Source organism: Gobius niger, assembly GCF_951799975.1.
Source record: "Gobius niger genome assembly, chromosome: 3".
Lineage (NCBI taxonomy): Eukaryota > Metazoa > Chordata > Actinopteri > Gobiiformes > Gobiidae > Gobius > Gobius niger.
The window spans coordinates 42,535,127-42,679,305 of NC_136854.1; positions in this window are offsets into that span (position 1 = coordinate 42,535,127).

Consider the following 144,179-nt stretch of genomic DNA (forward strand, 5'->3'; position numbering starts at 1 on the left):
GCAGTTAATCAGTAAGTGTTTCATAAAACACATCAAATCTGTGATTTTGATCCAAACTAGCCTCTGTTTAGCTTAGGTTTCTCAGCAGAATTAAACTGTTTTCACCTACGGAGAGTTTAGAGTCTGACCTTTCAAACGAGCCACAGCCTGTGTCCACAGCTATAACAGAGAATGTGCTGTGGTGCCACAAATATCAGGAAAAATGGTCTGGATTGTTGGTACTTAACAGCTAAATCCCCAATATCTCAGTGAATATGGAAATGCTGCACCTCATACAGAGACATATTCTGCTTATTTCAGCTCTCGAATTACCTCCACTATTTTTGCCCTTGTTTAAACTGCTCCTTAGGGCGGGCCTTGTGTACTCAGAAGTCAGCGTTGAAAGAGCGGGTACACATCCTGTCTTCCACTTTGTTAGTTAGAAAATGTAACATTGATCTACAACAACTAAAACAAAACATCCAATAGTTTCACTTCCTGATTTTCAAGAGATCTCCTCTTGCTCTCCTTTGCTGTGCAGCTGTTTCAATAAATAGGCAAAAAGGAAGAGGATCTCCATCGCTGCAGACTTTGCAAACAACGACCGTTCACATTATGACTAGACTGTATTTAGTTAAGCCTTAATGAAGAGAACCAGCGGGAAGAGGCCGGGGTCGGGCTCTCCGTGACCCAAAGGAAGCGCCTGTCGTTGGGGGGAGTGTGGAGGGGCAGTCGGGGGGGGGGCGAAGGCGGCGCACGGGTCAGTGCGTCAGGAGATTGGCTTCACCTCTCACCTGTGTGCTCCGCCCTGAGCTCTGGGCAGACCCGAGCCTTTAAAGAGCTGCTCTAATGGATTATAGCGGCTTCAGAAAACAACCTCAAATTCTCCTACAGTGTTTGGAAGTGAAGCCATGTTAGTCGTAGTCATGGAAACAATAGCTGGAATATTATAGTGGAGTTAGAACTGTAGAGATCATTAAAATGCCTTTAGCTGAACCTGTTCTTTTATTAACCAACGGCTCCAGGACCTGTTTAAGTTTAATATTTTATCCCCTTTACAAAAGAACGGAGAAACCAGTCCCTCTGTTAAAGCTTGGAGAGGTACGACAGGATGGTTAGTGGCCCCACAAATAACAGACACTTGACTCCCTCCAGCACAGAACCTCTGGCCTTCAAGGTGATTTTGAGAAACATAACGACTCAAATCAGAAAGTACTTTAACATTTTTAAGGTTAAATGGGAGAAATACTGTCAATGCACCCAATTAGGTCATATCATATATATAAGAAATGACAGAAACCTACTTGAATTAAGAGATTCAGTCTAAAGTTTGAGCAGATTTGGTCTGGTCTTAGATCAGATAAAACATCTTCTCACCAATGGGACAAGTCATGATCTATTTTCACCATCTAGTTTGTAAGTTTTTTTCAAGAATGGTGTTGGAGTTTATAAGATTTTTTTCTTCATCCAACTCCTGTTCTTCTTTTCATGGAATGTATTGCTTGTTTTTTTGGTTGGATTGTTGCTTTATTTTATGTTGCATTACCTTGAAAAAAGAATAAATCGAATGAAATGAAATGAATTATTCTCTTAACTTACATATTGTATAATTTCAAGTGAAAAACAAATCTTTTTCAAAGTAAAAGTTCCTTTGTCTGATTTCAAAGTGGGTTTTATGCTTGTTTCGTTGACATTAGCATTTGTATCTTGATCTTAGATTAGTCCAAACAGACTCAAATCCAACATAAAGAACCTTTATTCAAGCAATTTTAAGTCATTTATCTCATTTAACTGGCGGCTTCGGCCCTCGGTCTTTTTACAATGAAAAAAATTGGCCCTATGTTAAGAAAACTTGCCGACCCCTGGTTTACACTAAGTAAAATCTAAAAAGGTCTGTACATTCATAAATGATTTCCAACTGGGCTTTGACCTCACCTTCATGTGGTCGATGAGTTCACAACAGCTGAAAACACCTGGATCTCGATGGCTAAATGCTAACGGCTATAGGAAAATGCATTGAGCAGGCTAACATATATGTGTATATTAGAGATGGGACTCAAGGTAATCATGGCCTTTGTTGTTAATTAATCGCATTTAAGCATCATTTATGTAGGGGTTGTATTTATTCTTTAGAGGTTTATTTTTGATGCTTCTTTGTATTATAACCTTCAAATATAGGTTGGGAGTTAGAAGTCGACCGATGTGGGTTTTCCTCAGGCCGATGCATCTCTGATAATTTTGGCCAGAAAAATTATATAATAATATCATGTGTTGAACAGTGACAGCAGGGGACGCTGTATGAGGGTTATAGGGCTGATTTATTCAGGACAGTCTTGTTAAAGCAGGACTAAATAACTTGTTTACCTTAATAAATCCTTTCCGTAGTCCCTCAGGGTGTAATACAAGTGTTAATGGGATGAAGAAGAATCACGAAGAAGAAGCTAACAGGCTAACGGGCGAAGCTAACTGCAGGCTAGCGTCACTTTAAACAGTATTTACAGCCAAGTTTGAGTGAAAAAAATATCTCCATTGTGTAATTGGATGAACAATATGCCTCTGCCCCTTTGTCTTTTCTGTCAGCGTAGTATTTAGTCTCACGGACGATTGATGAGTAAAAAAACACAACATGCTACAACACCTGCAGTGGCGCTTATGGCCTCTAGGGGCATGAGTTACTTAGTACTGCTTTAAGGAGGTATTTCAGAGGGAGTTTGTCAAAAATCAGCAGATTCCAAAACAAAAAACAGCAAGTCTCATCTCATATGGTTCTGAAATGATAAAAGTCTGCAACATAAATATAAATACTCGGGTTCACATGTACTCGTGTGTTTACTAAAGAAAGAGGCTCCAAATAAACATATTAAACTAAGAGAATGTCGGTGCTGGTCCTCACCGCACACGTTAGAGTCTCTGCACGGTTTTGTTTCTTCTTTTGTCGCGACTGATTCTCAAAGCGCGTTGAAGCTTCACGAAGAAGCAACACGGTAAAAGCCGCCGCGGTGGAGGTTCAGACGTGTTATTTTTAGCAGTCGCGGTCGTCTCCAGATTGAAATGAGCGCTTTGTTCCTCCGCGGTTGTAATCCCCGGGTTTTAAAGGTTGAGAGAGTCGCTCCTCAGGGCTCGACCTCAGAGGATTTGGCTGTGTTCTCCGGGGAACTCTGAGCTTCTGTGTTGATTCTTTGTGTAAAAACAGATGTGACTCGGCGCTGTGTGCGGAGATTAGCATTCGGTCACCTCCCTCTGTCGCCCCCGTGACTCTGCGGCTCGTTCTGCTGAGGATTAATCTGACAATCGAGAAGGACCTGCTCGCTCAGACACTGCCCTCCAAGTGGGTCATGTTCACGTGCATGAATCAGAAAGGAATACAAGGTTTAGGGATGAGTTATAAGTGACGTGAGTCAGCGTTCGTTTTCATAACAAAGTAGGGCTGCTCGATTATTGAAAAAATAATAATCACGATTATTTTTGTCATAATTGAAATCACGATTATTCAAACGATTATTTGTTGCCTTTAAAAAAAATCCAGCAAAAAATGACAAAAATCTAGAAAAAAATGAGAAAAATCTAGCAAAAAAAAGACAAAAATCCAGCAAAAAAAAGACAAAAATCCAGCAAAAAAATGACAAAAATCCAGCAAAAAATGACAAAAATCCAGCAAAAAAATGACAAAAATCCAGCAAAAAAATGACAAAAATCCAGCAAAAAAAGTGACAAAATCCAGCAAAAAAATGACAAAAATCCTGCAAAAAAATGACAAAAATCTAGAAAAAAATGAGAAAAATCTAGCAAAAAAAAGACAAAAATCTAGCAAAAAAAAGACAAAAATCCAGAAAAAAAAAGACAAAAATCCAGCAAAAAAATGACAAAAATCCAGCAAAAAATGACGAAAATCCAGCAAAAAAATGACAAAAATCCAGCAAAAAAATGACAAAAATCCTGCAAAAAAATGACAAAAATCCTGCAAAAAAATGACAAAAATCCTGCAAAAAAATGACAAAAATCTAGCAAAAAAATGACAAAAATCCATCAAAAAAATGACAAAAATCCATCAAAAAAGGACAAAAATCCATCAAAAAAATGACAAAAATCCAGTAAAAAAATGACAAAAATCTAGCAAAAAAATGACAAAAATCCAGCCAAAAAAATGACAAAAATCCAGCAAAAAAATGACAATAATCCAGCAAAAAATGTAAAAAATCCACAAAAATTAAAAAAAATAGAAAAAAAATATTATAATAGATTTTTCGCGATTATGCTAATTTTGTAATCGTTTACTGTTGTAATCGAAATCGTAATCGAATTTCGATTAATTGCACAGCCCTATAACAAAGGACTAATTTGATCAACTTTACACTTATTGAATTCAACCGCATTCTCTGTGTCTTGTTTCTTCTCTCGTATGGACAAAGTGCAGACCTGTTTCTTTTGCCATTGAATTTAAAGGCACACTGCGTAACATTTTGGACTATACTATTGCCGTCAATACAAAACCTGATGACCAGCTCAACACAGCATATGCTTTAAGGCGAGACACGGCAGGTGAAAGTATTGATTTTTCACGCAGATTTGTATCCATTTTCCTCCCTTTACATCTTAGTTTTCATGTCAGATATAAAAATGATGATGTTTAATTTATGATGTTTTGTCTGCGAGGTGGGGGCGACCCGGAAGTAGAAAGGCCGTCTTTCCCGCGGGTTTTCATTCATAAATATTGACAGATGTGACATCCACGTGTCCTGCTAAGGGGCCCCGTGATGACGCTTTCACCCAAATATGGTGTTTTTCCTCCTACGAGACGCCGGAGCGGAAAAGTGGAAGAACGGGCCGAGCATGAGCACTCGCTACAAAACTTCAGGGCTGGTTTTCTCTGAATGAGAGAAGCCGCACTCGGGCAGAGCCTGAGCCCTTATAGAAGCTCCCACAGACTCCACACTTTACAGGCTGAGACCTAACAAGATTTTGAAGGTTTTTTCAGAGGGATTTTTTAATATCTAATTCCTAGCCTGATTTATTCAGCTTTGAAACCAAAAAAACAGGCGGAATTTGAGTTTTTACAGATTTTTTTTACTGATGATTAGTTTATTGAAAAACTAAACAAAATATCCAAAATCCCTCTGAAAAAATCTTAGTTACTAATATGTCAATAAAATAAAACCATAACATTTAATCTGGCTCATTATTTTAATTTCGTTGCCCAAAATAAAGGCAATTTTGGCCATTTTAATGCTCAAAATGCCTTATTTTTTGTGGTATCAAAAGTGGCATCAAAAAAATGACAAAAATGTGACAAAAAATGACAAAAAAATGACAAAAATGTGACAAAAAAATGACAAAAATGTGACAAAAAAGTGAGAAAAAAATGACAAAAATGTGACAAAAAATGACAAAAAAAAGACAAAAAAATGACAAAAAATGACAAAAAAATGACAAAAATGTGACAAAAAAGTGACAAAAAATGACAAAAAAGTGACGAAAAAAAGACAAAAATGTGACAAAAAATGTGACATAAAATGTGACAAAAAATGACAAAAAATGACCAAAATGTGACAAAAAATGACAAAAAAATGACAAAAATGTGACAAAAAGTGACCAAAAAATGACAAAAATGTGACAAAAAATGTGACAAAAAAATGACAAAAAAATGACAAAAATGTGACAAAAAAATGACAAAAAAATGACAAAAACGTGACACAAAATGACAAAAAAATGACAAAAAAATGACAAAAATGTGACAAAGTGACAAAAAATGACAAAAAATGTGACAAAAAATGACAAAAAAATGACAAAAATGTGACAAAGTGACAAAAAATGACAAAAAATGTGACAAAAAATGACAAAAAAATGACAAAAATGTGACAAAAAATGAGACAAAAAATAACAAAAAAAAGACAAAAAAATTACAAAAAAAGTTACAAAAATGAGTTGAATACCCCCAAAAAATCTGATGACGTGAGAAAAAAGATCCATTTAGATGAGTTTTGTAGGTCTTAGCTTTCAAATGAGGCGTTACACTGGCCTACTGGATTTGGGTAAAGCAGAACTGGAGAAAATGCTCTCGGTTCAGGCGGGAGTTAAGAGGTTAAGCTTTTCATAATTATTTGAACTTCCACATGTTTTGGTTTCCCACATGTGAATGTTTTTAACATGTCTTGTCCACATATGTAAAGTTCTTTGGCGTGCTCCATGTCTTATAAATGATCATTGTGTTATATATATATTGTACCTTATATATATATTATACCTCACGTGAGCCCTCCCTCGGGTATTTTAGCACCTGCAAGTAATTCATTCACAAAAATCGCCCGGATGAAGACATAGCGTCGAATGTCTTCTGTTCTCACAAGCTTATATTTATTTATGAGGTATTTTTCAATGATAAAAGCATCTGTCATAAAATAAATGGTTGTATTTCAATGTTCTTTATTGGATGAAATTCTACGCGGTGTGGCTTTAAACACTTTCCCCACTGCTTATCATACTTAAACCTTGTCAGTCTGAGATTATGTGTCATTTTTTTTCCATAATTGAGATTTCTTCCACAATCCCGATCCAGTCTGCTTGAATTGGAGGGTCAGGTTTCAACCAACTCCGTGTTATTGCCTTCTTACTTGCAGCCAAAATGAGTCATAAACACATCTTCTTTCTTTACAAACTGTGCTTTATTTCCCAGGTACATTACGAAACAAGTGTTTGGAAGTTTATAACCCGAGATTTTAGCCAAAGTTACTCCAAATCGTTCCCAGTATCTGATCATTTTAAGACAACTCCAGCTGATATGTGTATGGTTAGCATCTGCAATAAGATTTCTGAGATTGCAGGATAAATGGAGCTAAACTAGACATGATTTCTGAACAGAATCGTGGAACATTTTTGCAACAAAACTATGTTCAGACTTCTGCGCAAAAGTCTCAAAGGAGAACGACTTATTCAGAGCATCATCTGCTCGACAATATCAAGGCTCATGTTTCACTATTACAAGGTATTATTTGCATTTTCTCAATTGGAAAGGAAAGGAACAGGCTGGTCTTTGTGCCTGTGGAAGAGCTTAGTGGCTTCCAACTTCACCCCCGTTTGGAGCTATAGGAATATACAGGGAGAGGCTAAATGATAACAACATCTTTGGTCATTTTGTGTGACTGAAGGCCCACAGTTCTTCCATACTGAGATATGTTCTTACCTGAGTTTAGACGAGTTGATACGTACCTGTCTAGTCTTTGTGCCTGTGGAAGCGCGTGGTAGCCTCCAACTTCACCCCCGTTTGGAGCCATAGGAATATACAGGGAGAGGCCAAATGCTAACAACATCTATGTTCGTTGTGCGTGACTGAGGGCACTCACAAAGACCAGACAGGTACACATCAACTCGTCTAAGCTCAGGTAAGAACATATCTCAGAGGCCTGTTCCTTTAATGTTGTGCTAAAAATGATAATGTGCCAGTCTTTAGTATAAATGCTTTTCAGTTGTTTCATCTGTGTGGTGTTTCTGATACTCGTCGTTAGCTCTGAGATAAACACAGATGTTTCCTGTGTCAGTATTTACATCTAACATAATGTTTTCAACACGCCGCCAGTGACTTCAGTATCTCACTCTCCGTGATGTTTTCTTGAACTATTCGTTGATTTGTGCTAGACATCGCTAATCTCGCGCTAAATCAACTTTTTACAGCTTTTTACCTCGTCTCAATGTTCTTCTCTCAACAAAGACCGACCTGAACTAGTGTTTTCATCACAGGCTGGAGAATTTGGCAACCCTGGTCCATTCTTAAAGGAATAGATACAGACGGCATCTCTGGAATCACCCATATATGGTCATTTTTAAAAACAGTTAAGGGGGAAAACAATTTTGAAAAAATGTATATTTTCTCTAATTATTCAAAAACTACTTTAACAAATGCTGAAATATGAACATAGTTTCTACTAAATAATGATACAAAGACACGGGGAGGAACAAAGTGGTTCAACAGCCCATAAATACATTAAAAATGGAGAATGCTAACCTGATGCTACATGTTAGCATCGGGCTAATGCTAACGGTTAGCTCGCGCTTGCTACAACTGCCGTTTTTTTCACTTCAGAACAATCTGCTGTGAGAAAATATCCATATGGGCCCGATTTACACTTGACTTTATTTATGTGATAAATAAGTTGATATTCCACCAGAAAATGGCTAAAAAGAGGGAAAATTGTGTTTCTCTAAAGATTCTATTTTCCACCTCGGCGAAGCCACGCCCCCTTCTATGACGAGATGCCGTCTGTATCTATAGGCCACCGTTTTTACATACTGAGATATGTTCTTACCTGAGCTTTGACGAGTTCTTTAGGACCTGTCTGATCTTCCCCCGTGCCTTCAGTCACGTAAACACAGCGCAGACGGCGTTAGCATTTAGCCTCTCCCTCTCTCCCCAACACTTCAGGCATGTTTTTCATGAGGGAACTACATAATAACATGATGGAAAGCTTGAAAAAGTCAATTTTGCATAATACCCCCCCTTTAATGCAGGCTAGCTGATACCATAGAAATGCACTAGCCATGCACTAGCCTAGCGCCACTCGACCCTTCAAATATAAGAACTGCATGAATTACAAAAATTAATATCTCCAGAAATCAGCAACACTCTGGATAGTTAGGAAATGAGGCCCTATGTTAAAAATCCTGAACTATCCCTTTAACCAGACTTTATCTGGTGCTCTGAAATGATCCTACATTCAGGGATTTTTTCAATTATTGATCGTACATCGTACCAGGGTCAAAATTATCGTACAAATATGATAGTTATCGTACGTCTGGCAACCCTGGAATGGACCAACCTCCTTCTTCCTGAAGTCATCAGGACACAGGGCAGTTCCTCAGTTGGACTCATCATGTGGAAATGAGGACTGACTTTGAGAAGCTACATAAAGCTCCCCGAGTTTCCGGTTGGAGATTCTTGTTGTAAAACATTGTAACAACAGAGAACAGGAATCTTCTAAGCAAATGGTTTTGATATAGAGGTTAGAGTAGTTAAAATAGAGCTTAGTGGGTTTTGTATGGCGTGTCCAACAAAAGCACCAACACTGAAAATCACCGCTCACAAACGCTGTGGGAAACATGAAAACATTTCTTCTGCTGATGGATTCTGTCTCCGTCTCTGACGCAGCGTCGGCGCGAACAGCCCGTCTCCGAAGTGTTGTCATCTCCCCCGGTTTCAGGCTTTTCTCGACTCTTTCCCGAATAAATCTCCCTCTCACCTGTCACGCGCCGTTCGCTCTGAACCCCCTGCTTTTGCCGAATCCTGTTTATTTCCGAATCTGCGATTAATAATTTAGTGTTTTTCACGACGGTTGCAGGTTTTTCTTTTTTAGCATTTCCTGTTTTCTGAACTTCATGACACAAAGGAAAAGTTAGTCATGACAATATTCAAAGTAAGAACACCTGCAGGTCTGTGAGGGTCTGAAAATAATGTTTGAGAAAGTTAATTACTGTTACATGACAAGGATCTTTGGCATCCTTCAGATTTAGAGTTCACGATCATGAATATATTACCAAGTTGCTGAAAGTTTCTTGTGTTAAGATGATTATTTTTAAGGTTATGGCTGTAATCATGGGAATTTATCGTTCAAAAATCTACTTTTGAGCTTTTAATCATGTTGTTTCGCCGTCATGTCATCAGAAGCCTAAAGCTGGAGGAGTGTTTCATTGTAAAATGCAAAACAGCAAAGGCAGAGGATCCCAAAATCATGTTTTTAAGCCTCAATTATGCAAGTTATGTTTCCTTTAAAGGGGGGGTGTTATGTAAAATAGACTTTTTCAAGCTTTACATCATGTTATTATGTCATTCCCTCGTTAAAAACATGCCTGAAGTGTTGCCTTGGCACATTCACGTATTTCTGAGTAATCTGTAAAAACTCTGATGGCGGCCATTTTAGGGATAGGTTTGCCTGAGTCCTCCTAGGAACGCCCCCACCTCCTGGAGACGCCTCCGAGCTTTCGTCACCAGCCGAGTAACCAACCACTGCTCCTCAGCAGAACCCCCTCCCCACTGATGCCACAGACAGCGTGTGGAGGGGGCGTGTCTAAAGGCTCAGAGGTTCTTAAAGAGACAGAGGCCTATTTCAAGACATTCACTACAGCCATTTTGAGAGAGACATTTTATACAAGGCAGTTATTCTAATTTACTGCATTTACAGACCAACAGAAGGTTTATCATCATTGTAGTGTGATATAGACTGGTGCTATGTGATTAAAAAAAGCATAACACCCCCTCTATAAAGCAATCCATGCTGGGGTTCGTGCCCTTCCCACAGTTCTTGTTGTCCACTTGTTTTATCCACACGAGTCCGTTTTCTTGGATCGCGTTCACTGGGAAACGCTCTCTCATTAGCCAAAAGTTTAGTTTAGAAACAGGGACAAAGGCCAATTCCTACCAAACGGCAGCTACAACACTAATGTTGTTTAAACTGGAACAATACAAAACTAAACAAAGAAAACCTGGGATTAAACCAGGTCCAAACTCGGACTAAACAAAGAAACCAGGTCCACATTTGGGCTGATGCTGAGTTGTTGTGCTCGTGTCATGATGTAGCTGAATGTGGCTAAAGCAAGAGGAGCTAATGCCAGAAAACAGTTTTTACTCTTCACAGAAGTCTCTTATCCCACAGGAGTACATTCTTTTGAAAGCTTGCATAAAATATTAAGTTCATGAGTGAAATAAAGTCCAACAGTTTCAGTTTTCCTCTTGTAGTTTCACTATAACAACAGCTGATGCTAATGCTAATGCTAATGCTGCTCTCACAGATACAGAGCAGGAGCATGAGGGGGAGGAGCCGTCAGTCAGAGCGGACGCAGCCAATCAGAATCCAGCTGGTGCCTGTTACAATCCATCCTTTGCTTTGAAGCCGAGCTTCACAACAAACAAGAGTTAGCCAGTCACAGCCGGCCTTCTAGAGGCAGAGCTTCAATGGGAATTCCCATAGAGCTTCAGCAGCTCTGAGGGACAGGGAAGCCCACACTGAAGCACCTGAACAACTGACTTTCTCACATAATTGAACACTAGTGGATTCATCATGACATTCAACTATTTATTTATTTATTTATTTATTTATTTATTTATTTTTTTTGGGGGGGGGGGGGGTTATGTTGTATGTGAAATCTGGGGGAAGTTCAGCTTCCCTTGTAGTCAATGAGGAGCCACCACAGCATCCAGGCCAGGAGCCACATGCAGATGATCAGACCTGCTCTTACGTCTCTTTGACGTTTTAGTGCTATTTAGAAATGGTTTGGACTTGTTTTAATCAAGAGTCTGTCCAAATGAGGACCGAATTGTGTTAAAGCAGTACTAAGTAACTCTTCCCCCTAGAGGCCGTAAGCGCAACTGCAGGTGTCGTAGCAAGTTACGATTTTTTGACTTATTAATTGTCTTGGAGAGTAAATACTACGCCGACAGGAAAGGCGAAGGGAGAGAGGGTTACTGTGCATCCAATTATACAATGGAAATGTTTTTTTTTCACTCAAACTTTGCTGTAAATACTGTTTAAAGTGACGTTAGCCCGCAGTTAGCTTTGCCCGTTAGCATGTTAGCTTCTTCTTCGTGATTCCATTAGTGTGTATTGCTTTCTCCGGACCGAAGAATTGGCTCAAAGGTTTGCAGACCCTGATCCAGGACAAAATATATTTCATCTGCTTGTTTGCAAGTCTCACTTTTACTAACATGCTCTTGTTAGATGCACATAATCTTTTTCTGCAAAACAGTGATATTTAGTCTATTTTCCCCTGCGGTTCTCTGGTGTTGTTGATGCACACCAGAGTCTCCACCAGCTGCTCAAACATTGCATATTTTCCCAGAAAAATCACCGAGATTCGCTCGAAATGCCCCAAATGTGGCCACGGCCTCAGAGCGTCCGCTGCAGACTCTTCCCCTTCAGAAAACCTCAATGGAAAGTGGTGGAAATGAGACGTCCTTACTGTGACCTACCACATGCAGACCAACAGTGGGAGCTTTCTGTGACTCACTTTGAATGTTTGAGCGTGACGCGTGCTGACGCCTCTCGCTGGTACAGAACGTGTTCCAAAAAACCCGTTACAATAATCACTAGCGTTTGCGAAGTCGTCAAATAGTCGGCGCTAATGAGAGCAGCGGCTGTTTCCCCAGATCACCGGGAAGAGTTTGCGATGGAGTCATTATCTAAATATGGATTCCTCTGATGAAGTTTCAGGGGAAGGAGCTGGAGGAGAGACAGGCGATAGGCGTGACCAGGGCTGAACCGTGACTAAAGAAGACTGAGCCGTGACCAAAGCACAAAGCGCGGACTTCCCGGAGGTATAGCTCGATGTGTCATTTCCACAGACTGAGGGGTCAAAGACACATACTTTCATAAGGTTTATTACGAAGTTGGTGAATAAATCTGCTGAGTTGAAAGATATTCAATTAATTAATATTGACCACATCAAAGGTAAAGTTAGTAAAAATATTGGTATCCTATATAAGGTTAAACACACGTTGGTTGAGGCTTCATTACAGCTTTTATACTCAGCCTTAATAGTTCCTTATATAACATACTGTATTGAAGTGTGGGGAAATGCAGGCACCAGTTATACAGAAAGGTTGTTCTTACTCCAGAAGAAAGCTATAAGAATTGTGATTCTCAAAGGTCCACGAGACACAAACAAACTGTTTATAAAATTACAGACCTTGAAATTTATTGAATTGGTCAAATTTAAAATACTACAAATTATGTGGAGAGTGAAAAATAAGTTGGTGCCAATACATATCCAAAACAAATTTGTGTTAATCACAGATAGTAACAACAGAAGAAAGGGCCATTTCTGGGTTCCATTTTCACACACTTCACAAAAACAAAAGGGGTTTCTTGTAAAAGGGATCAGTTTATGGAATTCTTTGGACATTGTTCAAAAATCATGTAACACAATCACTCAATTTAATGAAATGTATAAAAATAAAGTACTTGGAAAATACGAAGGCAACGAAACATAAGAACCAATGTTGAATTTGAAACAGTCATTGATTTTGATGTAAAGTATTATTGTACCTTGATATAGGATAAAACAAATCAAAAACTGGCGAGCCGTCTGTTCAGAGCCAGCTCAGATTTTGGAGGAAAAAAAAGGGTCATGAAATTTATAAGACAATGTCTTCCTCATGCTCCTATTCAGCATTGAATATTTTGCTGTTGCTGTTGTTGTTATTATTGTGTCTGTAATAACGCCATGGCTGAATAAAAAACTTGAACTGAACTGAACTGAACTGAACTGATAAAAGCGTTTGTAATGTGGTTAAAAAGCTGTGGTTTAAAGTCAACAAAGTGATGCATCTTCTCCAGAAGGATTGTGTTTGTGACGGCAGAGTGGATGTTCTCTCTCACAGAGTCAGTCTCAGGAGTTTTGTTCAGCTTTGAAAAAACCTCCCAGGGATTTAAAAAATATATATATAGTAAAAAACTCAAAATCTACTGTTTGCAACTCATCATTTCAATACATTTGTTGAGTTTGTAGCATTAGGAGGTCATATTTACTGAAATCAAAATCTATTTTAATAAGAAAAAAAATCAGGTCATGTTATATTTTACCATAGGACCTTCTTTGAGCAGCTTCACAATTCTTAAAACCATTAAACTTGTGAGTTTTTGGAGAGTTTCTGCTTGGATTTGTTTGCAGGATGTTAGAATAACCTCCCAGAGCTGCTGTTTGGATGAAAACTGCCTCCCACCCTCATAGAAGTTTTTCTTGTTGAGGCTCCAAAGGTTCTCAGTAGGGTTGAGGTCGGGGGAGGAGGGGGTCCACATCATGAGTTTCTCTCCTTTTATGCCCATAGTAGCCAGTGATGCAGAGGTTTTCTTTACAGCAGGACATGGTGCGTTGTCATGATGAAGAGGATTTTGTTCGGGAAAACACGGCTCTTCTTTTTGTAGCATAGAAGACAGTTGTCAGTCAGAAACTCCACATATTTTTCAGAGGTCATTTTCACACCTTCAGGGAGCCTAAAAGGGCCTAAAGGGACCGACCAGCTCTCTCACCATGATTCTGGCCCAAAACATGACTCCGCCCCCTCCTTACTGACGTCACAGCCTTGTTGGGACATTGTGGCCATTCACCTCCATTCACTACTCCATTGATCTGACCATCCAGGGTCACACGGCCTCATCAGGGAACAAGACTGTTTGAAAATGAGTCTCATGTATTTTTGAGCCACTGCAGCCGTTTCTGCTTCAGCTTCAATCAACAGTTTAGGGGAGGCCGGATAGAAGGTTTATGCACAACTGCAGCCTCTGGAGGGTCCGACACCTTCATGTTCGGGAGACTCCAGAGGCACCAGCAGCTTCAAATACCTGTATGCTGCTTTGTAGCATCTGATATGTAAACCGTCCATATTGTGCCTTTATCTGCACAAACCCGAGTGTGTCTGAATCCGCCACAAATCTCTTATTAGTTCGATGATTACGCTTAATCTTTCATGAAATATCGAAGGTTTTCATATAGGGCTGTGCAATTAATCGAAATTCGATTACGATTTCGATTACAACAGTAAACGATTACAAAATTAGCATAATCGCAAAAAATCGATTATAATGTTTTTTTTCATTTTTTTTTTTAATTTTTTATTTTTTAATTTTTTTTTTTTTCAAATTTTTAATTTTTGGATTTTTGTCACTTTTTCTGCTGGATTTTTGTCTCTTTTTTATGGATTTTTGTCTTTTTTTATGGATTTTTGTCACTTTTTTTATGGATTTTTGTCACTTTTTTGATGGATTTTTGTCACTTTTTTGATGGATTTTTTTAAAGGCAACAAATAATCGTTTGAATAATCGTGATTTCAATTATGACAAAAATAATCGTGATTATTATTTTTTCAATAATCGAGCAGCCCTATTTTCATACCTAGACCAAGGCATTCAACTATTTCATGCTTTTCATCAGCAGAGAGATCCTTTTTCTTTCCCATATTGCTTGAAAATGATGATCTGCATAATAAAGTGGAACATCCTTTTTTAGTAGTTTTTCCCTTAACTGGGCTTAACCTGAAAACTAATCACCCCAGGTCTCTGAGATTTATGTCAGTGATTCATAGAGCCCCAAGACACAACACCACCCATGAGTTTCATCATTATTGTTTTTGCATAATAATTTGGAACGCAGTACGTGGACAGCATCGGTGCCGGGGAACATAGGCATGTGTTGAAATGTCACTGATGTTCTGAACCGAGCTTTTGGATGTGAGCAGAGACACACACACGGGTCTGCTGTGCATTCAGAAAAAATGCTGAACGAACATAATAATAACATCTGTGTGTTTACCGGCATCTCTATCTGCGCGTGGGTCGACTTTAAAAGCACTCACGTTTCTGAAGGTTTGCAGCACGAAAGCGAAAAAGATAAACGTGTCATTTTCTTTTCTCATCCTGCCAACTTTAGATGTAGCCTATAGCTGCATCAGACTGAACCCTTTTGAGAAAGAAAAAAAGATGCAGGAACATAAAGAAGCAGGAAACGTGTTGATATTCTGAAGTGAGAGCACCTTTTGCAGCCTGAGGGAGGTCGAATCGACAAACAAACATCGTCGCTCTCTTTTTTGCATTGACTGGTTGATCGTGAGGTGGCGCCGTCGACGCTGGGAAGCCAAAAAAAACAAACCATCCGGACGTGGGGAGAACATGCAAATTCTCCTCCACTGTTCTGGGAATTGAATCCGAGACTTTTTCCTTGCAAGTGAATTGAGATCGCTGAGCATCTCGGAGCCCCGGCTGAACAAGTGCCCCCCCTCTCTCCCCCCCCCCGCGGGGGTTTTGTGTGGCCCTGGTTTATGCTGTTTACGCTCCACCGCCTCGCATCACCGCGGTGCCGGGGAGAGGCCTTTACCGATCGATCGTAACCACAGCCCTGACCTGAGAGAGACAGAGAGGCTGTTCTGCTCTGATGAAGCCCGTGAGCTAAAGACTGTGGAGGACGACGACTCTCCCGGGGGGTCCAGAGGCAAACAACAACAGCTGTAAACATCTGCGGGGCGCGAGAACGTAGGAAGAAGGGAGGGAAGGGGGTGGAACAGGTAAACAAGTGGAAATTTAAAACTTCAGAGTACAGTTTCATACCAGTGTGGTTCCAAAACAAAAGTGTAGGTACTGACTGGTATCGGAAATGTATCGAACACTAAAGGAAGTTTCTTGGTTGTTTCAGTTCAAATGAATGGTACAAAGGAAGCAACGTTAGAAAAAATATAACTATATACTATAATTATATGCACTCTATTGCATTTGCTATACATTTAAACTTACAGACTGTCATTTTAAAGGAACAGGCCACCGTTTTCCCGTACTGAGATATGTTCTTACCTGAGCTTAGAGGAGTTGATGCGTACCTGTCTGGTCTTTGTGCTTGCGCTCAGTCACGCAAAAAGACCAATGCTCTCCTCTATGCACTGCAAAAAATACCATACTAATAACAAGGAAAAAAATCTTAAAATAAGATATTTTGTCTTGTTTTAAGGAAAAAATTCCTGCTGCTCTTATTTCTAGAATATTTTTCTAATCATAAAATTTAAGCAAATAAATAGCTAGAATTAAGCAAAAATGTCCTCCATGATGTGGAGCCTGCTGGTAGATTCACCTACTGTACATGTTTTTAGTGGGACGTAACCTACGCAGACACGGGGAGAACATGCTCCACACAGAAAGGCCCTGGTGGGAATCGAACCCGGGACCTTCGAGCTGTGAAGCTGAGGCTCTAACCGCTGTGCCACCGAGCCGCCCACTTTAAAGAATGGAATGTTTTATCTCTCTGTGAATCAGTTCTTACATTAAGAGTTGTTGTGATCTTATTTTGTCTTAAAATAAGAAAAAATATTCTGTCTAAAGCTGAAGAAGATTCAAAAATATCATGTTTTTTAGCAAATATATCTGAACAAGAAATGGCTGGATTTTATTTCCTAAAATAAGAATTTGTTTCTCAAGAAAACTTTGCTCGGCAAAACATTATTACTTTTTAGGGAAAAAATAAGAACTTATTTCTTAAAGTAAGACATTTTTTACTTGCTTAGAATCCACTTTTTGCAGTGTGGGGCCAGACGGGGATGAAGCAAGAAGCGAGTGTTTTTTGTAATTAATCTCATTTTGGTTCAGGTAAATTGGTTCAGGGCATAAGTGAAGGATCTTTCAGGAGGCAGGTCCAGTTTCTGTCTGTGCCTATTTAGAAAGAAATGCAACCAAACCCAAGCAGGGACTGGAGCTGAAAATGAGCTTCAGCTACAAACTTGTTTTGTACTGTGTTCATTTTCAATATAAATAAATACATCATTTCCATATTCTCCGTTTTTTTTTAAAACTGTGGATCATGTGTTTGTGGTCGGTGGTTGACAACAGCTGAAAACATCTGGATCATTCATAGTTTGCGATGTTGCTAACGGCTATAGGTTAGCAGGCTAACGAACGCTGGAAAGTTTCCCAGATTAGCCGCTTTGCAAACTGTCCGCATGCGTTAGGATCAAACTCCGCTTCTTCTTTTCATTTCTACTCAAAGAAAAGCAGCATCATCGTCACGGAGACGAGACGGTGATGTCCCGCCCCCAGTGAAGTCCCGCCCCCAGTGAAGTCTCCAGTGACCTTACGTTGTTATTAAAGGGATTTTCAACCAATAACCAAACACATTGTCAATCAAATGCTTGAAATTGATTCCCTTTTTCAGGTGAAATGTTGCGCGTGTGGCTTTTGTATCCAGACAACTATATTACGAGTCCATGATTAATGCTCACCGCCCGGTTTACTCTCCTGACACTGAAGGGCGACCGTGGAGGTTCCTGAAGATCCTCCCAAAGTCCCACAAGTGCTCCATCACGTCAGCCCTGCCCCGGAGTCTGACAGGTTAATATGATTTCTCTCTCACCTCCCCCCCCTGTATTTACCCCTCCACAGCACTCATTCCTCCAGCTCGCAGTTCATAAGCCCGGGCTCGCGCTGACAGACCTTGGTCAACACGCAACAATAACTCAGCAATAACTCAGCAATAACTCAGCCTGCTCCGTTCTGCTCTTCCTCCTCAAAGAGCGGGAGAAGACGTTTCAGCTGCGATGTACGTGAGAAGGTTGTGGAGGTTCCAGCAGCAGGTTTTGGGAGGTTTTTCAGTGGTCGTTGTTTTGTCCTTTGCACTTCCAGACAGCACATCAGCAGGCACGGTCCTGTGAACCGGAGTCATAAAGGTTGTCCTCGATGACTTTGACAGGCCAGTTCTCTCTTGGCCAGATCCAATGATGAGCTGGTCTCAGTCCAGTGATGTTTCTAAAACCGATGTATTTGGCTAACCTTTGCCATCAAAACAAACAAAATAACAACGGAGCAGACACGTCCACGAAGCACGGCGCCTCTGCACCTTCCCACACCTGGTGCCAATTGTCCTTCCTTAGCGTGGCCTGTAGAACCCTGAGATCTGGAATGAGATTGATAGTTCTATAAAGGAGTCACATTCTTTTTTTCATATTTAAAAGGCTTTTTAGGCATAATGTATTGCTGCGTTATGCGTAAATTCAACCTGGATAGACTCAGACAGACAAAAGCGGCAAACAGGAAGATTTATTGACTTGTATTTTGTTTTGGCGATCAGACCCCGGCAGTAGACATCGATGCATGCATTGATGAGTTAGGGATGTCTTCCCCCGGGCCTGGACACTGGTGGTGGTATGGAAGACCCGTGAAGATGCAGCAGGTAGAAGCTGAAGGCGGAAGAGGTGGAGATGGGGCGGAGGTGGGTCGCGGCGCAGCTGGGAAGCGAATGATCCATGATTGCTGGAGGCTTAAAGGAATAGGCCAGCGTTTTTACATACTGAGATATGTTCTTACCTGAGCTTTGACGAGTTCTTTAGGACCTGTCTGATCTTCACCCGTGCCTTCAGTCACGTAAACACAGCGCAGACGGCGTTAGCATTTAGCCTCTCCCTCTCTCCTCTATAGCTCCAAAACAGGTCAAGATAGAAGCTACCAAGCTCTTCCACGTTTTCCCTGTTTAAATATGGTTACGTGAAGTGTTCCACTACAAAGTATAATTACACAAAATTAAACAATGTGGATTTTCTAAGCGGATAAAAGGGGGAACTATATTGTAAGGCGTAATAATACCAGGAGTAGTTCGAAATCCGCGCAGTAATCTTCACTTTTCTGTGCGGATGCCAAACTACGTGATTGAAGGCACGGGTGAAGATCAGACAGGTCCTAAAGAACTCATCAAAGCTCAGGTAAGAACATATCTCAATGTGTAAAAACGGTGGCCTATTCCTTTAAAAGCGGGACCGAGGGCGATGATTGGCTGCTACGGAGATGCGGCTCCAACGCTGATGGGCTGAGGTGGAGGTGTGGCCTCACGGAGGCGATCATTGGCTGAAGGTTTGTTGGTGCTGGAATTAGTCTCCCAGGTTGGGTTAATGCCTAGGCTTCATAAATGACTGTTGAGTCACATTAGTCGCATGTTGGTCTGGCCCCTGAATGCATGGAATATCTTATGATGTATAAACTGTGTAAATCTGATTTTGAATATTATGATGTGTAGAGACAGGATGGGAAACTTCGACAGGCTCCTTCTGTATTGTGATCCTGCTGGTGGGCGGTTGTGGGTGGGTAAATTTCTGCTTTTTTTCCTTGTAATTCTTCTTCTCTTTGCTTCTGCACTCTGGTTGTATATTTTAATTGCGGGTCCCCTGTCTATAAGCATTGCGCTTCGGGGGATTCCCTTTCATAAAGCGGACGTTGATATGATATAAATTGTCATGCTTAAATAAATAAATAATTTCCTGTCCTTTTATAACAGGTGTGTCTCCTTACAAGAAAAGGTACACCCTTATATACAGTCAAACTCCTGCAATAGGCTTTGGTCATGAATATTGGAGCATGCAATGGAGACGAGGAATATGATGTAGAACTTAATGAGCCCTTTTATAGCCAAAAAAACAATATTATTTTAGAATAATATGGAGAAATCACTGGAGCTATGGATATTTTGTCTTGAATATTCTACATGGGATTGGTATTGAAATCATGATCAGTGACGTTGTTTCCAGTATTTTGCCTCACTCTCAGAGATTTGAGTGACCCAGTTCGCTTTGGGTGGTTCCTCTTCTGCTCCGATCTATATTTCCTGGTCTTTATTGCGTCATAGAGAAAACAAAACTATTCTTCACATTTTGAAAGCCCATAGTCCTTCCCAGGCCCGTTCTGACCATCTCCAGGTCGATTCAAAACCCTGACCTCCCGCTCCTTCCTGTCTTCTCCTTAAAGGGATGTTTCAGGATTTTTGACATAGGGCCTCATTTCTGGAGATATTTTTATTGTAATTCATGCAGTTCTTATGTGTGAAGAGTTTTGTGGCGCTAGGCTAGTGCATTTCTATGGTATCAGCTAGCCTGCATTAAAAACAGTGTGACCCGCTCCACTGAGCCCCTGAGGCAAATCACTTATAACACCAGACTAACCATATAAATTTCTGTGTCCATAGAATAATTTTAACCATTTTGCATTTAAAGGATCTATATCCTGCTATTTTAGCCATTCCAAAGTTAAGTATAGGCATGTATATGATATATTGTACCTCTACCATTATGGAGCACTCATTTTTGTGATAAATATAAGTGTTTTCTGGAGGTATTTTTCAAACCCGGAAGACACAACGCTTCGATTCAGTTAACTCCGCCCCCTCTCTCCGCACATACAACTTTACCGTAATATAAATAAACAACAATAAGTGAAGTTACTTCACGATGCAGTTATACGGAGTTGACATCTGCAACACAGCTTCATAAATGGCTAACACACACATGCTAATATGCTAACACACAAGCTAACACACATGCTAATATGCTAACACACAAGCTAACACACAAGCTAATATGCTAACACACAAGCTAACCCGCGTTTGGACTGACTCACCCTCTGCTCCATCGCTGTTTACATTATGGGACTTGCGTTGGTTATAAAAGTTAATCCACTTTGATTCTGGTGAAGGTTCACCAAACATCCATCAGTGACAATCACAGAAAAACAATATTTTGCTGATAGTCACTGAATCCCGGAGAAAAAAACAGCTGAGTGGCCTCTTCTTGAAAAAGGTTGAATATAAACTCCTCGTCCTCGTAGCCAAACGCGCTTCTTTTTCTCCGTGACATGATCGTTAGTTAAGAATAAAGAACAGGTGTGTCCAGTTATAACGAGCTCCATCTTCAGCTGCAGCACAAACATGACTGATCTGTTCAGATGCTCAGGGGATGTGTTTGTTTTGGCCACAGCTGACCTGGAAGCACCTCGGGCACATCCTTATTTTATTTTATTTTTTTTCCTTTTTTTTCTCTTTGTTTCTCTCTTACGACAGAAATAATGAAAACGCTGTTTTACAAATTAAAATCCGTCCGTAAGCATAGAATTAAGACATTACATTACAGACGTCGAGCACTTCCGTTCCGCTGTTACGACACAACTGAGCAGGTCAGTCGTTCGCCAGGAGAGGGCGGAGCCTCAGAGAGCAGGATTCAGGAGGATTACTGAGAGCTGCGTGAATGAAGCCACAAACCACTCTGGGGGTGTTTTTGATAAGGAAATAGCATAACAACATGGCTAAAAGCTCCAAAAAGTCGATTTTGCAGGATATAGGACCTTTAAAATACCTTATATTTGAGCAGCATCAGCTTCGTGGTTGTATAAGCTACGCAGCGGCGGAGTGATCTGCTAGAAAATAGTCCCTCAAAATGCGATCATTCATGTGATGCAGGTCAGTTATATTCCAAAATTAGCAGTATTCTATGGACACAGACATTTATATGGTGAGTCTGGTGTTATCAGTGATTTGCCTCAGGTGCTCTGTGGAGCGGGTCACACTGTTTTTAATGCAGGCTAGCTGATACCATAGAAATGCGCTAGCCTTGTACTAGCCTAGCGCCACGAAACTCTTCAAACATAAGCACTGCATGAATTACAAAAAAAAATATCTCCAGAAATCAGCAACACTCTGGATAACGAGGAAATGAGGTCCTATGTCAAAAATCCTGAAATATCCCTTTAAATGTTCCAGCATGTAAAATATTAAAGAATGAGGTTCCCAAAGAATGTTTTCTCATTTATGCCGGGCATGTCAGTTTGAAACTCCGGTTATGTTTTTACACCGGAAGCGTTGAACTTGCATAATGGCGAAATGAGAAAGCGGCGCTGAGACATTAATATGGATTATTCACATTGTGTGGGAGGAAGAAAATACATCAACAACCGCGTCGTCCGCTGTGTAGGAGCTCATTCATCTGGATATGTTTTAATTACTGCAACAAATTACCTCAGAATGTGTCTGTAGCGCTCACGTCCTGGAGCTGAGACGAGAGGAGGAAGGTTTTTTTATGCTTTGCGGGGCCCACGGTTATCGACGCAACAGTTGGTGTCGGCTTGTAATAAGGAATCTGTGTGCAGCTACAAGCGGCCCATGATCAGGCTCTGCACTTAGAAGCATGAAGTGACTCTAGTGCCAGTCCGTGAAGAGCTGTTTAACCTCTTAACTCCCGCCTGAACCGAGAGGATCTTTTTCCTCACGTCATCAGATTTTTGTTCCAGCATTTTTTTGTTGGGTATTGAACTCATTTTTGTAACTTTTTTGTCGTTTTTTTGTTATTTTTTCGTCACATTTTTTTGTCTAATTTTTTCGTCAATTTTTAATCAATTTTTAATCAATTTTTTGTCATCTTTTCGTCACATTTTTTGTCACATTTATGTCATTTTTTCGTAATTTTTGTCACATTTTTCTTCCATTTTTAATCAATTTTTTGTCACTTTTTGTCACATTTTGCCACATTTTTCGTAATTTTTTCGTCAATTTTTAATACATTTTTGGTCATTTTTTTGTCACATTTTCGTCATTTTTTTGTCAAATTTTGTCAATTTTTTGTTATTTTTTCGTCCATTTTTTGTCAATTTTTAATCAATTTTTAGTCATTTTTTTTGTCAAATTTTGTCAAATTTTTGTTATTTTTTCGTCCATTTTTTGTCAATTTCTTGCCACTTTTTCATACATTTTTCGTCACTTTTTTGTCACATTTCCATCATTGTTTTCGTCTCAGTTTTGTTGCTATTTTCACAGCTTTTGGACTGGGGTAAAGCCAAACTGGAGAAAATGTGCTCGGTTCAGGTGGGAGTTAAGGGGTTAAAGTCCATTTTCTGAGGAGCCAGTGCAGAGACCGGAGCGCTGGACTAATATGGTCGTATTTCCTGGTTCTTGTCAGGAAGCAGCTCTAACAGTGAGCAGCCGTTACAGTGGTCTTACCTGCTGGAGACAAACGCACTCAGGGTTGCCAGGTTTCACCAGCCAAACCCGCCCAAAATATCTGAGAAACTGCCCAAAACCCGCGGACATACGGAGCTCTATTGCACTATGTCAGGGGTATAGGCAACGTCAGGCCCGGGGGCCAAATCCGGCCCTCCAGCACAGAACCTCTGGCCCTCAAGGTGATTTTGAGAAACATAACAACTCAAATCAGAAAGTACTTCAACATTTTTAAGGTTGAATGGGAGAAATACTGTCAATACACCCAATGATCTCCCCCACATATGTTTTATTGCATGATCGGCATGGGATTTTGTATATGACATCCTGGAGAAGGCGCCAGTCAGTAGGGGGCGTAAGCTCTCCCTTACTGACTGGAAAATCCATGTAAGCTGCCTACGACACGTCACCTCCACCACCAGGGGGCGCTTCTGAGGAACAACGACCTAACATTGTCCCCATGACGAGTGACCAGTTTCATTGATGTTCAAAATGTGCAGATGTTATTGATCTAATGTGACTGTCTGAGTCCACGATTACCTCTAAACTTCTAACGGGGTTTAGAGAGCGAGTCTCACGGTGACTGACGACACCTTCTCTTTGTTTTTGTGGCCCATAATCCCCTTTGTGTCTGTGTGAAGCTGCGGGACCGGGATATTTTACAAGAAAGAAAATACCCTGTTCTTTTTATAACTTTTTGGTTTATAAAGTTTCATGTTCTGTAGATTTTATGCAGCCGTTTAGCCCGATTGTGATAGTTGCACCTTTTGAAGAAGGTAAACAACAGAGAAACTACCAAAGAGACCTCCATTGAGAAGCAGGTCAGACGGAGGCTCGTGTCATGACTAATGGAATGGGTTCTGCTCCAAATGGGGCCACGGGGAGGAGCGAGACCCGAGCTTTCTCTGAGAAAATGTTCATGTCTGGCGTTTCGGTGTTTGGGGACCTTAAACATTTGCATAAAAAGTTGGGAAATTGCTTTAAAATGTGCACGAACAGCTGCTTCTTGACCTGTGTGTTCTGTGAGAGAATAACGACTCAATGTGGCCGCGGTGTTTGAGCGGAGATTATGCAAAACTATGGGAGACTTACATGACTTTTTATGTAGTGCAAACTGAGGTACTTCAGCACACCTTAGCAATACTTTTTGTCGTATAACATTATGTAAAATACCACAAGAGAGTGCAGTAATGCTTCCACTGTACAGCTGGAATGACATTTTGCTTAAAATATGTTAAATCCAGGGATTATCCGTCATTGTAATGATGTTTAAATATTGTCGACTGTACTGGGTTGATTGACATGTGGACGCTTCGCTTCGCCTTCTGAAGTTTCTTCTCGCTCTCACTCAAAATGTGAGTAGTAAACACACAATCCACAGGTCAACATGTTGGTCACACAGTGGTCAATGTTGCTCTGCCGTCGCCCACTGTTTCCTTATGTCGCCCCAGTGGCATCGAGGGATGGGTCAATTGCAGGTCAAAGGACACATTTCCCTATGGGGACAATAAATTCCCTTAACATTAAAGCAGAACTAAGTCACTTGTTTACCTTAAGGCGAGACACTGCAGGTGAATAGGGAAAAAATGTATATTTACAGATATCAATTTGAAACGTTTGCTGTCGATCACTGGCATAAACGTGAGAAAAAAATACATGGCAAGTTTTCTGTCATTTTATCTTTTCATATAAGAACAAGGTGTTTTATGCCTAAAAATGCCCCAAATTTCCCATCTTTTTGGCGACGATAGAAAAGATGAGCTACATTCAAATGTATGGTTTCATTTTATTGATAAATGAGTTGCCAAGACTTTCTCAAAGGGGATTTTGGATTTCTTGTTTAGTTTTAAAATAAGCTGTTTTTAGTAGAAAAATATGTAAAAATGTAATTTTCAAAACTCAATAAATGGGGCTTAAGGGATTAAATAATAAAAAATCCCTCTGAAAAAGTCTTTAGGTCCGACTGACGTGGACATAGTGTCGCCACAATGACAGAAAAATGTGTTTTGAGAAAAAGGCCTTTGAAATTGTGTTCTCCCATATAAGTCTATGGGGGAACATTGAATCAGCGCAATATTTAAACATGTTACTGTGAAGATTAGGCGTAGTTTCTGTTTCCGGGTGAAAGCTTGTATGTTCAGAGACCAATTTGGCCCAAAACCAGAAAACTGAAAAAATAGAGTTTTGCCTGTAGTGTCTCCCCTTAATAAATCCTTTCCGTAGTCCCTCTGGGGGTAATACAAGTGTTTATGGGATGATTGGGGGGGTCTTTAATCTCCCCCTGGTGTCTCTGGCCAGAAAACCACAATTGCAACTTTCCCTGCTCCAACCCGGGGCCACCAATACACACTAATAGAATCACGAAGAAGAAGCTAACAGGCTAACGGGCAAAGCTAACTGCGAGATCAGGCCACTTAAACAGCGACGGTGGCGCAGATGGTAGAGAGGGTCGTCACGTGATCGGAAGGTCCGGGGATCGAATCCCACCTCTTGAAAGTGCACACTGTCGTTGTGTCCTTGGGCAAGACACTTCACCCACATTTCCCCCAGTGTCTGCGTACATTGGTGTATGAATGAGAGTATGAATGGGTGAGTGGATCCTTGCTGTGAAGCGCTTTGAGTGCCTAATGTAGGTGGAAAAGCGCTGTATGAGTTGAGACCATTTACCATTTATTTACAGCCAAGTTTGAGTGAAAAAAAAAGATCTCTATTGCGTAATTGGATGAACAATATCCCTCTGTCCCTTTGTCTTTTCTGTCAGCGTAGTATTTACTCTCACAGACAATGAGTAAAAAATTGCAACATGCTACGACACCTGCAGTGGGCAAGAGTTACTTAGTTCTGCTTTCAAAGATTCAAAGATTCAGGGAGGGCTGGGAAGGGAGGAAGTTTAGCTACCTGACAGCCTGGTGTATGAAACTTTAAAGGTATACAGGAGGATTTTCCCGAATTTTAGGAAAGAACCGCCCTCTCCACTTTTAAAAAATAAATGCGCATGTGCAACGCTCTACCTGCCTCCGACGAGGAAGAATCTCCCAAAAACACTCTGGTCTTGTTTCTCTCTTCTGAAGCCTTTCTCTTCTTCTCTGCCATTTTCAAACGACTAGTGCGTTCTGCAGCAGCAATGAATGGCTAACAGCGTAACTCACACAGGCCTGAAAGTGCGTATGTGCAGAGATTAACAAGGGGCGAGCGCGCACGACGGCCTTACGTAGCATATCACCAGAATGATTGACAATTAGGACCAATCGTCTTGATGATCCACCCGGATATAGAACATCCAGAGTTAAAAATTAAACCAAACTTGTCCTTTCCGATGCTTATTTTAGCCACTACCGCACACACCGCTGAACATCCAGGTGGAGGACATTGAGGAGGTGGACAGTTTCAAGTACCTGGGTGTTCACCTCAACAATAAACTGGACTGGTCCCACAACACCAACTCCCTGTACAAGAAGGGCCAAAGTCGCCTTCACCTTCTAAGGAGACTGAGGTCGTTCGGAGTGAGCAGGCCTCTGCTCAGGACTCTTTATGACTCTGTGGTGGCCTCTGCTCTCCACTACGCTGCCGTGTGCTGGGCCCCGGGCCGCACAGAGCGGGACAAGAACAGCTCCGTCCTGGGCTGCCCCCTGGACTCTGTGGAGGAGGTGAGGGAAAGGAGGGTGTTAGCCAAGCTCACCTCCATCATGGACAACACCTCCCACCCACTGCACGGGACTGTAGAAGAGCTGAGCAGCTCTCTCAGTGGCAGACTGAGACACCCTCAGTGCAGGACGGAGCGCTACCGCAAAGCCTTCATCCCCACTGCTGTCAGACTGTGCAATAAGACTGTGAAGTAACGCCGACTGTAACAAGTGAATTTCTCCTTTGTGAGATCAATAAAGGTTTATCTTATCTTATCTTATTTGATGACGTTTTGTCGACGAGTGAGCGATATCACTACGACATTGCGGCGCTCCCTCGTCTTTCCCGTGTTTATTAAATGTTTTCTTTACACTCCTGCAACAACATCTCAGTTTTAGCAGCACCTACAGACTGATGTTTTTTACTTCAGTTCCTTATCCGACAGGGGAACAACATGTACCGTGTTTTCTGGACTATAAATCGCACCAGCCTTGGGAACTACCTGGGCACGGAGGCGCAACAGCACTGTTGACGAGCCTCTCCCGGCAGCACGTTGTTCAAGCTCTCATTTGCGAACTCGTTCCTCCAGCTGTGGCCATCGAGCTTTTAGCCTGCAATTAGCTTTTTGTTTTGTTTTCTTAATAGCTGTAAATGTCCAGTCTCTCACAAGTTTCTCACTCACTCCACTGTTTTTAAAATTGTCAGTGTTACAGTAAGTAAGTAGGTAAGTAAGTAATCGCTTTATTAGTCATTGTGCAACCATACAAGAGTAGCAGACACTGGTACACAAGCCTAGAGCGCCCTCTAGCGGCTGCCAGTGTGAAGATAACAAACATACAATTATATATTTTGATACATAAGTCGCACCCCCAGCCAGACGATGAAAAAAAGTGCGACTTATCATCCGGATAATACAAAGTGCACGTGGTTGAACTATTATAGATTGCTGCTCTCCTGCTCAATGTTATAATAATAATGCATCAGTTTCATATAGCGCTTTTCTGGACACTCAAAGACGCTCTACATTGCATTATTCGTTCATACTCGGTGGTGGTGAACTACTTTTGTAGCCACAGCTGCCCTGGAGTAGACAGATTCCTGGTGTCCCAAAAGGTATGGCAGTTGTATACCGTAAATGCTCTAATAGAGGCCGGGACCTTTATTTACTCAAGGGCATCGAGGACCAGGCCTTTATTGGAACCAGGCCACAATTAGAGACAGGCCTTTATTTCTATTTGAGCCAAACGGACGACCAGGAAAATGAAGAAAAACGGGATTTGTGTCCATTTGCACCTAAAATATTAGGTTCATTTATTTTACATTTCAAACCCTCTCCCAGCGGCTGGAACATTGACGCCTTTTATTTTGTCGGGACAACAGGAAGTGTTTCGTTGCTGTTAGCGGAGCTTTGACATCAGTGTCACTGCAGGTTTCTGTTTCGTTTTTACCGTGGACCGGATTATTTGTTGTTATCTTGTGTAAAAGGCGAGTTTAGACGGAGCGTTTGTGTTTGTGATCGATCATGAGACTGACCCGAGAGAAGACGAGACGCTCGCGCTGATGGGAGGAGTTATTTTGAGGCGTGGGACTGACCTGCACACGGAGCAGCTGGACGTGCTTTGAAGACGCGATGGAGACTTTATTAAACCCTGGAGGGTCACACAGCATTTGTTGTTTGCCCTGTTTCCAAATATCGTCACAGGAGGTTTGAAAAGTGGCTAAATCTGTGTCAAAGTTACGCTCGGATCAGCTCCTCCCCCTCGGCCCGGGTTCTAGTTTGTTACTTCCTGCACCTGAGTTTTCATTTACACCAGTATGAGACAAATTCCTAACATGGGGAATATTTCTACCGCTATAGTTTCTAATAAAAGCCCCGGCCTGTTTTAGAGACCGGCTTTAATTTGCCTCCGCCAGCCACAAACCCGACCACTGTTAGAGACCCGGCCTCTGTTAGACCCGGCCTCTGTTAGACCCGGCCTCTGTCGGAGACCCGGCTGCTAATGGAATACAGGCCAATATTAATTATTATTATTAATAGAATTTACAGTATACTGTATACAAAGGAGCACCTATGTTTGGTGCCGAGGAAGAGGAGACGACCGTTGAATAGTGCAGCGGCTCAAAACAATCATGGCAAAACAAACGCTACTGTTTGACTTTATTGTCATCAAATCGCCTCTTCACCAGCGTAAAACTCGGACTAATCCTCATCACAGACGTCGCCCCATCAATCTAAGAAATGGAGTCGGAATAGCATACGGTGCCAAAGAAGCCGGTTCAAGCCAAAGCAGGCCGTGTTCTTGCCGTGGGAAAGTGGCGTGTGCACCTGCTGCCGTGGTCGGTGTCACACGAAGATCCCCCTCAGATCCGCCCGCCTCATTATCGCCGCGTCTCCGTGTGTCGGGGGGGGGGGAACAGATCTTTGAAGTTCGGGAGTTTCCATCTGACGCAACGAGGCGGCATCTCAGGAAATGTGGCACCGAACGTCGCCAAAACACGGGGGCCAGACAACAGCAGAGAGGGGGAGAACACAGGGGCGAGAGGAGATTCAGTTTATAGTCCTGGGTAAGTCCTAGTCCAGAAGGGAAGTCTGAACATCACTGGGTGGCCTGATGTGAGGACGGTTTGCCCCAGTTGTTTTGTTTGTTGAGAGTTTTGGGGCGACGTTCCCCGGGGAAAACGTCTGAAGCAGGTTTGAAAATGAAAAGGTAAAAACACAGGCGGCTAATGAACACGGATAACACGCCTGCCTGTCAGTCACAAAGACAAAAACACACAACTGCAAGATCCACCAGGCTCCGAACAAATATAGAACTGAGCCTTTCTTGTTCGTCCTCTTTCGTCACGTTTTTAAAGAGGGGGTTTTATGCTTTTTTCAGTCCCACAGCACCAGTCTATATCACACTACAATGATGACAAACCTTCTGTTGGTCTGTAAATGCAGTAAATTAGAATAACTGCCTGGTATAAAATGTCTCTCTCAAAATGGCTGTAGTGAATGTCTTGAAATCGGCCTCTGTCTCTTTAAGAACCTCTGAGCCTTTAGACACGCCCCCTCCACACGCTGTCTGTGGCATCAGTGGGGAGGGGGTTCTTACTCGGCTGGTGACGAAAGCTCGGAGGCGTCTCCAGGAGGTGGGGGCGTTCCTAGGAGGACTCAGGCAAACCTATCCCTAAAATGGCCGCCATCAGAGTTTTTACAGATTACTCAAAAATACGTGAATGTGCCAAGGCAACACTTCAGGCATGTTTTTAATGAGGGAGTGACAGAATAACATGATGTAAAGCTTGAAAGTCCATTTTGCATAATACCCCCCCTTTAATGGAGGCTGCGGCTGTGAACCGGCTGTAACTCTGCACCAGAGCACTGTTAACTTCTGATAAAAGCTGATTTTAATGACAATTAACAATATCCATCCATCCATTTTCTTCCACTTGTTGTTCTTCCAGCTGTTGGAGCTGCCCAAATCTCATTCCACCAGCCCCTATGGCTCCTCCTGCAGGTGGTGGGTCCACAGAAGGACGGCCTCACGATTCTCGGGCCTGTTGGTCTCTCATAAGGAGCTTCTGAACCGCTCTGTGTCTGACCCATCACCTATAGGACCTGTTTGGCCTGGGAGTCCCGACCAGGGGCACGAAGCCCCCGACAACAGAGCTCCAGGATCATTCGGGCGCTCAAACCCCTCCACCACGTAAAGGTGGCGGTTCCAGGAGGGGACGATTAACAATAGAATATGAAAAAGAAAGGCTTCTCTGTAGTTTTCTAGTATGACCTGCCTTGGTTTAGACCAGTCTATAATCTATACCTTGTTCCAGACCAGTGTATGTGTTACCGAAGAGCTGGAGAGAACTTTTTTTACCCGGGGAGCTACTTTTATGCAACAAAAAAGTCAAGGAGCTACTTATGTTTGAAGACACTTGTGTGACTTTGCGACTTAGGTGGCGTTTGCCCTAGAGACATACCATCCATCCATCCATCCATCCATCCATCCATCATCCATCCATCCATCCATCCATCCATCATCCAATCATCCATCCATCCGTCCATCCAGCCATCCATCTATCCATTCATCCAATCATCCATCCATCCATCCATCCACCATCCATCCATCCATCCATCCATCCATCCAGCCATCCTTCCATCCATCCATCCATCCATCCATCCATCCATCCATCCATCCATCCATCCATTTTTTTCTGCTTTATCCGGGGCCGGGTCGCGGGGGCAGCAGTCTCAGCAGAGATGCCCAGACTTCCCGATCCACACACACCTCCTCCAGCTGTTCTGACCCCGAGGCGACACCAGGCCAGCTCGGAGGCATAGTCCCACCAGCGTGTCCTGGGTCTTCCACGAGGCCGGTACTGGTAACGGAATCGGTGCATCTCTAAATAAAATAAAATTCACGTTGTGAAGGTGGATGGAACCAAAACAACCACTTTCCAAAAGCCCCTGAATGGCTCTGACGGTCATGCTCGGCTCCCAGTGAAGAGCCATGAATCCCATCACTGTTATGGAGCCCACTGTAGTTTAATCTGAGCACGTTTTATCCATAACCCACTCCAAAATCAGAGTGGTTATGCTCTTTCCATCACTCAGTTTTACTGGCTCAAGTCAAGTGCGAGAGAAGAGGAGAGCGACGAGGAAAGATATTGGACAGGTCTGTTTTTCTAGTCTTATTTTAACAGAAAACAATGACAGAATGATCACTGTGCCACATTTCTGAAACATCACTTTACTTTTGCCAGATTTCCAAACTATAATATTTCACTGCCTAAATAATGGCATCTGTTGCGATTTCCTCACTGCCTCCATTGTGAGTGTTTAGCCCCGATATGAACCTTTTTATTTCCCCCTAAACCGCGGGTGCCGGGTTGGAGACTGACGTCGGGGGTCACTGTGAGGGAAAGATTGATCGCAGCGCCCTGCCGTTACCGTTAATTCCTGTCTGAGTGATTTCCACGGCCGCTCAGAGCCGGAATTGAAATGCCAACATCGGGTGAACGCTCGGCCAACTGAGCTCCTGCCGTTTTCTATACATGAACCATACCTCCAGTAAACCTCCCCCTCCCCCTCTGCTCCTGCGCCTCATCCAGGCTCGCCCACGCCTTCCTTTGCACACGGACGTCTCTTCCTCCTGATGTATGGTTATTGTGTCTGTCTGTTCTGTTCATGTGTGGAGTCACGTGGCCATATGTTTGTGTACGGGACGCCCTCCACCTGTCTGTCAGCTGCACTCACGTCCCGCTCACATGATCAAAGATGAATGGATGGAAACCCGGTTAGATCCTGGTTTAGATTCACTCTTGACCGTGTTAAGTCTCTCCTGCAGTGACCGTGGCTGTGGTTCATTATAGATCAGAGGTTACATTAACTGAAAATTCTCCATCATTTACGGAATATTTTTAACTTTGACGGAAAATTTCAAAGGCCGTCCGTCATTTTGAAGGATTTAAAATCAAGCCGCAGCTCTGCTGTTTTTCAGAGCATGCGGGGCTCTCTCTCTAAAGTTTCACGCCGCGTCTTACAAGTTGTATCAATGCCTTGCTAGCTAACTTTCCTGACTAAGGCTAATAATATCCTTCCCATCTGGAGCCGCTCTTCTCACGTAAGTCTCAGGACGAGCTCATCTATGCCCCCCCCCCCTCTCTCTTTCTCCCCCGTGTGCAGTGATGGAACTGATAAACATTGTCCCGTTCACCCACCGTTTCTTACATTCCGTTAAAATTGAAAAAATGCAAATAATAAGCTCCACTTTACATTTGTATTAGCGTAATCTGAGCCTCTGAAAGAGACTTTTACATACGAGTTTATGCACATTTCTGCTGCAAAATGTACCATGACTATTTAGATCAGGTTTAGTTTAGCTCCATTTATCCTGCAATCTCACATTTGTACTAACAGAAATAGTATGCAGCCTACATTTATTACAAATAAAACGCTTATGAGAGATTAATTCATGAAGGATAAAAATTGCTCACGACGGATTTTTTTCAACCCTGTCCTTCAAAATGAAGGAGAGAAATGATCCCGAGCGAAACCAGTGTTTTAGATCCAGTGCTGCGCAATATCAGAGGCGCAGACGAATGCGTAAGATCCAATCCTGGCCACATTCCGTCTCCAAAGCTTTGTCTCAGAAAAGTACACGCAGAAAGTTGTCCAACAACAGCTCAAACACAAGCTTCAAATCCAACGCGCTGCTCCGAGTGCTTCAGCCTCCGTGTGAGGAAAACGAAAATGAAACTACCACGTAACGAGCGCACGGCCTGCACTGCGTTGCTTTCTTTGTTATTTTACTTTGCTGCTGTACCATTTGTTTTCTATTTTGCTTTCACGTATTGTGAGCCCAGAGGAAGGTTATAAAGCAGCTTTGAAAGCATTGCCAATTTCATTCTAAGATTATAAATACTGTCTAATAACAATCATTAGGTTATTTCATTTCAAAACCAACGTATTATTTTTTAGATTGCACTTGCACCGTGAACCAAACCGTGAGAGCTGAACCCCTCATATTTATCCATAAATATTCCACTGTCTCTTGATTTCTCTTTCCTGAGTTTAGCGAACATATCATCGAAGTAGTCGCTCATTCTGCTGCTGCTCCGGACAACGGGCTCACTCCTCCACAATGCAGGAGTAGGAGTCACATGCACTGGAGGTTCAGAGCTTTGTCTGGTCAAAGGGTCATGAGTAAAAATCATCAAATATAAGAAAGGAGTACGGGTGCATAAAACGCTCCAATTGCAGTTTGTTTGAAATTAGTTTTAGCATTCATTCTTTTATACATTTGTAGCGGCCATAGTTTTTGGAATGTGTTGGGAACCGCTGGTCTTACTGCGGGTCTACAGCTGTACTGAGTGACGGGTTATAGGGACTATACTGGACATTTCTTTGTAATAACTCATAATCTCAGAACATCACATGTGGAGACTAGCGTAACCAGCTAGTATTAGAAGCTAGAACTTAAACAGCCACATCAAAGCAATAACATCAGCAGCTTTTTACCATCTGAAAAACATTGCTAAGATCAGGGGAACAGTGTCAAAACCAGACTTAGAGAGACTTATCTATGCATTTGTCTCCAGCAGGTTAGACTACTGTAACAGCTGCTCACTGGCCTCTCTAAACGAGCTATCAGACAGCTACAGTACATCCAGAACGCTGCTGCTCGAGTCCTGACAAGAACCAGGAAATACGACCATATTAGTCCAGTGCTCCGGTCTCTGCACTGGCTTCCTGTCGCTCAGAGAATAGACTTTAAAACAGCTCTGCTTGTTACAAGTCTTTTCATGGTTTAGCACCAAAGTCCATCTCTGGCATGTTAGAGCCGTATGAACCATCTCGGGCCCTGAGAACTTCAGGGAGGGGCCTCCTGGTGGTTCCCAGAGTCAGGACTAAAAAAACGGTGAGGCTGCGTTTCAGTTTCATGCAGCAAAAATCTGGAACAGTCTTCACGAGGATGTGAGACGGGCCTCAACTCTGACAATGTTCAAATCCAGGCTGAAAACAGTTCATTTTACTGATGCATATGACTGAAAGTATTTTATCTGCACTCTCGCCTTTTACTGTCATTGATTCATTTTATGTTGATGTTTTTATTGATTCTATTTGTTTTCAACTGTGAAGCACTTTGAATTGCCTTGTGTATGAATTGTGCTCTACAAATAAACTTGCCTTGCCTTGCCTAGTATATTGTATATTATATTAGAATCTGTCAGAAAACAGTTAGGGACACTATGACACGTGTCTGTCTGTGCCTTCAGAGCAACACGGTGGCACAGTGGTTAGTGCTCTATCCCCGGGCCGGACGGTGCTTTTCTGTGTGGAGTTTGTTTCTGTGAGATTTCCTCTGAGTGACAGTATGAATGAGAGAGTGTTTGCCGGACTGAGTGAGTAAATGGTGGTTTTCTGAGGGGACGCTGGCACAGATTGGAAACCTCTCTTCCATCGGTTATAGTTTACCAACACCAAGTACGGCGTGAGTCGTGACTGAGTAATGACTGCAGTACGGCTCGGAGGAACACAGGATTGTAAAGCGCATTACAAGAGGGAGTGCAGAACGACACGCTGGAACTGAACAGGATGAAGGATTTGTCAGAACTGCATGAATGAAGTGAAATAGTTTTCGGCAAAGGAACAACGTTAGAACAAAAGTCGATTTTGCGTAATGTTACACCGAGAGCAGTGTCTCGTAGGGCTGTCACGGTATGAACATTTCACCTCACGGTTATTGAGACCAAAATGATCACGGTTTTCGGTATTATCGCAGGATTTTTTTTAATGTGTGTTAATATGTTCAGAAAGCATTTAACAGTGCTTATTATATTTTTAAAAAAAATACAGACAAAGCCTTTTCACATCAAAGTAAAGGAACTATGTGTTGTTGATGTTTCGAGGGTATTACATGGACTATTTATAGCGCCAGAAACGAAGAAAAATAATATTTTTGAACAAGATAAACCGTCTGTATCAGGAAAATTGTCCTCACTTTGTTTCCTTCCAGTGAGCTTTCGCTTTGCAGATTTGGGAAAATGCCTCAGACAGTGATCAGTGTTAAATTCATAAAACTGCGGCGAGAGTGAATCTATTGCAATCTGCCACCGGGAGCCCCGTAACGCATTGTGCCATTGAGCGGAGGTATCCGGACACGGCTTATGCTGGCGGTGGCGCTGCAGCCGCACTATGGGGCGACTCGTTACATTCTCCCAAAGTCCCACATCAGCATTTCAGCTAAAACGCTAACACTAGCACACACAAAAAATAAATAAATAAATAAGAAAAAATAATTATGCTTGAGACTTAGACTTACTCATACTATATAATATAATATAGATAATTGATGTAGTTTAAGCTAAATTAATATGTAAAATAAAGAGATAAAGTAAGATAAATAAAAAATCATGAAATCAACTGGAGTTTCATATAAAACTAATCTAAATGAATAGGGTGCTAAACTTAAACCTTGACAAAATAATAATAATCTATGTGCAGATATAACGTGTTTTGTTGTATAGAACAAAAAGTAGTGGGAATGTGTGTATATATATGTGTAGAAAGTTATATGTGTATAATATCTGCTTATGCAGGAGGCTGCGAAATACTTTTATTATTTTATTTTATTTATTTATTTTGATTTTTTGCTATTGATTTAACTGTTTATTTATCTGTTTTGCCGCTGTTTTCTCCTTCTTTGTTTCTGTTTTTTTTCTGTTTATTGTTAAGAAGAAAAAAAAATTGAAAATAAATAGTAAAAAAAAAAAGCGCTAACGTTAGCTTACTGCTATAGAGCTGAGACGGTCACGCAGGAGAGTCAGAGGTTCGAAGTGTTGCCGCTTTAGAGACACTTTTTCCTGCACGTTCCGCAAACAGGAAAACTGTCTCTATCAACTGTCCTTCAGCTTTCTTAAAGGAACAGGCCACCGTTTTTACATACCAAGATATGTTCTTACCTAACCTTAGACGAGTTAATATGTCCCCGTCTGGTCTTTGTCTCCTCGTATCATTACGCCTCACAATATAGTTCCCCTTTTTATCTGCTTATAAAATCGACATGTTACATTTCTGTGTAAATATACTTCGCATGAAAACACTTCACGTAACTTTATTTAAATAGGGAACACGTGGAAGAGCTTGGTAGCTTCTATCGTGAGCTTTTTTGGAGCTGTGTGACATGTGGGAGAGGCTGCGTATGTGCTCCGTCTGCCTGACAGAGCGCACGGACAAAGACCAGACGGGGATATATTAACTCGGCTAAGGTTAGGTAAGAACATATCTCAGTATGTAAAAACGGTGGCCTATTCCTTTTAAAATACCCAAAATGTGCCCTGATAGATCCTGAGCGCTGTCGTCTCGGACATGATTCCAGCTTGGAGAAAGTTTAGTTTTGTTTGTAGCTACAGAGGGCGCCGTAATCCACCGAGATGATGTATTTTTTTCAGAAACAAGACAGTGATTATTACTGTTAACATTTCCACCGGGGTTTACCGCTACACCGGTTACCGCGACGTCCCCAGTGTCTTGGTTACGACTTGTTTAGTCCCGGCTCAGTCCTGACGCGAGCCTTGTTTAGACCCCGTCTGGCTCCGCTTCAGATCGTACGTTTGGAGTAACACATCTGTCGGCTCGAGTGAACGTCCTCCTCATAATTAAAGCTGAGGAGAAAAGACACCGACAGAGAGGCAGGAGTGGAGGTTTGACGGGGGGATAGACAGATTGCATTTGAGTTTTAATTGAGTTGAGAACAAAAGCCCAGTGTCAGATTTCACTATTGTCACAAACACTGATGAGGAGAGAGTCGGAGCCCGGGGGCGTCAGAGGAGACGTAACCAGGAAATCATTACTGTCAAGCGCTCGGTAATGAGGTTTGACTGGGAAAGCGACGCATGCGGACAACTATATGTTATAAAAGGCTCCTGCAGTGACATAATGTATTCAAATAGATGAACAACACGGTCGAGATGCAGCTGTAGAGCAACTAATATAAGAAAAATGTAAAAGTCGGGTTGAACAATTCTGGGAAATGCCTTAAATGTGCAACGTTTGTGTTTGTATTTTGTATTTACTTTGTTCTTGTTAATAAATAAGTCACAACAGAAGCAGGTGGACGAATTAAAAATGAAACGCCTCATCATCTCTTCACGCTTTTGGGTTTTGAGATGCAGATTCTTCAAACTTTAATGCCTGAGTCGCTCTTTTCTTTCGCGAGAAAACTTCACCTCAGCAATTAAGAAGTTGTGAGGATCTGTACTTTACTTTAGTTGCGTTTTGTTGAGTACTTTTTACTTTTACTCCACTAGATTTCTCATTTAAAATCCTCACGATGCACACTCCAGAACAGTAGGGGGCGCTGTGTATGTTTACCACTGACTCAAGACAAGGAAGAAGATTTGTCCCTGTCGTGTTGCCGTACGAAGGGGAAATTGGGCTTCATGTTTCTGAAGCTGCAGTTATTCATGTCACTTATTTACATTGATTTGTTCTTTCTACTTTGAATAGTACTTCAATATATTTGCAGGATACTGCACAGACATGGCAACTTTCACTTTATTCCATAGGGATTTATTAAAGGGATATTTTAGGATTTTTGACATAGGACCTCATTTTCTTGATTTCTGGAGATATTTTTTTTTTAATTCAGGCAGTCCTTATATTTGAAGAGTTTATTTGAAGAGTGCTAGGCTAGTGCTAGGCTAGTGCATGTCTATGGTAACTAGTAGCCTCCATTAAAAACAGTCTGATCCAAGCACAGAGCACCTGAGGCAAATCACTGAAAACACCAGACTAACCATATAAACATGTGTCGACTGAATAATGTTTGAAATATAACCATTTTGCATTTATAATAACTTAGAATTGAGCTGCATCAGCTTCCTGGTTGTAGCTACGCAGTGGCGGAGTGATCTGCTCGGTTACCGGATCTACAGTAGTTTGTTTACCTGCGGCCGCATTACTACACGTGGAATTCACAAAGGAGCTTTCTACAAATCAAATATGGCAACGTTTGGAGGACGAGCCCATGATTCTGAAGAGGTTTTTAATGCAGGCTACTGGTTACCATAGACATGCACTAGCCTAGCACTAGCCTAGCGCCACTAAACTCTTCGAATATAAGGACTGCATGAATTTAAAAATATATATCCAGAAATCAACAACACTCTGGATAACTAGGAAATGAGGCCCTATGTCAAAAATTCTGAAATATCCCTTTAAATTCACTTCATAGTACATCACTCACAAACTGAGATCGTTTACATTCAGAACAATGAAACACATGTCTGCATGGTTTAGCATTAAAAGCTACAGGTGAACATTAGCGAACATCAAAGCCAGATGTTTTCTCCTCGACACTCAGATTAGCGAGCCACAGGAGATAAATCCCGGCTTGACTTGTTTGGAAAACCCGACCGTGAACACAAGGCTCCTATCACATCGGAAACAAAGCACTAAACAGGAGTTTTCCCCCTGGAAGTAGCATATACTAATGTGCACATATAGTCGCTATATAGTCATTACATAGATGTATATAAAGGCTAGATGTCTCATACGCGCTGCTGGCCAATGGACACGGCGGCCATCTTGCCACAGGGAGCTCGCTCACTCGTCACATTGTGTTTTATGGCGCATGTACTTTTAACTTACTAAATTTTCTACCGATTTTCAAACGGTTTGGTTTGTTACAAACCTCAGAGATGTAGGTGTGACACTGCATACATATGAATAAAAAAAGAAAATCTTTATTTCAACATGTTCCAGCATTCAGAATTATAGCGAAACCAAACCATTTGTAAATCCGTGAAGATTTGAGGGAGGATTTGTGTTCGTGCTGATCACTCACTGACTTAAGCTCACCAGAAAGCTTCCCTGTGGCAAGATGGCCGCCCGTTATGCAGAAAGTGACTCTGCCTTAAAGGAACAGGCCACCGTTGTTACATACTGAGATATGTTCTTACCTGAGCTTTGACGAGTTCTTTAGGACCTGTCTGATCTTCCCCCGTGCCTTCAGTCACGTAAACACAGCGCAGACGGCGTTAGCATTTAGCATAGTTTGGCATCCGCGCAGTAATCTTCACATTACTGCGCGGATGCCAAATTACTCCTGGTATTATTACGCCTTACAATATGGTCCCCCCTTTTATCCGCTTAGAAAATCCACATTGTTTAATTTTGTGTAATTATACTTTGTAGTGGAACACTTCACGTAACCATATTTAAATAGGGAAAACGTGGAAGAGCTTGGTAGCTTCTATCTTGACCTGTTTTGGAGCTATAGAGGAGAGAGGGAGAGGCTAAATGCTAACGCCGTCTGCGCTGTGTTTACGTGACTGAAGGCACGGGGGAAGATCAGACAGGTCCTAAAGAACTCGTCAAAGCTACGGTAAGAACATATCTCATTATGTGAAAACGGTGGCCTGTTCCTTTAAGACATCTAGCCTTTATATCTATGGTCTATTAAGGTCATCGACTGATCTATCAAACTACATTCTAGGTACATCTGCACAGCGCCTCCTCCTGTTCCGGAGTGTGCATCATGAGGTTTTTAAATGAGACAAAATATGTGGACAACTTTATACTTTTCACTTTGGAGCCTTTATAGAAATAGATAGTAGAAAGTACTTTATTCATCTGGCAGTGAGTTCTGAACAGATTCTTAGATCAGTGACTAATGTATTACAGATTCATCATCCAGAAATTCTCATTCTGCATTCGGGCCAAGTGTGGATTTGACAATAACTGCAGAGCATTATTTCATTCCGCTCTTCCAGCCTCTGTTTCTGTTTGCACCAAAGTGAATCCGCCCGCGCTCTGCACCGAGGAACCCGAGATTTATCAACTATCTGTAAAAAATAACCCCAGCGCTTCACCTACGGAGACGGAACCGAGACTTCTGCCTTTGGTGTTTTGTAACTCATTAAGTTTTGCAAGTTGCTCATCAAAGGGGATGGAATGAAGAGATTAACAGCTGAACAATAATGCCAGGCACGGCAAGGGGGGGAAACATCGATTTTTCTACGCAGGAGTCGATGTTTCTGGCTCGTTTCCTGCCTTAACTTTATTTGGATTTAATGTCTGAGTGGAAAAATAGACCAGGCTCTATGACGTTTTGTCCACTAGCGAGCCGGAGTATTCAGAAATATTGGCCTTTTTGGGTATCCACAGTTTCCTTTCTGGGAGAAATAGAGACAGGGCGGGACTGGCAGAAAAAAAAAAACCTTTTGGGTCAAGAATCAATTAATTAATGCAATAGTCAAGGCCATTAGCAATACTATAAGACCAACAACAAACTGAATTTAAGCTAATGCCACATAGCATCATAGCACTCAACACTTTAATCTTATTGTTTACAACTGGCTGGAACATTTGTTAAATTACCAAGCAATCTTAAAGGGACTATACGGAGTTTAAAAATGTTAAAATTCTGTATTTTCCTCCTACATGTTCCTCCATGTCCTAATGTGTAGAATGAGCTCAGACCTGTTCACCACAACTGCCTCTAAAATCCTGCACTGTCGCTCAGAAAGGTGTTACTTCGGGTCCAAAGCGTTGTCCTTCACAAGCTTAATATAGAAGGTGCATCTACGCATAAGACCTGAGGTGGCAGTAGTGAGTATAAAATGGCTAACTTGCATCTAGCCCCTTTAAAATAACAATAATCCCATTTTTGCCTAATTTTCATCTTTTTTTTTTTTTTTGTTGCTCTGTTGCAGAGGCCTTCAGGGGCCCTAAGCAAAAATCCACACGGGGGGCCCTACAGTAGCGTCCCATGGCTACTCGACGAAGAGCGAATCCATTTACGGTCAAAAACAGCTCCACTGTGCAGTAGTGCAGGGCAGACGTGGAACATAATGACCTCAATTCAGGCCCCGCCCACGTGTGTGAACCACTAACCACTAAGCCACTGTGAGACTGGGGTTTAGGGTGACGCTAGTCTCTTTCCCAACTTTTTAAAATGGTAAATAGCAAGTGATCCCATTCTCTCACCTCTGGTCCCTGACCCACAGTTTGGGAACCGCTGATTTAAAACTAACTGAAACCTGCACCTGTAGGTCATTTCTGTCTGACCGCTGAGAATTAGCCCAATTCGTTTTGAACTGTGCACATTCAGAGAACCAGAGTTACTGTAAGTAACTGCACGCATGAGAACCGTGTGGATTCAACTCATCTTGGAGACAAATAGGCCGTAACAACACGTTGATTAATCCGGGAAACAACACCGTAGTTTGGCTGAGATGCGGGGGCCCTTGAGGCTGCGGGGGCCCCACACCCCTTGCATAGTCTGCGTATAGGAAAAACTGGTTCTGCTGCTGCTCTGTCGACACTTTTCTATGGCTGTTTTGTGGCTTCTTTGTTGCGTTTTTGTCAATTTTTTGTCGCTCTGTCACATTTTCATCCTCGTTTTCGACTTCTTTTTGTCGCTGTTTTGACACTATTTTCAAAAAGTGTTCAGATTTGGGTGAAACTGTATAAAATGTGCTGGGTTCATGTGGGGGTTGAAAGGTCCCCCTCTTCTGCACACCGGGCCTCGCTCCCTCCAGCCTGTTGCTCCTCTCTGTCGTCTCCATCGCCGCGGGATTTCCATCAAATCTGAGTGAAAGAAAACAGCGATTCCTCCACATACGAGTGACAGAAAAATACCATATACAGTATAAACGCAGCATTAGATCTTTCCCTCATATTTGACCTGAAAAACACACATAAGCATCACATTGAAAACGCCTCAGGCCACTCCCCCCCCTCTCTCTCTCTCCCTCTTTTTCCCGCTGAGCGCAATCTTTTCCAATTTCAGATTTCATTCCGAGCCACGAGGAGCGGAGCGCGAGCCCAGCACTCGGCGTAATGTAATCTGCATTTTTATTATGACGTTTATGAGTCATTACTGCCGGGTTTTTTCCGTGCTCAACAAGATGCAACAGGATCCGCGGTGTCGTCTCCTATAGCGCCGCCCCGGTGCCTGTTTGGAGAATTGTTTCCTGTGATTAGACACATCAAAGGCGACGCCGCTGCTCTCGAACAGATATTAGTGCAGTCACGTTGAGGAAATGTACGATACTGAAGTGTTTAAAGACACCTCGGACTAATAGAGTAAACCTTTTCCACAATAGGTTTAATCTCGGTTTAGTCCTGATTCAATATTCCTCCATTATTCTATATGAAGCATCACAGGCCACAGGGGATTTCATCTGCAGTTTATTTGCTTTTTTTTTTCCCTCATTCATTAAAACAATGTTGTATCTGCGGCGGTTGAACCTGAGGGCACATGTTTGTACTGCGTGAGGTATATATATCCAGATTTATCAGTGAAATGAGGACGTCGGGCGGCGCATATACAGTCACCGCACTGTTACTCCCACTGTACTACTGATGTCAGGACGTTATTACTATTTTACATTTTACAGGGTTATCACTGCTTTATACCATGGTCTGGGTGAATACTCGTTTGTGATTGGCCGGAGGGTGTCAGCAGAGGTGGGAGACTCAGTCAGACTCGAGTCGCAATTTTCGGGACTTGAGACTTACTTGACCAAAGCTCCGAAAAGACTTGACTTGGGACTTGCTGTTTATGACTCGAGACTTAACTTGGACTTGAGGCCAGTGACTCTCAATGACTCGCTGTGACTTTATAGTTATTATTTATTTGAGTGAAACTGTCGAAAGGTCAGGATTCATTTCGTAAAAGCGGCGCATCTTTGTTTTTGGTGATTATCCACATGCGTGTTCGGTTTCCCCGACAGAGCGTCTGATCAGCGCGAAAAGTCAGGAGGAAATATTTCTTTGGATGCATTAAAAGTTTTCTAAAGACAGTGAAGAGGAGGAGATTTACGGACAGGAAAACGTTTGAAACAATGGGCTGGACCTACAGCGCAGACGGAGCCTCCAGAACCACCATGTAAGAGCTGATTCATCAACAGGAATCTCGGAGCTTTTCCATGTTTTAATTCGTTCACAAAGTTTGCAGCATTTAGAGGCTATTTTACGCATCCGCCACAGCCCAGTGACAGCGGGACTGAAGGCTACGCGGAATCTACTTTGAGCAGGGGCGAATCCGAGTATACAGGGGCTGAGGGCAGTACAGGGGAACCACTGACAGAAAGACTGCCAGAAACTAACAAAAATAAAAAAATATTGTTTGATATTTATATTTCACACTACAAGGAAAAGCAGCTCATGTTTAAAAGACTCTGTTTCATTTTTTTTAAGTCGCCCCCCCCCCCCGGGCCCCCTTCCTTAAAATGCTGTCCCGGTAATTTTGTACATGGACTGGAGCATTTCAAATATATATAGTTTGAATTTTTTCGTGACTAAATATTAATTAAACTTTAAATCCAAATCCATGAGATTTTAAAAAGTTTGATTTTAGCCTAAATGTTCAAAATCGCTATATCTTGAGAAAGCACTTGTAATTTTCAAGATTAAACACATTTTGAAAAGTCGACACGCCGGCGTTTGTGACTTGAGGTGACTTGCTGGCTTAAGCAAGACTTGACTTGACTTGACAAAAGCTATGACTTGACTTGACCCCATGACCGATTGACTTGGACTTACTTGGGACTTGCATTAGTGACTTACTCCCACCTCTGGGTGTCAGTTAAAAAGTGATTTACGACGCCCAGTCCGGCAACAGCTAAATCACTTTCTATATCACTCCACTGCAGCTGTTTCCAATTGAGCTGGAACTAGCTTCAGGTAAAACGGTTTAAAAAGGTGAAATGACTCCTGCCCAGAACTTTTTAAAAAAATGGTTTGAGTTTGTGGGACCGCGGTGCACTCCGGGGTGTCCATTATCAGGAATAACTCTGTGTCGTCCGGTTATTACTGATAATGGACACCTCGTTGGGCATCATTCCTTACATTACTGCTTGTGTTTTAGTTTCCCAGGAAGATAATGCAACCGACTTCACAAAGTTCTCATAGTTCAGTGTCAGTGAGCTGCTGGATCAGTCAATCAGTCTTAATTTCATTCACAGCATGGTCCATAAAGGAATAGGCCACCGTTTTCACATACTGAGATATGTTCTTACCTAACCTTAGACGAGTTAATATATATATATAAGCAGATAAAAAGGGGGACTATATTGTGAGGCGTAATGATACGAGGAGCACAACGTCCGCGCAGTAACTCCTAAAGGTTATTGACGGAAGTGAGCGGGGGAAGTCTTTAGGAGTTACTGCGCGGACGCTGTGCTCCTCGTATCATTACGCCTCACAATATAGTCCCCCTTTTTATCTGCTTATAAAATCGACATGTTACATTTCTGTGTAAATATACTTCGCATGAAAACACTTCACGTAACTTTATTTAAATAGGGAACACGTGGAAGAGCTTGGTAGCTTCTATCGTGAGCTTTTTTGGAGCTATGTGACATGTGGGAGAGGCTGCGTATGTGCTCCGTTTGCCTGGCAGAGCGCACGGACAAAGACCAGACGGGGATATATTAACTCGACTAAGGTTAGGTAAGAACATATCTCAGTGTGTAAAAACGGTGGCCTATTCCTTTAAAGTAAGAGGCTTCGGGCCAATAAAAGGCTGATATCTCCGTCACTGAGCTGAGGAGCTGAGAAACGTCGCGCTGAAATCAGTTACAAGTTTGTACACCTTGGATCATGTTTTATATATATTTTATGTTGCTGATTTTGACTTTTAATTTCAGAACTAGAAAGAGACTTGCCGTTGTAATGGCTTATGAATGTATTTTGAAAGACTGCTTCCGGTACCGCGGCAATTTCCTGTTAGGGAAGGAAGTGTTTAAATATCATGGCGGGTGGGAAACTTGTATGGTCACGGCACGGTCTAGCGCCTAGCTGAAAGGGGAAAAAAGGTACAGTTTCATCTATCTTTTATCTATGTATTGTTATGAAAATTGTACTAATTCACGGTATGTATTTTTAGCTCTTACGGTGGCGATGTGCCAATGATAAATAAAAGGAAAACGGCACAACCCACTTGTACGCTTGTCTGTCAGCTGGGAGCTATACCGTTTTTTTGTTTTGGAATCTGCTGATTTTTTTGTCTTTCAAACAAGCTCCCTCTGAAGTATCTACTAAACATGAATGTCCTGGGTAAAAAAAATAAGCCCTGTACTTCTAATAAAGCGCCCCTGCAAAACAAATCCTTGACATCCTTGACATAGTCACGCACATTGTTTGATGTGCGCGTTAGACGTTATAACGCAGGAGTAACTGCACTGTGTCGGGCGTTAGAACCGTCTAATGCACGGCTCCGAGGTGTTTAATCCTTACATAATACCCCCTCTTTAAAGGGTTGATAGAGTTTGTGCAACTCCCTGCTGGATCCACTTTGCATATTCAGGAAGATAAGGAGAATAAACTTTACTGTCCCCTGGGGGAAACTTGCCTGTATCGTCTATAAAGTCAGAAGATCAATGCACTCAGTGATGATTTCTAACCAGGCTTTATCGTGGATGGGTCGGCAGCAGCTGAAACTGTGTAGATATTCCATACTTTGTGAAGCTTGAGGCTCATTCTCTCTGATATCGGGATAAAATACCGAGAACAGGCTCTGAATCCAGCTTCGACCTGGCTTGGACTTGGTTTTCACAAAGTCGTCCTGTTTTTTTCGTGTTAAATCATGATTTTAGTCCCGGTTCAAAACTCCCAAACACAAACTCTCGTCCCCCTTCGCTCTCCCACTCCTCTCCCCTGCTGCTAAACGGTTGCGAGTGACTGTTTTTTTTCCGTAAATCCGAGCGTTCTTTGCACACCTACATGTAAATCAATGACTGTGGTCTCCTCCCACACAGAGCAGCGCAGAGACGGGCCGAGGCGGAGGCTGATCCTCTCATATGAAACATTCATAACACCTTCACAGGACGGACAGAGTGGAGGATCATTGATGTGCGCCGTCGAAATCGGCCTCTCTGCGCCTCGTGACACGGGTGAAAACATCCACCTTCACACAGGGGTCAATGCTGAGATTTAAGGCTCTCTGAACATCTCACATTTAATGGCAGAGTTAAACAATAGACCAAACTCACCCTTTATGGACGCTGAGATCCTAATATGGTCATTTCCTCCCCCTCCCACTATACCAGCTCCGATAGAGGTTTAGTAGAGGTCCTTAACGTCTAATATAAACTTTATACAGAGTTTTTCATTCATAAATAGCTTATCCAATAATCCAATGTGCAAACGAAGAGTCCCAAAAGAACCGTGCGCAGCTGTGTTTGTTACGTCACGGTGAAAAACGAATTCAAAGTGACTGTTTTGTTATTCCAGTATTGTGAATTCATGAGACAACACATCAGGGAACATCTTGTTATAGAATTATCTTCTTTCTTTGGACTCATGATATTTATTACTCTATTGCCCATTTATTATTTTGAAATCATTTAATCACATAAGAGTAAAAGCATGAAGATGAAAGTTTACATAAGCTGAAGGTTGTTAACAGCTCAAATAAACAAATAAAATAAACTAAATAAATAGATAATGTCCTGTTTCTAATTTGTGATTTTTTTAATTTTATTTATTTCATAGGAACAAGTGTGAACAATCAACATGAACCGTAACATTTATCGCCTTGTCCGTCCCTAGAAGAGCATTTTTACTGCACAGAATATCCATTTACAGTCACGTTAATTGGCTTGTTGCACAATGTGGCTACGCTAGTTCCTCTGAGCTGAAGCTGTGGGCGCTAGTACTTCCTGTTCGTATTCATTTCCATTAAGATGAGCTCAGACCAGTGAGTTCCTGGTAGAAATATTTCCATATAGGAGACGTTTATGTTTGTGAGGATCAGGGAGTTTGTCTTGAAGCTAAAGGCTAATTTAACCTCTTAACTCCCGCCTGAACCGAGAGGATCTTTTCTCCTCACGTCATCAGATTTTTTTTCCCATCATTTTTGTCACTTTTTTGTTATTTTTTGGTCAAATTTTTATCACATTTTTTGTCATTTTTCGTCAATTTTTGGTCAATTTCTTGTGACATTTTTATCACATTTTTGCCACTTTTTCATCAATTTTTCGTCCCTTTTTTGTCAATTTTTTATCACATTTTTGTAATTTTTTGGTCATTTTTTTGTCACATTTTTGTCATTTTTTTGTCACATTTTTGTCAATTTCTTGTGACATTCTTGTGACATTTTTGCCACATTTCCATCATTGTTTTCGTCGAGAAAATGTGCTCAGTTCAGGTGGGAGTTAAGGGGTTAATGCATTACACAACTTGAAATAGTGCCTTTATATATATATATTTTCTCATAGCATGTTAGCCTTTAGCTTCAAGACAAACTATCAATCCTTTTTATGATCACAGGCGTCTCCGATCTGAACTCGTTACATCATGATTTGAACACACAATAAATGATCGTCTACCGGGAACTCACCGCCCACAACAGAATCTGTAGAAAATATGATTATTATTCCAGGAAAAGAAAACAGACAGGAAGTCCAGGCGCTCACACCTTCAGGTCAGAGGAACTAGCATAGCCACACCGCGCAACAAGCCAGTTCTGACGACACATAAAAGCAGTGCCATATATAAAAATGAAAGCACACTTGGTCTATTCATTGGTTTATTTGGTCGAGACAGTGCATGTTAGTGAACATACATGGGTCTCATGCATGTAAACAAGCCACACCGGATTGTAGCCTTGGACTAATTTCCATCCGTCGTCCCCCATGCGCACTCACATTCATCCCGGCCTATTGTACATGTTTTTAGTGGTAGGGGAAACCGGAGTACCCGGGGAGAACGTGCAAACTCCACACAGAAAGGCCCCGTCCTGGTGGGAATCGAACCCTGGACAGTAAAGACCGACAGCCTAACAGGTCTTTGTTCTGCATTCACACAGAACTGTAAAGCAGTGGTTCTCAACCTGGGGGTCAGGTTGGGGGGGGATCTTGTAAATAAAGTACATATTTTTTTCATTAGCATTTAAAATATGTTATATGTGCGTTATTATGCCAGAGTGCCATTATTTGTTCTTAATTTGATGTGTTTGTTTCTTAAGATTTATGGAGGCTAATTTTATTTTTTCATTTTTTTCCAAAAGAAATACAAACCATATACCGTAACTAATATACAAAAACATACACGCAAATGTAACAGGAACAAACAGACAAACATACAAAAATGAGACAAAAAAAGACAACAGTAATAAAATATATGACGAGGAGGAGAGAGTTTAGTTTGTCTTGTATACCCTTGTGTACAGTTGCCGTTTTTGCAGGATGTACATGATATATACAACATAAACGGCCTTAACATCCGCTGCATAATCAACGCCAATCCACCGTCTTTATGTACTTTCCATTTCTTTCTTTCCCGGCTAATGTTCCCGGGCGTCGCGGCTCCGAAAGGTCGAGAACCGCTGCTGTAAAGGATGAGATAATCGATAATCATGAATAATCGTAGCATTTTTCTTCACAATAATCGTGACTCAAAAACGTAGAATCGTGACATCCATTTAAATAATCCTTTTGAAGTTGGTTGTTTCTTCTTCCACTGCTGAAGCGCTCACATCGCTCTGTCCTTGTCCCATCCATAGTTCTCATCTTTGACATATACATGACACTTGTTCTACATTTTTGCTCAACATCTATATTTAAGAAGGGATTTCAAGTGTATTGTCTTGATGATGGGAGAATGTGACCACTGTGCTGTACATCCCAGACATTTACTTGCATCACTTCTGTCGCCGAAACCAGTGTTGTCGCTGAACCAGGACTTCATACGGTTTATTAATCCGCCGTAAAGCCTCTCGCGTGCTCTCTGAAGGCTGTTATAAACAAATCGCTGCTCGTTAAACATCTGGAAAGTGTCCGCATCCCGGGAGAACGGCCTCTTCTGCGGGGACGCCGTAACGACAGAGAGGATATTACGGACATCACTCCCCACGTGAAGGCGTCTCCGGTGCTCCATCAGAACCTCAGAGCGCAGGCCCACGTGGGAGGAGAGACGTTTTCATGTGCTCGGCTTTGCTTTATGGGGAGCCAGCTGGTTTAATGGGTGTTTGAGAGCCATTGTTATGGAATCGGCGTTGCGTCTTCATGAATATCTCGGCGCTGTATTTGCTTTGAAAATTGGAAAATCTTTTTATCTTTACAGCAGCTTCGTCTTTGGCTGATTTTCATTAAACTTTTCAGGTCCTAAACCCCGAAATATTGACTCAAACAACACATTTAACACCCACATTTAATCGGTCCAAATTATAATTAGTTCAAAATTGCTGAACTGTAACGACACGTGAACAGACTGCTCGCCTGTCATATTTAGCCACTGTTAGCACAACTTTGGCTGGTGTTAGCATAACATCTGCACGTAGCTTACCTTCATAGTTTAAGTACATGCTTCAATTCTTGTTGTATTTCACGGATAGAAGGTTTATGCACAAGTGCAGCCTCGGGAGGGACAAACACCGTGATGTTTGGGAGACTCCAGAGGCACCAGCAGCTTCAAATACCTGTTTGTTGCTTTGTAGCAGCTGTTCTATTAAAGGGATATTTCAGGATTTTTTTGACATAGGGCCTCATGTCCTAGTTATCCAGAGTGTTGCTGATTTCTGGATATTTTTTTTTTTTTTTTGTAATTCATGCAGTTCTTATATTTTAAGACTTTCGTGGCGCTAGGCTAGTGCATGTCTATGGTATCAGCTAGCCTGCATTAAAAACAGTGTGACCCGCTCCACAGAGCACCTGAGACAAATCACTTATAACACCAGACTAACCATATACATGTCTGTGTCCATAGAGTCATTTTTGTAATATAACTGACCTGCATCACATGAATGATCGCATTTTGAGGGACTATTTTCTAGCAGATCACTCCGCCCCCGCGTAGCTTATACAACCACGAAGCCGATGCTCAAATAAAATGGTTAAAATGACTCTATGGACACAGACATTTATATGGTTAGTCTGGTGTTGTAAGTGATTTGCCTCAGGTGCTCTGTGGAGCGGGTCACACTGTTTTTAATGCAGGCTAGCTGATACCATAGAAATGCTAGCCTAGCATTAGCCTAGCGCCACGAAACTCTTCAAACATAAGAACAGCATGAATTACAAAAAAAAAATCAGCAACACTCTGGATAACTTGGAAATGAGGCCCTATGTCAAACATCCTGAAACATCCCTTTAATCTGATGTGTTTGTCTGGCAGAAACCGTCCTCATTGTGCTTTTATCTGCACAAACCCATCTGTGCTCTGAATCAGCCTCAAATCTCTTAACAGTACGATGATTACACTTACGCTTTCATGAAATATCGAAGGTTTTCATACTTGGTCTAAGGCATTCAACTACTTCACGCTTTTCATCAGCAGAGAGATCCCTTTTCTTTCCAATATTGCTGGTGGTCCGCTTAATAATGAGGAACGTCCTCTTTCATGGGTTTTCCCCATAACTGGGCTTAACCTGACAAATAATGCCTGAGATTGATGTCAGTGACACTGAAATACAATTTGCATAATAATTGTTAATGGGTTAAAGAGCTTATGGAGCGGCATAAGCTCTGTAACCCGGCTCACAGCTCGCCATTTTCCGAGAGAGAGAACGCTCCTGTCTAATCTCAGACGGTCAGCTGGTTGGGCCGGTTGTAATTACTTCTTATCTCCGGCGTGCTCGTCAGTGGACAAAATTAGAGGTCAATCGGTGTAAGGCCGGTGGCGATTTTGGGGGATTTTTGCCAATATGCACGGCCGATATTTTGGGCCGATTTTTTTCCAAATGTCTTGTCTATAATCTCGTGTATGATGTGGCTTTACTGTAAAAAGTGTTGAACTGTGACAGCAGGAACATAGGGCTGATGGATTTAAGTCAAGTAGGCACTCAGTGTTTCCCAACCAGGGGTACGGGGACCCCTGGGGGTACTCGAGGACTTGGCAGGGGGTACTTGGAACTATTTCAGATTGAAAAAAGGGGAAAATGTGGCATAGTTTTTAATAGGAAGAGCTATATTTTTCAGTAAAGTGTTGCTCTGGGAGAATTGTAGGTTTATTTTGACTGCAACATTGTCCTTTTTCTTACAAATACCACTTTTAAGTAATTACTTTTTAAATAAACTGTAACACCCTTGAGGTAGGGGGGACACGGTTGACCACTGAAAGGCCAAAGGATTTAATTGATCAGAAACTGTCATATCGGCTGTGGAGGAGTTACAGAGTTATGAAGCAGCTGCAAGAAAACTGTAGCATATTAGAACATTTGAGCTACAGCTGCAGGATTCTTGGAGCGGCTGAATTGAAAAAAAAAAAAGTTGCTCTGCCCCCTGTGAAATGCGCTTCTTTCTTTTGGACTGAGCTGTGGCTCCACAAGGAGCATCATCAGGAGGTAAACACTGACACACGATGGAAATGTCTCCTTAAAACTCAGATCAGACCTGGTGTTGTGGCACTTTAGGCGTGTGTGGTTTATTTATGGGAAACTGTTGTTGTTTTGGTGTTAGGGGTGTGCACGTTGATCTACTGTATCAAAGTATCAAACAGACTTTTCAAGGCAATTTCGCTTTTTGTTTTCAATTTGACGTCGATTCTAAGGAAGAAAACAAGGCAGCACGATGTAAAGAGGAACATAATGTGAAGGTGCAACAGAAGAGCGGCTCCAAGTGCTGCTTGTAATGAACCAGCCTCAGTCGGCCTCTTTTTCTTAAATAACGCCCCTCTCTAGCGGCGCAGCCTTTAGCGCCACATCGCGTGTGTGCCACGTTGCGTTTAGAGTTGCACACGGACTGCGCCAGTCACAAGATCTGGCCCTATAGTTTCTTTTGGTTCTGAAATTAAAAGCAAAAGTCTGCAACATAAAAATATACAATCTGAGGTGGACAAACATTTGACCGAGCTTCCCTGAGGCCCAGGAAGTTGTGGGAGAGCTCATATTAAAACTATTATAGTAAAGCTCTGACTCTGTGCTCTGTCCAATGCGAACAATGAAAAGTTTCTTTCACTTTAGGTTCCGGGGATATATTGGCCGATATTATAAAATGCCCGCTGATATATCGGTTGACCTCTAGACAAAACATCATTAAATGAGCTTTGTTTAAGGCAGGGGTGCCCAAAGTGGGGCCCGCGGGCTAAATTTGGCCCACCGAAACAATTATGTTGTCCCGCCAGAGAGTGACCTGCGTGTGGTCAATACTAACTCTCTTCCATTCATTCTCAATGGTAAATATGGATGCAGGACACTTTTTGACCACCAGCGTCAAATTGGGGGTGCTGTTTCACTCCTTTTGGAAACTCTGTTGTGGTGTCTTGGTATTTATTAATCACAGAGCGTTGTAGCATCGACTTTCACAGTTTTCCGACTTTTATTGCAAAGGTTGTTGACGTCAGGAGCAGCATATGTTAAAAACTGACTTATAAAAGAATTGATGCTGAACTGACACTTTCAAAATAATCTAATGTGGCATTTTCTTTGAGTTAACGAATAACGTTACTGTAGGTGCTGTAGATGCAGGTGTTTGTTTGTTTTTTGCACTAAATTGCTGCAATTGTTTTTGTTTTACTAAAATGAGGCTTTTTCCATAGCATTTTATTTGCATAGATAGAATCAAGTGCAAATGTAGGCAACTCACAGGCACTTTTTCATTTTGGCCTCGGAGACAACAAGTTTGGGCGTCCCTGGTTTAAGGTATTCTGTCTTTTTTTTCATCCTCAAACACGAAGACTAAGATGTTAAGGGAGAAAAGTAGCTAAACATCTCCCAGGTCCCTCGGCAATGCTGAAGTCAAATGTTGCGCTTGTCTCTCCCTCGTTCCGTCTGATAACCTTTTAGTCGACACATGTTGCTGCACCTCCAGTCTGCCGAGCAGCCGCCGCTGGGCCCGGCCTCTCCGCCTCTCCGCCTCCTGTGAGCAAACCAATGATGCAATCGCGCCGAATTTTCTGCTCCATCAAAGTGAAGGAGCGCCGCGGAGCCAATTCCAGCATCGCTCAGAGCCGCCGGAGCCTCCCTGCGCCCAATGGAGACGGATAAACAAGCGTGCGACGCATTTACGGAGAGAAATCACAGGCACTTCCGCGAGATGAAAAATGTATGTTGACATGCGCTTAAGTCGGATTGGTTTTTCGGATTTTTGATGCGACGGTGAATGCATCGAGGTGACAGAGAGAAGGAGGAGAGATTTACATTAGGCATGAGAAGAGGAGCAGGCAGAACGGTCCACACTGAAAGGATTGTTTGTTTTGAGAAGCTAATGAAGGCGGTAAAGCGCTAAATAAAGTCAGACTATTTTATTTTATTCTCAGCTTTCTTTATTAAAACAATGAATGACAACAATCCAGACCGGGTGCATTTAAACAGCCTGGTTCTCAGATTGAAGACTTTAACAGGACGTTTCTCAGTCGTCCTTGGTCTGATTTTGGCCATTTAAAAACTCAGAGAAACGTTAAAATCTGAACTGTTTTGATCTTTCTATGTGAAGCCTCTGCTTTGTCAAACACACTCCAGAGAGCGAGAGAGAAGTGTCGGCACCACTTTAGAGAAGAAGCGCAATAATATATATAAAATGTCCAGATGTTTTTGATTTAGCTGGGAGATCGTCATTTATTTCACTTCTATTCATCACAGAGCTACCAAAATCACACAAGTTGTATTAGAGTGTCTAGTTTCGTAATTAAAAAATAAATTTAAAAAAGAGTGTTTCCGTTTTTGGCACTTAAAGGGACTATACAGAGTTTAAAAATGTTAAAATTATGTATTTTCCTCCCCCTACATGTTCCTCCATGTCCTAATGTGTAGAATGAGCCCAGACCTGTTCACCACAACTGCCTCTAAAATCCTGCACTGTCACTCAGAAAGGTGTTGATTCGAGTCTGAAGTGCCGTCATGCACAAGCTTAATATAGAAGCTGCAGTTACACGTATGACCTGAGATGGCAGCATCCATCCATCCATCCATTTTCTTCCGCTTTATCCGGGGCCGGGTCGCGGGGGCAGCAGAGATGCCCAGACTTCCCGATCCACACACATCTCCTCCAGAAGTTCTGACCCCGAGGCGACACCAGGCCAGCTCGGAGACGTCTTACACGAGGCCTTGTCTCACTAGGACATGCCTGGAGCACCTCCCGCGGGAGGCGACCAGGAGGCATCCGGAACAGATGCCCGAGCCACCATTAGCATGTCTAGTTTCGTAATAATATATATATATTTTATAAAGTGAGAGAGTTTTTCCGTTTTTGGCACTATATGTGTTAAATACTTACAATTACAATTCCACCAATACATTTAACGTCGAGTGAATGAAAAAGTGTCCCTTGTGAAGCGTTTTGAGTGACTTTTGTCAAGTGAAAAGTGCAAAACTCTCGTCCTCTTTCACTGATGTGTTTTTGCTATAGTGTCATGCGATACATCCATCCATTTTCTTCCACTTTTCCGTTGCCGGGTCGTGGGGGCATCTGTTGGAGCTGCCCAAATCACATTGCACCAGCCCCTATGGCTCCTCCTGCAGGTGGTGGGTCCACAGAAGGATCATGCAATACAATGAGATAATAACCTATGGAAAATACCATTCAATACAGAACATTTCAAACAACCATTACAAAGCATTCCAACTCAACCACCGCTCGGTTCTTTGGTCTGAGTTCAGGAGAAATGGGGAGGAATGAATTCCTTTACCTGTTGAGGTTTCTCTTTTAGTTTTTAATCGCGTTGTCCGGATGGGAGCAGCTCACACTGGGAGTGCAGGACATCTGAGAATCTGAGATCATTTTCCTTCCGTGTTTGATGACAATCTCCTCTAATATGTGCTGTAATGATGGATATTCTTTTACTCCCATCACTTTATGTTTTGTGCGCTCCGACCTCGTCTACTCGGATTTTATTTTTGACAGACAAATTACCGAACCACGCAGACATAACGTAACTGATTACACTTTCAGTAGCAGCATGATAAAAATAAGCTTGATTTTCTGTTCAACACCAAATACTCTTAGCCTACGCAGGAAGTACAGTCTCTGTTATGTCCGGCTACAGACCGAGTTCACATGGACATCCAGTGTTGGGGAGTTCTTTGAATAACTGTGTTCTGGTAAAGTTACAGTTTCATTTGTACATGATGCTGTATCTGCTGCTCCATTTGTCAAGAGAGTTTTTGAGTTCCTAATAATAATAATAATAAACAGTAAACAATAAACAATAAAACAATTTAAAACAGGTGTTCAAAGATCATAGTCTTCCTTTTTGTAACTCAAAAATAATATATATATAAATAATAATAATACAATAAAAATGCACATAGATTAAAATTGTGTTGAGCCTGGTAATGACAACTGGAGCAACAAGAACACGGACTGTAACACGTGTATTAATGTGCCCTTATGTCATGAAAACTAGTGAACGTGGCTGATATTTGGCATTGGAAACTGAAAGAAATATATGAACGGTCGCTTTGTTACTTGCTTTGTAGCGATCTTGCAGGAAATAGTAATAGTGTAATAGTGTTTGGTTCTGTTATTATGTGAATAGCTCAAACAGCGGTTGTGAGTCAAAAAGCTGTTCTGAAAGGAAACGAGTTCTTCATTTTTGGTTTTGTTTTCTTTGCTATTGTTCCTTGTTGTTGTTTTGTTTACACTGATTATACTATGAGAAATGAAAAATTCATCATTTTGAGTTGGGGGTAGGCGCTCATAAGCTTTTGCTTCAGCCTACTCCTTTTGAGCAAAATGTATGCTCAAATAAATAAATAACTCTCCGCTATATTTGTACATAAATATAATGTATGCTCCATTTTTCTTCCTCTTTATCCGGGGCTGGGTCGCGGGGGCAGCAGTCTCAGCAGAGATGCCCAGACTTCCCGGTCCACACACACCTCCTCCAGCTGTTCTGGGGGGGCCCTGAGGCCACAACAGGCCAGCTTGGAGACATAGTCCCACCAGCGTGTCCTGGGCATAATGTATTCTGTATAATGTATTCTAAAAGGGTTAGTGTAAAATTAAAAAAAAGTAATATGTTACAAAATACATTTTAAGGAAAGTATTTAGTATTCAAGTATTCTCCCCAACACTGTGGACAATGGACATCCCACACCCGGGTATTTGTAAGAATGAACCCGGGTGACCACAGTGTAGTGAATAGAGAGGGGGTGTGGCCAAAAAACAACTCTTTTTTCATTACACCACCGCTCAACACTGACACTGATGTATCTATGTTTGTGTCCGTGAGCTGAGATGGCAGTGTCATCAGAAAATGTGATGATGAAAGTGCTGGCTGTGCTGTAAAGGGTGAACAGCGTCGGCGAGCTGACGCAGCCCTGCGGTACTCCACTGTCCATGGTTCTCAGGTCTGACAGGGTCTGGTTCACTGGGCCCTGTTGGTCGGGAATGAGTGATTCCATCTGATGATGTGTGGATGAACAGAACCCTGAAGAACATGTGGCAGCAGAGGGTTTTCATGCAGAGCTGGAGTCAGTAAACAGTAGTGTAGCATAGAGGTTTAATCAGATCCAAAACAAGACCAAATCTACTCAAACTTTCATTCTTCTTTTTCTAGTGAATGTGAGCATCTCCAGGGTTATTTTCAAGAGAATATAAATGGATTATGCATCAACTTTATGTGAAAAAGCTTTCTCTTTGAAGGGTTCTTTGAAATAAACGCATCCTAAATGAATAAATCGACTCCTGTAGAAGAGCTGTAAATCCCATCCATATAAAGATTTTTTCCACTTAAAGGAATAGGCCACCATTTTTTCATACTGAGATATGTTCTTACCTTAGCTTTGACGAGTTCTTTAGGACCTGTCTGATCTTCCCCCGTGCCTTCACTCACGTAAACACAGCGCAGACGGCGTTAGCATTTAGCCTCTCCCCCTCTCCTCTATAGCTCCAAAACAGGTCAAGATAGAAGCAATGGCCGCTGGCTGCCCTGCTTTTTGACCACAAACGTGGGGGCCGCCATTGCTCCGCCGTTGCTGCAGTACCTCCATATCGCCGCTAGGCCCCCATTGAAAAGCATTGGACTTTAGACACGTTAAAAACTACTTTAAAGCCTGGTTTCAATTGTTTCAACACTAGACTAGGCTAGATCTTCCTCCTGAGATAACGCTGGGTTAATAACAATATATGAAACCAGGCTGGTTTTCGTAATATGAATTTTTGAAATCTCGTACTTAACGAGGCTCGGACTGTTAGCATTGGAGCAGCACAAGCTACACGTCACGCAAGGGCCGAGTCTACGGTGAAAATCCCGCCCGTATGTCCTTTTTAGGAACATGCTTCGTCAGAGCTGGGGAGGGGGAGCCTGTAAATCCTCCATGAATTGCCCCACGGCCGTGGTCAATCTGGTAAACGGGGAGGAGTGAGCATAACAGTCTATGGATAGAAGCTACCAAGCTCTTCCACGTTTTCCCTATTTAAATATGGTTACGTGAAGTGTTCCACTACAAAGTATAATTACACAAAATTAAACAATGTGGATTTTCTAAGCGGATAAAAGGGGGAACTATATTGTAAGGCGTAATAATACCAGGAGTAGTTCGAACTCTACGCAGTAATCTTCATTTTACTGTGCAGATGCCAAATTACTCCTCAAAGCTAAGGTAAGAACATATCTCAGTATGTAAAAACAGTGGCCTATTCCTTTAAAGCTCATCCAGTCCTCGTTACAGACTCGAGCACATTGTTGACACCCTGATGCTTTTATTATTTATAATCCGCAGACCTGCCCTATGTTTTCTATAATAAGCTATAATAATCAAATTGCATGACTGACATTTACAGAGTGTGGTCTTTAATCACAAGTGTAAAATTAGTGGTTATGAGCTGCGGCGGCGCCTTCTGAGGCTCGTGTTTTCTCCGAACGCTGTAATTACTTCACAGCAGGACGCCCTTTAAGTGTGGACTCATGTTCTCCGCTGGCTTTGGCATTTCCACCGTCAAACAGGAGACAAACCGCTGTAAACGTCTTCCTGCATCGTCGGGCCTTTGGCAAACCTGTGTCGATGTTTCACGTTTGGATTCTTCAAATTAACAAATAAAGACAAAGCACAACTCCAGTTTTGTCTTTCATAAGAGAACGATGTGGTTTATTGAGCATGTTGGCTCTTTTACCTCAACTGCCGTGATTTTCTGCTGATGGTTTCAGAAATCAGAAGTTACAGGAACATTTTTGGACTGGTGGGATGTTAAACACCACTGTACAATATAAATCATTGATGAGGGGAGCGCTATGTTCACTCTTTAGCTTCATACCTGGCACAGTAAGTGGCTGGACAGACTCCCACGCTGATGTTATGTACAGCAGTAGTCGCTCCTCAAGCTTTACCTCCCGCAGACTGGACCGAACTGGAACATTTTGCGCTGTTGTGGGTGGCGGTGGTTGTGGGGGGATGGATTATGCTGGTGTTTTGATCACGTGTCTGCAGGATGGGGCTCTCAAGCGGGACCATCGAGCTCTCGCAGGACATAGACAGTGGGAGTTTGCTTTGCTGTGTGCGATGTTCATATAAAGAAGAGAGTGAAGAGGAGGAGGCACACACCGCCTCAGTCTACCCCCTTTTTTTACTAAGCGACTCCCCCCGGCTACCGGCAAAAGCACTGGCGCGCTGTTGCACACTCTGCAGGATTTTCAAGATCTTCACCTTGAGCAACACTGCTGCTACACCAGGCAGAAGATCAGTTGTAATATAGAGGAAGGAACAGGCCACCGTTTTTACATACTGAGATATGTTCTTACCTGAGCTTTGACGAGTTCTTTAGGACCTGTCTGATCTTCCCCCGTGCCTTCAGTCACGTAAACACAGCGCAGACGGCGTTAGCATTTAGCCTCTCCCTCTCTCCTCTATAGCTCCAAAACAGGTCAAGATAGAAGCTACCAAGCTCTTCCACGTTTTCCCTATTTAAATATGGTTACGTGAAGTGTTACACTAATAATAATAGTAGTAGTAGTTCGTAGTAGTTCGAAATCCGTGCAGTAATCTTCCCTTTCCTGCGCAGTAATCTTCACTTTACTGCGCGGATGCCAAACTACTCCTGGTATTATTACGCCTTACAATATAGTTCCCCCTTTTATCCACTTAGAAAATCCACATTGTTTAATTTTGTGTAATTATACATTGTAGTGGAACACTTCACATAACCATATTTAAATAGGGAAAACGTGGAAGAGCTTGGTAGCTTCTATCTTGACCAGTTTTGGAGCTATAGAGGAGAGAGGGAGAGGCTAAATGCTAACGCCGTCTGTGCTGAAGGCACGGGGGAAGATCTGACAGGTCCTAAAGAACTCGTCAAAGCTAAGGTAAGAACATATCTCAGTATGGAAAAACGGTGGCCTGTTCCTTTAAGTACCCGTTAAAACGTTTATGTAGGACTTTTAACAGCAGCAGTGTACCTGAGGTTGTCAGGGCCGACTTTGGTGCTGGATAATGAATAGACTCATGTCATGGGCGACGGGAAGCCAGTGCAGAGACCTGAGCACTGGACTAATGTGGTTCTATTTCCTGCACTGGAAAAAATGCCATCTTATCTTAGAAAAATAGCTTGATTTGTACTTGAAATAAGACTTTTAATGCTGATTTTGACTAGGTTTCGACTCGTCTTGAAGTCAGATTGCCAATGGAACAAGCATTAATTTGCTCAAAATAAGACAAATTAACTTGAACGCTTAAAATAAGACAAAAAAAATCCTGAAATTAGACAAAATGGTCAAAGACAAGAAAAATCTGTCTAGTTCCATTGGCAATCTTGTTTCAAGACGAGTCAAAACCGTATCAAAAGCAGCATTAAAAGTCTTATTTGAAGCACTTTTAAGTCATTTTTGTCTCAGATAAGATTTCATTTTTTCCAGTGTGGTTCTGGTCAGGGCTTGAGCAGCATCATTCTGCAGCCACATGTGGCCCGCCGAAACAATTCCACCAGAGAGTGACCTACTTTTGCTCTGTGCGTGGTTAAAACTCTCTTCCATTCATTCTCAATGGTAAATATGGATGCAGTACACTTTTTGACCACCAGCGTCAAATTGGGGGCGCTGTTTCACTCCTTTTGGAAACACTGTTGTGTTGTAGCATCAACTTTCAGTTTTCCAACTTGTATTGCAAAGGTTTTTTACATTGACAACAGTATATGTGAAAAACTGACTTATAAAAGAATTGATGCTGAACTGACACTTTCAAAATAATCTAATGTGGCATTTTGTTTGAGTTTACGAACGAGGTAAAGTTACTGTAGGTGCTGTAGATGCAGGTGTTTTACATTTTGCACTAAATTGCTACAATTGTTGATTTTGTTCTACTAAAACTAGGCTTTTGCCATAGTCACCATCTGTTTTAATATAGCATGTTATTTTATTTGCATAGATAGAATCAAATGCAAGTGTAATTTGCCGTTATATGTGTTTCGTGCTTGACATCGCCGTGTTTGGCCCGAGACTCACAGGCACTTTTTCATGTTGGCCCTTGGAGAGAAAAGGTTTGGGCCCCCCTGGTCGTTAGAGCCTCTTTTCCACTGGCAGACACAGCGCAATGCCTGGTCAACCCGCTCTGCGACCTTTTCGACTGCCGAGGCCTGGGCCAAACTAGTTTGACCCAATGAGCGCTGGCTGCTCTGCTTTATGACCACGACACTGGGGGCCGCCATTGCTGTAGTACCTCCATATCGCCACTAGGCCCCCATTGAAAAGCATTGGAGTTTAGACACCTTAAAAACAACTTTAACGCCTGGTTTCAATTGTTTCAACACTAGACTAGGCTGGATCTTCCTCCTGAGATAACGCTGGGTTAATCACAATATATGAAACCAGGCTGGTTTTCGTAAAAAGAATTTTTGAAATCTCGTACTTAAAGAGTAACTAAACGGGCGTGGCAGAGCCTTTCCCCGCCCACAAACTAAAGTCAAACATTGCTGAGAAAGGGGTGGTCTCGGAGGCTTTGGGGGAGACGAGGGGGGTGAGTGTGTGGGCGGAGTCTGCTCTGTTGACAGTCTCAGACCAAGCCCCGAGATCTGACAGGACGGACACGGCTGTTACCGCTGTCACCACTGTGCGCAAGGTTTATCTTTTCGTAGGATAGTTGGTACACTCTCATGACTTGATGTAGCAACTATCCTACGAAAGAAAAATAAAGATGGCCACCGGTACGACTCGCTCGCTGTCAGTGACTGCGAACAGAGAGAGCATCGCACAGTCGCTTTTCTAAGGGATTTATTCCTCTACACCACCTGAAGTGTGAGCATCGCGGGGGCGCCATCTACTGGTTTGACTCATGAGCTCAATATGAAACCTCCAGAATCTCAAACTATAAGTTAGCATCGTAGCTAAGGCTAAATAATACGACTCTCCCAAGTGAGCTGAGTAAAATACCAGTAGAAATATTTATTACGTCGTTTGTTGTCAATGTACGTGTGTGTGGGCGGGGCCACAGAGGCGTGTGTGTGGGCGGGGCCACAGAGGCATGTGTGGGCGGAGCCACAGAGGCAGAACCACGGACAGAACTGATGACGTTTTGTGGACGCCGTGGACACACTCTCCTCCAACCGCAGAATATCAAATGTAGTTGCTGCGTGAAACCAGTAGAGGCGCTAACCATGCGGTTTTAGACACAAAAGTGAGATTTTGAACAAGTTTGCACCAAATGGAACATGTAGCTAACTCTATTCAACAACCATTTAGACCGTTTATCAGCAAAAACAAGTGGATTTGATGTTTAGTTACTCTTTAATGAGGGTCGGACTGTTAGCATTGGAGCAGCGTGAGCTACACGTCACGCAAGGGCCGAGTCTACGGTGAAGATCCCGCCCTTATGCCCTTTTTAGGAACATGCTTCGTCAGAGCTGGGGAGGAGGAGTCTGTAAATCCTCCATGAATTCCCCCTCGACCGTGCTCATTATGGTAAACGGGGAGGAGTGAGGAGGAGACGTCCATTTTTTTTTACAGTCTATGGTTTGACCAGGTGTAAGTTTAGGACCGACCTCTGGCTGTGGCTAAAGCGCTAAACCGTGGCTAGCATGACGCGAACAGACGGCTGGCCTCTGATTGGAAAACGAGAGAGTGGACAGCCCTCACGCAAGTCAAATAGATTTAATATTTCACAACATCATACCGCTGTTCTAAAAGGGGATTGTGCCGATATTAGTATTTAGCCGCTGTTAGCGCAACTTTAGCATGTTGCTTGCCTTATAGTTCGTATTTTAGCTGTTTTTTTTCTGTAGCATTAGCCTTGGTACCTTTGAATGATTCCCCACCAGAAGCCAGCGGTTCTGATTTATCGGACTTATCTGCCCGGGTGTTTGACGATTGCAGTAGTTCTGTGGATAGCAATGGTTGACTTTACAACAGAGCTTTACCTCCCCCTACACAATGACCTGTCCATGTGGAGCTATTTGAACCCACCTGGTCACACCGTGTCCCGACCAGGCCTCCTCCGTACATCACCCCGAAGCCGAGAGGAAATAGCCGGAGGAAGCGTCTCTCTAAAGAGCAGCCAGAAAGTCCGGGTTTTATTTAAACCGGACGGAGCGGGGTCTGGAGACGGAGAGAGGGATTCAGGCTGGAGGAGTCATCGTTAGGAGAGGACACGAGGAGGGAGTAAATGAGGAGCGAGTGACGAGGAGCGAGTGACAGAGGGAGACAGGAGCCAGAGTGAGGTCCATTAGTGAGACAGGAAATGGAATCACAGATCGACTGGCAGATACAAGCCTGAGGTGTAACGTGGAGGGCTGCATGAAGACCAACAAGTGCAATAAGCAAATCTCTGAAGGTTGTAGTATTTATATTGCACAAGTGTGGCCTAAAAACCTGCATTTGGGCCCCTCAGATAATGTGTGGATCTCTGTTTGGAGACCATTTAAAAGATGGCGCGCTATCCCACCCGCCTTGGCATATTTAGGTGTTTCCCAATGATACACAAAGCTCACCACCCAAACAGCCGTTACTACATATACTAATATTAAAGGGATATTTCAGGATTTTTTTTTTCATGCAGGCCTTATATTTTAAGAGTTTAGTTGTGCTATTCTCGTGCTAGGCTAGTGCTAGGCTAGTGCATGTCTATGGTAACTAGTAGCCTGCATTAAAAGCCTCTTCAAAATCATGGGGTCGTCCTCCAAACCAGTGGTTCTCAACCTTTCGGAGCCGCGACCCCCATTTTAACAGTTAATTAGGATCGTGACCCCCACCCGGGTCAGACCATGGGAAAAACAGGAACCCCTTAACTCCCACCTGAACCGAGCACATTTTCTCCAGTTTGGCTTTACCCCAGTCCAAAAGCTTCTGGAAAAAAAGGAGAGAAAATAGCAACAAAACTGAGACAAAAACAATGATGGAAATGTGACAAAAAAGTGAGAAAACATTGACAAAAAAGTGACGAAAAATTGATGAAAAATTGGTAAAAATGTCACAAGAAATTGACCAAAAATTGACCAAAAAATGACAAAAAAAAAGACCAAAAAAATGACAAAAAAAATAAACAGAATTAAAAAATGTGGCAAAAAAATGACAAAAAATGTGACAAAAACGTGACAAAAAATGACAAAAAAATGATGCAAAAGTTACAAAAATGAGTTGAATAACCCACAAAAAAATGATGGAGAAAAAAATCTGATGACGTGAGGAAAAAGATCCTCTCGGTTCAGGCGGGAGTTAAGAGGTTAACCTTTATAACTCTTAAAAAACAAAGAAAAAACAATGGCTAAAACAAAAATGAATTAAATTTAGAACAATTAATGGCACCCTGGTAAAATATCACATATGCCACGACACCATAATAATAATATTAAAATATATATTTTATCTATATGCTCTGGCGACCCCCCAAATTTGTCTTGCGACCCCCCAGTGGGTCCCGACCCCCAGGTTGAGAAGCCCTGCTCCAAACGTTGCCATATCTGATTTGCAGAAAGCTCCTTTGTGAATTCCACGTGTAGTAATGCGGCCGCAGGTAAACAAACTACTGTAGATCCGGTAACCGAGCAGATCACTCCGCCGCTGCGTAGCTTACAACCAGGAAGCTGATGCTGCTCAAATATAAATGCAAAATGGTGATATTTCAAAAACACCATGGGTCGTCTGGTGTTATAAGTGATTTGCCTCAGGTGCTCTGTGCTTGGGTCAGACTGTTTTTAATGCAGGCTAATAGTTACCATAGACATGCACTAGCCTAGCACTAGCCGAGCACCAGCCGCATGATTCTTGTATGGATCCAAAAAGCGCCCGCATCGATATTTAAACACATATTTTTGGGGAGATATTCATTGCAGCGTCTCACTTTGGTCCTGCACTTTTACTCCCGCCCGCTAGATGGCAGCGCACCGGGCGTCCCATGCAAGAGACACACAGGAAGAGTTTTACCATGGAGGAGAAAGAGCTGTAAGACGCTCCGGGGCTCTATTAAAACTCTACATTTGGTCTCACTTTGGCTTTTACAGCAAAGACAGAGACCTGGATTATTACGAGAGCCTCCAGCTTTGAGCAGATGTTGCCGAGTTTGTCACCGCTGCGTTCGGAGAGGATTTAGCTTCGTAGCATTTTATTAGGGCATTAAACAAAGCCAAGGGAAAACGAAAGTTTAACTTGAGCTGCTGTATTTAGTTTCCCCTCGGCTTCGTTTGTGTAGCACTGCTAACACTAGAAGATTTAGAAGAGATGAGGCTATAGTCACAGTGATGCCCGTGTTGTCATTATGTCCCTGATCTACGAGTGACACACGTTATGGAGTAGATCAGGTTTTAAATGCCACGTCTGAGTAATGCATGAAACAGAACTGAGTCTGTTTCATCCATAACGGTTACTGAACTGGACTTTTACTGAAGGACTCCCAGCTATAGAAATACTAGAAAACGTGCTTCCCCAGTTTAGTTGGTTTCATTACAAGGTAGGTAGGTGGAAGAAGGAGCTTTGGTCAGATGAGAGAAAAATGTAACTTTTTGTCCCAAATGCAAAACGTTTTGTATGGAGCAAACCTGACACTGCTCATCGTCCTGAGAGCACCATCCCCAGTGTCAAATATACGGGGGGGAGCATCATGCTGTGGGGCTGCTTTTCCTCAGCGGGGACTGGGGAGACTGTAAGAATAGTTGGGAAGATGGATGGAGCCAAATACAGGGACATTTTGGAGGAAAACCTGCCGGAGTCAGCAAGAGAACTGAGGCTGGGGCGGAGATTCACCTTCCAGCAGGACAATGACCCTAAACACAAAGATAAATCTACAATGGAATGGTTCAATAAAAACATATTAATGTGTTAGAATGGCCCAGTCAAAGTCCTGACCAAAATCCTATTGAAAATCTGTGGAAAGACCTGAAAACTGCTGTTCACAAACGCTCTCCTTCTAATGTGACAGAGCTGGAGTTGTTTTGTAAAGAGGAATGGGCTAAAATGTCAGTCTCTACATGTGCAAACCTTGTAGAGTCAAACCCCAAAAGACTTGCTGCTGTCATTGCAGCAAACGGGGGTTCCACAAAGTATTCATTCATGCTGCATGAATACTTATGCAAGCCCCACTTTTCGGTTTGGTTTTCATGTATCATTTTGCTTTCACTTCACAGTTGTCGGCTACTTGTGTGTGAACGTTCAGTAAAAAAAATCAAAATAAAATCTTCATGTTCAGGGTGGTAAACATGACAGAATGTGCAAAAGTTCAAGGTGAATGAATACTTTCGATTCAATGTACATTTACGAAACATAATCAATTATTAGGTCTGGATCACTTTGACTTTTGATGCAAGTCCTTCCTGAGCTAAACAGATCCAGATGTTTAACGATACAATCATCAGTTTTAAGCTTCACGCAAAATTTTCCATGAAGAGCATTTACACATAACACAGCAGCTTTTTACATTTGTACGTTTTGTAGAATGGACCCAAATAAACAGAACACTTGGTAGGACTATTGCTCTATCTATCTATCTATCTATCTATCTATCTATCTATCTATCTATCTATCTATCTATCTATCTATCTATCTATCTATCTATCTACTTCAATACGGGATATATCGTATCGTATCGCGACCCGTGTATCGGGATATGTATCGTATCGCCTGAGACACACCCCCACTATTTAGATTGCACATCCTTTATTCACAAACTGTGCATTTCTGAGGCAGACTAACCCCTCTGCCACCCACCACCCACTCTACATTCAGTCCTCTCCATGAAGTGCAAGGACACAGTGAGAATTCAAAGCAACGATCTGGCGGGTTTGTGTTTAAACAACGTGATGCTTTGTCATAAACAGCTTTTCTTTAACGACTGCTTGTTGATCTTGTCGGGCTCTTTTCCGAAGGGAACAGACCCGCCCTCCTCCCCCCCCCCCTCAGTGTAACAGTGCAGCCGGCGTTTTCATAAGAACACAGGCCTTTATCGATATCACACAGTCACAGATCGATCCGCCCCTCCGTGTGGTTTCACCGACGCCCCGCGGACTGAACCGACAGCTCTGCACTGAGTCAGACCCACCGACTCACTGCCTTCCAAAACCAAATCACCGCCTTCTGCTCGCACCGAGTGCCAGGGAGGAGCGTCACGGGCGGGAAAGGGTGCGAGGGAAAGGTTTGTGCAGACCTGATGGAGAAGGAAAGTTCCTGTCCTGTGCGTTTGTGAAAGAAAGGCCATAGATACGGACTGGAATCGTCCATATATGGTCATGGGGGAAAACAATTTGGAGAGAAATCTAAACTTTCTCTAATTGTTCAAAAACTACTTTAACAAATGCAGAATTATTTTCTACTGAATAAAGATGCAAAGACATGGAGAGGAGCAAAGTGGTTCAACAGCCCATACGTTTGTTCAGTGCGACGTCATGACTTCCGCTTCTGGGTGCTAGCAAACAAAAACATTAAAAACTCTTAAAAACAAACATCAATATTTGTGAAACTCAACAGAGAGTGACTGAACCTGCTTATCTCTCAGACTCATTAGCCAAAAATGCCGCACCTACTGCTATAAAAGTATTTGTTTACTAAAGTCGCTACTTCCGGGGTTAGCATAGCCGCTGCGCCGTTAGCATTTTTCTCCGCTAACCCAAAAGTACCGATTTTGTTTTTTATAGCAAAAGGTGCAGCATTTTTGGCTAATGGGCCTGATAAATAAGTATGTTCAGTAACTCTCTGTTGAGTTTCACAAATATTGATGGATGTTTTTAAGAGTTTTTGTAGTTTCTCACACATCTGCGGACCCGGAAGTAGAGCTGTGACGTCACCACTAAACAAACGTATAAATACACAAATAATGGAGAATGCTAGCTTGATGCAACTAATGCTAACACTAGTGAGCGCTAGCTACGACTGCCATTTTTCTTGCTTCTACAGAACAATCTGCTGAAACATCCATATGGACCCGATTTAGACTTGACTTTATTTGTATGTGATGAATCATTTTATATTTTGCCAGAAAACCTCCAAAAAGTGTGAAAAAATGTGTTTCCCAGAAGATTCTATTTTCCCCTCGGCGAAGCCACGCCCCCTGGCCTAGCCGAGGGGGAAAAAACCTCTCATGTGGATCACAATTTTTCACTCTTTTTAGCCGTTTTCTGGTGGACAATGAACATATTCATTATTCATATCACACACCAGTAAAGTCGAGCCAAAATCAGGCTCATATGGATGTTTTTCAGAGCAAATTGTCTAATACAAGTAAAAAAAACGGCACTCATAGCTAACCTTAGCATATGTAGCACGAAACTAACATTAGCTTCCTGGTTAGCGTTGTCCGTTTTTTACGTTTTTATGAGCTGTTGAACCACTTAGCTCCTCGTCTATATCTTACCATTTATTAGCATTTCACCAAGTGCATTTTCTCTGACCTTCGTAGCACCTTAACCCAAATCTAAAAGGGTCACCCCTCATTTGAAAGCTAAGACCTACAAACTCATGTAAACGGATCTTTTTCCTCACGTTGTTGTCGCGTTGTCACTTTTGTTGCTTTTTCGCCACATTTCTGTTGCCTTTTTTGTGACTTTTTTTGTTGCATTTTCATCCTCGCTTTCACCTTATTTTTGTCGCTGTTTCGACGTCTTTTTTCAATAAGCTTTTAGATTTGGGTAAAGCCAAAGGTGGGGATAAAGAGGTTAAAGTATTGGTAGTTCCTTATTTTCCCATCAAAACAGCGTTCAGACTTTACAAAACTTAAGGAGTCCACAGCAAATCTAAATATTTATTTTCGTAAGTATTTTTCACTTTCATTTGAGTTATGTTTCACACTGTGCTAATTAGATTCTCAAAAGGTTGATCTAAATATTGAGTTTGTGGCTAAGTATTCATACATGGATCAATGTTACACGCTAATTGCTGCAGAAGTCAGAAGGTCTTTGCACTCAGTATGGATTTTTAACCATGGCTTTAATCGCTCTAATACAGTCCACAGTTGATCCTCTGAAACCTTCTGCTGCGTCTGAGGCTGATGCCCACAGTTCATGGAATAATATACAGTGAAAAAGTAAATATTCCACACTGGATAATGTGCAATTAAAGTCAAACTGAACCTCAATTGAAATCATCTATCCGGAAAGCGCAAGGCGGTTCAAAACATTCATCTATGTGCAGAGATTGAGAATGAAGGATTAGCTAAATCATCCAAAAATGACTTTCTTTCAGTTGAGATGTTGATTGTGTTTTGTCTGTTTATGGTCAGGCTTAAAGAAAGTTGAACTAATGAACTGCTGAACAAACTGACGAATGAGGCGGTGCTTTTATTTTGCCGTTTGCTCGCGAAACCCGAAAGTTGTTTCGTGGTCGGCGAGGTTGCCGTCAGCTTCTGCCTGAACCGAGCGTTTTCTCCGGTTCAGCTTTACCCAAATCCTGTAGGCCAGTGTAACACCTCATTTGAAAGACCTACGAGACTAAATTGATCTTTTTCCTCACATCATCAGATTTTTTTTCATCACTTTTTTTGCTGGGCAATCGATTTTTTTTGTCACTTTTTCGTCACTTTTTCGTCAAATTATTCGCATTTTTTTTTGTCTAATTCTTATCACTTTTTGTCACTTTTTCGTCCATTTTTTCAAAATTTTTCGTCAAATTTTTCTCACTTTTTTGTACATTTTTTGTACATTTTTTGTACAATTTTCGTGACTTTTTTGTAACTTTTTCGTCAAATTTTTCTTTTTTTTTGTCACTTTTTTGTCACTTTTTCGTCAATTTTTTCTAAATTTTTCGTCAATTTTTTCTAAATTTTTCGTCAATTTTTTCTCACTTTTTTGTCCATTTTTTTGTACATTTTTTTGTCACTTTTTGGTCAATTTTTTGTCACTTTTTGGTCAATTTTTTGTCACTTTTTTTCGTCTCAGTTTTGTCGCTATTTTCACACCTTTTTTCCAGAAGCTTTTGGACTTGGGGTCAAGCTGGAGAAAATGTGCTCGGTTCAGGTGGGAGTTAAGGGGTTAAAGCAGTACTAAGTAACTCCTGCCCCTAGAGGCCATAAGCGCAACTGCAGGTGTCGTAGCAAGTTGTGTTTTTTTACTTATTAATCGTCCGTGAGAGTAAATACTACAGGCAAAGGGACAGAGGGATATTGTTCATCCAATTACACAATGGAAATAATTTTTTTTCACTCAAACTTAGCCGTAAATACTATTTAAAGTGACGCTAGCCCGCAGTTAGCTTTGCCCGTTAGCATGTTAGCTTCTTCTTCGTGATTCTATTAGTGTGTGTATTGGTGACTCCGGTCCGGTGGCAGTCAAGTTGCAAACATGGTTTTCTGTCCCGAGACACCAGGGGGCGATGAAAGACCCCCCAATCATCCCATAAACACTTGTATCACCCCCACAGGGACTACGGGAAGGATTTATTAAGGTAAACGCGTTACTTAGTACTGCTTTAATGCACAGAGTCAATTGTGGAAATGGTTTTTGTTCGGATTATTCTGCGCCCACAGAGTATTGTGTAGCTAATGGCTGGGTTAAAAGTTGGTCTGTTACGACTAGTTTTCCCTTTTTCTTTAGCATTAGCCATTAGCTTTGCAGTAAAAGCTAAAGCCATTGTCTCCAACGCCACCGTTTTTACAAAACCCTTTCTGTTCAACGTTATAAAGTGACTCCAGCGTAATAACTTCATCGTGCTCGTCTGTATCCGCCCTCCGCTCGGTTCCGTGCATTAATAATTCAGTGCGTGAGAATTTGGGGAAGCCGTGATCTGCGTGGACAGAATAAATAGGGCCCATGTGTTCCTTAATGAGTGCTGTAATTAGCAGACAGCTGATACGACGTGATAAACGGCCGGGATAATCCAGGCCGTGCGAGCCGACGGACGGAAATTCATTTACACTGTGTCAACAACAGAGGGCCTTAAATGATTATTTGTACATGAGGTATTATGTACTTCAGTGTGATCGATCTGTGCCTGATGTGAAGGAGCAGAGTTGATTCTGGATCAAATGAAAGGCTTTATTGACAACAGTCGTCAGCAATGCTACTATAATTTGACAGTGGATTCTCCCGGTGATGATCCTACACAAGGTTCGGACATGACAGTAAAAGTACAAGCCTCAGAAGGAACGTTTTACCACATTAAGTCACAGCGTTGGTGATTCAGACTCGGTGCCGCGCCACACTGTTGTCACACAATGATCGAATGATGTGTCAGAATCAGGAATCCTTTCTTAGTATCCTCAGGAGTTGCTGTCTCAAGCTCATACTAGAGCCTTGTCGTTGAAGAGGACTGAATTGCTCACTCCTAAACCTAGACGGGAGCAAACCCAGAAGCCCTTTTTTGTCACTGGTTACAGTAAAGAAGCAACCCAGGTTAAACGGGTGATAGAAAGAAACTGGGACATCATTGTGAGCGATCCTATCTTAAGAGAGGTTTTCCCTGAGCCTCCAGGAGTCAGCTTCAGAAGAGCCCCCACCATTAAAGACAAGCTTGTGAGGAGCTATCTTCCATCCACTAAGCCCACCACATGGCTTTCACGTCCAAAGGGGAACTTTTCCTGTGGCCATTGTAGATATTGTGAGAACATGGTGAAGACTGACACTTTTATGGACCTGGCTACTAATAGGATGTATTCTATAAATGGTTTTATCAAATGCAACACCACCCCTGTAGTGTATCGCCTTGAATGCCCCTGTGGGTGCTTCTATGTGGGCCTCACTAAAAGGAGGCTAAGGGACAGAGTGGCCGAACACAGATATGCCATTCGCTCTCAAAACCTAAATTATCCTATGGCCAGACATTATATGGATGTCCACAACAGCCATGACTACACCCTAAAGGTGTCAGGAATTGAGGTTATCACCTTAAATGCCAGGGGTGGCGATAAAATCTTACGGCTACACACCTGTAGTCAGACACTACAAATTGGTTGACTCTCTGTCTCCACATACACCCTGATGAAGGCGCAAGCCGACACGCGTTGGTGTGCTTTTTAATGTCTCTGGTGTCATGATTCGTCTTTTGTTCACCTGTTTTTGTATGTTTTGTGTTTGGTCTTGTCCTGTGTTTTATTTTGACATGTGTTCTGTCCTTGTGATTTTGCTTTACTTCCCTCGTTACCTGCCTGCCCCGCCCTGATGTGTTTCACCTGTGCCCCGTTTCCTCTTGTATTTATACCCCTGTGTTTCCCTTGTCCTTCGTCACGTCATTGTCTATGTCAGCCCCGGTCTGTTTTAGTTTTGTCTCTGGATTTTGTTACTTTGGTTTTCGTTCATTAAATCTAGTTCCGTTGCAGTCTGCATTTTGGGTTTTCTTTTCTTCACTCCACCACAACCATGACATCTGGCCCATTAATAAAGCCTTTTATACTTTTGCAAAATATGAGTGCCTGGACCTGATCTTTGTCTCCACATCCCATTGCCTCCTTCCATGAGCACCATTTTTTGCTGGATACCAGAAGCTGTTCTAATTGTTCTAATTTCTACTACCTTTCTTAGTGGAGTTGGGTTTTTCGGTTGCCGAGACCGATGGACACGGTCGCCCGGGGCAACTGTCCATTAGCTGCTTCCCTGTCGCCGGCAGGAGGTTAGTTTTCAAAAGCATTTATGCGGCAAACGGGAGTATTCTGCCTGACCAAAAGAAGTGGAAGTGTCCGACTGAGCTGTACAGTGCATTAGACACAAAATATCTTCAGTTATATTTAGTCTGGGGACCATCATTTTCTCATAGGAAGGTGTGGTCTACGATCGTCCATAGCCATTTATTGGGCGCTACAAATGTCTGTCATGGTGTGAGGTGGAACGAAGAAAATACAAACCCAAAATGCATGTTTAATGAACAATGTTTAATGAACGAAAACCAAAATAACAAAATCCAGAGACAAAACTAAAACAGACCGGGGCTGACATAGACAATGACGCGACAAAGGACAAGGGAAACACAGGGGTATAAATACAAGAGGAAACGGGGCACAGGTGAAACACATCAGGGGAGGGCAGGCAATAACGAGAGGAGTAAAGAACAGAACACATGTCAAAATAAAACACAGGACGAGACCAAACACAAGAAAACATATGAACAAAAGACGAATCATTACAATGTCTATCACAGCGGTCACTTAACAGCGGACTTCGGTCTGGATCTGGACTCATGTGGCCAGCCCATCCTGACCCGAACTTTGGACCCGACTCTGAATCCCCTCCCCTCTCCCTCTGACTGCACCAGAGCGGTAAACTACAGCCCAGGTGAACAGAAAGCAGACAGAGAAAGTCCTACATCTCAACTCCATGATACTTTTTACATTTTTAGAAGCGGCTTCGTAATGACTGAAATATGGCTCGCTAAAAAAAAAAAAAAACAGAGGACGCCCCAATTAAATATGCACACGCGATCGTAACACTCAAATAGCGCGGCTGTGTCTCGATCGGCAGCAGGTCTGAACCCGGACTACACCAGGACTACACCAGGACTACACCAAGACTACACGAGGACTACACCAGGACTAAACCAAGACTACACCAGGACTACACCAGGACTACACCAAGACTACACGAGGACTACACCAGGACTAAACCAAGACTAAACCAGGACTACACCAGGACTACACGAGGACTACACCAGGACTAAACCAAGACTAAACCAGGACTACACCAGGACTAAACCTGGATTAAACCTGGACTAAACAGGGCTCAGTGTGTTGAACTGAGCAGAGAAACACATCACTGTCATATATTATGTGCACATTGTGTATAATCTGCTGTTCTGCTATTTAGGAGCCAAAACAAAAAGGATTCAATTGATTGCATTATTTTCAAATCATAGTAATAGATTTAATAAAGGCCTTTACCTTTTTTTCATTTCGGACCTTGGTGAAATGTAGTTCGTGACCTCTGGTCTATCACGTGTCTGAAGTAGCCACAGCCAATCATCGTATGACGTACCCGCTGTAAACTTTAGAGCTAAACTATTTAGAACACGGTCGAAATGTTGATCGGAAGATGGAGTCGTATCTGCTGCTGTCATGTTGGATCTGTAAATACACTTTTTTATTTTATTTTATCCATAAACAAACTACAAGCTCTTTTATTACATTCATTATGTCTTCTTGAGTAATAATCTTTAGTTTTTTGGTTTCTTTTTGAAAGACACTAGGTAGAAACAAACAAAGCTGTTCAAATACCTTACGCTAAATGATATGACTCATTTAGATGGATAACATCAGTTGCAAGTTCATTTTATTTCAGTGAAGCAGCAATTTTCATGAAGAAATGTTGGGCAGAAAAGTTATTTTTGTAGGAAGTGACATAGAAGGAGGTAAAGTTCCATTGTATTTGACTCATGTCCCACGGTTGCACTAGCCTGAGAATCCCCATGCTGGTGTGTGCGCACGTATCGTTTCAAACTTCACCAAAGTCTGGGGACCATGGTGGAAATCTTTGCATGGAAGACGGCGAGACGATGACGCGCTATTCGACATATGGAAGCTTGTAGTTTTGTAGTTTTAGTCATGATGCGTCTCTTATTGGGATGTTGTTCTTCCCAGGCGTGGCCACACTGGCATAAGCAATAAACCTGTCACGCCTGGGAAGAACAACATCCCAATAAGAGACGCATCATGACGTCGGGAGACGCCTCTGACCAAGACGGAAGTAGTTCCTTGTCCGTCGAAACGCGTAAGGTATTTGAACAGCTTTGTTTGTTTCTACCTAGTGTCTTTCAAAAAGAAACCTAAAAACTACAAGCTTCCGTATGTCGAATATCGCGTCATCGTCTCGCCGTCTTCCATGCGAAGATTTCCACCATGGTCCCCAGACTTTGGTGAAGTTTGAAACGATACGTGCGCACAAACCAGCATGGGGATTCTCAGGCTAGTGCAACCGTGGGACATGAGTCAAATACAATGGAACTTTACCTCCTTCTATGTCACTTCCTACAAAAATAACTTTTCTGCCCAACATTTCTTCATGAAAATTGCTGCTTCACTGAAATAAAATGAACTTCATCTAACTCCATCTAAATGAGTCATATTCTCAAAAGCATTAAAACCTGTCACATGCACTTTGAGGAGCGTGACGAGGCCACACGGTGCTGGAGCTTGGACTAAAGCTCTGCTGTGCGTCCCTGGTTTTGGCTCATGTGCATGAGGTTTTCTTCAGCAACATGTTGCCTTTGATATGAAGCTCCACAGTCTCCATAAAGGCACCGCTCCATTCTGTGCCCACTCCAACATGGCTCCAAACACAGCTCCGTAAATGACGAATGCCTCCCGACTCCTCCATTCTGGGCTGTGGACGCTGAACTCGCTCCGACAAATGGGGCTTACATAATGCATTGCCCCCAGTCCGCGCTACGCTAACGTTGACAGATCACCCCCACTAACTAGGTTGCTTATCCGCGGCTAACTCTACATGTTTTAACGCGGGGGAAGTAGGATTTATGGAGGTGTTTCCGTCCCCAAGCGTTTGCCGGAGCCCACCGAGCGCTACGCTACACCTGCTGCTCAGGCTATTTTTACCCGCGCCCATAGATCCTGCCTGGTCTGGTACTGTCAGCTCCTCAGGGTGGAGGAACGCTTTCTCACCAAACTAATCATGCTGCACACACCTGATGAGCAAAGGAAACCTGTTTTCAACCTGTGGAATGTAAAGCTGTTCCCTGTGGAGGAGCAAAAATGACTCAGTAGTAAGTTCATACTAAAGAAACTGAATCACGCAATATCCTACACATGCGTTTCCAATGACATCACGCATACTTCTGGTGGCCATTTTGAATACCGAAGTAGCTTTATGCAGTACTACATGTAACAATATCTCTACTCAGGGTGAAAATGAAAGACAACTGATTGACGATGGTATTGTGATGTACTCGTAATCATTGCTCAAGAAGAAAACAGTGAAAACACGACCGCAGAGACGCACGTTTATGTGATAAAACCAGCAAATGTGGCTCAGATGTAGCAGCTCTGTCTGTCGCAGGATTTACAAAAGATCTGCTTCACGTATCAGACTAAATGAACACAGCAAAATGAAAACAGAAAACCTTTCTCTGTGATTTTTGCAGTTGGTCATGTCGACAGAGTTTCAGTCTGAGTCAGTGCTTGAGCTGCTCAAGACGTTAGCATGCTACCGGTTAGCAATTGTCATCAATCAACTGTCACTGACATCAACATGATAAACACATGTGTGGCTCACATCTGTGAACACTGAGGAAACACGACAGTAACAGCTCTGACCTCTGACCTCACATGTTGTATCCGAGGCTAGATGTTTGGAGTTCAGAGCTTTCTCTTGGAGAGGCCGTCGCGGAGCTGTTGAAGCTAAATGCTAATTGCTAGCATGCTAGCAACTTGAGCAGCTTAAACACTGACTCAATGGTTTCTTCACATAAACGTGCGTCTCTGAGGGCGTGATTTAACTGTTTTCTTCTTGAGCATTAAAGTACATAAAAATGCCACTGTCAATGTTCTGTTTTAGTTTTGTCCACATGAGGGCACTGTTGACTGTATTATTTTGGAATTAAGTATTTTCAGTTGTGGCCCCTTTAAGAAAATGTTAGGCAGAGGAGGTCACCTGACTCACAATCAGGAAGTAGATTGAAGCATGGCCCTGAGCTGTTTTCGTGTAATCATCCAGTGTAATCTGCAACATCAGATGTCCTTGGAAGCATCGTGGGTGTGTATAGATTGTTTGATTTCATAACTTTGTATGTACATTATTATTATTTGATTAAGATTGATTTTGATGATTATAAATAGATAAAAAACTTGTGACAGAGACATTGTGTGTGGTGAGCAAGCAGCTCATTGTATTTTATGTTTTTTGTTACAGTTTTACCTTTTCTTGCCACATCAATAAACCTGTGGACATCACATATTGGTCTTCAGAGTCCTGATGTCAAGAAGGAGTTTAGCTGACTGTCTAGTTGTATACAGCACATATAGCGAGGGCAGTACAGTAAAACCACGGCTTCCTGGCGGACAAGATAACGCAGTTCAAGCTGGGAAACGGAAACAACGCCATTCCACGCAGCAAGTGGACAGCCATCTGAGTAATGAGACTAATCATCAAATTCTACCATGGAAGAGAAATCAGCATCGCACGCAACACGGACCCACACTTCCACGCGGTCAGGTATGTCAAGAGGATCTGCTGCGGCAAAGGCCAGAGCAAAAGCAGAAGCGGCAAAAGCACGCCTTGCATACACTGAGAAAGGAATGGATCTAAAGTTAGAAAAAGCTAAGTTAGAAGCTTCCATGGAAATACTCCACTGTCAAATGGAGACAGCTGCAGCTATTGCCGAAGCACAAGTTCTTGAAGCAGCTTGTGGAGAAGAAGATGAAAGACGTAGCTTCAGTGCAAAGTTAAAATCAGTACCTTCTTTAGAAGCAGTAGAGCGTACAAAACAATATGTGGATGATCAAGCTAAAGTTATGGAGGATGGACTGAAACAATTGGATGTCACACCAGAGCAAGCTGAGGAAGAGCACAACATTAACATTGCAAATACAGCTTTAAACCATGACGCCAAACCATTCGCTCCACTTTCAACCAAAACTGACCCACCAGCTCGTCCTCTTGCCTCACAGCAACCTCGCACATATATCGATACATTTCTGCTCAAGCCAAATGAGGTCAGGTTTGGAAATGAAAATGCCGCACCTGTACATCACCAAATGCCACACCTAAGTCCATACTATTCTAAATCAGTGGACCGCAGTGGTGATAGCCAAAACGTGAATGACTTTGTGAGATACCTTGCTCGTCGTGAGATTGTAGCTACGGGATTGCTTCAATTCAATGACAAACCTGAGAACTACAGAGCCTGGAAGCGTTCATTCCTCACTGCCACTGAAGGTTTGAACCTCTCACCCTGCGAAGAGATGGATCTTTTGCTTAAGTGGTTAGGCAAAGACTCCGCAGAACATGTCGAGCGATTAAGAGCAATACACATAAATAACCCGGGCACGGGCTTGGAAATGATATGGAGTAGACTTGAGCAGACCTATGGTTCAGCAGAGGTCATAGAGGATGCTTTGTTTAGAAGGCTTGACACTTTTCCAAGGATGACAAACAAAGATTACCCCAAACTCACAAAATTAAGTGATCTGTTGATGGAGCTACAGTCGGCTAAGGATGAAGGCGACTTACCTGGTCTTTCCTACCTTGACACGGCAAGAGGAGTTAATCCAATAGTTCAAAAACTCCCCTTTCGTTTACAGGAAAAGTGGGCATCGGTGGGTGCAGCCTATAAGCGTCAAAAGAAAGTGTCGTATCCTCCATTTTCCTGTTTTGTGGATTTTATCAGACAGGAGGCTAGCATTGGTAGTGATCCAAGCTTCAACTTCATATCCCACTCTGACACAACTACTAAAGCACCGAAAACCTTTTGGGTAAACAAACAGAAGGAAGTTGCCGTGCACAAAACTAATGTGTCTCTAAAGGGAGCCACTGACACTGGCCGGCCTCCAACAAAAAATGATGACTGTGATAAGCTATGCCCTATCCACAAGAAACCGCATCCACTGCACAAGTGTCGTGTATTCCGAGACAAGTCCATTGAGGATCGCAAACTGTTCCTAAAGGAGAACCATGTTTGCTTCAAATGCTGTTCTTCGTCATCACACATGGCAAAGGACTGTAAGACAAAAGTTCAATGTACTGAATGTAAAAGTGAGAGACACCACACGTCCATGCATCCTGGACCGCCACCATGGACTGTAAAAACGGATGTGCCTCAATCGGACGCCCTTCCAGAGGACGGCGGGGAGCAAAATACAAACGAGCCTCAGCCACAAGTAACCAACGAATGCACAGACGTATGTGGAGAAAACCAGTCAGACAGATCTTGCTCTAAAATATGTCTTGTTAAAGTGCACCCTACTGGACAAAGACACAAGGCAGTGAAGATGTATGCCATTCTAGATGAACAGAGCAACCGGTCGCTTGTCCGTTCACGTTTCTTTGATCTGTTCGGTGACCAAAGTTCAAATGCTCCTTACACATTAAAAACATGTGCGGGAGTGAAGGAGTTGTCAGGCAGGAGAGCCAATGGATACAATGTGGAATCTCTGGATGGATCTGTCAGTATCCCATTGCCTAGTCTCATAGAATGTAATGACATACCTAACAACAGGGAGGAGATCCCAACTCGAGACGCAGCTCTTCATCATCCACACCTCAAGTCATTGGCACACCAAATCCCTGATATTGACCCTGATGCTGAAATCATGCTCCTCTTAGGTCGGGACATTATCAGAGTGCATAAAGTCCGTAAACATGTCAATGGTCCAAACCACCTGCCGTATGCACAGAAGTTAGATCTCGGGTGGGTCATTGTAGGCAATGTGTGCCTTGGGAATGTCCATAAACCACTCACCGTCAGTTCCTTTTACACAAATACTATGGTACAAGCTCGACCAACTCTCTTTCAACCATGCCCTAACGTTTTTCAGGTAAAGGAAAAATACAGTGACATTCATGTCATCGGTGGCACACAGAAAGAAAGCTCTTGTGATCCTGATCATCTCGGGTGCACTGTGTTCATGCGGACCAAAGATGACAACCAGGTGGCCCCTTCGATTCAGGATGCACAATTCATGAAAATAATGGAACAAGAGATGAAAAAGGATTCAAACAACAGTTGGGTGGCACCTCTGCCGTTCAAGTGCCCACGTCAACGTCTCCCTAATAACCGCCCTCAGGCATTGAAGCGTCTTATGTCTCTTAAGCGCAGTTTTGCAAGAAATCCTGAGATGAAGGACCATTTTCTGAAGTTCATGGATCAGATGTTTAAGAATGGTCATGCAGAGTCAGCCCCTCCTCTCAGTGAGCAAGAAGAACGGTGGTATTTGCCGACTTTTGGTGTTTACCATCCTAGGAAACCAAAGAAGATCAGAGTGGTTTTCGATTCAAGCGCTCAATATGAGGGAGTGTCGCTTAATGAAGTCCTATTGTCCGGGCCAGACCTCAACAACACCTTGCTTGGTGTGCTCATGCGTTTCCGCAAAGAAGCAGTTGCATTTAGTGCTGATATAGAGCAGATGTTCTATTGTTTCTTTGTCAGAGAAGAGGACAGAAACTTTCTACGCTTTTTGTGGTTTCAGGATAACAATCCCTCAGAAGGTGTTGTGGAGTGTCGAATGTGCGTCCACGTCTTTGGTAACAGCCCGTCACCTGCTGTGGCTATTTATGGCTTACACCAGTCCGTGCAGAGCAATGAGATCCAAGCAGACCCTGATGTCAAAGACTTTGTGGCACGCGACTTCTATGTCGATGACGGACTTAAGTCCCTGGCAACTGTCGAAGCAGCAGTTGACTTGCTTAAGAGGACCCAACACACTCTATCCAAGTCGAACCTGAGGCTGCACAAGATTGCGGCAAACAACAAAAAAGTGATGGAGGCCTTTCCATCCGAAGACCATGCAAGTGATCTGAAAGATCTGGACCTTGATGCTGATGTGGTACCATTACAGCGTAGTCTTGGTCTCAACTGGAACCTCCAAACGGACTCCTTTCTGTTCAGTGTTTCGGAAGAGGTAAAACCCTTCACTCGACGAGGAGTCTTGTCTACCATCAACAGCCTTTATGACCCTCTCGGGTTTGTTGCTCCAGTCACCATCCAAGGCAAGGCTATATTGAGAGAATTAACCGTCGAAAACAGTGACTGGGATGCACCACTACCTGAGGAGATGGAAGAAGTCTGGGCATCCTGGAGAACCTCATTAACTGAACTGTCCAATCTATCCATTCCCAGACAATATACTCCTATGTCTCCTACTACGGCGTCCAGAAAACAGCTGTGCGTCTTCTGTGACGCGTCAACAAAAGCCATTGCTGCCGTTTCATACTTGAAACTCACGGATGCAACTGGTAACAACTACTTGGGGTTTGTAATGGGAAAAGCTAAATTGGCCCCTCGTCCTGAGCATACCGTGCCAAGGTTGGAACTCTGTGCAGCGGTGCTTGCTGTTGAGTTGGCAGACTTGGTTTCAACCGAACTGGACTTTACACTGGATGCCATAACATTTTACTCTGACAGTAAAGTGGTTCTAGGTTACATTTCAAATGAAAGCAGGCGCTTTTACGTTTACGTCAGTAACCGAGTACATCGCATCCGCAAATCTTCACATCCAAGCCAGTGGTTCTACGTGCCAACAGATCTGAATCCTGCGGACCATGCAACCCGGTCTGTTCCTGCAGGCCAATTGAAACAAAGCAACTGGCTGACTGGCCCCAAGTTTCTATTGTCTTCAGAGCGACAAATCGCAAAAGACATTTATGAACTTGTTGATCCCAGCTCAGATCCTGATGTTAGGCCTTTAGTGTCTACTTTCAGCACTACAACATCTATCAAAGAGTTTGGTTCCCACAGATTTCAAAGATTTTCCTCCTGGAGGTATTTAACTCGTGCCATTGCTCGTCTCATTCATATATGTCGCTGTTTCAGATCAACCCTCCCTAGTAACAGCTCCTGTAAGGGATGGCATTTCTGCGAAACTGGGACCACTGTTGACGAAAAAAGTCAAGCTTCAGTCATCATCATCCAAGCAGTGCAAAAGGAAGTATATGGACAGGAAATCAAATGCATCCAAGATGACGAGAGGGTCCCAGAACATAGTCCTCTCAAACGTTTGGATCCCTTTATTGACACACACGGCCTGTTGAGAGTCGGAGGCCGTCTTCATCATTCAAGCCTTGAGCAAAGCGAAAAGAATCCATTGATTATCCCTGGAAAACATCATGTTGCCGTACTACTAATTAGAGAGTACCATGAACAAGTCCACCATCAAGGTCGTCTCTTTACCGAAGGAGCGATACGCACAGCTGGATTTTGGATAGTTGGTGGGAAGAGGAAGGTGAGCAGCGTTATTCACCAATGCACTACTTGTAGGCGTCTCAGAGCTCCAGCCAGTGTCCAAAAAATGGCTACTCTTCCTGCAGATCGTCTCTCTATGGAACCTCCCTTTACAAATGTTGGACTTGACGTGTTTGGTCCGTGGATTGTGTCCTCCCGTAGGACTAGAGGAGGTCTTGCTCAAAGTAAAAGATGGGCCGTAATCTTCACGTGCATGAGCATAAGAGCGGTTCATATCGAAATCATCGAGTCTCTTGACACGTCCTCCTTTATCAACGCACTAAGGCGGTTCATGGCTGTGCGTGGTCCTGTCAAACACATCCGTTCGGACCGCGGTACTAACTTTGTCGGAGCGTGTAAGGAGTTAAAAGTGCCCTCTAACATTGATGATGCGACGGTAAAGACCTATCTGACAAACCAAGGATGCAGCTGGACATTCAATCCACCACACGCCTCTCATTTTGGAGGAACATGGGAGCGCATGATTGGTCTAGCAAGACGGATTCTGGATTCAATGTTCGCTCAGCTAAAAGACAAACTTACTCATGAAGTACTGACCACCTTTATGGCGGAGGTCGCAGCAATAATCAATGCCAGGCCTCTTGTTCCCGTCACGCCCGATCCTGACAATTCGTTCATACTCACGCCAGCAGCTCTTCTCACGCAAAAAGTGAACTATCTACCTGCTCCTACAGGTGAGTTTGTTGATGCAGACTTATTCAAGCGCCAGTGGCGTCAAGTTCAGCACCTTTCCAACACCTTTTGGGATCGATGGAGAAAGCAATATCTTCCGACACTACAAACACGTAGGAAATGGCAGACCACTCATCCAAATATTGAGATCGGCACAGTTGTTCTTCTGAAGGATTGTAATGTACAGAGAAATGAGTGGCCTCTTGGTGTAGTCACTCAGACCTTCCCGAGTAACGACGGCAATGTACGCCAGGTTCAAGTGAAGATTGCCAAACCTGGAGGGACTGCTCTTTTCCTCAGACCTATTACGGAGATAGTAGTTATTCTTCCCCCAGACAGTTAGGTAAATGTGTGTAGTGGCGTTAAATCACGCCAGGCGGGGAGTGTTCTGTTTTAGTTTTGTCCACATGAGGGCACTGTTGACTGTATTATTTTGGAATTAAGTATTTTCAGTTGTGGCCCCTTTAAGAAAATGTTAGGCAGAGGAGGTCACCTGACTCACAATCAGGAAGTAGATTGAAGCATGGCCCTGAGCTGTTTTCGTGTAATCATCCAGTGTAATCTGCAACATCAGATGTCCTTGGAAGCATCGTGGGTGTGTATAGATTGTTTGATTTCATAACTTTGTATGTACATTATTATTATTTGATTAAGATTGATTTTGATGATTATAAATAGATAAAAAACTTGTGACAGAGACATTGTGTGTGGTGAGCAAGCAGCTCATTGTATTTTATGTTTTTTGTTACAGTTTTACCTTTTCTTGCCACATCAATAAACCTGTGGACATCACATATTGGTCTTCAGAGTCCTGATGTCAAGAAGGAGTTTAGCTGACTGTCTAGTTGTATACAGCACATATAGCGAGGGCAGTACAGTCAATCAACTGTCTTTCATTTTCACCCTGAGTAGAGATGTTGTCACATGTTGTAGTACTGCACAGTTCTACTTCGGTATTCAAAATGGCCGCCAAAACAACAAAAGTCACATGACTGAAAAGCCTTTATAAAGTCATTTTTGCTTCTCCAGTCCCTCTCTCAGATACATTTAGAGTATGTATATATATTTAGAATAGTATTGCAGTACTCAAACATTAAATCTCAGTTTCAGTTTAGGCCATATGTTATTAATTATGCCACATTTATTCATGAATATAATGCAAATTAGCATGAAAGTACTGTGGAAGTATTCAGAATACAATACTCTTATTGGGCAGAGTTACGGAATATGTTACTAAATACACATTAAGGCAAGTATTCAGTATTCTGTAACTAAATACAATTTCAAAGTATTCTTCTCAACACTAAAATACTGTATGACACTGTTTCTTGTCATGACTTTTGTTTTAGTTCGGCAGAGCACATGGCTACTTAATATGTGTAAACAAATCCTACTTTAGCGCTGGTTGCAGCTGACATGGGAGCAGAGCAAAGGTAATTATATGTTTTTGCAGGAGCAGAGCCTCCTCAGCGAGAGTATTTATAAACGCCTGTGGACGCTAGCACTAGCCGCGTTAGCATTAGCGAGTGCATTGCGATTAGCCTCTTTATTAATCATGAAACCAAGGTTATGACTTTACTACAGAGATGGTATAGATACAGACGGCATCTCGTCATAGAAGGGGGTGTGGCTTCGCCGAGGGGGAAAATAGAATCTTTAGAGAAACACAGTTGTCCACTCTTTTTAGCCATTTTCTGGTGGAACATCAACTTATTTATCACACAGAAAAAAAGTCAAGTGTAAATCGGGCCCATATGGATATTTTGTCGCAACAGATTGTTCAGTAGAAGTGAAAAAAACGGCAGTTGTAGCAAGCGCTAGCTAACCGTTAGCATTAGCCCGATGCTAACATGTAGCACTCAGGTTAGCATTCTCCGTTATTCATGTATTTGTGGGCCGTTGAACCACTTTGCTCCTCCCCATGTCTTTGTATCTTTATTTAGTAGAAACTATATTCATATTTCAGCGTTTGTTACAGTAGTTTTTGAATAATTAGAGAAAAAAAAAATTACTTTGATTCCCAGTTCTCTCTCTCTCTCTCTCTCTCTCTCTCTCTCTCTCTCTCTCTCTCTCTCTCTCTCTCTCTCTCTCTCTCTCTCTCTCTCTCTCTCTCTCTCTCTCTCTCTCTCTCTCTCTCTCTCTCGGGATTGGAGATTTGCTTTAAAGGTTAACCTGCGTCGATGGGTTGGGTCCTTGATGATGGAGCACTTTCTGAAACTGGCACTTTTCCCGAGTTTAAGTATCACATTTCATCTCTGATTAGCCACTTACTTCTCTCTTCGGAACAGATTCTCTCAATCGCCGGCTCCTCTCCTCTCAAACCACCCGGGAAACGTGACGTCTTCAGGTTGAGCTGCGCCGATAGAATATTGAGTAGCATTTTAGAACAGAAACGGCGTCTTTGTAATGAATTACCCATTTACAGCAAACAGGTTTGTCTCACAGCCGCTGCTTTACAGATACCCAAATGTGCGGGTGTGAAATGTGAGTTTCACGGCTGGTTTAAATTGCTTCGACTGAAATAGCGCCTCTGACCTCACCGGCACCTCATTCCTTTGCTATTTTCTCCATCACTTCAATCTCGTCATAATGCGGCTCGGTCGTACGTCGTGGAATAATGGAATAGAAAAAAGACGGAACAGCTCGAACGCGGGTAAATTATAGCCCTAAGTGGAGGTCATGTTTGAAGCAGAAGTGGTGAGATATGTACCTGAGCTTAGACGAGTTGATGTGTAACTGTCTGGTCTTTACGCGTGCGCTCAGTCACGTAAAAAGACCAAAGATGTTGTTAGCATTTAGCCTCTCCTCCTCTCCTCTATGGGGCCGAAGTGAAGATATTACTGTGCGGATGTCAAAGTGCTCCTAAGGTGTTATTACGCCTCACAATATAGTTCCCCTTTTTATCCACACAGGAGAACCTCCTCTGGACAGACTGTGCTCTCTGTGAGGCTCCACACAGGAGAACCTCCTCTGGACAGACTGTGAGGCTCCACACAGGAGAACCTCCTCTGGACAGACTGTGAGGCTCCACACAGGAGAACCTCCTCTGGACAGACTGTGAGGCTCCACACAGGAGAACCTCCTCTGGACAGACTGTGCTCTCTGTGAGGTTCCACACAGGAGAACCTCCTCTGGACAGACTGTGCTCTCTGTGAGGCTCCACACAGGAGAACCTCCTCTGGACAGACTGTGCTCTCTGTGAGGCTCCACACAGGAGAACCTCCTCTGGACAGACTGTGCTCTCTGTGAGGCTCCACACAGGAGAACCTCCTCTGGACAGACTGTGCTCTCTGTAAAAGGCACCAAGTACTGGAATAGTCTCCCTTCATCAGTCAGAGAGACTCCAACTCTGGCCACTTTTAAAGCACGTTTTAAACTGTGGCTAAAGGAAAACCAGGCCTGTGACACTTTTAGTTGTTACTGCATTTATTGTTGTCACATTATGTTAATTGTAAATTGTGTATGTGCTGCCTGCCTCAGGACTACAGATGGAAACTAGCATCCCTGCTATAATCTGGCATATTTACAGTGCTCATGTGCAACTGTTCATCAATATGCATTGTCCCAATCGAATAAATAAATACACACAGACAAAGCCCCGACTGCAGCTCCCAAATCTCCCTAAAAACGCTTTTAAATATGCCAATACTGCAGCTTAAACATGGAGAGGCTTCTTCATGACTTCAACTGAACGATTAAAAAAAAAACTTTTGCGTTTTTCTCTAAACTTGGGCTGCCGACTTGTGTCCCGGTTCTAGTGACTGGACACATATCTCAGTATGGAAAAAAAACGTGGCCTGTTCCTTTAAGGTGAGGCAGGAAACAACATCAGCTTTTCACGCAGTCAGTGTAGAGATTTTTAGCTGGTTTTCTCCCTCATCCTGGAGATGCTTATTTTATAACTACAACATCTCGTCACAAAGGCCACTTTCTCACACGCATTCATTCACAAACCCTCATGTTTAGCATCCACATGTAGCACTACAGGCGACTGAGAAGACGCTGTAATCCAAATATGGTCGTTTCCTTTCCAGGAGACGGCAGCGGCTAAAGAGAAATACTTCCTTAAACTTGGGCTTAATATATTAATGCTTTCTTTTTTACAGAGTAATTTTAAAATATCTAATCCCTGCCAGATTTATTGAGAATATTGCTACTTCAGAAGAATATTAGGAGGTTTGTTGTGAAGGGGAGCACGGGGAGGGAGCAGTGTGGACCCTATCTTCTCTTTTCACGGTTTAAAAGTGGTGCTTTTAGTGCTGCAAAGAGAGGTGGGTGAAGTGTCTCGCCCAAGGACACGAGGACAGGATTCAACCAGATAACTTTGTGGGGTTTGTGTGGCGAACGCGCTGCCAATTAGCTAAAGCTTTTACAAGACATTTCATCATTTTGGTGCCGATTCAAATAACATAAGTTTTGAATAATTAATTTGTGTATTTGTAGTTGTGCAGCGTTCAAGAGCTCACTTCCTCATCTTTCCGATAAGTGTTGCACGGGAAGCGCTTCAGGAGCCGCATTTGCACACAGTGGGTTTTTTTCTTCTTTTGTTTTCAGACTGGGTAAATTCCCACAGATGGTGCAATCACGTCCACTCCATCTCAGGAGCCATTGTCGCGTCTGGAACATCTGCTGCGTGCGGCTCATTCATGAAGTCAGGACGGATGCCATCAGCGCGTCTGCGTGGCGCAGCGTTCGCTCGTTTAACACCCGTATTTAGAATAAACACACGGCGTAAAGAAGCTGTTCACAGGCGCCAACTGGAGAAGCCCATCAAGGAAACTGTACCTTCTGCTTGAGGCTCTGTACGTCACAGGGTTGAGTAATCTTCTTCACTTTGGTCCTTTCTTCTCACGGTGCTTCCTGGATTGTGTTGCTTCATAAAGGGAACTGTCCTCCTCAGTTTCAAAGCCCATAATCCAACACCAGATCTGTACCCAGGGGCGGACCGGCCATATGTCCATTCTGGAAGAGCACAGAAGGGCCACTGGCTCCTGGGGCCACCGGTCCCGCCTCAACCGAGCTTTACCCAAATCTAAAAGCTGAAAAGAAAAGCGTAAAAATAGCAGAGAAAAAGAGGATGAAAACGAAACAAAAATGTGCTGGAAAAGCAACAAAAAGTGACAAAAAATGTGATGGAAAGGCAACGAAAACGTGAGGAAAACACGGACAAAAAAAACTACAAAAACGTGAGGAAAACACGGACAAATTATAGAAAAAATAATGAAAAAACCCAACAAAAATATGACAAAAATGACGTGACAAAAAGTTACCATCACTTTTGTGATGCTCCTCCACGTCTCCCCTATTTAAATACAGTTACGTGAGTCGTTAGAGTGAAGATATTACTGCGCGGACGTCGAAGTGCTCCTGAGGTGTTATTACGCCTCACAATATAGTTCCCCTTTTATCCGCTTAGAAAATCAACATGTTTAACTTTGTGCGACTTAACTTGGATCATGTAGCTTTTCACTTCCTGCACTGTCGCGCAAAAAGTTGTTACTTCGGGTCCGAAGTGCCGTCATGCACGAGCTTAATATAGAAGCTGCAGTAATGCGTATGACCTGAGGTGGCAGTAGTGAGTATAAAATGGCCAACTTGTATCTACCCCCTTTAAAGAAGAATACAAAAAGACGCAAATAACTGAAATCATACAGCAAAATTAATGGGGAAAATTCCCATTCCCAAAACCACCGAACACAGATATAAACCTGGAGAAGTGCAATTAGCAACAGAAAAAAGATGCAAATTAGTTTGAAGTCCCGTTAAAATGAATGGGCAAAATTCACACAAATGAGGTTGAAGTCCCATTACAATGAATGGGCAGAGTTCCCGGAATTCCCTTTCCCACACCCAGAAAAGGGAAATCTTACTTTAACACATTTATGAAGAGTAAATGTGTTAAAGTACTATTGGCAGAAGCTGGACACGTATTAGTGGCCGACATTGCTAAAAAAAAAAAAAAAATTGTATGTTATTGGTTTCCCATTGAAATGAATGGGCAAAAAAAGAATAAGCAAAGCCATCAATAAGGCCCAAGGAGACACATTGGGGGGTTTCGTAGCTGAGGACCTGATTTGCACCTTTTCTGATTTACTGAACATTTATCTTGTATTCTGGATCTGCAGTTTTCATTTCCACGCCCACACAGACTGTCCCACAGAGGAGCAGACGGTCACAGGCCAAAACTGCACTCTTCTCTCCGTAAATTATTCAACACCCTCAGGTCTGCTGTGGTCAGACGCCGAGGTCTCCATGGCCCTCCAGTCTGGAGTACTGTTCTTCCACCTCCTTCAACTGTTTTTAAAAAAAAAAGCATATGACATCAGCAGGCAGAGTGTTTTGAACTCTTGAGGAGACAAATTTGCATTCATTTAAATCCTAAAGCATTAAATATATTGTTAAGGTGTCCCAAAGTGTTGAGAAAAAGTCTGTTATGTAACTTAAATCGCTCCATGACCCAACACTTGCGAATCGTTGGCTCAAACTCCCACTCTGCGTCTCCCACTCTCTGAAACTCCATCCCCTTTAGGCCCGACAAAGTTATTCCTTTCGCTCCCCGTTTGCTCCTCTGAATCCACTCCCCCCTTTGTTTCAGTCGTTAACATAAATGTAAATGCGCTCGGACCCGGGGGCAGGCATGATCTAAACTCTGCCGCGGTGGATCCAGGAAACACTCGGCAGTTGGAGGAGAACGAAACAGCCCACGGCGTTCACCTGCGCCTCGGAGTTAGTCACGCTCTGGAGCTGTTAAATGCTAATTCAGATTATTCATAACTGTACAAGGGAGGATTTGATCAACTGTGTCCTTTAAAGTAGTGACGCACAAAAGGAACACAGTTTGAGTTTTGATGCTTGGCAGACTTTACCTTGTTTAAAGACTAAGGCCCTGTCCCTAAACGCCAAAGTATTCTCAAGCGTATCATCCAAAACCCCAAAAACCTGTGAACAAACATTTTCCAAACTGGGTCCCAGAGTGGAAAGATCTTAAAAACAATGAAATCACAGCGCCAGCATTGTTTGTTTTCCATAATCTGCTGACCTTAAAAGGACTTGTACTGAACAATCCTCCGCTCCACCGCGAGCCACAGGTGTAAGTAAGTAAGTAATCTTTATTTATATACCTTTCACAGGCAAAGTGCTTCACAACACAGTAAAAGCAGACATTACATACAATATAAAAAAGGGGTCAAAACATCACAGAAATCATAGCAGCCCAAAAGTAGCTAATTAAAAGCTTGAACAAATAAATGTGTCTTAAGTTCGCTTTTGAAAGAATCAACAGAGTCAATAGAGCGCAAAGAGGGTGGAAGATCATTCTAGAGCCTGGGAGCAACAGCCTGGAAGGATCGGTTCCTCTAGTGCGAAAACCCGTACGTGGAACCGTCAGCAGATTCTGATCCACAGACCTCAGAGCCGCGCAGGGGTCTAAGGCTGGACCAGAGCACTGATATAAGAAGGAGCCTGACCATGCACAGCTCTGAAGGCTAGAACCAGAACTTTAAACTTGATCCTAAAGGACACTGGCAGCCAATGAAGCTGTTTTAAAATAGGGGATATGTGGGTCCTCCTGTTTGTGCGGGTCAGAATTCTTGCTGCAGAGTTTTGCACTAATTGCAGTCGAGAAGCTCCTTCTTGTTAAGACATGAAAATAAACTGTTACAGTCGTCTAAACGTGAAGACACAAATGCATGGATGATCAGCTCCAAATCATTTCGTGAAACCTTATTCCTAAGTTTAGAAATGTTCCTTAGTTGAAAGAAGCAGTTCCTGGTTAGCTGCTCACAGAGCTGCACTAATGACACGTCTTTGTCAAAAATAACTCCCAAGTTACGAAGGCTTGGTTTCGCAGACTGGCCTAAGTCACCCAGGAACTGTTTAATCCCTGGAATTGAATCATCAGGTGCGATTACCAGGGTTTCCGTTTTGTCTGCATTGAGCTGCAAAGAGTTATCGCTGAGCCATTGTTTTATTTGCACTAGACAATGGAGAGTTTGACGAGGAGAAAAACACCGTGGACTTTGTATCCATTCAGTCTGTGTTTCTGGACTGACTGAGTGAAAGTCCGGTCACTGACAGTGTTTCTGCTTTTTAAAAATGGCCTTATTATTGAAAGAAAAGCACTGATTTTAATAACGAGGATTACACTGAGTTAAAGGAACAGGTCACCGTTTTTACATACTGAGATATGTTCTTACCTGAGCTTTGACGAGTTCTTTAGGACCTGTCTGGTCTTCCCCCGTGCCTTCAGTCACGTAAACACAGCGCAGACGGCGTTAGCATTTAGCCTCTCCCTCTCTCCTCTATAGCTCCAAAACAGGTCAAGATAGAAGCTACCAAGCTCTTCCACGTTTTCCCTATTTAAATATGGTTACGTGAAGTGTTACACTACAAAGTATAATTACACAAAATTAAACAATGTGGATTTTCTAAGCGAATAAAAGTGGGAACTATAATGTAAGGCGTAATAATACCAGGAGTAGTTTGGCATCCGCACAGTAAAGTGAAGATTACTGCGCGGCTTTCTTTTCATGGTTTTGCACCAAAGTCCATCTCTGACATGTTAGAGCCGTATGAACCATCTCGGGCCCTGAGAACTTCAGGGAGGGGTCTCCTGGTGGTTCCCAGAGTCAATAATAAGCACGGTGAGGCTGCGTTTCAGTTTAATGCAGCTAAAATCTGGAACAGTCATGAGGATGTGAGACAGGCCTCAACTCTGACAATGTTCAAATCCAGGCTGAAAACAGGTCTTTTTACCGATGCATATGACAGAAAGTATTTTATCTACACTCTTGCTTTTTACTGTAATTGATCAATTTTATGTTGATGTTTTTGTTGATTCTATTTGTTTTCTTATATTTATGCAACTGTGAAGCACTTTGACTTGCCTTGTGTATGAATTGTGCTCTACAAATAAACTTGCCTTGCCTAGGTGTACAGAGGCGCATTGCTAGCAACCATCGCTCCAGTGTGTTAGCGTGTTAGAGGAGGGGTCTCCAACCTTTTTTACTTTACTTACTAGCGACTTTTATGAAACAAAAGTGTCAGAGCTACTGATGCTTCGAAGACACTTGCGTAACTGTGAGAGAACGAAATCTCTGTTTTTACCTGAATGTCTCCAGCTTGTGTTCAAAACATTCAGAAGAGAAAGAAAATGCATCTAAAATGACACGCATCAATTGTTTGCAGGAATATAGAAAGCATCAGGTGAGCAACTTGGAAAGGCCTAGAGCAGGAGTCCCCAACGTGGTGCCCTTTGGGGCATGCCCAGCAGCGCTTGAGACTTTTTCTAAGATGTAAAACACAGAAACTGATTCTGCTCTTGTGACTCAGTACGAGTTTACAATAAAGCTATTTCGATATAATATGTGGTCAATATCCTATAAGGAAAACTTTACGTTTAAGTCTTTTAGGATGTGTTTTTAACTGGTAGCTCTGCAACAACTTAATGCTCTTGAAGTCGCCCTCGGCTGAAAAAAGGTTGGTGACCCCTGGCCTAGAGAGCTGCTGGTTGGAGATCCCTGTGTTAGAGGGTCACATGATTAGAGATGTGCAATGATGCTAACTATTATGAAAAGCTATAGAAGCTATAGAACTGACCTGGGTGACTCCAGACTTTGGAACAGTCGTGTATAGGTTTGCTGACAGGTGTCAGGCCTTTTCTTCTTCTTGTGCCAGTCCTTTGCAGACAGACATACAAAGCTGTGCCAAACCAATCTCGATAGGATAGATTTTTGTGCACCATCCTTTGGCCCTGCATTCTGCAGCTTTGTCTGAGCACCGTTCCCTCCGTCTCAGACTCTCCATGGTACGGTCAACTCGACCAGAAAGACATGCTTTTTGCTTTGAGACCAGAGAACAATGTCGCAGACTGGAGATGGTGATGTCCACTAGCACTGCCCAGTCTGAACCAGGAGACAGAATCGTTTGTTTAAGGTGGCTGTGCTGATCTTTGATTTGCTGTCCTGCTGATACAAAGTGATTTGTTTTTTAATTGGCTGGTGCGATGTTTTGTTTGACTGCACTCTCATAGACTCATAGAGTTTCTTCATTACTTGTTGGTGTCGCTCTCTGAACCGCCCTTGGGATAGTGCTGTTTTGCAACTGCTTAGGATATGATGGAGCGTTCCCTGAGCAGCACCGCACAACCCACACAAATCTGTGCCACCACTTTGCCAAGTTAGACGGGGTTGGAGAGAGTTGTAGGTTGCTCTTATTAAAATACTCAACCTTGCCTGGGGCATTCTCCATAGGCCATTCCACACAATGCTGCTTGGCATTATGCCCTCCCATCCTGTCCATTGGCCCTATTATCCACATATTTTTGCCGATCTTACCCCGACAGTAGACATCGATATATGGACTACAGTTAGTATGGATGGGTAGGTTAGTGTTAGGGATGTCTTCCTCCAGGGCCTGGACACTGCTGGTGGCATGAGAGATCAGAGAAGGATGTAGCAGGGTGAAGCCATGATAGAAGGGTGGGAGGCAGATGAGCCACGATCGCTGGAGGCTTAAACGCGGGACCGATGGCGATGGTTGGCTGCGACAAAAGTGTGACTCTGATAGGCCGAGGTGGAGGCGTGACCCTCACAGATGCGCTCATTGGCTGGAGGTAGGAGACGCTGAAATCAGTCTTCCAGGTTCACATTTGTTTGAACAAACGGGGTGCATACATGTGTAATTACTTTCTTGTTACCAGCACCTACACATGGAACTTGCAGACTGTAATCTAAAGTGTTACCAGAATCGCACACTAGATGAATATTTATTAGTATTTAGTATTTGTCAAAGAAAAGCAGAGCGAGGTCGGTCATTTTGAATTCTATTGCCTCAGGAAGCTCTTAAATCAATATCACTGAACACAACACATGACTGTGACACTGACACAGTTCCAGAGGTCAAACTGTGAAATGGATACATTTTCGTGACCGCCATGTTGTTGCTGTGTGACATTTAGTTTGAGAGACTGTGTTGGTGTGAAAAGTGCTGGGTTTTTTTCCTTGGTAACTAATGGATAATGAATAAAATATGAGCTCTGGTTAGTAAACAACTTTGTAAATGTTATAAAAATCAGGTGTTGACTTTTAACTTTCTTCGTAGCTACAATCCAAACACAGTGATGCAATGCGGATCTGAAACCGAGCAATGGAGGAGCGTGTGTGCTATATTCTGCAAAGTGTTGGGGCGACTAAAGAAGATTTGTTGTTAATGGAAAAGTGCCAGCTGGCTCCTCCATTCACTCCGACACACACAGAAATACTACACGAAACAGCACAAAGATCAGGAGTTAGTCACCTCCCATTCAGCCGCCACAGCCAAGATAAAGGATTACTCACCTCTCAGTCAACCGCGTGCAACACCAGGCATAAAACTGGGGATTCGTCACCAAACGTTTCAATTCTTTAAGACTGAGAAATGTGAATTGTGGAATGTGCGTGATGTATAATCCACCAGTGCTGAGGCGTTAGAGCCTTTTCATTCGTTCAGCGCGATGGGTTCATTCATCAGAGTGAAGATAATTGAGCGGAATTAGTCTGAATCACAGGCCTCCATCACATTACAGACACAAGCGGAGGACAAACAGGGAAATGAGGATCTCAACATGTCATTGACTGGTTTTGTTTTTTTGTCAAAAATCACTTGGTGGGAGTGGAATAAGCAGCAGGCTAGAGCTGGGCAAGTGTTGGGGAAATTCAAGAGTCCAGCAGCAGACCGTATGTGCCATGTAGGGCTGTGCAAGTAATCGAACTTCGATTACAATTTCGATTATTATACTTAACGATTACAAAAATAGCATAATCGAAAAGAAACACTTGCATTATTTTTCATGGAGCTGGGATTATTTCTCGTGCCACGGCTCATGCTTTTGCCTGACATAAAAACAAACATGCGCTGTGTGATGATGTCATCAGGCTGAGCTGCTCAGTTTACTTGCGCAGGTGTGAGGGCTGGCCAGCAGGGGGCAGGTGTGAAGCAGAGACCTCTCCTTAATGGAGGCAAACTTGAAATCATTTGTACTTTGATTGTTCAGAAAACAGAAAATATTCAGCATAGTTTTTTGATAGATAAATAAATAAATAAAATAAAATAAAGATGGACGTTAATAATTGTTTGAATAATCGTGATTTCAATTATTATTTTTTCAATACTTGAGCAGCCCTACATGTACCCAAGCACTCTCAATACAATAGGGACATCAGTAAAAAATAAGTTACAAAGCTACTATCAAAAGGCATAAAAATAAAAAAGTGCACACTAGCAAGGTTTATTGTACAGTGCTGTGGCGGCCGGACAAACCTCCTCATACAACAACCCTCTATGAGGAGGCTGTTGTCAAACAAGCCTTTATAATCCTGGCTGATGCAGCTCATGTTTTATTTTCAGAGTACGACCTGTTGTCCTCAGGGAGGCGATGCAGAGCCAGTACATGCATTAGAAGCCACTTTAAATTTACTTTCATTCCCACCTCCATTTCCCTCCTAAACAAACAAAAAAGCACAGTCCGGTCCTCCCTAAGGTGGCCCTCAACTGTGGATCCACTGCCCCAGACCTTCCCCCTCCCCCACGTGGGGTGGGTTCTAGGTGCTGAAGATCCTCCCCTTGGTTTTTCTCAGTTCACTGGGCAGGCGGAGGGATACAGCTGTGGATCCTCTGTCCTCCCCTCTCCTTCTGCAAACAAACAATTATTCTCTTAATATTATTCATGCGCTGCTCTGGAATAGCAACATCCCCTCGTGTGTATTACCTGCCCACGGTCGGTTGGATGATCGATTTTTTGTTGTTGTTCTTTAAATGTTTTCTGTGTGTCTGTGTACATTGGTGTATGAATGAGAGTGTGAATGGGCGACTAGTTCCTGAGGTTCCTTACTGTAAAGTGCTTTGGGCCTGATAAAGGTAGAAAAGTGCTATATAAGTGGAGTCCATTTGCCATTTACTTTAAATGTTTTCATTGATCGCATTGTACAAGCCCCTCCTGGAGCCGCCACCTTAACGTGGTGGAGGGGTTTGAGCACCCGAATGATCCTGGAGCTCTGTTGTCGGGGGCTTCGTGCCCCTGGTAGGGTCTCCCAGGGCAAATAGGTCCTATAGGTGACGAGTCAGACACAGAGCGGTTCAGAAGCTCCTTATGAGAGACCAACAGGCCTGAGAATCGGGAGGCCGGATGGGTCGGTGGATGGATGGATGGATGGATGGATGGATGGATGGATGGATGGATGGATGGCATTGTACAAGTCTTTTTTTCCCCATAATGTTATGGCCCCATGAGAGACAATAAAGTTGAATTCATTCATTCACATGGAAAGGAGCTTCTCTAAGCGGCCACTGTGTTTGTTTATTGTTTATTGTTTATTTATTTTGGAATCCCCATTAGCTTCCACAATGGTGGTTGCTAATCTTCCTGGGGTTCCGATTAAAAAAAGAAAATTGCCAGTGAGACATTACAATGAATAAATATACAGTGTTTTACAGCAATTTTAGCAGAATATAAAAATGTACAATCACTAAGACAGTAGTTCATCGATAAAATATAAAGCTATAAAGTGATTGTGTCAATTATGCCATTAAAAGCAACAAATACAATTAGAAATGCAGTAAACATTCAAGAGCATATTGAAAATGCATTATTTCATTAAGCATTTTACTTTTTTCTTAAAAGATTGTGCTGTTGGGAGCTCCCTGATCTCTTTTGGCAGCTCATTCCATAGTGCATTGGCTCTGTATGAAACAGATTTCTTTAAAAAATTAGTCCTAGGACGAGGTAGGACCAAGTGTGTTGTTGCATTGGATTCCGTTATTGAGGATGACCTGCATCATGTTCCTCTTGCTTTTCTCCACCAGTTCACCAACCCCTCCCCCTCACTGACACACAGTTACTGACCTGCTCCAACCCCTCCAGGTTTTTTTAAATGATAGTAAAGGTTTTCAAGATCGTCAACTCGACTTGTTCCAGTTGACAACTTGGACAGCTTTGAAACCCTTTAGAAAAGCTCCTGGATGACTGAAAGGTTGTCTGAGCACAGTCCAATTTCAAAAGTGAACCTTATTTTCTCCTGTCTTTGAGAACTTTGAGGGACTTTGCTCCAACTTCAAATGAAAAGACACCATCTAATGCACCGCAACTTTACATTAAACCCTTGAGTATCATCAAACCGTTGACAAACCGAGGGCTCGTCCAATGACACGCGCCCGTTCACCCGTAGAGCCCGCCCACTGACCGGGAACCGCTGCCTCGCCTGCGTTTTCAGATTAGCTTCGATAATGGGCCCTCTCTGTACATTTGATGCGTTTGATGAATTTTCTCGCCGCGCTGTAGGAACGTCTTTGTGTCCCGAGAGTCCTATTAATTTGTAAAGCAGCGAGGCGCGAGCGAGCGGACGTACTTTACAGCGGCGGGCGGGGGTGTAGGGGGTGTAGGGGGTGTAGGGGGTGAGGGGGAACCGGTATTATCAGGGAAAGCCGTGTTTAAGAAGAGAATGGTCCAGTTGTGTCTGCAGGTGATATATAAGGCCTATAGTATAGTTACAGATAACCCTCCATTATCAGAGGCACCCGTGATTTAATACTGTTCACTTTGGTCATTTCTTCTTCTACTGCTGAAGCGCTTCATTTTGTATTTTTTGGATTTTGTTGTGTAAAAGAAATAACCAATAAGTGCCCTCCCATTAACCATGACCGGACCCAGTTTCCGCAGTTCTGAACTCAAGTGCAGTGTGCCAAATGCAAAAAAAAATGTGGGTGGAAATAGAGAGATGCACCGATCCAGCTTTTTTGCCGCCGATTCTGGGTTTTGAGTATCTGTCGATACCCGATATATTTTACTGTCATGATATTACACATCAATTGTCAATTAATCAATAAACTCCTGTATACGCGTAACATGCATGATGCAGATCAAGATGAGCGTGCGGGGAAAGAGAGGCAGCAGCCTTGCATTGGACACCGTTCGAATGCACAAAGTTACGAAATTTACAGGAGTTAATTGATCAGAAACTGTCATATCGGCTGCGGAGCAGTTGCAGAGTTATGCAGCAGTTGCAAGAAAACTGTAGCTTATTGGAACATTTGCGCTCCAGCTGCAGGATTCTTGGAGCGGCTGAATTTAAAAAAGTTCCTATGCGCCCTGTAAAATGCGCTTCTTTCTTTTGGACTGAGCTGTGGCTACACAAGGAGCATCATCAGGAGGTAAAGACTGACACACGATGGAAATGTCTCCTCAAAACTCAGATCAGACCTGGTGTTGTGGCACTTTAGGCATGTGTGTTTTTTTTATGGAAAACTGTTGTTGTTTTGTTGTTAGGGGTGAGCGCGTTGATCTACTGTATCAAAGTATCAAACAGACTTTTCAAGGCAATTTCACTTTTGTTTTCAATTTGACGTCGATTCTAAGGAAGAAGACAAGGCAGCGCGATGTAAAGAGGAACATAATGTGAAGGTTGCCACAGAAGAGCAGCGCGAGTGCTGCTTGTAATGAACCAGCCTCAGTCGCCTCTTTTTCTTAAATAACGCCCTCTCCCTTGTGGCGCAGCCTTTAGCGCAAAACCTGCGCCACATGCAAGATCGCGCATGTACTATGTTGCGTTTAGAGACACGGACACTTAGCTTCAGCAGTGGTCGATTCGATTCTATGTTTCTGTCCCAGCCTTCATTAGTTTTCGCTAGCTTTAGCACATCGATGCTAAACGGGGCATTTTACACACCGATCAAAAATGCGTTTGCGGAGATTGAAACAAATTCTCCTGGTTCTTCGCATTCCAGATTTAGGTGATAAAAGTTATGTTTCCAAGGCGCTGAGAGCCTTCCTTTCCTCACGTCATCAGATTTTTTTCCATCTTTTTGGGGGGGGGGGGGGTTTCAACTCATTTTTTGTCATTTTTGGGGGGTTTTTGTCATTTTTTTGTCATTTTTTTGTTATTTTTTGTTATTTTTTTTGTCATCTTTATTCATTTTTTTGTCATTTTTGTCATTTTTGTCATTTTTTGTTCATTTTTTGTCATTTTTTTGTTATTTTTTTGTCATTTTTTTGTCACATTTTTTGTCATTTTTGGGGGGTTTTTGTCATTTTTTGTCATTTTGTTTTTGTCATTTTTTTGTTCTTTTTTTTGTCACATTTTTTGTCATTTTTTGTTCTTTTTTGTCATTTTTTGGTCATTTTTGGTCATTTTTTGTCTTTTTTTGTCTTTTTTGTCATTTTTTTGTTCTTTTTTTGTTCTTTTTTTGTCATTTTTTGTCATTTTTTGTTCATTTTTTGTTCATATTTTTGGTCATTTTTTGTAATTTTTGTAATTTTTTGTCATTTTTGTAACTTTTTGTTCATTTTTTGTTCATTTTTTGTTCATTTTTTGTAATTTTTGTCATTTTTTGTTCTTTTTTTTTCTTTTTTTGTCATTTTTTGTTCATTTTTTTTCTTTTTTTGTCATTTTTTTTACACACCGATCAAAAATGCGTTTGCGGAGATTGAAACAAATTCTCCTGGTTCTTCGCATTCCAGATTTAGGTGATAAAAGTTATGTTTCCAGGGCGCCGAGAGCCAAAACTGGTATCGGTTCAGTACACCCGATATCGTATTTTTTTCAGTATCGGCTACGACATCATCGGATCAGTGTGTCCCTAGTTGGAATGTGAATGATACAGACATCATTTTGGTCATAAAGTGTCAAATATCTATCAAATAAATCTAAAGGGCTCCATATCTGTCAGGCTACATCCTGTCCAGTAATGTGAGATCTCAGAGCTTTCTCGTGTCTGTACCAACAGTCTGAACTGAGCAGGAAAATATCATTCTCCCCTCTGCTTTTTCGCGGCTCCCTTTTCCTGGAATGAACTCTGATCTGACCTGAGGCTGAACGAGTCGGTCTCACTTCACGTGTTCAAGAGACTTTTAAACGTTTGGCAAGAAAGATCCTCATGCTGAAAATGCTTAGTCGAAACTGAACTCACACTGTAACGTTTCTGTGTTTTCCTTCATTTGTTATATTTATTTCCTTTATTTGATCCGGCAAAACAGGAATAACTGTATAATTGTGCACTTAAAGGGACGGGGAAGGGGATGCAAAACAAACAGCTACAGTCTGTCCAGGGAATTCAATTAATTAGTGAGTGAAACATTGAGAGAAGTCATTACAAACAAAATGAGGCTGTGTTTCAAGGCAGGAGAGTGAGATCAGTCATTCAGCTTCAGTTTAGCATGAGCAGGATCGTCGGCAACAGCGAAAAGACACGAGCGCTGGTGTTAAACTCTGACGGGACTTCACAGTGAAATACAGGAAACAAAGGTGAAATCAAATCAAAGACCTTCCAGCGCTGCTTTTTTCACTTCTACTTGACAAGCAGCTTATTTTTCTACAGCAAGAAGCAGTTTTAGACTTTTAAATTTATAATCCCTTAATAAACACCTGAAAAGCAAATCTGTCCAGTGCTGGATTTGTTGTGATAAAAGGAGGGTTTGCAGAATAATGCTGGTACAGGAGGACGGTGGGAAAGGGGGGGTAACATACACAGCTCAGGATGTTTCGAATGATTTGGAAGATTACTATGGGCTCTAAAAATGTGCAAAATACAGTCAATTCTTTCCAAATTTCAAAACAGAACGGCCAATAAGGTGATCTGTAGGGCTGAATATACTTTTTCCAGTACCGATACGCAGACAGTTGTCGTCTAGAACCAGAAAACAGAACAATATGTGTGGAAGATCTGCACATTTACATTATCAGGTTCATCTCCAATGTCAATAAATGTGGGGGAAAATGGGGAATAAATTGGGGTTGTGGGGTAAAGGCACGCACTTCCACAGTTCGAAGCAAGTGTGCAGGATGGAGGAATGAGAACAATAAAAGATCCGCACAACTTTGTCGCTCCCAAGCTCATTTAATGCTCACCGAGTATTGTGACGTTTCGGAGAGCAATACATTGGGGGAAAATGGGGGGAAATAGGGAAAATATTGGTCATGAAATAAATATATAGATTAAAAAAAAAATGGGAAAACAAATCATGTTTATTTGAGCTGAAACAACCAAGTCAGTTCCTTTAATGCTGCCCCTAGACCAACAGCATCAAAGCTGTATTTTATTTTTCCATACCTGCTTTAGAGACCCATCCATCCATCCATCCATCCATCCATCTGCCCCTTGATATCTCTACGTCCACTTAAATTTTTGCTCAACACTGTGTAAGCCTTCTCTCTGGAGCCACTTTAGGTCCGTGGGTTAAACAAAGCCATTACGACGCCTCGCCTTATCCCCCTCCGCGTCTCATCATAAATTCAGGTTTTTGTTTCACTAATAGAAATCCCGCCCTGTGAACCGCGGGGCCTCCCCTCCGGGTCAAATGTCTCTTTTCATCATTAACCCTTTCCCCCGCTCCGTCTAATGTTTTTATCTTTACTCAGATAAGACTAAAATAAAGACATCACTTTCACACCAGTTCAAAGGCCCTTGTGCTTTTTTTCTTTTTCGCCCGATATATAATTGATTTTGCGAGATCAATTTGGGGATATTCTGTCTCACTCGAGGCGTTTATCCTTCTGAGCACCAGAGCCCTTACCCTTACCTTACCTTACCCCCAAAAGACTTTTTCTGTGCATAAATTCTATTTATTAACCTCTTAACTCCCGCCTGAACCGAGAGCGTTTTCTCCAGTTCAGCTTTACCCAAATCCTGTAGGCCAGTGTAACGCCTCATTTGAAAGCTAAGATCTACAAAACTCATCTAAATGGATCTTTTTCCTCACGTCATCAGATTTTTTTCCATCTTTTTTTTGGGGGGGGTTCAACTCATTTTTTGTCATTTTTTTGTCATTTTTTTGTCATTTTTTTGTCATTTTTTGTCATTTTTTGTTCTTTTTTTGTCACATTTTTTGTCATTTTTTGTTCTTTTTTTGTCACATTTTTTGTCATTTTTTGTCATTTTTTTGTCACATTTTTTGTCTTTTTTTTGTCTTTTTTTGTGATTTTTTGTTCTTTTTAGTCATTTTTTTGTCTTTTTTTGTCAATTTTTTGTTCTTTTTTTGTCATTTTTTGTCATTTTTTTTTGTCAAATTTTTTGTCTTTTTTTGTCCAATTTTTTGTCATTTTTTGTCTTTTTTTGTAATTTTTTGTTCTTTTTTTGTATTTTTTTTGTCTTTTTTTGTCAATTTTTTTGTTCTTTTTTTGTCTTTTTTTGTAATTTTTTGTTCTTTTTTTTGTCATTTTTTGTCTTTTTTTTGGTCAATTTTTTTGTCTTTTTTTGTCAAATTTTTTGTCTTTTTTTGTCATTTTTTGTCATTTTTTTCCGTCACTTTTTTGTCAATGTTTCCTCACTTTTTTGTCACATTTCCGTCATTGTTTTCGTCTCAGTTTTGTTGCTTTTTTCACACGCTTTTTCTCCAGAAGCTTTTGAACTGGGGGTAAAGCTGGAGAAAATGTGCTCGGTTCAGGTGTGAGTTAAGGGGTTAACATTGCCTACATTTCACAAACTATCCACCAGGGGGTGCTGCAGCGCCCTCAGCACCCTGGGTTCCCACTGCCTTGCACTGTTTACTTGTTTGTATCTGCCTTTCATATCTTCGGAGCACTTGTATTTTTTAGTGTTCCTTCTGGCGAGGTTTTCACTTCCCGTCACACTGTTTTCGGAGTCTTATCGATAAAACTCACTTGTCTAACGTGTATTTCCATCCCACTACCTCGCTATTACCGCGCTGTAAAGCAAAGCGCCGCAGCTATTTACAAATCCACCGGAGTCATGGCCCTCTCCCCTCCCCACAAACCTGTCCTTTGGATGAAAATAGCCCCCAGTGTGGACCTCGGCGCGACAGAATGAAAACGGGCCGGAGCTTTTACCGGCTCGAAGGACCATTGGAAATCACTGCTGGCGCCACTTTCTCCTTTCTGCTCCCGCTCCGGCCTGATCGACCTCTCAGCGCCGCACCGTCACGAAAACACTCTGCTCCGAGCGGCAGCCGGCGCCGCCGCGTTCAGGGACACGCTCGGGAGTGTTTGGGGTTGTTTTAGTGGTTTTATTCTAGCCGTGGGGAGATTAGAAGCTGTGGTGGCTCAGGAGTGACGCGTCCGCCCACAAACTCAAAGATTGGGGGTTTGCTCCCTGCTGTTGGGGTCGCCTAACCTAGATTACTGAGTGCTTTTCTACTGGTGGGTCCTCGGATCATTTACTGTGGGCCGTTGTTCAGAATGGTGGTGCAGTGGTTTGGGCTGTAGCCTCACAGCGTGGAGGACCTGGGTTCGATTTCAGTGCCAGGTGGGGTCCGTCTGTATAGATGCAGATGGATTGCGTCATAGAAGGGGGCGTGGCTTCGTCACAGTTAAAGGGCCGGGTCACACCGTGAGAAGAGGGGGTATTCTGCTTTTTTCAATCACATAGCACCAGTGTTAATTTTGACAACATATTTTAATTTAGTTTTAGTCTTAGTCTTTTGACTAAAATGTAATGTAATTGTAGTCGAAAAAATCTTTTCAATTTTAGTCTAGTTTTAGTCGACTAAAATTGCATGTCAATTTAGTCGACTAAATTTAAGACGAATTTAGTCGACTTTGCTTTGATAATATTCATTATAATCATATTTAATGTTGTTCCTCTGCTTCATGGAGCTGCTCCACATGAACAAAGCTCAGAGCTGATCCTTTAACAGAGAATTTACATGATCTGAGGCTCTTTCAGACGCTCAATACAAGTTTGGATGATTTTAGTCTCTCCTTTTCATTTTTATTTAGTCTGATTTTAGTCGACTAAAATATCTGGACATTTTAGTCACAGTTTTAGTCTCATGAGAAACTTTGAATTTAGTTTTAGTCCAATTTTAGTCACAAAAATATCACTTTGACTAAAATTAAGACTAAATATTTTAGTTGACGAAATTAACTTTGCCACCCTGTTCGTCCCCACCCCCATGCCCCCATGCCACACGTCTCGAACCCCAGACAAAACACAGAAAACTGAAATTAAAATAGATACATCACAGCTATGGCAACAATATAGACAGATTAAAAAATAAAAAGAATTTAAAAAACATCAACAATGACAATAACATCTGAAAGGCCTAGTTTTCAAACATGTGTATGTAGATAAATAAATTTACTGGGGTAAATTTGGGAAACATTGGAAAAATGTAGGAAATAATGTGAAAATTTGGGGCAGATTGGGGTAAAAATTGGGGAATGAAGAAACAAGAGTTGAAAATTGTTCATATTCCACCATTTTCTGGTGGAGTATGAACATATTAATTACACATAAATAAAGTCAAGTCTAAATCGGACCCATGTGGGTGTGTTCCCACGGCAGATTGTTCTGTAGAAGTGAAAAAACGGTAGGTGTAGCTCGCGCTAGCTAACCGTCAGCATTAGCCCGATGCTAACATGTAGCATCATGTTAGCATTCTCCGTTATTTATGTATTTATGGCCTGTTGAACCTCTTTGCTCCTCTTCATGTCTTTGTATCTTTATTATTAGAAAACTATATTCAAAATCCAGTGTTTGTTAAAGTACTTTTTGAATAATTAGAGAAAGTTTTGATTTTTCTCCAATTTTTTTCCCCCTTAACTGTTTCAAACATGACCATATATGGGCGATTCAAGAGACGGCGTCTGTGTCTATTGTCTCCTGTCGACATATCCGTTTCCTACGGGTGCTCCAGTTTCCCCTCCCACTAAAAACATGTACAATGTGGTTCCCTTTGGTTTCAGGGCTTTCCAGAAAAAGATAGGAGGAGTTAGAGTTAAGGCATACTTTTTTTTATTGCCAAAGTACACATTTGGACAACTCAAGGGAAAGTGTAAAAGTATCCAAATCAATAGTTTAAATGTTTGCGTATTTGACCTTGTAGTTACCCAGTGCTTGTATGAGTGGTCAGAATGGCGCCTTTACTTTCAAACAGTTTATTCATAGACCATAGTTAGACTTTTTGCTGATTGGCTCTCAGCTGTTCAGAGCTATGACTACGATCTTTGTTTACATTGTTGTTTTACTGTATCATGTGTGGACAATTATAAAGTTGAACCTTGAAACAATTGATCCTGGAGCGTTGTAGAGACCACTGTGATGGAAATTAAAGGCGCCATGTTGACCACTCATACAACCACTGGTCACTACAAGGTCAAATACACACAAATATCCACTTTTTCCCCCCCACATAAAATATTGCTCTATGCACCTTTAAAGTCCATCCATCCACCCATTTTCTTCCACTTGTCAATTGTTGAGATGAGCTCTCATTTAGGTATTTGTATTATGCCCTAAATAGTTTATTGTCATGGCAACCACTGTGTGACCTACATTTGTGATCATGTGACACCCGATTATTCAGTGACTTGCATGTGTGAGGTAAATAAGTTGTGATCACACACAAGAGTAAAGACGTGTGCTGAGCTTTGTCAGGATTTCACACACATTTTGAAAACTAGTGAGCGAGTTAAAGGTGCAGTATGTAGAGAGTTAAAAGTGCAGTATGTAGAGAGTTAAAGGTGCAGTATGTAGAGAGTTAAAGGTGCAGTATGTAGAGAGTTAAAGGGGCAGTATGTAGAGAGTTAAAAGTGCAGTATGTAGTGAGTTAAAAGTGCAGTATGTAGTGAGTTAAAGGTGCAGTATGTAGAGAGTTAAAGGTGCAGTATGTAGAGAGTTAAAGGTGCAGTATGTAGAGAGTTAAAGGTGCAGTATGTAGAGAGTTAAAGGTGCAGTATGTAGTGAGTTAAAGGTGCAGTATGTAGAGAGTTAAAGGAATAGGCCACCGTTTTTACATACTGAGATATGTTCTTACCTTAGCTTTGGCGAGTTCTTTAGGACCTGTCTGATCTTCCCCCGTGCCTTCAGTCACGTAAACACAGCGCAGACGGCGTTAGCATTTAGCCTCTCCCTCTCTCCTCTATAGCTCCAAAACAGGTCAAGATAGAAGCTACCAAGCTCTTCCATGTTTTCCCTATTTAAATATATATCGAAATCCGTGCAGTAATCTTCACTTTACTGTGCGGATGTCAAACTACTCCTGGTATTATTACGCCTTACAATATAGTTCCCCCTTTTATCCGCTTAGAAAATCCACATTGTTTAATTGTGTGTAATTATACTTTGTAGTGGAACACTTCACGTAACCATATTTAAATAGGGAAAACGTGGAAGAGCTTGGTAGCTTCTATCTTGACCTGTTTTGGAGCTATAGAGGAGAGAGGGAGAGGCTAAATGCTAACGCCGTCTGCGCTGTGTTTACGTGACTGAAGGCACGGGGGAAGATCAGACAGGTCCTAAAGAACTCGCCAAAGCTAAGGTAAGAACATATCTCAGTATGTTAAAACGGTGGCCTATTCCATTAAAGGTGCAGTGTGTAGCCAAACTTTCTCTGCGGTTGATATGAGTGAGTGTTTGACCTGGTGGGTGGTTCGCTTTGGGCTTTTACTCTCCATGTTGACGGCCTCTAGGATCAATTGTTTCAAGTGTCTGGCAGGGCTTCTCTGTTGAACATATGCGTAACCGTGGCAACGGTTTTATCAGCAGGGATAAAAACTACAAGAAACCCAAAAATCAATTGCTCCTGGAGCGTCATAGTGGAAACAAACAAGCAAATGTGTGAATTGTGCTGTTGTTTCAGACCAGGTCAAACAGGAGTGACTGAATGAGCAACTGGTGTTTTCTGACTGTATTACTTTCATGTTTTTACAAATTATCACGTTCTAAAAGACACTTTCTTTAAAATGTAGTGAAGTAAAAGTACATGCTATTTATTTCAGTCGTGAAACTAAAGAACTGTACTTACTGTGTTCCAAATTATTCTGCAAATTACGTTTTTCTAACATTTTTCTAAGATTTTCTAACGTATCAACTCAAATGACAGCATCATTTTCAAGTCTTTATACCATGGTCTGGGTGATACTGGATTCTGATTGGCTGGTGCATTATTTTGGTATAACCGCACACGTAGTCCGGTAGTTAAATCACTGGGATATCACTCCGCTGTGGCGTCGCCATAGCAACGCATGACACAGCTGAATCAGATAAAGGCGTAATTAGTGACTGACAGGAACGTATGAGATGGATTTTGTGTTAATTTCAACGTTTTTGGCCAAAACAAAACGTTTGCTAAATGTTTGTAGAGGAGAGTGAGCAGCTAGGTTAGCTACTGTTAATAACATATGAGCTTTACATTTCTATTGGAAACGGTTAAGGCTATTCATCATTTTCAGGCGTACATAAAATGATCCTGCATTGAAGCATATTTGTCTGGATTAGTAAAGTCAAACATAAAAGTTTGAGTTGGGGGGGCCAAGGTGTGAGCGACTCCACCGCAGCTGTTTCCATAAACAGTTGAGCTGGTTGAGCTAGCTAGCTTTAGCTTCAGGTTAAACCTTGTAAAAGGTAAATAACTCCTGCCCACGAGTGCCGCATATCGGTGTTTACTTCCAGGGAAAAGTGTTTCCGGGTTAGTCCTGTTGTGTTGTGATTCTGTGCTGATGTTGTGTCGTTGAGCCTGACTGAGATCCTCGTAATAGCTGCGGAGAATGACTCGCTCTGAGACCAGCCTTCAGTGACCGGCTAATAACCCACACAAAATAGTCCCGTAGTCTGGCAGATTTAGTGACTTTAGTCAATGAAAAAAACATTTATTATAAATGTTAGGTTTGTGGGACCCTGGTATAAGCGGATTAAACAACGAGGAGCCGCGTTAGACGTTATAATGCAGGAGGAACAACACTGTGTCGTGCATTATAAACGTCTAATGCGGCTCCTCGTTGTTTAATCCTTACTTAACTGGTAGAGGATCATTTGAATGTCCAAATTCTTATGCAAGGCAACTCAATGCAACTCATCGTTTCAATACATTTTAAAGCTTGTAATTAACTGAAAATTGTCATTTGTTAAATTTGTAGCATTAGGACGTCATATTTACTGAAATCAAAAGCTATTTCAATCAAAAAAATCAGGTCAAGTTATAATTTACCGTAGGAGCCATTCTTTGAGCAGCTTCAAAATTCTTAAATCCATTAAACTTGTGAGTTTTTGTAGAGTTTCTGCTTGGATTTCTTTGCAGGATGTTAGAATAGCCTCCCAGAGCTGCTGTTTGGATGAAAACTGCCTCCCACCCTCATAGATGTTTTATTGTTGAGGCTCCAAAGGTTCTCAATAGGGTTGAGGTCAGGGGAGGAGGGGGTCCACATCATGAGTTTCTCTCCTTTTCTGCCCATAGCAGCCAGTGATGCAGAGGTTTTCTTTACAGCAGGACATGGTGCGTCGTCATGCATGAAGATGATTTTGTTTGGGTCCTACACCTTGATGTTTGACACCAGCAGCTTCAAATACCTGTCTGCTGCTTTGTAGCACCTGTTCTATTATATATCTGATGTGTTTGTCTGGCAGAAACCGTCCTCATTGTGCACAAACCCGTGTGTGCTCTGAATCAGCCACAAATCTCTAAACAGTACAATGATTTTGCTTAATCTTTCATGAAATATCGATGGTTTTCATGCCTAGACCAAGGCATTCAACTATTCCACGCTTTTCATCAGCAGAGAGATCCTTTTTCTTTCCCATATTGCTTGAAAATGATGATCTGCTTAATAAAGTGGAACGTCCTTTTTCAGCAGTTTTTCCCTTAATTGGACTTAACCTGAAAACTAATCATCACAGACGTCTGAGGTTGATGTCAGTGATTCAAAAAGCCCCGAAACACAAAACCATCCATGAGTTTCATTGAAAAACGGAAATACAATTTGCATAATCCTTTGTAACGCAGTGTATTTACTCTGGTAATGGTTTTGTAAAGTCGTTGTGTTTTTCTGAGGTTTCAAACGTCCTCCCTTGTGTTTTTTCCGCAGACTTTGCAGTTGCCATGACGAGCGAGGAGGAGGATGGGCCCGTCGCTGCCACGCCCACCGCGCCGTCGCCCTCCGCGGCCCGGGTCACGGCGCCCGTCCTGCCCCGGGGCGACTGCGGCACACATGGCGTCACTTCCTCCTCCGGCTGCCGACACGACGAAGACGAGGAGATACAGGAAGCGGACGAGCCCGCGCAGGAAGGGGCGGGGATCATACAGGAAGTGGACGCGGATCCGGCGGAGTGCGACGCGGACGAGGAGGACAGCGGCGGCGGCGGCGGCAGCAGCGACGAGGACTCCAGCGACACCAGCGTGTTGGTGGTGCCGCACCCGGAGCTGGTGCCCGTGGTGTTCTTCTGCCTGAAGCAGACCACGTGCCCGCGGAGCCTGTGCATCCGGATGGTCTGTAACCCATATCCTTTAACCACGGCAGGTTCACACGGCGCACGCTCACAAAGTAAGGTCTTTACACTTGATTTATTTACGCCGATTTGGATCAGCACTAAATGGCTGCAGTAAGACGCCATCTGCCGGGGCGCATTTTCTCAGCCAACGCTTTTCCAAGTTGCTCCCAAAAGGCTTTCGACGTTTGTGTGGGACATGATTAATGCCGTAAACATTTAGAGGAAAAAAGGTTATTTTCTTGGCAAACTACTTGAGACGCTGTGATTACAGTCAGTTACGAGGGGTGGGTATAGTTAACCTCTTAACTCCCGCCTGAACATGTTTTCTCCAAATTCTCCAAATCTAAAAGCTTCTTCAAAACAGAGGCAAGAAACGGGAAGAAAATGAGGAGGTAAACGCCACAAACAAAAAGCTAAAAAGTGATCCAAAAAAATGACAAAAACTTGACAAAAAAGTGAAAAAAATACAGCAAAAAAAGATAAAAATACAGCAAAAAAACGACAAAAATACACCAAAAAAGTGACAAAAATGACAAAAACTTAACAAAAAAGTGACAAAAATCCAGCAAAAAAGTGACAAAAATCCAGCAGAAAAAAGACAAAAATTCAGCAAAAAAAAGACAAAAATTCAGCAGAAAAAAGACAAAAGTCCAGCAGAAAAAAGACAAAAATCCAGCAAAAAAGTGAAAAAAAATCCAGCAAAAAAAGATAAAAATCCAGCAAAAAAGTGACAGAAGAGCAAAAAAATCATTAAAAAGTGACAAAAACACATAAGGGCAATAAAAAGTGACGACAACGGCATAGAAGAAAGAATGGATTTGGTTTTGGCGGGTGGTAAGAGGTTAAGGCTTTATCGACACTACTACTCTTATCGATACTCCTTAACGATCTGGTACTTTATCGGTACTCTTATCAGTACTTTAAAAGGGAAAAAAAAATAGATATAGGCAGAGCCGCCTTAACCAATGGGCTCGCAGGGGCTGGAGCCCAAGGGCCTACCGTATTCAAGGGCCTATCACGCGGCTCTTGGGCCTCCTTGTAGTGGCTCTTTGTCCCACTGGAGCAGCAACGAGTATATACAAGGAGAACCGGTTCTGATGAGTAATCCATCAGAACCGTGTGACTCTTATTGATGCCGCTTTGTGCCGCAGCCTCTTTATACGAAAAACCCACAGGCGCGGAGCCGCTGCTGATACACGTCTGCAGATACACGCCAGCAGATACACGCCTGCAGATACACGCCTGCAGATACACGCACCACTCGCACCACTCGCACCATCCCAAACGTCTGCGCTGCTTTAGTATCCGTGCTGCATGTTGTAAAGAGCCCGTCTGAATCTGTCCTCCTTATATACCTTATATGTGCAGCTGCCACGTTATTAAGAACCAAAACAAAGAGCACGAGCTGAAACATGTGCTTTTGCCGCTCGCTCGTATCATTCAGAAACTACGACATTGAAGGGCTGAGAATATCCTTCGACCCTCGTTCATAAAAATAGTGTCTGCCACTGAAACAGCTTTAAATCCCGTTAATTTAATAAACAATCTACAATAGCTTCCTACTTTCTTTTCTGTTGAAATAAGCACATATTGTAATTTATAGCCTATGTTTTAATGAATTCTGTTGAAGCCCCGGGGCCTATGGGTACATGAAGGTGGGCCTGGATCTATAGGCTACTGTATATGTATTAATAAGATTAATCCTTGGCCTATATTTTTTTTTTTTTTTTACATTTCATTTCCAATTTGCACAAACACTTAATATATGGGAGTTAAAATACTTCACTTACTTTACTATTTTTTTGCATCATTATTATTATCTAGTAAATCAAGGCTGTTGGTTGGTTTGGTTGGTTTGGCTGTAGCTCTGGGGACTAAGTCCAAATGTAAAATGATGAACTAGACTCGAGCCACAGCCTGTTTTCTGCCTCTCAGCTTGTGGGTCGACACCGGCTCGGCTTATCGGTCCGGGTGGACCGGCACATGTGGGCCCCGGGGCCGTTATGATACCGGGGGTTCGATACACATCCCTAGTTATTACACCTTGCATATCATGATTTTTTTATTTTACTACTATTCTATTACTGTGCGGAAGTGTGACCGATATTACTGTACATTTACCAGTTCACATCCTGTCCACAGTCATTCACAAACCTGTGCTTAGATTGAAAATAGCCCCCAGTAAAGACCTCCACTCTGCACACGAGAGTCCAAACAGTCCAGAGCTTTTGCCGGCTCGAAGGACCTTTGTCAAAACCTTGTGTGTGCACAGTTCCACACACTCTTGCGTTACATTTTGCAGATCACAGAAAATAGTCTCATTTTCGCTCGCCTGGCGTCCAGAATGTTTCCCCTCTGTATATTTTGTACACGAGGATCGGTCTGGGCAGGGAATCAGTGGAATCCGACTCATTTATTATTAGTCACATGTTGTTCGTGAGCAGCGCCACGCTTGGGAGTCTCAAACTACGGGAGAGCTGAGGGTTTTTTATTTATATTATTGCAAAACCGCTAATAACGCCGCTGACTGCCCTTCGCTGATTGGTTTACTCCACTTCCTGTTTGCTTGCATATGTTGCGTCGTAGAAATCAAGTTGATGAAGACTCATATCTGGATTTTTCCTGGCAATGTTTTTGCCATTTGTAACATGTTTGTTAATCACTGGCCGCAGGTTTCAAAAAGTGAACAAATCTTAATTTCTGTTCCAAATGAAGACTCAACAGTGAGTTCTATCTGCTCTGTGTGTGCAGGCTCTACACAGAAGACTGCACTGTACCCATGACTAGTTTTCTTCGTGATTTCCCCCCCCCCAAACAACGACAATATTGTGCAGTGTTTGAGAAAAGTGAGTGCTATGTGCAGGGCTGGACTGGCAGAAAAAATCAGCCCGGGACTTTTGGGTCAGGACCGGCCCTCTAAACAAAAAACAGTCATATTCAATGATGAGGTGATGAGCAAAACAATAAACCCTTGGCTTGAACTAAAACAGTATAAGCTACGAATCGAGGACAAGAGCTTCATGTTGTTTCTGCCGAATTCAAGCTCACGCCTCAGAGACTCAACACTTTCATCTTTTCATTTACAACTTCACAGAACTTTTGTAAAATTACTTCATCTTAAAATGTGCGTTCCGTTAATGAAGTTCCACTCGCGACAAATAAACTTCTCAAAACCAACCAAATGATCCGACTGTAGATGAAGATGAAAAGGTAAAACTCACCTCAGAGTTACAGAGGTGTGGAGTGAGGAGAGAAATCCCAAAAAGGCCAAACATTGTAAATCCTTTCAATGGAAAAAAGATTTCCAAACTGCACTGACGACGAGGGGCAAGACGGAGTCACCTGACAACTCCCAGCATGCACTTCTTTGCAAACATTTGTCTAAAATGTACAAAAAATAGAGGTCTGAGGTTCTGTGGGTCCTGGAGGGAGTTACAATAAACTATTTCCTCTTATATTCGCAATGTGAGGGGCATGAGTGTTATGTCCCAGAGGCCCATTGCCCATGACTCAATAAAGGCCACCAGAGGGGTATAAAAGGCGTCACATCCCTCTAGTGGAGGAGTTGTGTTATTGCATCTCTGTAATGATAGTGATTCCAATGGCTCTTGCTGCTAATTGTGGACCGATGTAAGGTATAACGGGCCTTATCTCGATCTGACCGGCCCAAAAGCACGTCGGCCCACTGGGAAAACTCCCGAATCTCCTGATGGCCAGTCCAGCCCTGGCTATGGGTCAGGAAGGGTGTCTTGGATAGAGGAAGGGTCAATGAAATATGGACAAAGATATACCTTTGCATACCTGTTCCCCAGTATCATCGTTTCCATCGCTTAAGTTTCCGTCAACCATTGCAGTTCCCTCTTCGGATTTAAGGTTAGGGGGTTAGGGTTTGGATTTGCAGCCTGGAAATAAAGATTTCAATGGTTAGCTCTCTTTTCCCTCTGTTATAGTGTAGACTCCAGTGCGGTGGCCTGCAGGCTTTGATAGTTTTTCTCGGTGTCAGACTCCGACAGATGGAGAAATGAGTCACGTTCAACTCCTCAAGCTCTTTAACAAAGTAACACCAGCTCTCAGTGCGACTGCGGCTGCACTTCATTCATTATCTGAGGCTTTTCTTCTCCTAATCCACCACTTTTAATGAAGACTTTTCCCCCCACGGACGACTAGCAATTTGGCAAAAGGACGAGACCATTGCGACATGAGCTAAAAAAGCTAAAAAGTGATCCAAAAAAGCGACAAAAGTCCAGCAGAAAAAGATAAAAATCCAGTAAAAAAGTGAGAAAAATCCAGCAGAAAAAAGACAAAAATCCAGCAGAAAAAAGACAACAATCCAGCAAAAAAAAAAGACAAAAATCCAGCAAAAAAAAAGACAAAAATCCAGCAGAAAAAATGGGGAAAGCATGGGGAGGGGGCGGCACCACCACATCCCAATGCGAGTCTGTCCCCCCTCCTGTCCTGCCCACTTTTTGCGCCAGGTACGACACTGAAGATTGCAAGGAGCGCCACCCGTCTGCGCAGTCGTCTGCTCTACAGCCTGAGCTATGAACCACAAGATCTGGCCCTGAATATCTATGAAAGTGAGAGAAGAGAAGGTTGGAAACTTTCAGCACACGGTCAGGACATAATGTCAAATTTTGTGAATGTTGCGCGTTCCATAACAGCGATTAATTTGGAATCTTAAAAGGGTAGAAACTGTGCTCATGAAAACCTACACGCCCCACTTTCGGGCTCCTCACGCCATGACCTTTTGGAAGCATTGCTCTTAAACTTAAAAGTTTGGTATTAAGCAGCTGGAGAGGAGCTCGTAACATAATCTATTCAGGTCAGAGCCTTTTCATATAATGTCTTTAATAATCCCGAGCTACAGACTTTAGCGGCTGTTCAGTCTGAGACCTTTCTCCCTCTCCGTGTCTCTCTCCGCTGTATCCTCCGCCGTGATTTATTCTGTCCACGTTGGCTCCGTTTCCTCGAAAAACTCTGCCGAATTAGGCGTAATTTTCACACGAGGTCCGGCCTTTTGTGTGAGCGCGGTCGAGCTGTCGGGACAAATCAAACGTTTCCTTTTGTCAGAATCAGACGCAGGAACATGAAGTCGAGAAATGGATCTGAGCTGCGCCTCAGACCGGAGCCCAGAGCCATAAACAATCTCCCTCTGGAGGCTGTGAGTCCAAAATAACCCCAGAAAGAACAATATTGAGCATTGTCAGACAGGCGGTATGTCTTCGAGTGTTTGTAGACAGATCGCCTGAAACAGGAGTGAACACAAGCCTGAAGTCGGTGGGTCTCAGACTTTCACACTTTACATACGGCCTACCTGCTGCACATCAGTATACGGTAAAGAAGCATGTGGTCCTCGCTCAGCCAATCAGAAGAGATCACCCTACATCAGGGGTAGGCACGTTAAAGAGGGGGTATTCTGCTTTTTTCAGTCACACAGCACCAGTCTATATCACACTACAATGATGAGCAAACCTTCTGTTGGTCTGTAAATGCAGTAAATTAGAATAACTGCCTTGTATAAAATGTCTCTCTCAAAATGGCTGTAGTGAATGTCTTGAAATAGGCCTCTGTCTCTTTAAGAACCTCTGAGCCTTTAGACACGCCCCCTCCACACGCTGTCTGTGCATCAGTGGGGAGGGGGTTCTGCTGAGGAGCAGTGGTTGGTTACTCGGCTGGTGACGAAAGCTCGGAGGCATCTCCAGGAGGTGGGGGCGTTCCTAGGAGGACTCAGGCAAACCTATCCCTAAAATGGCCGCCATCAGAGTTTTGACAGATTACTCAGAAATACGTGAATGTGCCAAGGCAACACTTCAGGCATGTTTTTAATGAGGGAGTGACAGAATAACATGTGGGGCCAATTTTTTTCATTGTAAAAAGACCGAGGGCCGAAGCCGCCAGTTTTAGGCCAAAGTAAAGCATTACACTGGAAAAAATGACCATCTTAAATGAGATAAATGACTTAAAATTGCTTGAATAAGATCAAGATACAAATGCTAATGTCAACGGAACGAGCATGAAACCCACTTTGAAATCAGACAAGTCAACTTTTTCACTTGAAATTATACAATATGTAAGTTAAGAGAATAATTCATTTCATTCTATTTATTCTTTTTTTCAAGGTAATGCAACATAAAATAAAGCAACAATCTAACAAAAAAACAAGCAATACATTCCATGAAAAGAAGAACAGGAACAGAAACTCGATGGTGAAAATAGATCATGACTTGTTCCATTGGCGATAAGATGTTTTATCTGATCTAAGACCAGACCAAATCTGCTCAAACTTTAGACTGAATCTCTTAATTCAAGTAGGTTTCTGTCATTTCTTCTATAATTTCTACAAATGCCAGAGTTGTACATAACATGACCTAATTGGGTGCATTGACAGTATTTCTCCCATTTAACCTTAAAAATGTTAAAGTACTTTCTGATTTGAGTCGTTATGTTTCTCAAATCACCTTGAGGGCCAGAGGTTCTGTGCTGGAGGGCCGGCTTTGGCCCCCGGGCCTGACGTTACCTGCCCCTGCCCTACATCATAGATCCCACCTCTGTGGCATTTGACCAATCAGCAGAGGCCGGTCCCGCTCTCAACTTCCTGTTTTCTGTGAAGTCTGAAAAAGGTCTGGCTAAATTCCTGGCACATTTCTTTACATAACTTGAAAACTAACCTTCGTAAGTTGATGAAACTCACACATTTTATTGAATAATTGTGCCAAGTGATGATGAATGTGTTGGTTTTGGAGGATGTAGTGAAATACGTGAAATTACAGCATGAAAAAGGCACACTGCAAAAAGTGGATTCTAAGCAGGTAAAAAAATCTTACTTTAAGAAATAACTTCTTATTTTTTCCCTTAAAAGTAATAATGTTTTGCCGAGCAAAGTTTTCTTGAGAATTTTTTTTTTATTTTAGGAAATAAAATCCAGCCATTTCTTGTTCAGATATATTTGCTAAAAGCATGATAATTTTTCTTGTAACAAGAAAGAAAAACCTTTTGAATCTTCTTCAGCTTTAGACACAGAATATTTTTTCTTATTTTAAGAAAAACTAAGATCACAACAACTCTTAATGTAAGAGCTGATTCTCACAGAGAGATAATAAAGTGGGCGGCTCGGTGGCACAGTGGTTAGAGCCTCAGCTTCACAGCTTGAAGGTCCCGGGTTCGATTCCCACCAGGACGGGGCCTTTCTGTGTGGAGCATGTTCTCCCCATGTCTACCACTAAAAACATGTACAATAGGTGAATCCTCCAGCAGGTGATTCTGACCATCAGCCTGGCTCCACATCATGGAGACGGGTCTCCGGGCGCGGGAAATATTTTCCTTAAATATTAGTATTTATTAAGAACATTTTGCTCAAAAATGTGTGTAATTTAGAACATTTTACTTAAATCAAGCAACATTTAAGTAAAATACCCACAATTTTTCACTAAATAAGAATGTTTTCCTTAATTATTCAATTTTCTGAGGACATTTTTCTTAATTCTAGCTATTTATTTGCTTAAATTTAGTGTTTCTTTCTTGTTTTATGATAAGAAAAATATTCTAGAAATACGAATTCTTAGCAAGAAAAAATGCTGACCCCATTGGCAGAATTTATTCCTTAAAACAAAACAAAACGTCTTATTTTAAGATTTTTTTCCTTGTTTTAGTAGGGCACTTTTTGCAGTGCAGGCACCATATTTGATCATACGCCCTGTTCACTTATACCTAAAAGTTATTATTCATACTTGCAGTATTTTCTTGCCAAAGGTTATTGTTAGTAACATTTTTAGTCAAACAATACTGGAGGTGAGTGACCCCGCCCACTGCACGTAAAGCCTAATCCCATTAGAAAAACTCTATGACAGGTGTGATCATTCAAACATTAATATCACAAAACACAACGCCTCCTGAATACCAGCACCCCCGAGACCTGAAAGTACTTTTTGTATGTTTTATATATAAACTTCTGTATTTTTTTATTTTTTACCCCATAAAGGGCAAGGAACCAAATATGGAAACTTCTCTCACATTGATTTTCTGCAGGATAATTGTGTTATGTCCCCCAATAACACTCTTATTTATTTCAATGAGTGCCCTATAAAGGGTTAAAGGGGCTAGATGCAAGTTTGCCATTTTATACTCACTACTGCCACCTCAGGTCTTATGCGTAGCTGCAGCTTCTATATTAAGCTCGTGCATGACGGCGCTTCAGATCCGAATTAACACCTTTCTGAGTGACAGTGCAGGATTTTAGAGGCAGTTGTGGTGAACAGGTCTGAGCTCATTCTACACATTAGGACATGGCTGAAACATGTAGGGGGAGGGAAAGACTTAATTTTAACATTTTGAAGCTCTGTATAGTCCCTTTAAGGGCTGAACTAGGTCTGAAGAAGGACAAAAACTTGTTCTAAAAAAAACTTCACTAAACAAAAACTGAACAAGAGAAGCCTGAGCCCCAGTGCACCAACAATGGTCCTCAGTTTCAGAAATACCACTAAAAATGCATTTCTGAAAATGACTTAGCGACATCACTAACGATAAAGTGGTTTCCAACCTCTTTCCTGAGAGGGTTTCTGCATAACATTGAGAATCTTTGGGATGTGCTGGAGAAGGACTCTCTCCCATCATCAATACAAGATATTTGTGAAAGATTAATGCCACACTGGATCTTTGGACATTGCAGAAGCTCATTGAAACGATGCCACCGCGAATATGCTGTGATCAAACCACTGTCCAAACATGAGAGAGTGTGACCTTTTTGTGGAGACGGTTTTTTGGGGGGGGGTCCATCAGTGCACAAGCCCAATAAACAGGGGCTTATCAGCTTCTGCAGACGCTCTGTTATTGGCCATGAAAAACCCGACCTCGATGTGCATAGATTTGAGTTTTCTAAACGATGGCCCCTCCTGATCCGAATCCTGGCCCGTTTGCTCTGATAGTGCGGTTCTTCTGAGGTGACGTGAACGCACAAACGAAGAGGATCCTGGTCCGGCTGGAAACGTGGGTCTCGCTCCAGTTAAGGAGAACTCTGAATCGGATCAGTCTCAAGTGACGTTTCTTGCACACATTTATTTGATCAATATCTTGAAACCGATCAGTCAGGGCGGACCGAGGGGGACGGGTAGACAGACGGGACATGGGATTATACATGCATTTCCAGTGACATCACACATAGGTCCGGCAGCCATTTTGAATACCGAAGTAGCATTATGCAGTACTACAACATGTCACAATATCTCTACTCAGGATGAAAATGAAAATATTATTTTTTATATACTCGTAATCATTGCCAGAGATGCACATTTATGTGATATAAGCAGCTAATGTGGCCCAGACGTAGCAGCTCTGTCTGTGGAGCTACAGCAGGATTTACTAAAGATCTGCTTCACTCTGAAGACGAAATGAACACATCAAAGAGGAAACAGAAAACCTTTCTCTGCGATTTTACAGTTTGTCATGTCAACACAGTCTCAGTCTGAGTCAGTGTTTAAGCTGCTCAAGACGTTAGCATGCTACCAGTTAGCAACTGTCAGTGGCTTCAACATGATAAACACATGTGTGTCTCACATCTGTGAACACTGAGGAAACACTACAGTAACAGCTCTGACCTCTGACCTCTGTCACATGTTGTGTCCAAGGCTAGATGTTTGGAGTTTGGTTCAGGGCTTCCTATAGAGTTCGGGAATGTGATGTCATATCGCTAAGCATTATGGGTGGGATTAGCAGCAATTGTAAACTAATGGAGATTTCAGAAGTTAAAATACTGGAGTTAATGTTCACATTAAAACAGTGTTAATTTTGACAACATATTTTATTTTAGTTTTAGTCTTTTGACTAAAATGTAATTTAATTTTAGTCGAGATTTAGTCAAAAAAATATTATAATTATTATAATTATTATTATCATATTAAATCGTGGTCCTCGACTTCATGGAGCTGCTTCCACATGAATAAAGCTCAGACCTGTTTATTTGACAGTAAATTTAAATGATCTGAGAAAATATCTGGACATTTTGGTCATAGTTTTAGTCTCATGAGAAACTTTTAATTTAGTTTTAGTCCAATTTTACTCGTCAAAAATATCACTTTGACTAAAATTAAGACTAAATATTTTAGTCGGCAAAATTAACACTGCATTAAAACACTTGGACACCAGAGGCAGTTCGATGCACTACAGATAGATTATACTGTTTTTAGCTAATGTTAGTCAATGGAAATGTATGCTAGCAGCTGCAAAGATGGCGGATCTCTATGGTAACTGTGGAGTTTCCCAAACTCTCTGCTAGAGGTCAGAGCTGAGCCGTTGAAGCTAAATGCTAACCGGTAGCATGCTAACGTCTTAAACACTGACTCACTGGTTTCTCCACATAAACGTGCGTCTCTGGGGCCGTGTTTTCACTGTTTTCTTCTTGATCAATGATTACGAGTCCATAAAAATACCACTGTCGATCAGTTGTGTTTCATTTATATCCTGTGTAGCGATATTTTTACATGTTGTAGTACTGCATAATTCTTCTTCGGTATTCAAAGTGGTCGCATGACTGAAAGGCATGTGTATGTTGTCTTTATTTGTCATCCCTGTTTCATTATTCTTGTCATGATTCGTCTTTTGTTCATGTGTTTTCTTGTGTTTGGTCTTGCCCTGTGTTTTATTTTGACATGTCCTTGTGATTACCTGCCTGCCCCGCCCTGATGTGTTTCACCTGTGCCCCGTTTCCTCTTGTATTTATACCCCTGTGTTTCCCGCGTCCTTTGTCGCGTCATTGGCTCCTTGCGAAACCATCAGATTGATAAGAGCTCTTACACCAAACCGGATGTGCGTCAGTGTCCGCCTTGGCAAGTTGCTTCCGAATTGGTCTGTCAGTTAGGAAGGAGTTAGGAAAAGGAGCCTTGATGCTAACTATCATAGCCACTTTAGCATAAGGACCTCTGATGCTAACTATCATAGTCACTTTAGCATAGGGACCTCTGGTGCTAACTATCATGGCCACTTTAGCATAGGGACCTCTGGTGCTAACTATCATAGCCACTTTAGCATAGGGACCTCTGATGCTAACTATCATAGCCACTTTAGCATAGGGACCTCTGATGCTAACTATCATAGCCACTTTAGCATAGGGACCTCTGATGCTAACTATCATGGCCACTTTAGCATAGGGACCTCTGATGCTAACTATCATAGCCACTTTAGCATAGGGACCTCTGGTGCTAACTATCATAGCCACTTTAGCATAGGGACCTCTGATGCCAACTATCATAGCCACTTTAGCATAGGGACCTCTGGTGCTAACTATCATAGCCACTTTAGCATAGGGACCTCTGGTGCTAACTATCATAGCCACTTTAGCATAGGGACCTCTGGTGCTAACTATCATGGCCACTTTAGCATAGGGACCTCTGATGCTAACTATCATAGCCACTTTAGCATAGGGACCTCTGATGCTAACTATCATAGCCACTTTAGCATAGGGACCTCTGGTGCTAACTATCATGGCCACTTTAGCATAGGGACCTCTGGTGCTAACTATCATAGCCGCTTTAGCATAGGGACCTCTGATGCTAACTATCATAGCCACTTTAGCATAGGGACCTCTGATGCTAACTATCATAGCCACTTTAGCATAGGGACCTCTGGTGCTAACTATCATAGCCACTTTAGCATAGGGACCTCTGATGCTAACTTTCATAGCCACTTTAGCATAGGGACCTCTGATGCTAACTAGCATAGGGACCTCTGATGCTAACTATCATGGCCACTTTAGCATAGGGACCTCTGGTGCTAACTATCATGGCCACTTTAGCATAGGGACCTCTGATGCTAACTATCATAGCCACTTTAGCATAGGGACCTCTGGTGCTAACTATCATAGCCACTTTAGCATAGGGACCTCTGATGCTAACTAGCATAGGGACCTCTGGTGCTAACTATCATGGCCACTTTAGCATAGGGACCTCTGGTGCTAACTATCATGGCCACTTTAGCATAGGGACCTCTGATGCTAACTAGCATAGGGACCTCTGGTGCTAACTATCATGGCCACTTTAGCATAGGGACCTCTGGTGCTAACTATCATGGCCACTTTAGCATAGGGACCTCTGATGCTAACTAGCATAGGGACCTCTGGTGCTAACTATCATGGCCACTTTAGCATAGGGACCTCTGGTGCTAACTAACCGGTGATTAGGAGCTATGTGCCATCCCACAAGCCACTGCTTTTGTTTGGCCTGCACTCCACCAATAACTTTAAAGAAGAAGAAAAACAGCTGTTGGTGATGTCACTTCCCTTTTCCCTGTTTAAGGACGGACGGATTGTGCAAATGCTGCTGAAGCTCTAGTTCCCTAACTGCACAGATCAAACAGTCGACCCATGAAAGGTTAAGGAGTTAGATGCTAGTGTTAGAGGATACAATTTGATGGTTTCGGACGCAGCCTTCGTCTTCGTCAGCCCCGGTTTTTGCTCATCTCTGGATTCGGTTATTTTGGTTTTCCTCATTCATTAAACATCGCCAGTTTTGTTGCAAGTCCCGCATTTTGGGTTTTATTTTCCGTGTTCCACCTCCACCTCCCATGACAATTCTGCGATATCGGCCGGCATTAAAAACCAGTGCGAGTTAGAAAAATGAAAACAATGTTTGGTCCCGAGTCTCAGGTGTGAATCCGACCTGATGAAAATGTTTCTCTGCTCATTGTGTTATTGCTTTGTTCAGCGCGAGATGGACTTTGAAATCACAATGAGAGCTTTTCTCGCACTGACCACCCGCCTCCAGGTCCCAACGCCGTAAATCAGAGATAATTTAGTGAACACACTTTATACTCAAAGGCAAAGCACATATGGGTGGACTCTGATTTCATGCAGATCCATTGATTTAAAGCGTCAGACTTTAATACCACAGGAGTAAACAGAGGTGAGGGGGAGAATATACTTCCCACTGCATGTTGGAGGGTCAGATGAAAACGCCGTTATCGACCTGGTCCTTTTTTTGAGAGCGGCCGGTCGATCGCCTCTGCTGAATGGTTAGCGCTAGATCGTATGCTCCGGAGGGACAGTCTGCTGGGATTTTGTATAGATCTATGAGTTGGTTTGTCTAAAAAAACAAATAACCCTAATCCTAACCCTAATCCTTAAAGTTAACCCCTTAACTCCCACCTGAACCGAGCACATTTTCTCCAGTTTGGCTTTACCCCAATCCAAAAGCTTCTGGGAAAAAGGTGTGAAAATAACAACAAAACTGAGACGAAAACAGTGATGGAAATGTGAGAAAAAAGTGACGAAAAATTGATGAAAAAGTGGCAAAATGTCACAAAAATGTCACAAGAAATTGACATTAAATTGACGAAAAAATGACAAAAATGTCACCAAAAAATGACAAAAAATGGATTAAAAAAAATTACAAAAATGTGACAAAAAATGGATTAAAAATTGACGAAAAAATGACAAAAATGTGACAAAAAATGACAAAATGTGATTAAAAAAAGTGATAAAAAAGTGACAACAAAGTGACGAAAAATTGATGAAAAAGTGGCAAAATGTCACAAGAAATTGACATTAAATTGACATAAAAATGACAAAAATGTGACAAAAAAAATTACAAAAAATGATTAAAAAAAATACAAAAATGTGACAAAAAATGGATTAAAAATTGACGAAAAAATGACAAAAATGTGACAAAATGTGACCAAAAAAGTGACAAAATGTGATAAAAAAGTGACAAAAATGTGACAAAAAAATTGACGAAAAAATGACAAAATGTAACAAAAAAATTGACGGAAAAATGACAAAAATGTGACAAAATGTAACAAAAATGTGACAAAAAAATCACAAAAAATGGATTTAAAAAAATTACAAAATATGTGACAAAAAATTGATTAGAAATTGACGAAAAAATGACAAAAATGTGACAAAAAAATGACAAAGATGTGATAAAGAAAAATGTGACAAAAATGTGACAAAATGTGACAAAAAAAATACAAAAATGTGATAAAAAAAATGACAAAAAAGTTACAAAAATGAGTTGAATACCCAACAAAAAAATGTTGGAAAAAAAATGTGATGACGTGAGGAAAAAGATCCTCTCGGTTCAGGCGGGAGTTAAGAGGTTAACCATTTTCCTGGCCCTAACCTTAATTTGTGTCATGATATCTCACGTTTTCGCAGCAGACTGTCCCTCCGGAGCAGACGATCTAGCACTAACCCTGCTGAATGTGTTTCTGTGACGGTTCACTCGGGCCTCAGCAGGAGCAGAGAGGTTCGAGGCGCGTGGGATTTCCGAGCGACGCGGCGAAGGATTCAGGAAAGTGGTCACGTTTTTAACCGCGTCACCTGTGAGTCACACTTTGTTATCGGGAGTTTGGAAGTTCCTGTCCTGGAGAGCGCGGGGCCGACGGCTGTCTGAGGATTAGTCACTTTTCTCTATTCACGGGGACATTCAGTGCAGTTTATGAGCCTGGGATCAATGAAAAACTGTCAAAATGCTCAAATAAGTGTTGCATTGTGTCATTTTTCATTGGATTAACAAATAGTGAAGTTATATTTACCCATTAATTATATATTTCTGACTCATTACAGGAAGTGCGAGGCTCCATTTTGTCAAAACACAACTTCCCTAAACCTGAATGCTTTTTCTTCACTCCAAGAAATGAAAGTGTAGATTAGTTTAACCTCTTGACTCCCGCCTGAACCGAGAGGATCTTTTTCCTCACGCCATCAGATTTTTATTCCATAATTTTTTTGTTGGGTGTTGAACTCATTTTTGCAACTTTTTTGTCATTTTTTCTTCATCAAATTTTTTGTCAATGTTTCTCACTTTTTTGTCACATTTCCATCATTGTTTTCGTCTCAGTTTTGTTGCTATTTTCACACCTTTTTTCCAGAAGCTTTTGGATTGGGGTAAAGCCAAACTGGAGAAAATGTGCTCAGTTCAGGTGGGAGTTAAGGGGTTAATACATAACATGGAATGAGTCTATTTCCAAAAGCCTGTTATTTATTTTTTTTGTACTGGCCACACACATTTTGCTCTGTCCTCTTCAAACTCTGGTGTCAGACACGGCGACAATGATTTCTTTGAGACTTCTCACCCCCCCCTGTGCAGTTATTTCAGTGCATAACTATCAAATCTGATTCTCATGCTGCAGTTTATATCTGTCTTTTTTTAAGAAACAACCTTCAGTCGTGTTAACTCCCTGTTTATTCCCATTCATTCCCTTCACTTCCCCCTAAAGTTCACCTTAAAATCTTCTCTCTCTCTGTTCTTGTCCTTCTGTTCAGATAAATGTGTCCAGGCTCCGGCGGTTTGAAGGGACAGTGAATATATATACAGAGAAGGATGAGGAAACGGGCAAGTTCAATAACAAGTCAGAGAGACTTTTGGGGACACAACTTTGAAGAATGCGAGCCGCTCTTATCAACGCCTCCGATTAACGAACGTATTTATAAAAACGTCACTTTAGGGTCCAATTTGGAGAGGACAGAACTCAGGACCAGACTTAAGAAATAATAGGTTTTCTGTGATGAGGGATTACATGGCTGCTGGCTCCGCGTCCACCCACCAAGACCATTTATTTTTTTCACTTTTGCAGTATTTTCCCCCTTCCGTTTTGCTCAGTGGATGATTTGCGTTGTGGAAGTGGGAGAGGAACTGGTGAACGCCGATAGCTTTTCTCAGTCAGAGCAGCATCCATTTCCTGCGGTCATTTCGCACTTTGTCAGATGTTTTTTAAAAGCGAGAGCGTCTTTCCCCTCGTCCTTCCGGGCTTAAAGAACTTAATTCAGGCACGACGAGAGCCTTTCTGGGGATTGTTGCTAATGTTTTGTGGTTATCCTGTCTGCTGCCTCTCAGGGAAAAAGGGCGTGAGCTGGAGGATTCATTTCAGTCTGAGAGTTTTAGGCTTTTGGACTGAGCTGCGTTATAAGCTCGTAGCGTAGCTCAGCTGGATAATTGCTCGAATTACCAATTGGCTTGTTGCACGGTGTGGCTATGCTAGTTCCTCTGACCTGAAGGTGTGAGCGCCTGGACTTCCTGTCTGTTTTCTTTTCCTGGAATAATCATCATATTTTCTAAAGATTACGTTTTGGGCCGGTGAGTTCCCGGTAGATGATCATTTACTGTGTTCAAATCATGAAGTTCAGATCAGAGACACCTGTGATCATGAAGGATTGATAGTTTGTCTTGAAGCTAAAGGCTAACATGCTATAAAAGAATATATATAAAGGCACTATTTCAAGTTGTGTAATGCATTAACCCCTTAACTCCCACCTGAACCGAGCACATTTTTCTCGACGAAAACAATGATGGAAATGTGGCAAAAATGTGACAAAATAATGACCAAAAAATTACAAAAATGTGATAAAAAATTGATGAAAAAGTGGCAAAAATGTCACAAGAAATTGACGAAAAATGACAAAAATGTGATAAAAAGTTGACAAAAAAAATTACAAAAATGTGATAAAAAATTGATGAAAAAGTGGCAAAAATGTCACAAAAATGTCACAAGAAATTGACGAAAAATGACAAAAATGTGATAAAAAGTTGACAAAAAAAATGACAAAAATGTGATTAAAAAAAATGACAAAAAAATGAAAGAAAAAAAAATGTGACCAAAAAATGACAAAAAAGTGACAAAAATGATGGAAAAAAAAATCTGATGACGTGAGGAAAAAGATCCTCTCGCTTCAGGCGGGAGTTAAGAGGTTAAATTAGCCTTTAGCTTCAAGACAAACTGATCCTTAAAAACATAAACGTCTCCTCTATAGAAATATCTCTACCAGGAACTCACTGGTCTGAGCTCATCTTAATGGAAATGAACACGAACAGGAAGTACTAGCGCCCACAGCTTCAGCTCAGAGGAACTAGCGTAGCCACATTGTGCAACAGGCCTATAGATGGCCTGGGTTTGCATCCGCACAAACAGATATATGTTGAGCCACACGTATAACAGACAGCAGGCCTCGTTGGGTCAAATGGGTCACGAATCTTTCACAACTCCTCCTGTCCGTTTTCCCTCATGCAGCTTCTCCTTTGCTGCGTGGAGGCAGTGCATTGGTTTCATCTGACTTGAATTACTGCGAGAGCCCCCGTCCTCTGGAACTCACCACCCATCCACAGCATCTTTGTGTCCTTTAAAACTGCTATATAAGCCATACACTTTGGAAACAGGATTCTTATGTTTGGCCCTCATTTGCACTGCTTAAAGAGGGTGTATTCTGCTTTTTTCAGTCCCACAGCACCAGTCTATATCACACTACAATGATGACCAAACCTCCTGTTGGTCTGTAAATGCAGTAAATTAGAATAACCGCCTTGTATAAAATGTCTCTCTCAAAATGGCTGTAGTGAATGGCCGTTTCTCAATCCCCAGTATGCGTACTCAGTACTCGTGAACTCCGGGGTACAGACTTGCGGGTGCAGACTCGGAGAACGGACTTGAGGAGTTCACGAGCGTGGACTCGGCTTTTTCAGCGTTTGGAACGAGTGAACTCAATGACATCACAGGAAGTAGCTCCTGAACACAGGGCTGTGAGCTTTTAGAACATTAAATCACCTCATATGAAATTAAAAGGGTGACACTGCAGGCGAAGTGGAAATATGGTTTTAAAGACATAAATTATTCACTTTTGCAATAAACAAAAATAAATGTTTACATTTTATACAATTTCACATTATTTTTTTTACAATTATAGCTATAAATAAGGCGTTATGTGGAAAGTCATAAAAAAAATCTGATGTGCAAACAAACAATAATAATAAAAAACAAATAGGTCAAATATGAGCTTGTTTGGGGGGTTGCAAATTATTCTGAAAAAAAGAAACAAACAATTTAGACTTTAAAATATGTAACTGTTTTTTCTCATATAAAGATGTGTCTGCAGCGCCCCCTTCATAAAACAATGTAAAAGTAAAATGCCTTTGTCCTCAATGACCAGGAGACACGTCTCTGAGGATAAAAGACTTAAACTGGTCACATCTCCGCGTTTATTTACATGCGCGCGATCAGCTGTAGTTCAGCTGGAGGCTCGGTGTGAGGAGGAGGGGGGGCCGCTGCAGGCGGGGGCTCGCGGTGAGGCGCGTGCTCAAAACGAAACGGATTGTGGGAAATATAGCTGGCGGAGAACGCAGAAGTCTCCTTTGATGCATCCTCGGTAAAACGGGCGGAGCAAGTTCTCATCCGGGGATTTACAGCGAACTTGCTGAGAAGCGAACTTTGAATTGGAACAGGACTTGGGCCGCGCGTGATGACGTTTCACGAGTCCACGAGCACAGAAGTCCGCACAAGTACACAGATTGAGAAACGGCCAATGTCTTGAAATAGGCCTCTGTCTCTTTAAGAACCTCTGAGCCTTTAGACACGCCCCCTCCACACTCTGTCTGTGGCATCAGTGGGGAGGGGGTTCTGCTGAGGAGCAGTGGTTGGTTACTCGGCTGGTGACGAAAGCTCGGAGGCGTCTCCAGGAGGTGGGGGCGTTCCTAGGAGGACTCAGGCAAAACCTATCCCTAAAATGGCCGCCATCAGAGTCTTTACAGGTTACTCAGAAATACGTGAATGTGCCAAGGCAACACTTCAGGCATGTTTTTTAATGAGGGAGTGACAGAATAACATGATGGAAAGCTTGAAAAAGTCCATTTTACATAATACCCCCCCTTTAACACATTGAGGCCGCGCTTGTTTTGGGGATTTAGCTTTTAAGTGCCAACAATCCAGACCATTTTTCATGATATTTGTAGCTCCACAGTGTATTCTATGTTATAGCTGTGGACACAGGCTATGGCTCGTTTCAAAGCTGAGACTCTAAGCTCTCTGTAGGTGAAAACAGTTTAATTCTATGTGCCGAGGTTCCTGAGAAATCCAAGCTAAACAGAGGCTAGTTTTGATCAAAATCACACACACAACACTCTCCTTTCTGATGAACTCCTCCTCTATCTTCTCTTAAGATTAACACTAATGTTTTAGGAAGACGCAAATGCCTAAATATCTCCGTTTCAAGTAAATTAAAACTCAAAAGAGAAATGTTAAAACCTCAACTGTTTCGATCTTCCCATGTGAAGCTGCTCTGCTTTGTCAAACGCTCCAGAGCGAGAGAGAGAGAAGTGTCGGGTTTACAGCTGTTCTCTAGCAACATCACGCCCCCTCAGACTAAAAAAAAAAGAAAATGAAATGATCATGACTTCTCACAAGTTTTTGATTGTCATTTATTTCACTTCTGTTCATCACAGAGCTCCCGAAATCACACATAAGGTGTATTAGAGTGTCTATGTGTCTCAATGTGTTAAAAGCCTGGCTCCAAAGAGTTTATTCTCTGACCCATGTGACAACACTGGAGTAGGTGTCATATTTTTAACCACACTGGTTTATATATGGCAGAAACACAAATTTCAAGCCTAAATCTACATTGACAGGCTCTGGAGCTCTGGAGGCTTCCCACCTTTTAGCCCTTTTAAGGCTTCGTAGGAGCAGATTGAGCAGCCATGTTGATTTCACAGGCCACGCTGGATCATTACTATGACTGGGGCTGAATGGATAATCATGGATCTCATGTATAGTTATAGTATATGTCTACAGTTTAGACACAGCTGCACAGAATGATCTTTGTTGAATGTCTTTTCAATTTCAATGTCTTTTTGGAAACTCCCTTGAGATGCAGAGTCTCATTTGCATCATAATCTTCAAGCCACTGTTCAGGACGTCTTAAAGGAACAGGCCACCGGTTTTCCATACTGAGATACCTGAGCTTAGACGAGTTAATACGGTTCACCCCGATGGGAGCTATAGGAATATACTGGGCGAGGCTAAATGCTAACAACATCTTTGGTCGTTTTGCGTGACTGAGGGCACGCACAAAGACCAGACAGGTACGCATCAACTCGTCTAAGCTCAGGCAAGAACATTCTCAGTATGGAAAAACGGTGGCCTGTTTCTTTAACCTCTTAACTCCCGCCTGAACCGAGAGGATCTTTTTCCTCACGTCATCAGATTTTTTTCCCATTATCTTTGTTGGGTATTCAACTCATTTTTGTAATTTTTTTGTCATTTTTTTGTCACATTTTTATCACATTTTTGTCATTTTTTTGTCAAATTTTTTCATCAATTTTTTATAAATTTTTTGTCATTTTTTGTTATATTTTGGTCATTTTTTGGTCAAATTTTTTATCACATTTTTGTCATTTTTTTGTCATTTTTTGTTACATTTTTGTCACATTTTGGTCATTTTTTTATCACATTTTGGTCATTTTTTTGTCACATTTTTGTCATTTTTTGTCACATTTTTGTCATTTTTTTGTCACATTTTAGTCATTTATTTGTCACATTTTTTCATAAATTTTTTATAAAATTTTTGTCATTTTTTGTCACATTTTTGTCATTTTTTGTTACATTTTGGTCATTTTTTGGTCAATTTTTTATCACATTTTTGTCATTTTTTTATCACATTTATGTCATTTTTTGTCACATTTTTGTCATTTTTTGTTACATTTTGGTCATTTTTTAGTCACATTTTTTATCACATTTTTGTCATTTTTTGTCACATTTTTTGTCAATTTCTTGTGACATTTTTATGACAATTTTGCCACTTTTTGCTCACTTTTTTTGTCACATTTCCATCATTGTTTTCGCCTCAGTTCTGTCGCTATTTTCACAGCTTTTTTCCCAGAAGCTTTTGGATGGGGGTAAAGCCAAACTGGAGAAAAATGTGCTCAGTTCAGGCGGAAGTTAAGGGGTTAATAAGAAGCATCCGATATTGGACGACACTCAAACCCCAAGTATTAATATCTGAAGTAAATAAATCAATAAATAAATCGTCCGTGTGAGTGGGAAGTGCGTGAGCGTGGTCTCTCTGCCCGCTGGGAACATCTCGCTCGTACAAAACCCTCCCTGACAGAACAACACCGAGGGGACGTTTTGTTTTTCCAAATCCGCCATCTTTCTGCTAATTAAAGCGTGTTAGCCCGGTCCACTGACACCATGTTGGAGCGTTACTTTACAGTTGTTCCGTCGTTCCCGGAGGCTCCGCTACACTCACACACTCTCTCTCTAACATGGGGGGGGGATGATTGTGTGGCAGTTTCCTGTGAAAAGCCTATTTGTTTAAGCTGCGGCGTACATTTGTTTTTATGCCGCAGAGCCACAGTCTGAGCGCTCATTCCTTTATGTGAGTTTGCACGAAGTGAAAGGGCTCCCTGGGGGGACGGGGACGTTCACAGCCCGCCGTGGAGAGAGGAAAACGCCTGCACTTATAGACTGTGGAAACTGTTTCATTGTTCCAGACGGGCATTTCTCTGCACTCGGACAATCCTTCAGGAGACGTGACCGGAGCTATAACAGGATTTTGTTAAAGTTATCCCCTGCCCCGAGTATAGTGCAGGGGATTAGCTGTCCCGGGCCAAACTACATCCTGGGTGTAAAATAGTCCATATAGCAGAGGTCAGAATGAACCTCTGAAACCAGGGAGTCGATCTCACAATGTCTCTCTTGTTAAATAGAAGTTAATGAGACTAAAATGTTTTTTTTTTGTAATAATGCATGGGTTTTATATAGCGCTTCTGGACGGTGGTGGTCTGACGGAACGGACTGACGGAAGTGAGGAAGTTTCAGAGAAAAAATTATCTCCATTGTGCAATTGGATGTACAATATCCCTCTGTCCCTTTTCTGTCAGCGTAGTATTTACTCTCACGGACAATTAACGAGTAAAAAAACTGCAACATGCGAGGACTCCTGCAGTGGCGCTCATGGCCTCTAGGGGCATGAGTTACTTATGTTCTGTTTTAAAGCAGTACTAAGTAACGTGTTTACCTTAATAAATCCTTTCCGTAGTCCCTGTGGGGGTAATACAAGTGTTTATGGGATGATTGGAGGGTCTTTCATCTCCCCCTGGTGTCTCTGGCCAGAAAACCATGTTTGCAACTTGACTGCCACCGGACCAGAGAAAGCAATACACACTAATAGAATCACGAAGAAGAAGCTAACATGCTAACGTAACTTTAAACAGTATTTACAGCAAAGTTTGAGTGAAAAAAATATTTCCATTGTATAATTGGATGCACAGTGACCCTCTCTGCCTTCGCCTTTCCTGTCGGCGTAGTATTTACTCTCCAAGACAATTAATAAGTTAAAAAATCGTAACTTGCTACTACACCTGCAGTTGCGCTTATGGCCTCTAGGGGGAAGAGTTACTTAGTTCTGTTTTAAGTAAGTTGGTATACATTTTATTTGTGGCTTAGAACAAATACAAGAGACTCTCAGAGGAGGGGACAGGTTAAAAAAGCTCCTTCAAAGGGAATACTTTTGGATTTATACCCTCAAAGCTATGGAGTACCCGGGCCTCAATGGAGGATTAGATTTGTCTGTATTTTTGTAAAATGTATGGATTTTATAACTATTTGCATTTTTCTTTATGGTTTTGTAAAGAACAGTGTATTGTACATATTTTAATGTTTTGTATTCTACAAACCAGGTGACTATGAACACGCCCACCTTGGACCAACCCACTTGGGACATGTGACCAATGCTGTGAGCTTATAGCTGTACAGAGGCAGGAAGGTCTAGAGCCGAAACGCGTTGGCAATTTTACCTAATCTTGTTTAAATAAAGGCTTTTTAATATTTCTACTTTTGGAGCGCCTCAGTTTGTTTGATTTTTTGCTGAAACGGATCCCTGCACTGAAGAGCACCCAAAAGACTAAACTTATACAACTTTTTACACCCGAGTAGCACTCCAGCCTCCCACTTTTTTCAACTGGTATAAATTTTAGTTTGTAAGAAAGACATTTGTCAACTTTTACACCAAGTCTTAAAGGAATAGGCCACCGTTTTTCCACACTGAGATATGTTCTTACCTGAGCTTTGACGAGTTCTTCAGGACCTGTCTGATCTTCAGTCACGTAAACACAGCGCAGACGGCGTTAGCATTTAGCCTCTCCCTCTCTCCTCTATAGCTCCAAAACAGGTCAAGATAGAAGCTACCAAGCTCTTCCACGTTTTCCCAATTTAAATATGGTTACGTGAAGTGTTCCACTACAAAGTATAACTACACACTACCGCGCTATCGCCTGCACGTGACGTCTGTGGATAGGACGGCGATTTGTGTTTTCATGTTTGTTGTTGCGTCTTTATAGTGTATTTATTTGGGTGCCGTTTGCTTTTTCACGTTTCACACTCTTTAATGAGGGTTGCCAGGTCCAAATATGGCGACGGTTTAAGTCAATCTGCGGATGAAAAACAGCTGTTTGTGTTTTTTTGCCATCCAGTTTCGTATGTGTGTATCTTTGTTTGCCGGTGCTGCACATCGTAACTCTGCTGAGCGTATGTGGACAATTGTATTTGGATAAAGTGAACTCACAAACATGTACAGGTGTATAGTTATGTTCCCAAACTGATACAGAATACTCAGGAGGGATTGTTTATCTGATGTAAATGTAAAAGTAATGTTTAACTGTAGCATCATTTAGTATAATTTTACATGGACAAGGGGTCGGCCTCAGTTTACTCCCTTTGAGCTTCTATAAACTGTATGACTGTGACATTTTGAAGAAAGAGAAAACGTTTTTTACTGCTCAATAGAACTACTACTGCTACTGCTGCTACTACTACTACTACTACTCAGAGGGGGGAGTAAGTCACTAAATGCAAGTCTCGAGTCAAGTGAAAGTCGTGACCGTCCGAGTCCCAGACAAGTCCAAGTCAACTGGTCACGGGGTCAAGTCAAGTCTTTCTTTAGCCGTCAAGTCACAAACATCAGGGTTAAAGCAGTACTAAGTAACTCTTCCCCCTAGAGGCCATAAGCGCAACTGCAGGTGTAGTAGCAAGTTACGATTTTTTTTACGTATTAATTGTCTTGGAGAGTAAATACTACGCCGACAGGAAAGGCGAAGGGAGATTATTATACAATTATACAATGGAAATATTTTTTTTCACTCAAACTTTGCTGTAAATACTGTTTAAAGTGACGCTAGCCCGCAGTTAGCTTTGCCCGTTAGCCTGTTAGCTTCTTCGTGATTCTATTAGTGTGTATTGCTTTCTCCGGTCCGGTGGCAGTCAAGTTGCAAACATGATTTTCTCTTCAGAGACACCAGGGGGCGATGAAAGACCCTCCAGTCATCCCATAAACTACGGGAAGGATTTATTAAGGTAAACACGTTACTTAGTACTGCTTTAAGGCAAATTCGTCTTTTCAAAATGTGTTTAATCTACTTGAAAATATTAAGTGCTTCTCAAGATTTAATGATTTATTTATTTTTTTATTTAGGCGAAAATCAAACTTTTTAAAATGTAGCGGATTTGGATTGAAAGTTTAATTCACATTTAAGGGCGGCACGGTGGCGCAGTGGTTAGCGCTCTCGCTTCACAGCTACAAGGTCCAGGGTTTGATTCCCACCTGGACGGGGCCTTTCTCTGTGGAGTTTGCATGTTTCTCCCTGTGTCTGCGTAGGTTTCCCCTACCACTAAAAACATGCACGATAGATTCCCCTCTGGGGCCAGGACTCCCCTGAAAAAGAGATTCTTAATCTCAGTGGAACTATCCTGGTTAAATGAAGGTCAATCAATAAATAAATAAATCGCCACAAAATGTAAAAATATATTTTAAATGCTCCAGTCTGTACAAAATTACAGGGACAGCATTTTAAGGAAGGGGGCCCGGGGGGCGAATAAAAAAAAAAAAAATCTCCTTTAAACATGAGCTGCTTTTCCCTGTAGTCTGAAAGATAAATATAAAATAAGATTTTTATTTTAGTTAGTTTCTGGTAGTTTTTCTGTCAGTGGTTCCCCTGTAACGCCCCAGCCCCTGAATACTCGGATTCGCCCCTGCTCAAAGTAGATCCTGCACAGCCTTCAGTCCCGCTGTCACTGGGCTCTGTGTGGCTCAGAAAAGGATCATTAATCCAGCTACTACTACTACTACTACTACTACTACTACTACTACTACTACTACAACTACTAAAACAAGCTACTTGTGGCATATTTGATCATCATTTTGAGTGATAAGATGCTGCTTGTTCAGTCATCATCATCGGAGGAGCAGAGTTTTTTTCATTCTCACTGAAGGCGTTCGTTGATGAATAAACAGAAATTATGGTTGAAACAAAAATGTTGCTTTGGTTTTGACATTCCCTCACTGAGCTTCACGATGTCATCGCAGAAATAGTCGTGAATTATCACAGACGTTAAACCATTTCGACTTGGAAATGAAAAGGAAAATCATTTCACACATTGTTCGAGGTGAGAAAATATTTGTGTTCATTTGTGCTGACAGAGAAGACCTTGAACTCTGAGTTAGTTTTGCTTCATTTGTGGATTATCGGCTCGTTAATGGTTGTTGTGAGAGGCTTTCAGGCGCTGGGGAAGTGAAATGAATAAATGCCTTTGATAAAGCACTGTTGGATGTGAGTGGCCGTTTTGCTGGATTACAATGCCCTTTGTCCATCTGCTCTCCTCCATTACCCCCCGTGGTCATGTGACTGCGGATCTGCGAGCTGATTGGTTGGATCCGTTTTGGTTGTGGTTTTATGGTTTTGAAATGGCTGCTTTGGGGACGGTTTGGGTCCATTTGTGAAAGCGGAGGCCGTTTATCAACAGAGCCCAGTGAAATTATGAGTCTGCCGTACACGCTCTCGCTTATGCCCGCGAGGAATGTCCTTTATACTCCTGCGACAACATCTCCTCCTCCTGGAGACTGCAAACTCTCAGGTCTGTACTGAACACAAGGATTTTTGTCAAATCTCTCGTCCCTGCCTGATATATTGAGCTTTTAACTGTTAAAAAAACAAGGCAAAATTTCAATTTCAAACAATAAGATATTCCCCTCCGGAAAAAGCGTCATAAACACTCTATCAACAAAATAAAACCATACATTTAAACCTGGCTCTATCTGTTATTTAGATACTGTCAAATTGGGTATTTATATGTATCAAATGAGAAAACTTGCAATACAGTGTTCGCTCGCTGTAATACAGTTCATCTATAGCACAATTTAGCTTTTTTTACAGCGTATGAACGACATACACACATTGTGTTCTGCGTCCTGATTGGCTCGTCGTAGAGTGACGCTCACATTAAATCCGGTTAAGGTCCGGTGCGGCCGCCGGTCATTAAAACCAATGTTGCACACTCACACTGCTGAAGTCCAGGTCACTGAGGCCGTCCGGCGGCAACGGAAAGAATCCGCAAAAAGTTTATTTTTGCCGGAGCCCGGATCACTCCAGATCAAGCTGATGGAAAACCGTGAGCCAAACAGGAAGTCAGGTCTCGTGAGGTAAGAAGATCCGGTGTATTTCAAAATAAAGTCTGCTTGTCACTACCTATCTGGACTCGTTCACCGCCTGTACACGAGCGTAACGTCGTGAATGTAAACATTTCTCCAGTACCAGTGACGAAGGGGCACTCGTGTATCCACTTCACTGGGGAGAGTCTTTGTACTGACAAATACGGCTTTTGTTTACAAAACCTACGTATATACGGGGCTAATCATTACGTGAACTCGCACCAAGCTCGTGAACCCACGTGCACCCTGTTCTCGCGAGTGCCGTTTCTGTGCCTGGTGCAGCGTCTGGCGCCGGAGCCGGCGGAGCCACAGTGTCAGCCGGACTCACTGTGAGTGGTAGTTTGGGGCAAACCTGGACTGGATCTGGATTGAACCCGGACGGGAGTTAATGTGAGCCGGGGTGAGCCCCCTCTTGCTGCAGAGAGGATCTCTGTCAGTGTCAGTGCACACCACAGAGTCAGCAGCACTGACCGGGCATGAGCGGGTCCGACTCTGCGTTTTACAGGACTTTCCCTGCACTTTTCCACAGTAATAAACCCTGCTAGCATGTGGTGTAATGTGACATCTAAAAAGACAAAAGAAAAAATCACACGGTGACACCAGGCATAAGGGAGACAGCGTGAACTAGTGAGAAAAGTGTGTAAAGTGTGAGGTGAGGGGTTTAACTGCCTTAAAACATATAATAATTGTAAAAAGTAAAGCTCATTACTTGGCAGATTTCACTTATTGTGGTTATTTTGGGAAGGTAACCCCCGTGATAAACGAGGAACAACTGTACATGATGGTTTTAGGTTTCAGTTTGATATCTTTAAACGTACCTGCTCTTTCAGTGGACACTACAGCTGTGTGAGTTGAGCCCTTCTGTCCACGTTTGAATATTATTCTCTACATAATCATCCAATAAAACCCTTCCTGCTCAGTCCAGGTTCATTCTCTGCAGGGTAATTGTTCGCTCTTCCTCAAACATGGACTTAATGACGGCGAAGAGGCCACAGTTCCTTTGTGACAGGTGACGGCGGCTGCATTAGCATAGTGATTAACAGGAGCATTAGCATTATGGTTTCTATTAACTGCATTAGCATAAGACCGCGCTGGAGACGGACACGAGGAAACTACACGTCACCGGGACAAACCGGAGAAACAATGAGCCTCATTCATGTTCCCGCAAGAGCCGGACTGATGTTACAGAGTCAAGAACCTTTGCACTGACATCATTCTGGCTCGGGGAGAGAAACCGCACATCCATTATGAAAAACGTTTCGTGTGTTTGTGTTCTGTGTTGCAGCAACTTGTGTTTTTTGTCATTGCCGCGTTGTGTCTTTTTTGCTCGAACCAATGTTGAAGGCAGGAGCGGTTCAAGATGGGGTTCTTGTGTGTTCGTAATCATTAACTTAGCAAACTGTACATCGGGGGTCGGCAAGTTTTCTTAACAGAGGCCAATCTTTTTCATTGTAAAAAGACCGAGGGCCGAAGCCGCCAGTTTTAGGCCAAAGTAAAGCACTACACTGGAAAAATGACCATCTTAAATGAGATAAATGACTTAAAATTGCTTGAATGAAGGTTCTTTATGTTGGATTTGAGTCTGTTTGGACTAATCTAAGATAAAGATACAAATGCTGATGCCAACGGAATGAGCATAAAACACACTTTTCAATCAGACAAGTCAGCTTTTACTTTTACTTACTAGATGTGTTTTTCACTTGAAATTATACAATATAATCTGAATGAAGAGAATCATGACTTGTTCCATTGGCGATAAGATGTTTTATCTGATCTAAGACCAGACCAAATCTACTCAACTTTAGACTGAATCTCTTAATTCAAGTAGGTTTCTGTCATTCCTTCTATCATTTTGTATTGATGTGACCTAATTGGGTGCGTTGACAGTATTTCTCCCATTTAACCTTAAAAATGTTCATGCACTCTCTGATTTGAGTCGTTATGTTTCTCAAAATCACCTTGAGGGCCAGAGGTTCTGTCCTGCTGTACATGAATCCAATGATTATTGTTAGATGATGCAAATGAATCAAACGAAGCAAAGTGTCCAAAATAAAGAACGGGACGAACCCACTTTGTCACAGGGTTCCATCAGGAGCACGGAGATGGTAAGAATCGTCAGGGCTGTTCTTATAGGAGGAACGTTTCGGGTTTGAGTCCGGTTTCCTCCTGATTTACTTTGGTCTTGTTATTTACAGACTTGCTTTTCTCTTCCTGCCCCGGTTACTCGTCCGTGCTGCACTCTTGTTTTATTTCCTTTGCTCTGGTGCGTTCACTGTCTTCTCGGTGAATATATGGACGGCGCGCCGGGGGGGGAGATCTGATCCGGGGTCAGTGCGAGTTGAGTCCTGAGTTTTGTATTCAGCGGCCGGACTCCTCAGCGCCGCAGGACGGGCGTGACAGGCTCCTCTGAGGGACCTCCTGTCGGGAAAACCGAGCGGGCAAAGGAAAAGGTCTGGTCAGTCCCTCAGCCGGGCACTTCTGGCCAAATCAGAACCCACAAGTTACTTCAGATCAAACCAAAACCAGGACAAATCCAGGTCTAAATGAAGTCAGAAAACCACCTTCCAGATCCAGGGTCATGTGTTTAAATGACACTCACCTCCTCCTGTGCACGAGCGCGCCCGTTTTAATTAGTCCATTAAAGGTTTGCGTGGCGTTTATTGCCGAGCGTTTGTCACTGTCAGAGCTGGAGCAGAGTGATGAACGGGCTGATGTGACGGAGACCTGGACCTCGGGCGGTTTCTCTCCAGACTGAGATTGTTTCAGAACCAGGCAGACGGTTTATGGAAGGACGTCGTGAGCCAGCCGTGGTCAAGGGAACAGGGGTGTTTTCGGCAGCCGTCTTAGTCTCGAAAATGCTTGAAGTTTCGTTTCTAAATGTGATCAAGTTTCATCCAGTTTTATTATCAAAGTAATAATTGATTGACTGCGGAATTCTTCCGCAGTCAATTATTGGTTTTCATGTTCTTTATTATTATTCCTCTTCCATCTTTTTCCCGATTTTCTAGAGCTTTCAGCACCTTCATGCTTTGTGCAAGTTATGCATCAGAACGTTCCGCATGTTGAGGAGAAGGTGCTATTACTTTTGGGACTTCTGCAACTTACGGTTTTTCCGCAATCGGCCGAAATGTCGGAGATTTTTCCCATTGACTTATAATGGGGCTGCCGCAAATCCATGCTTTTCTGCACTTTTTTCTGCATTTTATGCAATTTCTGCACTTTGTGCATGTTCAGCTTCTGCAACTTGTGGGTTTTGAGAAAAAATTGTCCTTCTGCAGTTTTCCAGTTTTTTTATACAAGAGTTTGAAATTTTTGCATTAGTGTGTATGGGGGAATCCAGCCAATGGGGCGACTCCGCCTTTCAGCCATTTGTGCAGCTTCTGCCAATCAAGCACTGAGGCCATTTCAACAGTTTGACCAGTTTATGCATTTTAAACCGTTTTTGCAACTTAAGAGTTTATGCCATTTAGGATTTATGCATTTTAAAGAGTTAATGCAATTTACATAATTTATGCAAATTAACCCATTCAGGCATTTTACCACTTTTTGCAGTTTATACAGTTTATGCAACATGACATTTTATGCAGTTTATGCAAATTAGATTATGCAAATTAAGCAATTTATGCAATTTGAACAGTTTATGCAATTTCTGCATTCGCTTCCCGCAATTCCGCAGTCAATCGCAATGGCGCAGCCAGTTAAGTATTAGTGTTTGAACAGATTAATGTTGATAAGTATTGGAAATGTGGATGAGCTTTGAACAGACAGATCATACAAAAGGCAGAAGTCTCCTCATTGTGAACAGGACTCTCTCCTCATCCTCTGATCGAGGTTCTTTTTTATGTTTTTTTTATGAGTGGCCGCGTTACATTGGTGGACTTTCTACTGACCATTCAGCGAGCGGGGGAGGCGGGGCTTGTCAAGCATTTGTGCCGATTTGCGGGTTGTAGTTTGGCAATCAATCAATCAACCTTTATTTGTAAAGCGCTTTTACAACAGCACCCCCTGAACCAAAGTGCTTTCCTTAAGTGCAGTATAATAAAAAACAATTTTAGCACAAAATATTTAAGAAAATACATATACATTACACATGTGCAGTTAGCAGTCAAGAGCGGCTTTAAACAAGTGTGTTTTCAGCCGAGCTTTAAACAGTGTCAGGTCAGTGACGGCTCGTAACTCAGGCAGAGAGTTCCAGAGCCCAGAGAAGGAACCATCACCTACTGCTTACTTTTGGTCCAGGGGAGCAGGTGTTGTCCTGCAGACGCAGCCTCTACTGGGCTGATGTGCAACAAACAGGTCACATAAATAAGAAGGTGCAAGTCCATTCATTGATTTAAAAACAAACATTAAGAGTTTAAAATGAACCCTCGCATGTACTGGAGCCAGTGTAAGGAGCACAGCACTGGCGTCATGTGACTGCGAGTATTTGTGAGCAGCCGAGCAGCAGCGTTTTGCACCAATTGCAAAGGCGGCGGATACGAAAGTAATGGAATCTTTTCAATCCGTCCTGGCTCGACTCACAAATATCCAGAAATTAAAATTGAAGCCTTGGAATGTGCGAGGAATTTCCCAAAGAGTCATGATAGAGTCATGATAGAGTCATGATAGAGTTATGATAGAGTCATGATAGAGTCATGATGGAGTCATGATGGAGTCATGATAGAGTCATGATAGAGTCATGATAGAGTCATGATAGAGTCATGATAGAGTCATGATAGAGTCATGATAGAGTCATGATAGAGTTATGATAGAGTCATGATAGAGTCATGATAGAGTCATGATAGAGTCATAATGGTTCGCTTAACTCACTCGGGCGCATTACATACGTCACGACCAAACAATCAGATCCAATCGTCAAAGGAGTTCCTCCCTCCCACCTGGTAACGGAGCTCAACTGAGAAAGTCCAGACCCGGGTAAAACCAGGCTACTGTTGTGCAGACACTTCCGTTGTATTGACACTTCTGGTCGAGCGCGAAGCCCGTTCATTTAAACGGAGAACGAGGGAAAATATTCTCCGCTAAATCTGATGTTTAGTCGATTGATTTGTGTTAAATGGCCAATGTTCATTTGCACCAACAAGCCGGCGAGTTCCAGGTGTAAGTACGGGCAACAAGAAAGTAATTACACATGTAAGTACAGGTACTCTTACAACGTGTAACAAGAAGGGAACAATGTGTAACAAGGAAGTACAAAGTGTAACAAGGGGAACAATATGTAACAAGGAAGTACAAAGTGTAACAAGGGGAACAATGTGTAACTTTGTACTTCCTTGTTACACATTGTTCCCCCCGCTACACGTTGTAAGAGTACCTGTACTTACAAGCAGTACCGTCAGCAGCTTTGTTTTCGTGTAAAACTGATTTCATCTTGACTTCTGCAGTCCCATGTTAGCTGATAGGAGAAAATGGGGCGATTCAGTCTGCCCCTGGACAGCTCTGGCTACAATAGATGACAGACGGCAAGACCTTGGAAAGCTTTTGTTGAGGCCCACCTACATAACTGCAAGAAGGTTGGACATTGACTCCCACTCATTTTTCCTGCAAGAACAATATAAGCCATGCTGGGCACTCAAGCCTAATCATTGAGTGATTACAGCAACACTTCCATGTGGAGTTATTTAAAGTCTTTCCGGATGTGAGGATTTAAAATTGAATCCACTCGAGTTCTCAGAGAATACGATTATTCCTTTTCTTGTGACAGACTTTCTTTCATTGTGCAAAAGCAGCTTAAGAGGTGAAAGCATCATGTTGCACAGAATGACAAACGTCCTGTTTCACCGGCTGACTTTAACCTTTAAGATTCAGTTCGCCTCCTCGCGTTGCGCCGCTCGCTCCTGTGCTATTTATTCCTCCGCATTGTCTCTCCTCTGTCTCCCGTCTCCCGTTTGACAGCGCGAGGCGTTCAGGAGCCAGGGAGCCGGCGGTAAATCCCAGCACTGCTCGCTCCGGTGGAAACAGCCTGGAGTGCCGCGGGCCGTTCTCCTCATGTGGGGGGATAAACACTGAATAAACAACACAGAATCCCCACGGCAGCCCACAGTTTACAGTATACGTGACTAATGCATCACGCCAGCGCAGGTCCGGGAGAAGTGAGGGGAAACTGAGCACCAGCCAAACTGCAGAGAGGCTGAGGAAACGCCAGGACGAGATATACTATGGACATAGTATATCTCGTATAGAGGACTCAAGATTACGCTTTCAGTGGAACGAGCAAAGGTAGTCCTGAGCTCTCCCTCAGCGTGGAAGTACTTACATTAGTTTGAAAAAATTTTTTGATAAAAATGTGACAAAAAATGCGACAAAAATGTGATAAAAATGTGATAAAAATTTGACAAAAATTTGACAGAAATGTGACAAAAATGTGACAAAAATGCGACAGAATGCGACAAAAAATTGACTAAAAATTGACAAAAAATTGAAAAAAATACGACAAAAATACGACAAAAATATGACAAAAATGTGACAAAAATGTGACAAAAATGCGACAAAAATGCAACAAAAATGCAACAAAAATGCGACAAAAAATTGACTAAAAATTGACAAAAAATTGACAAAAATACGACAAAAATACGACAAATCTGACAAAAATGTGACAAAAATGTGACAAAAATGCAACAAAAATGTGACAAAAATGTGACAAAAATACGACAAAAATACGAAAAAATGCGACAAGAATGTGACAAAAATGCGACAAAAATGTGACAAAAATGCGACAAAAATGTGACAAAAATATGACAAAAATGTGACAAAAATGTGACAAAAATGCGACAAAAATGCGACAAAAATGTGACAAAAATGCGACTAAAAATTGACAAAAAATTGACAAAAAATTGACAAAAATACGACAAAAATACGACAAATCTGACAAAAATGTGACAAAAATGTGACAAAAATGTGACAAAAATGCGACAAAAATGTGACAAAAATGTGACAAAAATGTGACAAAAATACGACAAAAATGCGACAAAAATGTGACAAAAATACGACAAAAATACGAAAAAATGCGACAAAAATGCGACAAAAATGCGACAAAAATGTGACAAAAATATGACAAAAATACGACAAAAATGTGACAAATATGTAACAAAAATTTACTGGGGAAAAGGACAATACAGTACTGGAGGCGGAGCTAAAGAGCAAAACCGTGATGAAGCCCCGCCTCCCAAACAACAACGCTGAGCTTTTGGCAACTTCCAACATAGTTAACAAACTCGTAGCTTTATGTGGTTGAAGGAAAGCTTTGCATTTAATCTTAAACAGTCGGCGTATGTTGTGGGTTTATTATGACCAATTCAATGCACTTTGTAAAGCGTAAGAGCTCCTTTACAGACGTTCTTTTTGTTGAAAAACCGGTGCTGTTTCTGACAGAGCCAAACTGTTACATAAAGTGAACAAAGCTAAGGCCTGTACTTCATGCTCATTATTGTTGCTTTAAGCTGTAATGTGTCCACATACAAAATAAAGCTCAGAAGCTAATTTATTGTGCTATGATTGAAAACATTTACTGGTATCGGGCTGTTTTGGTTTGTGAAATGGAGCATTCCTCATCGGAAAACGTTTGTGTCCCTCATTCTTAGCGAAAAGAAATTCAGATTCAGCGACAGCCTGTCCAGCCAGAACACACGCTTCTCCCATTCTTCATGTGTATCTGGGCTCAGGGGCAATTTCTTCGAATTCCCGCTGGGCGTTATTGACAAGGTGCGTCATGGCAACGTGTAAACAAGCAGCAACATCCCTCTCTTTTGTTTTTTTCTTTTTTTGCCTTTTTCTGTGAACAGCATGTGTAGTTTCTGTGCTCCACATTGTTTGACTTGATGCTTTTGTACATTTTACCGTCTTTTTGTGGAGGTTCAGCTGAGTTTTTACTGCAGTCCGTACTAGCCGAGCTACAGACATCTGAGACTTTCTTCTGAAACACTGATGAGCCTCCACACCTGCAGTACAGTGGAGGCGCCACAAGAGGCGCTACAGGAAACAAAAACATTGTGTAACAGCTGTTTCAATCAATGTACATTTGAAACAGGAAACGAGCAGAAAACCTTCTCAGAGAAGAAGAAACAACATATTTTACTTGTGGTTAATTCGGTTCCTGACGTCACATCGCGCTCTGTGTTTGGATCGATATAAAACTTGAGAAAAGTTCCAGACGATCCAGCTTTTGAACAGAAATGCAAAGCCGGAGTGGAGTCTGGCCAGGCGGGCGGACAGTGCGGTTCGTTAAGGTGAACCTTTTGGCGCCGTGATGGACAGACTTTTGAGCTGCTCAGAAATGATTCAGTCTATGGGTTTTTAAAATGTGGAGGACAGTTTTGTGTTTTACGAATATCCATCCATCCATTTTCTTCCACTTGTCCATTGCCGGGTCGTGGGGGCGGCTGTTGGAGCTGCCCAAATCACATTGCACCAGCCCGTTAAGGTGCGTACTCACCAAACGCTTTCAGAAACGCGACTAAAGCCTGTAGTTAGACGCTTGTGCTCACCTGAAGTCAGACGCTTGTCTGGCCATACGTCAGCGTGTGTTCATCGTCAGCCTCGAGGCCCAAACACATTCCCAGCGCAGATTCAGCCACTGAAATAAGTTTTCTTGTCGACGCTTTTAATCCTGGGTGTTTCGGTAAAGAAACACTGAAGTGTGTCGTTGTAAAAGTCCCAGAGCTGCTGTAGCTCCGGTTCACAATGAAGCTCCGTGACTTGTTTTCATTTTTTATTTTTTTTCGTGGCCGGCACAGAATCTGCCCCGGTGGCTCAGCTACAACGTCACTGTGGGAGAAAGCTCCTGATTGGTCGACGCTCGCAAATTTCTCCAAAAAGTTCAACATTTCCCGACTCTAGCGTGGGCCGCGCTGGACGTCCTGGAGGCGTCAAAAGCTTAAGACGCGCGGAAAGCTTCAGAACGCGCCGCACAGGAGGCGCGTGACTCGCAGCGGGATATTTCGACGCCCCCTGAGGCGCCTCCAGGTATTTTCAATGTGAACCTGACGCTTTACCGCGTTTGGTGTGAACGCACCTTTATGGCTCCTCCTGCAGGTGGTGGGTCCACACAAGGACGGCCTCATGGTTCTGTTGGTCTCTCATGAGGGACCTGTTTTCCATGGAAGACCCAACAGGGGCACGAAGCCCCCGGAAACAGAGCTCCAGGATCATTCAGATGCTCAAACCCTCCACCACGTTAAGGTGGCGGCTCCAGGAGGGTGTTTTACAAATAACACAGTATAATCCAGTAAAGTCCGATGGTAGAAGAAGAAGCGACCAAAGGGAAGAGGATTATCTGAGGACACACTGAGTAAATGAAGTGAAATATACTGTTTTTGAGAACGTCTGTTTTGTGTGATACACTTTAAACAGGCTGATGCTCAGCACTGGCACTTGAGCTCCTGTTCCTTCATGAACAGTCCTGTCCTCACCAGTGTGTCTGCATTAATCCTTCACTCCTGCACTGCCCTGTCAGCCACTTGTCAGAGCAGAGCTCCGAGCCTCAGACAAACTCTCTCCTTCCATGTGTCTGCTCGGCTCCACTTCCACGCCTGCAAATGGAACATTTTACCTGTTTAAGGAGGTGAGCGGACGGCTGCCACTGAAAAGACCTTTGAATCTGCAGGAGGGGGAAATAAGTGAGAACTCGAA